At 34.9% G+C, this 124,422-nt stretch overlaps 11 protein-coding genes, 2 long non-coding RNA genes, 1 other non-coding gene and 1 pseudogene across 19 annotated transcripts; 6 read left to right on the top strand and 9 right to left on the bottom strand.

Annotated features, from left to right (window-relative positions):
- Positions 1-6,460: 6,460 nt before the first annotated feature.
- Positions 6,461-11,848, top strand: LOC110719691 (ubiquitin carboxyl-terminal hydrolase 2-like). The gene is made up of 6 exons (XM_021898670.1): positions 6,461-6,658; positions 7,459-7,506; positions 9,565-9,611; positions 10,433-10,479; positions 10,595-10,697; positions 10,800-11,848. Exons 2-6 carry the CDS (start codon positions 7,476-7,478, stop codon positions 11,583-11,585), a joined length of 1,014 nt encoding a protein of 337 aa, XP_021754362.1. The 5' UTR covers positions 6,461-6,658; positions 7,459-7,475; the 3' UTR covers positions 11,586-11,848.
- Positions 11,849-11,935: 87 nt separating this feature from the next.
- On the bottom strand, positions 11,936-18,015 carry LOC110719690. 5 transcript variants are annotated; one of them, XM_021898668.1, is made up of 12 exons: positions 17,208-17,983; positions 16,202-16,365; positions 15,955-16,032; positions 15,540-15,619; positions 15,115-15,199; positions 14,561-14,980; positions 14,119-14,226; positions 13,070-13,137; positions 12,892-12,979; positions 12,738-12,809; positions 12,579-12,632; positions 11,936-12,399 (listed from the first exon to the last, which is right to left on the bottom strand). In XM_021898668.1, exons 1-12 carry the CDS (start codon positions 17,773-17,775, stop codon positions 12,319-12,321), a joined length of 1,866 nt encoding a protein of 621 aa, XP_021754360.1. In that variant the 5' UTR covers positions 17,776-17,983; the 3' UTR covers positions 11,936-12,318. The 5 variants fall into 5 exon arrangements, 2 of the variants coding, with proteins under 2 accessions (XP_021754360.1, XP_021754361.1); XM_021898669.1 differs by lacking the exons at positions 11,936-12,399; positions 12,579-12,632; positions 12,738-12,809 and having other exon boundaries at positions 13,090-13,137; positions 17,208-18,014; XR_002511156.1 differs by lacking the exons at positions 11,936-12,399; positions 12,579-12,632; positions 12,738-12,809 and having other exon boundaries at positions 12,911-12,979; positions 14,551-14,980; positions 17,208-18,014.
- On the bottom strand, positions 17,872-17,944 carry TRNAA-CGC. Its single transcript has one exon. It is a non-coding gene; the product is annotated as a tRNA-Ala (tRNA).
- Positions 18,016-42,590: 24,575 nt separating the features above from the next.
- On the bottom strand, positions 42,591-46,744 carry LOC110719689 (mediator of RNA polymerase II transcription subunit 15a-like). Of its 2 annotated transcripts, none has more exons than XM_021898666.1 (7): positions 46,507-46,744; positions 45,877-45,943; positions 45,734-45,792; positions 45,539-45,625; positions 45,289-45,428; positions 43,611-43,668; positions 42,591-43,159 (listed from the first exon to the last, which is right to left on the bottom strand). In XM_021898666.1, the coding sequence occupies exons 2-7, from the start codon at positions 45,941-45,943 to the stop codon at positions 42,917-42,919; spliced, it is 654 nt and encodes a 217-aa protein (XP_021754358.1). In that variant the 5' UTR covers positions 46,507-46,744; the 3' UTR covers positions 42,591-42,916. The 2 variants fall into 2 exon arrangements, with proteins under 2 accessions (XP_021754358.1, XP_021754359.1); XM_021898667.1 differs by having other exon boundaries at positions 42,591-43,120.
- A 364-nt stretch (positions 46,745-47,108) lies between these two features.
- Positions 47,109-53,378, bottom strand: LOC110719245. The gene is made up of 5 exons (XM_021898144.1): positions 53,111-53,378; positions 48,339-48,428; positions 47,957-48,103; positions 47,619-47,850; positions 47,109-47,539 (listed from the first exon to the last, which is right to left on the bottom strand). Exons 3-5 carry the CDS (start codon positions 48,053-48,055, stop codon positions 47,109-47,111), a joined length of 762 nt encoding a protein of 253 aa, XP_021753836.1. The 5' UTR covers positions 48,056-48,103; positions 48,339-48,428; positions 53,111-53,378.
- LOC110719688 lies at positions 48,427-50,667 on the bottom strand (annotated as a pseudogene).
- Positions 53,379-58,467: 5,089 nt separating the features above from the next.
- LOC110719687 lies at positions 58,468-59,527 on the bottom strand. Its single transcript, XR_002511153.1, has 2 exons — positions 59,277-59,527; positions 58,468-58,936 (listed from the first exon to the last, which is right to left on the bottom strand). It is a non-coding gene; the product is annotated as an uncharacterized LOC110719687 (long non-coding RNA).
- Positions 59,528-60,575: 1,048 nt separating this feature from the next.
- On the bottom strand, positions 60,576-70,860 carry LOC110719686. The gene is made up of 15 exons (XM_021898664.1): positions 70,745-70,860; positions 67,825-68,054; positions 67,622-67,736; positions 67,450-67,532; positions 67,296-67,359; positions 67,087-67,204; positions 66,534-66,688; positions 65,706-65,759; positions 63,542-63,611; positions 62,609-62,734; positions 61,720-61,757; positions 61,537-61,587; positions 61,255-61,422; positions 61,064-61,176; positions 60,576-60,962 (listed from the first exon to the last, which is right to left on the bottom strand). The coding sequence occupies exons 2-15, from the start codon at positions 68,025-68,027 to the stop codon at positions 60,839-60,841; spliced, it is 1,482 nt and encodes a 493-aa protein (XP_021754356.1). The 5' UTR covers positions 68,028-68,054; positions 70,745-70,860; the 3' UTR covers positions 60,576-60,838.
- A 1,682-nt stretch (positions 70,861-72,542) lies between these two features.
- LOC110719685 (NAD(P)H-quinone oxidoreductase subunit S, chloroplastic-like) lies at positions 72,543-73,688 on the top strand. The gene has a single exon (XM_021898663.1). It carries the CDS (start codon positions 72,696-72,698, stop codon positions 73,464-73,466), a length of 771 nt encoding a protein of 256 aa, XP_021754355.1. The 5' UTR covers positions 72,543-72,695; the 3' UTR covers positions 73,467-73,688.
- A 14,560-nt stretch (positions 73,689-88,248) lies between these two features.
- On the bottom strand, positions 88,249-88,557 carry LOC110719244. Its single transcript, XM_021898143.1, has one exon. The coding sequence runs from the start codon at positions 88,555-88,557 to the stop codon at positions 88,249-88,251; it is 309 nt and encodes a 102-aa protein (XP_021753835.1).
- Positions 88,558-93,316: 4,759 nt separating this feature from the next.
- Positions 93,317-98,545, bottom strand: LOC110719683 (putative E3 ubiquitin-protein ligase UBR7). The gene is made up of 5 exons (XM_021898662.1): positions 98,287-98,545; positions 96,986-97,144; positions 95,690-95,950; positions 93,835-94,500; positions 93,317-93,721 (listed from the first exon to the last, which is right to left on the bottom strand). Exons 1-5 carry the CDS (start codon positions 98,368-98,370, stop codon positions 93,632-93,634), a joined length of 1,260 nt encoding a protein of 419 aa, XP_021754354.1. The 5' UTR covers positions 98,371-98,545; the 3' UTR covers positions 93,317-93,631.
- A 1,564-nt stretch (positions 98,546-100,109) lies between these two features.
- LOC110719681 (putative RING-H2 finger protein ATL21A) lies at positions 100,110-105,139 on the top strand. The gene is made up of 2 exons (XM_021898660.1): positions 100,110-101,169; positions 104,470-105,139. The coding sequence occupies exons 1-2, from the start codon at positions 100,455-100,457 to the stop codon at positions 104,898-104,900; spliced, it is 1,146 nt and encodes a 381-aa protein (XP_021754352.1). The 5' UTR covers positions 100,110-100,454; the 3' UTR covers positions 104,901-105,139.
- A 799-nt stretch (positions 105,140-105,938) lies between these two features.
- Positions 105,939-106,685, top strand: LOC110719682 (probable non-specific lipid-transfer protein 2). Its single transcript, XM_021898661.1, has 2 exons — positions 105,939-106,384; positions 106,481-106,685. The coding sequence occupies exons 1-2, from the start codon at positions 106,011-106,013 to the stop codon at positions 106,488-106,490; spliced, it is 384 nt and encodes a 127-aa protein (XP_021754353.1). The 5' UTR covers positions 105,939-106,010; the 3' UTR covers positions 106,491-106,685.
- Positions 106,686-107,568: 883 nt separating this feature from the next.
- LOC110719680 (mitochondrial inner membrane protein OXA1-like) lies at positions 107,569-118,088 on the top strand. The gene is made up of 10 exons (XM_021898659.1): positions 107,569-107,750; positions 107,980-108,546; positions 108,642-108,732; positions 108,859-108,906; positions 109,509-109,555; positions 111,574-111,661; positions 111,730-111,861; positions 112,018-112,125; positions 116,890-116,944; positions 117,403-118,088. Exons 2-10 carry the CDS (start codon positions 108,065-108,067, stop codon positions 117,672-117,674), a joined length of 1,323 nt encoding a protein of 440 aa, XP_021754351.1. The 5' UTR covers positions 107,569-107,750; positions 107,980-108,064; the 3' UTR covers positions 117,675-118,088.
- A 566-nt stretch (positions 118,089-118,654) lies between these two features.
- On the top strand, positions 118,655-121,976 carry LOC110719679. Its single transcript, XR_002511152.1, has 3 exons — positions 118,655-118,914; positions 120,525-120,590; positions 121,337-121,976. It is a non-coding gene; the product is annotated as an uncharacterized LOC110719679 (long non-coding RNA).
- The last annotated feature ends 2,446 nt before the right edge of the window (positions 121,977-124,422 follow it).

Raw genomic sequence — 124,422 nt, 5'->3', positions numbered from 1 at the left:
ACTGTGGTACATATCTCGCACACATCGCTGAAATATACAGCCTTTTCGGAGAGACGGTCTAACGATTTGTTGTAACCGTAAGGATGATTTTCATCTGATTCACTTGAACGCCTTTGAAGATTTGACAAACGTTGCGATCCCGGACAACTCTTTACCAATAAATTGATAATAGGGCAAAAGATGATTACCTTTTTAATAAACCCTACACACAAAAAAAAAAAACCCTAAAAAAACAAACAGCAAAACTAACAAAACTTAACGACTCCACCATAGGGAAACGGACGAATATCTACACTACTCGTGTAGATTTATTGAAAACTAAATTGCAAAATCAAAGAAAATTAAGGGAAAAAGATCGAAAATAGTCTAATTTCCGGACTAAACGACCAAGAATTTGGAGAAAACCTAGAAGAGAGGAGGAGAGAAAAGGAGAGGAGAGGTGAATTAGCTCAATTTATTTATTTAATTTTTTTTTTTGAGAAAAGCTCTAAATTTTTTTAATCCTTGATAACTTTGATTTATGCATATAAAAATTTAAGTTTTTAGTTAATGAATGTATTTTCAATTTTAAAATACGTACTCCGTATTATTATACCCCGACAATCCATAAACCGATAACCAATGGTGATAATTAGTTACCCTTATGATATGAGTTTATATATAGTACGGAGTAATATAATTTGTCCGTATTACCATATATATATATAAGTCTACATATATAGAGAGTGTTACGTAAGTGGGAATGTGGGATATTTAAAAATGTACTGTAACAAATACAGAGTACTAAAGAAGAAAAATGTATGCTTAGAAATAAAATTTCATTACTAAAAGCATTGACTATGTAAATTTCTTGCAAAATCATATACATAGTCCAAAACTCCGAAACCAATACCAACATTTGTTATTCCTTACTAGACATTAAAGCTACTTAACCAAAAAAAAAAAAAAAAAAGTATAAAATGGTTATAGTCAAATTGACTCATCTCGTGTGCTGAATATAGAAGAGGGACAACTGTTTAAGTGGAGAATGAAATCACAGAAAGTAGTTAGGTAGTTAGATTTACATTAGCCACGAATTCTGGGGAGTTCAATTTCCCCCGCTTTTGAATTTCTGGTAATATCTAATTTTTGCAATGTTTGGTGTCAATTGACGATTTGGCAACGCATAAAGTGTCGGAGCCGTCCACCAGAAAGAGTAGCAATGCTATTCAACTTAAAAAAAGGAAATACTATGATAAGTTAGTAACTAACTAATCTTGAGTTTGGTTTCAAAAAAAAAAAAAAAAAACTAATCTCGAGTTTAATACACAATTAGTAGCTGACCCACTGTTGATATCATCGAACTGAGCGTTGGCACTTGGCATTGTGCATACAATCCTCATCTATTGATTACTTGATCAATGCTTTCGTATTAGTCATTTATCAACTCACCTTTTATTTTAATTAACTAAAATCAAGCAATTTATTTATTTACAGTGATGACCTCTCCATTGACAAAGCTTGTTTTTTTCTCTTTGTTTGAGGTTGGCATGGTAGTGGAGTAGGATATATAGTATGGTACAAAAAGGACGATGACTAGCTAAATCGAGCTTGATCAAATTAAAACATAACATGATCTGAAACGAATAGATGAAGGATGGGTTCCGTATATATGGCATAGTTTTAGGATTGGTTGGCTAGACACGACTTTCATGTCATGCTTGGGTCTAGCCAATTCATAAGCACGATACAAACATACAATCCTAAGCCTCTAATTTGGAGGTTATTTGCTATAATTAAGATGAATTATTTTGAATGATGATAAAGCAAATTATGGTTTAATCTATGATACAAATGTCATTTTTCAAACAACTATGACCTGAATTGAATAAGATTTCCTTTATAATCTTAGTTCAAAAACAGTTAGACAATACCTCGTGTATTAGTAATATTATGAGAAAATTTCATAATCCTTTTGAAAAATCGATGTATTTTCTTAGACATAGTCACACCTCTCAATTTCTCATCAAGTGTTGTGAATTGGCTCAATTGCAAAACAAAACATTTTCTACTTCGTAATTTGTATTTCTAATCAAGCAACTTTTGAAATCTCAAACAGATAGAGTATAACACATTCCTAGGTCTCAACCATAAGCTTAAACTTTTGGTTGAATTGGTCCACTAACATGCTATCAGAGCCAGCGTGACACAAAGGTCACGAATTCAAATCTCATCCACTCCCTCTTTCAAGTAGAATATTTCGCGATGGGTATGCAAAAGGCCCATTCTGCATCCACATTTCAAGCCCAAGAGCTCTCATGTGAGGAGGCGTGATAGAGTATAAAATATATCATTGGCCCTCAACCATTAACTTAAGCTTTTGGTTGAGATAGTTCTTTAACAAAAACAAAAAATCAAAAAATAGACAATGATATAGAACAAACTTTTACAATCGCAAAATGAGAAGTGTGACCATGCGGGTAAAATCCAAGTCTCTAACTGGACCATGGGCTTCATTGCTATCAAATAAATCTAATTATTTATGGCTAGACCCTATGGTAGGGAACTATCCCTACACCCCCACAAAACACAGCGTACCATTACTCCCCACAAAGGCCACAATACACCCTACTATCCTAAGTAAAAAAAACTGTCAGTAAACTCCCTTACCCCACACACACAAAAAAAAAAAAAAAAAAAAAAAATAAAACAAAAACTTTCATTTCATCTCAATCTCTTTTCATTTTCTCTCTCCATTTTCTCTCGCATCTAAAGCACTAAAACTTCAACAATGGCAGATTTCAAAGACGAAATCAAACAATTGAAGCAAATTTCACCAAAAAAAAAAAAAAACAAGCGGAAATCAAAAGAGTAAGTATTAATGTTCATGTTTATAGCAAAAAAAATAAATAGATATAAATACAAACCCTAATTTTTTGAGAATTTGTTTGTGATTGTGTTCCGAGAAACAAATTGATACTTCAATCGCTGAAAATGTATCAATGTAAGTGTTTATGTTAATTATTGATCAATTTCAAAGCGACTATTTAATTTCGAATAATTAGTAATTTTTTTTTTTTTGAGGCAAATAATTAGTAATATTAACATATACTTGTTTCAATTTAATTTTCGGTTCGGAAAAATCTATTTCAGAGAAGAAAAACAATGATTCTTCAGAAATGTAAATATATATTTACTCGAACTTTTAAAATTTACAAATATTTCTTCAAAAAAATTATTTATAAATAAATATATAATGTAAAAACAGTGATGATGAAACACCTCTACATAAAATTAGAAAAAGAAAAAAAAAAAGTGAGAAAAAATGTCCTATTGTAGATCCAACACTTTTAAAAGATATACAAGCATCGTGTGTTGCAATTGAAAAAATAATATCTGGAATGCATAGGTAAATTGAACAATTACAAAGCACTATACGTTCATTTCCATATAATGAAATTATTCACATGTTTACCTATAATTACATGTTAATATGTATTCATTAACATATTCTAATTTGATTTTTTTTTTTTTTAAATATGTGCTAATGATTAGTATAAAATATTATGAATGCATACAAAACTTGAAATACCATTCATTTAAATGTTAATTAATAGTTTATATATCTGCTTTTACATTTATTAATGTGTTCATGATTTTAAAATATAATGAACATTTCTACACACATATATGAACATTTATAAAATGCATAACAAACAAAGCTGGATTGTAATTTTTATACTTCCTCCGTTCTTTTTTTTATTGCACCATAAGCTGGATTGTAATATATGAACATTTATTAGTATAAAGTGTTTCACGCTTGTCAATGCATTACTTTGGCTATTAATATCTTTAATTATACTTTTGTGAAAATTATAAAAAATTGATATTTGAAAAGTAGATTTCAAGACGAATGTAACTAGATCCCACATGACTATGTTTTTCCTAAAGGATAAATCACAAAAGATGGTCAAAGAAGATAAAGTGAATAGTGTAAAAGTCCTTATGGTGCAATAAAAGAAAAATGGAGGAAGTACCATTTTAAGTGAAAAGAAGATAGTATACCTACATACAACTCAAGATCCACTTTTTTTTTTAACAAACTCAAGACACACATTCATACATAATTAAAAAAGTATGTTCAAATATAGATAACTAAATGTTCATAAATATAACGCTTAGTTATACTTATACATTCTTATCATAAAATAAATGAAGTATATATAAACCATCAATTCAACTTTGAAATTTCTTAAAAAGCTGGGCAAAAAGAGAACAATAAGTCGAAAATCTAGGTTTGTGCCTTTAAAGCTAACATTTTAAGTAAAATTTAATAAACAAGTTATAGTATTTAGTGTTCAATTTTGTAGCACATAATGTTCAATTATATAACACTTAATGTACTGTTTATTTTAATAACAATTCATTTTCATTAACATGTAGGCTAAATCACAAGGTTGGGGATGCAAATTGCAATACACTGCTCAACTAATGATACTGAACAAAAACCATGAGTCTAAGAATAATAGAATAACATCAAGAAGATTTGCAAAGGCATAATATAATATGTTCACTTATGGATAGATATATGTCCATAGCTCGTTGATAAAACTTATACTTCGTAGATATTATTTGTTAACAGAATTACTCTATGTGATTAACTATTTAATTTTATACGTTTAAAGTTTGATACGGAGTAGGTATTATTTGTTTATAGAATAATTCTTACAATTTTATATGAAAATTGCGGATTTTATGTAAAGTATTATGTTAATCAATTTTGATCATTCACAAAAGCTAAATGATTCTTTACAAAAACTTAATGATCATTTTTAAAAACTAAATGCTCAATTACAAATACTAAAATATTCACTTATAGAAGACTTTAAAAAAAATTAATATTCAATAAGAAGAATAGTACTTAATAACAAGGCAAAAGCTAATGAGCGCCCCCGGGGCGTTAGATAAGAGAATTAAAGTGCAAATATTAGAGTAAAATTAACATTAATTGCACCGAACGATGCATGATTTTGTCATGAATTCCTAACTTAATACTATTTCAACCAATATAATTTAACCTTATCTAACACCCCGGGGCGCTCGTTAGCAAGATCCTAATAACAAAAGGTTAAAGATATTCTTATAAATATTAGAGCCATTTGAGCATTTATAGGAATTTTAACATTTTTGGAAGATAATGGGAGGAAGTTGAGCACTCGATCTTTTGAACACTAGTAGCAACTTGATTATTTGCTTGACCATATAATTGGAATTTGAACACATTTCATAAACTTCATCAGCAATTTTAAATTATTTCGTTCCCCACTAACTCAGACTTACTTGCTTCTTCAAAAATAATAATATCCTTTTTTCCCACTGCAATAATGTAACATGTAATAAATTACATTAGCAATAATGTTCAATTATAATGATGCATTTGGTCAATTACAGTTGAATTACCAAATGTAAAATATAAATGATCATCTATCGTCATATAACTGAACATTATTTCTGAAACTACAAAATAGTGATAATCATTAAAAAAAGTCACATGTACAACATATAATTCCATAAACACAAGTATATATATAAATGAACATTTATAATTACATAAATGAACATTATTACAACAGAACAAATATAAAATATATTCACTAGTTAAAATGTATAGCATTTATAAAACAATGAAAATAATTGAAATTCACATGTACAACATAAGTATTCAAATACAACTACAATAAACATATACAAGTATTTTAATACATAAAAAATACATTAAATATAAATGAACATTTACTGTTACAGAAGTGATCATTATTTTAACTAAGATTATTTTTTTACGACGCACAAAACTGGTAAAAATAATCGAATAGCAAAATTAAAACAACAATATATACTCATACGAAACGCACAAAACTGGAATAAACAACAATCAAAAATACAAAAAAAAACCCCGAATTAGATGAACAATACAAACTAAATTATTAATCAACTAATAACAACAATAACAAAACCAAAGCATTATCAAAATTAAAGTCAATACAACAAAAACTATGAAATTAGATCATTATAATCATCCAATTACAATTGTAAAACAAAGCATTATCAAAACAATTGACTAATTATCATTAAAAGTAAGGATTACTTATATTGATCTCCTTGAAAGAAGAGAGAGAAAATTGAAAAACAATAAATCAAAAAAAAAAAACCAAGGAGAGAGAAAATGAAATTGGTGAAAAAGAGGAGAAAGAAAATGAAATTGGTGAAAGAAATGAGAGAGAAAATGAAGTCTATAAAAATGTTTATATACAGTACTTATTTGAATGGAAGGTAAAGAAGTGAAGGAAAAAAAATTATGCAAAAGTAGCTGCTTGATAAAACGACGTAGTATAGAAAGGGGATGTAGGAAAAGCTACATACACTAGAGTCTAGTTAAAAATTTGTACAAATAAATCAACAAACAATCCAATAGCCCAATTCAATGTATTCGTCTATCTTCTTCAGCCCAATTTACACCCTTTCACTAGAGTGAGATTATCTTCCTTTTTCTTCCTCAGTTTTCTTCTTTCTCTCTTTCATAAACCAGCTATTTTCTCTCTCCTCGGGGTTTAGGTCTTCCATTGTTGCACAACGCCAAAGCAGCTCCACAGTTATCTCTCATTGAAGATTTCCTCTTCAGGTTTTTCTCTCTCTTCGTAATTCAATTCCATCATTACATTCATTCAATTCTATATTGTTTGCGAATTTCGCTCAAATTTGATTAAACTGATTATATATATATTTTTTCGCTTGTATAATTGGTTTTCTGTTGTTGATTTTAGTGTTAGAATTCGGAAAGATGAAATAATTCTGTAAATTGAATTTGTGATTCAAAGTTATGGAAAATTGTAGTCATTAGATAATTCATTTTATTTTATGTTCTTCTGATTTTTGTTTCCTTACGTGTTTAATTGTGATAAAATTTCTTTTGTTGATTATTTTTATTGTTTCTGGAAATTAAGGCTTTTAATCGGTGTTCTATTTATAATATGAAGCTCGAACAATTATCTTAGGTTAATTATTTAAATTTTATAAAAGATTAATTTTCTATTTTTTCTCGAATTTTCGGTGTTTATCATGTGAAATACGGATTTAAAGCAGTGATTTTTGATGAATTTTCGAGCTCTTGATGATTTTAAATCATAAAGAGTATGAACAGTGGACTGATAAGAGTGTGGATAGTCCTAGCTACAACTCTGAATTCGTAATGTTAGGGTTTTAGTGCTATGAATGTGAGCAAGAGAATTTTTGGTGAGGACTTTTTTCCATTCAAATACAATTGGCGATCATGCTTAAAATAACTCTTATTAGGACAAATTGCATGAGTGTCTGAGTAAAATGTGGAGTGACTGACATTTTTTCGAGTTGATCCTAAAATGACGGAGAGACATATATTTGGGGAAGGTATTGATTTATATTTGTTTCTGTTTTTCTTCACAGGTCATTTGTCTACAATCATGTCGTGGTGCACAATCGAGTCTGATCCTGGTATGACTTTTTTGCATCTTTTGTGAGGGTTGAATCCGTTGTAGAGATTTTTTGATATCTTGTTGCTTTAGCGTATAACACGAGAATTCAAATCTTGACTTTGTTATGTCAATGCTTATCATCCAAATAATCCTAAGTTGATTTCCAAATTCTGATTTTGTGCGGATTGTTTCATACTTGTTTAGCTGATAATTCCTTTCTGAATTCAAATGTCTAATCATTAAACAAGTAAGTGTGTAAGGGCTGCACCAGCTTAATTATTATTTGATTTTTTTCCTCCTAGAATTCCGGTAATCATTCTAGCAATTCTTTTGTTTATATACTACTCTAGCTCTTCTTGAGTGGAGTTTTTGTGATGACGAAACTGGCCTTATATGGTTTGCATTTAAAGCTTGGATTTGTCGATTCTGTTTGGTAATGTGGTGTGGCTCTTTAATGGATCAATTGATATGCAGTTATTATCGAACTAGTGAGAGTTTTACATTACTAAATTCGTGCGAGTACTTAATTTTGAAGGATAGAGGAAATTTGCCGAATGATTATGGAACAAATAGTAGACTGTGGTAGCGAAATTGATCTTTCATTCGTCGGGAAAGAGTGACTTAGCTGTAGGAAAAATGAGCTATTTTACTTGGCATTATTGCTGCTGCACTAATGCACTTGTAGTGACATGACTTTGCATGGAAATACGGAATCCATACCTGACTTTTGTTCTAGTGTTTTGAAATGTGCTCAACATGAACGTATCTCAATTCCATGAAAAAAAAGAAAGAAAAAAAGCCCCTAGGACTGTAGTTTGTCCTATTACTTCATTATGTTAATTGTTTTATATACCTGTTTTATTGCCTTCCTCTATTTCCCTTCCCACAAACTCCTGTATGCCTAATGCTTGACCATCGTTTTGCTTTCATCAGGACAAGCTTAATGCTTGACCATTGTTTTGCTTTCTTAGTTCTTCTGTTTGTTCGTGTCTCTCCTTTCTCCCATTCTATGGCTACTGAACAGACCAGACTTTAGAAGCCTTGCAGCCAAGTGCTTCCCCGAGATCTGAGACAAGAGATTGATCTTTGGGAGAACTCCCCAATGATCTATTTTTCTCATACTTGCCAAGGCCTCATGTGGCATTATGCGACTAATGGATAAATGAAGATCTAGCCACTGTCATTTACAAAAGATGCTATTGAAAGTTTGAAACTATGACTAAATGAATTTCTTAAACTTCTCCTTCTAGTGGTTTCCATAATTGTTAATAGGGAAGATTTTCTATAGTTAGGGATGACTGTTTGTGATGTACTAAGTGATACAAAATGAAGTTTTATGCCAGTGGTGATTTTTGCAGTAATAGATTCATCGGTGATTGTATGGTAGGAACCAAAGATGGATATTTCCTGGTGTAGGGCTGCTTTCATATATATGAAGGCAGTACTGATCTAGTGGTTGGGTTCATGTTTACTTTTTGTTTTTGCTACACGGATTAAACCTCCTGAGACATGTTAGTTAATTTGATGTTTCGTTTCTCTGTTATTGGTCTTGGTTACAAGCCTCTTATTGGGTTACCTTACTTAGTTTCTCATCTTTAGCAGCTAAAACAATTAAAAGATGAGCACAAAAAACAGAATGAACCTAGATTTCGGTGATGCTGAGCAATATTGTTGTCGATTAGTTTTAGGTGATTTGAGATCTACACAAAGTGTAAAAGTCAATGATAACATTGACAAGGAAGGGAAGTCGTGTGCTTTTATTTGGAATTTGTATTTTTGCAATGAATGAGGGATTTATGACCTAATAATTTCCTGTTGACTGTTATTTTAACACTTTATTATTTGAACTAAAATTTAACGCTTCCTACCTATGTAGAAAAACTCAGGTCAGAACACCTGAATCATTAATCTGTGAGATATTTCCGATTATTACTTTACTGAAATTTCTTTGTTTTGGAATGTATCTGTAAATAATAAATCGCTTGTATAACCATGAATTTTTCTTCATTTCCTTGCTGGATGTTCAATTGAATGGTTCTTTCAATATTATTAATGCAACTGACGTGTTGAATTTCAGGTGTATTTACGGAACTTATACAGCAAATGCAAGTGAAGGGTGTTCAGGTATAATCTCTCAATATCTCTAATCAGAGTATTGTTGGTTATTAATTCCATATATAGTTCTTACACGGAGGTCATATGAGTATGAGTTTTGTTGTGTAAGAATAAAGCCCCAATTAATGAGGCACTTGGTCTTGATTAACTATAAACAAATTACTCCATTCATGACGTAAATGTCTTTATGGCTCATTTAACTTTTCCAGCTAAAAATCAGCTTCAGGTGTGGTTTTTAGTTTTATTTTTAAGGAATTGGAAAGTCACAAAGCCACACCGACTTTCATCAACTAGTTACTAGGGTTTGGGACTAGGATATCAAGCTACATGTGTTATTCTTGATAAGAGAAAAGACTTGGGTTTTTAATAATAGATGTTAGTAAATTGGCTAAAAGCAAAAGAAGCTATGGAGTATTATAGGGAATTTTTTTAAGTAAAAGTATGAATTACCTAAATTAGAACAAGATTTTCTTGCTTCCAATCAATTGATTATTTATGAATATTTACTAGTTTCAAAATCAGAACCAAGCTAGCTTGTTGGAAAAAACCTGCCTTGTATTGAACTTGATGTAGAGGACATTATTGCTTACTTTTTTACTGGTGTTTTGGTTGCTTCTGGCTTTCTGGATATAATTAAAAATCTAGAAGGTTCAGATTGATGCAGACATGAGGTTTTTACATTGTCCCTGATTAAAGCTTTGGCACTTGTACGATGAATTGGGCTCTGCAAACTGATTTGTTTGAATAAATGACACTTGATTGATGCACTGATAACAATGAATATTTTGTGGTCATGTACTGATTTATGCTCTGATATTATGCTGATCCAGGTTGAAGAACTGTATTCCCTAGATCTGGAGACTCTGGACAGTCTGCGGTGAGTTGTCGTCTCTAGTGTCATTGAATACACATCAATGATCTTCCTGTTTATCAAAATTTTTATTCATGCAAAATAGTGATGCATGTTGAATCTCATATTTTACCAATAACAGGCCTGTATATGGGTTGATATTCCTGTTTAAGTGGCGTCCTGGGGAAAAAGATGACCGTGCTGTCATCAAGGAGCCAAATCCCAACTTGTTTTTTGCTAGCCAGGTAAGCATTTAAGTACGAGTAGTTTATTTAAAAAAATTTATTTTTAATTTATTTTTCTGGGGAAAAGCATGTAGTAAATTTTGTGCTGAACTTGTTTTCCAGGTTATTAACAATGCATGTGCGACGCAAGCAATTTTATCTATTCTTCTAAATTCTCCGGACGTTGATGTTGGCCCAGAGCTGTCAAATCTGAAAGAGTTTACCAAGAATTTTCCATCCGAACTTAAAGGTCTGGCTATTAACAACAGTGAAGCCATTCGCACAGCACATAATAGTTTTGCTAGACCTGAGCCCTTTGTCCCCGAAGAGCAGAAAACTGCTACCAAGGACGATGATGTCTACCATTTTATAAGCTATTTACCCTATGAAGGAGTCTTGTACGAGCTAGATGGGCTGAAGGAGGGGCCCATTAGCCTTGGCCCTTGCACTGGGGGACAAAATGACTCGGACTGGCTGCAAAAGGTTCAGCCTGTCATCCAAGAGCGCATTGAGAAGTACTCAAAGAACGAGATAAGGTTTAATCTTTTGGCCGTCATCAAAAACAGGAAAGAGCTGTATACTGTGGAGCTTAAGGAGTGTCAGAGGAAACGAGAGCGCATTTTACAACAACTCTCTGCTGCACAGACAGGGACTGCAGAGGTACTAGAAAACACCAAACTTGAAGAACTTAACCGGCAACTCGCTGAAGTAAATGTTGGTATTGAAGCTGCTACAGAGAAGATTGTAATGGAGGAGGAGAAGTTCAAGAAGTGGAGAACAGAAAACATTCGCAGGAAGCATAATTATATTCCATTTTTGTTCAATTTCCTTAAGATTCTTGCGGAGAAGAAGCAGTTGAAGCCTCTCATAGAGAAGGCGCAGCAGAAGAAAGTAAGCAACTCCACTTGATTCTATGAGATCAGGGAAAGGCTGGGTTGGTCTGTTTTATTTGTGAATTAACTGTCAATTGGAGAATGCCTCACAACATTACTCATGTACTCCCGATGATAGATGCTCTATTTTGTTGTTTAATTAGTGAATTCAGGCTCTGCAATTTATTGTATCGAGTAAGGCATGTTTAAACTTTTTCAGTTGCTCTTCTCTTATGCTTGGCTTTCTCAAGGCCTTTGGATGAGTCTGATCAAATTGCGTTCCAATGTGTGCTCGTTGAATTATTATTCAGTATTTTTTACTTTTTTGGATGTGACGTCATCTCTTGGCACTTAGTGTTTTTACACAACAATCAAAACGAGAACATCTAAAAGAGGAAAAACTGGCAATCGTCAATAAAATTTCTAATGTGCTACTGATCTACCATTTGTATAAAACAATTTAGATATCTAATTTATTTATATACTTTATACGAAGTATTAAATAAAAAAATACAATGATAAACATCTTATGCAACAAAAAAGAGAAGTGTAATGAAAATTTTGGCGCTGCTATACGTTCAAATTTAAAATATGTTCCGGCACCTTGATGTAAGATCCTATCTTAGACTCTGATCACTCGTAATTGCAAGGTAATCTGCAGATTGTTCGTTAGCACACCGATGTATAGCAAAATACTATTCAACAGACGGACAAACACCTAATTTGTATCCAGTGAATGATAGTTGCGATTTGAAAATTTGCACCTTGCCTCAGACCTGTTCTGAGGATAGTGATTCATTGCTTAGGAGCCTTTCTACCTCATCGTTTGCCTCAACTTGCTGTCTCCATCGCTGATTTAACAAAGAATGTACAGAAGAAAAATGCCAGAGCAGCAAGTTAGTGATAACCTTAGAGAACATTATTCTAGTGGGTAATGCATTCGATTGAAAAAACAAGCATTCTAAATACAGTACTGCAAGATTCAGCCCCAGGATATGTGATAGGAAGGAATGTGAAATCCGAGACTAACCTCTTCAAGATTTTCCAATTCCATTAGTTGCTCTATTTGTTTGGCAATATTTTCCTGTAAACAGAAATAATGAAAGTGTTATACTAGTAAATCTTATTGAAAAGATTATTTCGCACAGGAGGAAGGGAAAGCAGGAGATCTAGTTGAACTGATGTTCACCGTATTGCTAGAAGCTTCGGCTGCAAGAACATCTGTGTCCAATTCCACCTCAATTTCTATCATAGAAGATATCTGCAACCAGGAAAAAAAAGTGTTGAAACAATGTAATATGAACATAATACAAGCTCTGTAATATTCAAGTGGTAGAACATACCCTGGCATAGCTATCAATAAGCTCCATACGTCCTTTAAGGGAGTTTTCCAGACCTTCACGCACCCTTTTGATTCTATTTCTTCTAGCACTGTAAGAAAAAGGTATTACATCAACTCTCTAAAATATATCAACTTCATAAGACCAATGAATAGTTATGAAACTTTTTCAGTGTAATCACCGGTAAGAAGGTTCACCCACGGCAAAAATTTTGTTCTCCAACTGGCAGATTCGAGCCAACATCCAAACCTGGCAGGAGAGAAAAGTTATACTTGATATCAAACAAATGAACAATCTAAAGAAAAATTGATTTAAGAGAATGTGATCTTTGGCTCATTGATATAACCGAACTGTATGCAAGCTCATACCAAATCCATGATACTAAAGTAGATTAATACATTGATGCTCACTCTTCTTTCATTCTCTTATGTCCACACTATACGTAGTCATTAAAATTTCAGTACACTAATTCATCACATGAAGTAATTGCAAGTCTTTGTTTCCTTTATTTGCTTGGTAAATACTAGATAAATGGGTATCACGAGAATGGTATCTGAAATATGGAACTCGAATAAAGCGAACACAGGAATTAGAACCTCTAAATACCAACTTAAATCAACTATAATGCCCGTAAAAAATAACCACGATTTTAATACATCAAAAGACCTCCATTCATTTTATTTGCTTTCAAGGGGAAAAAAAAAAAGGTTCTAAAATCAACTTAAAGCTCAAGCTGCATTAGCCCATAAAGAAGCTAGCATAGTCATATTATTCCATAGCAAATCACGCAGAATAGTTACATCCTTAAAAAATCGACCATATCTTTCCAGCTAAAACACATTATAAGACTGTCATAACTGCATTTCACCAAATAAAATTCTTCTCTTTCATCCTATCAAAACCAACCAATTCAATCTGTAACAACTCCTGATTTATCAAAGAGCTCATCCAAGTCTCACAAAGAATTTTCTACAAAGAAAGCTAGCCAGTTCACAACGAAGGAAAACATGTGAACAAGACTCACAGTTAGCTCCATTCATTTTTTTTTAACTCATGTTGAAATTATAATGCTCAGGAATTATGAAAGATTGAAAGCCATGAACTTTAATCAAGACATTATTACTTGATTTTCTTTTGTTTCTCTTCTGAATGTTCATCAGGTGATCACAATCTACAAATTTAGAATCAATCTACATAGTATCAGTAGAGGGATCATTATATTCCACATACCTCATTTTCAGCAGTATCTTTAAGATCCTTGATGCGAGACTGAAGCAAATCGTACTGTGCCAGAAGTTGCTGCTTTATAGCAATTGCGTCTGCCATCCTCTGAGGCAGCTGGAAGCAGAGACTACATGAGAGTCATATTTTTTGTTCACGTACAAAAAGATTTGGCTTGACATAATTTTCTTTACTTCTTATTATAGACAGAGGAAGTTACTTGATTCCTTCTTTACATCTTACTATACTTTGATTCTAGATTTTTTGGTGTGTTGATAACCAAACAAAATGAGACGAAATTCCGGAGAATTAAAGAATAAATGACCGTCCTGAACCACTGCTATATACTTCTATTAGGGCTAGGAATGTAGTCATGTACCCCATCCAAACAAGTGAGAAGGGAAAAAATAATCGAAGGCACACTTAAGAGCATGAGCATACATAGGCTTACCTGCCCCAACTGTGGCAAGACCACCGTGTTTAAAGTGGCACCTATGGCAAAAGAAGCTGCAGCTGCAGCAGGCAAGAGCTGAGGCAAGCTGGGGTTAATAAAACCAGAGGCAGCATCTCCAGAGGCCAGTAACACAAGAAGTGGAAGGACAACGGATGGATTAAGCAAAGATGGTTTGCTATCTGCAGAAGGGGCTCTTAGAAGAAGAGATTCACGGCTGTCTCGATGGTTTGTCAAGCAAAGAGGTTCTGAAGGGTAATACTTTGGGGCTTTAGGACTAATTCTAATGGGACCAACCTCTCTGAAGACACTTGATGGAGCTGCTAGGGCTAAAGTGACTCTTTCTCCTTGCTGTGCTGGGACATCAGGTGTTGAAGTCGCAAATCTATGTGTGCGAGCATTTCCAGATGGGGTTTGGATCTGAAAATGTAAATGTAACTTATAAGATCACTTTCAAAGAAAAAACAATTACAATACACCTTGCAAAACAATCATACTACCGAAAATCTTCATGTTTTTCAGTGAATTAGAGATATTGTGTAAGAGTTTCATACCACAATAGAATGGACAGCAGAAGGAATTGTTTGCTTTTTTGTTCGAAGAAATCCCAGCCATCTTCTCCACGCTGGAATATCCATGCTGCGTTCGGCAGGATGAGATCCTTAGAGACAGTAAATGTAACAGGATCAAAACCACAAAACATACTTTTTCTTTCAGAAAACTGTAAAACAAATGCAGGGAGCTCTTTTTTTATTTATTTATTTATTATTATTATTATTTTATTTTTTTTTTATTTTTTTTTTATTTTTTTTTTTTTCATTTTAAATATTCCTGGCAACACCTTTAAAAGTATTTTGTAAACTATGCTTATTACAACATAGAATGGAGAAACAGCATAATTCTTTTCCAGTATCAAGTCTAGACATTACAAAGCTAATACTTCGTATTAGGGACTTGAAGACTAGATTTATATGCTAACCTGATTTCTTCTGACTCAATATTAACGATATCTCCAGAAACAAGCTCGTACTGGTAGCGGCACTTTGCACAAGATACTACCTACAAAAGATCATATGGAAATTAATTGAGCAATCTAATAGCATATAGATAACCAAGCACTTCATATCAGGGCCAAACAAGAGTGATATATGGTAATATTAATTGTGCATTCTCTGAATTCTTTTGATTTACATTAGTAGTGACTGATATTGTCTAAGACTGTTACAGTGAATTGGTGTCTGAAAACTTGAGTGAGGTGTTATTATATGCTTTTTCAGTCCCTCAACCCACCCCAAAAAAAAAAGAGTACTGCCATGACTGTAATATATATGAGCTCTTGACTTCAATTTTGATGCAATGTATCAGAAAACCACAAGAGACCTTGACATGCATACTTGAATACCCTGTTGGGGTTGTGCAACAGCAACAGCAACCATGCAAGTCGGGCATTTTATTATCTTACCAAAAGGGACCTGCAAATACAAACACCATTATTTAACAAATCACACCATGTTAAGTACAGAATCCCAAGAATTATGTGGATAAAATAAGTTCTTGTACGCTTCACCAAAGAGTACACCACTAAACACCATATCTAGTTACAAGATTATCAAATTTAAGCAAATTAAGGCTAGCTCTAACCTCTTCCCCAGGAGAAAGTCCAACTCGGCACATTTCATCAACGATTTTTAGGGCATCGGTTACCCTCAATGAAGCAGCTAGACCAATGGCTAATGTTGTGTAAGTGTTTAAATCCGGCCTTGGCCATTTCCATCTCGCAACAACGCCACCATTCTCCTTTAAGACTGCAATTTTACAATCCACAATCAATGCGATAACTCATGTATACTTACTACTTATAAAGCGTTAATGCCAATAAGATCATGACGCAATACAGGAGCAACTTAGATAGCAAATATTCATACCATACAAGATTACAAGATACAACCATGCTTAAACAAAAACTCAACCAAATTCACATCATATAATTGTACTACTTCACAAGATTCCATATATATCCAATGAACTGCAAAAAATATATATGCAAAGCAAGCATAAGAGCTAAATATAAGAATCTAAAAGTCGAAACATTAAGCACTTAACATTAGACAACATTACATTTTACATCTCTAAACTTCAACCATCATTACTTGAATATTTATTTGATATACTTCCTCTGTTTTTCAGTTGTTCCACTTTAACTCTAATTTTGACCATTATTATTAGTTTCCATTTTCCCAATTATTAATTATAAAAACTTGATATTGTACGGAAAAAATTCAACAAGTTTAAACTTAGAATGTAAATTGTGGCAAAACCGCAAAACTCCTTGTGGAACAATCAGTCGAATCAGAGATATAATTTATTGGAAAACTAACCTAATTTCATTTCTTCCTGTAATTAGCAGAAATTATCGGAAAATTGAAAATAATATATAAAGCTTATGCAAATAAGATTAATTATTAATCAAACATAAATAACGCCTATAATATGATTGTACAATTAGCAGAAATCATTGAACAAATGAATTATATGTATAAAGCTCATGCAAATAAAAAGATTAATCAGTAATCAAACAGTAACAACACTGATAAAATAACTATAATCGGCGATAAAACTGCATATATCAAAATCGTTTACATAATACCTTGATCGAAAGCCGAAGAACGCATAGCATTGAAGACAGAGAGAGCCAAATCAGAATTATTGCACAAAATTGCAGAATTAATAATTCTACAACAATCCTCGCAACTGACAACACCTCCAATTCCGCCATTTTCACTTCTACTTTCAACAATCATTTGAAGAACTTCACTCGCATACTTCATACTCGAAGCTCGACTAATCGCTTCATCATCCAACAATACCTTCTCTCCTCTTCCTCCTTCTTCTTCATCAGCGACGTCGTTTTGAGCGTTACTGGTTGAAGCTCGAACAGCGAAATTAATGGCGGAAGAATTCCAGAAATTGAGAGAAGACGAAGAAGAAGAAGGAAAGGAAGGTTCTAGATTGTTTCGGAGAAGGAAGAGGAACATGGTTTTATGGTGGTGAGAGTTGGAGGGAGGAGAGAGAATGAGTGGAGAAGTAAAGTTGAGTGCCATGGCAGAAATTGGAGAAGCTCTACTTTCTCTCTCCTCTGTGAGTGGGAGGGAGTTTATAAGAAGAGGATGACGAATGAGAGGTTGAATTAAAGAGATTGCCATATTCCACGTCATCAGACTGGATAAAAAGATTTAGAAAAAAAAAATAAAATTAAAGTCGATATTATAAAAGGGTTGAGAAAATAAAGTAATTAAAAAATTGTTGAAATATGGAGGTGCGGGGAATCGAACCCCGTGCCTCTCGCATGCGAAGCGAGCGCTCTACCATATGAGCTACACCCCCTCGTTTATTAATAAGTCGAGAGTGTAAATTATATAGTATACTATTCGTTTATTTTTCTATTGCAATGCCAAACTTTTTTACTCTTATTACCCTCCGTTTTTTAAAATGTGTCATTTTGACTTTTGCACTATTCACATATCATCCATGACCTATTTTTTTTACTTTTATAAAGTAAATAAATGTTATTATATGATATATCATTAGATTAGTCACAATGTATATTTTCATATTAGGTTAAAATCCCGTGCAATGCACGGTTGATAAATATTTTTGATAATAGTATTACAAAATACTCTGTACAAAGTATATAAAAGGTATGCAGAAATATTTTATTTGGGTATATATAGAATATGATTATCAAACTGAAAAGAAAATATCATAAGGTATAAATAGTTTACTTAAATATTTTGCCAAAAAAAAAAAAACAGCAAAATAGGCGGGAAAATTTTTCACAAGATAATGACAAGTGTCATTGGTTATTCGCTTTTAGTATAACTTAATAGATTATAATTTTGTTACATTTTTACTTTTCAGAAATTATAGATATTAAAGGTCAAAGTTGCATCTCGGCAAATGTTTCAATTCGATCAAAGTGATGCATTTTTAAAAAACAGAGAGTATGTAGTTTTTTTATAAAAAATAAATAAATAAATAAAATTTATCAAATAAGGAAAATTAAATAATTATGTCTCAATATATACTTTTAAAATATCATAATAATGGATTAATGGCAGGGCTGTCCCAAAGTATATGGAGGCTCCGTGGTGCGATGAAATATAAATTGCGCCCTTATTCAATTGATAATATAAAATTAAATGCAACTTTTTAACAATCACAATTACAAGCAAATCGTGGATGCTTTATCAAGTTTGTTAAAATTTTTAAGGGTTGATACCTAAAGATAAGATCAAACCCTTTCTCGCTTTTTTGGATATTATTAGTCCAGCAAATAAAATGTGGTCTTTTTTACTTAAAATTTCCTTGTTTATACTTTTTGCTGATATGCTTTCCTTGATTTTGAATCAATGTATTTGTTAGATGTGTATGATTTTGGAGTGTTGCTTATTGGTGATGAGATAGTAGGGTGAAGAATTTTTAAAACTTAGTAGACATTTATTATTGTGTCATGTGGGGATAAGAAAATCAAGTGTAGGTACCAAAAAAAAAAAAGTAACAGTCACAATAATCAAACCTTAAACTGCTTGAGAAAAAGCCACAACATTATTAGACCATTGAGCTACACACAGAAATTCTTAAAATGATAATAACTGATTTCTTATATGCTTAAATTGATTTGAGGCCCTAATAACTTATGGGCCCTGTGCAATTGCTCACCCTGCACATGCTAAAGGTCGGACCTGATTAATGGTACTTTATTGATCTGTTGTTTGTGATTTTTAACTAATACATGTGAAACTTTTCTTTTCCTCTGCTCCACAACTCCAATTCCCCATTCTTTCACCATCTCCTCTAACACTTTTTAAGTTATAGGGTTTAATAATAATCTCGCTCTCCATTTTTTTATCAATAACAATGAAATCAAGCATCATTTTGTCTATCGTTGTAATATTTCTCTTGTTTTCGATATTGGCACATGCAAATTGTAAGTAGTGCAATTACTTTCATTTTTTAAAGGAAAAATTAGAAATAATAATCCCAACTTTCATACAATTTGTTTCAATGATCCCAACTTTGGATTATTCTAGAATAATCCGAACTTTGGGGGTTGTTGATTTTCTTCAATCCCAAATACCGATTACTGGTTGAAAGGGTTAATTTACTTTTTTTTGTTAAAATGACACGTGTCGCAAATTAATTGTTTAAAAAAAAACAAAAAAAAACCACTCCAGCCAAAATCCCAACCACCCCAAGAAATTCGGTAACCCGCCCAGCCCAGCCTCCTCCCTCGCCAGACCGTCGTCCCTCCCCCACCACTAAAGTCGCCGCTCTGGCTGCTTCCCTCTAAACCACTGTCCCCCCTCCCCGAAACCCCTACGCAATCACCATTAAAATCCCTCCCCACTTCGAAAACTTCCAATCGCCACTCCTTACCCCGAAACCCTAGCGGCTAGGGTTTTCGACGGTGAGGAAGTGGCTGTTGGAGGTTTTCGGGAGTGGGGGAGGGGTTTTGAGGGGGTTTCGAATGGTTGGAGGGGTTTAAAGGGAGTTTCGGTTGTAGAGGCGGAAAACTGAATCGGAAAAGGAGGGGATTTGGGGTGGAGGTGGGTCGCAACGTCAGCACAGGGGATTGGTGGGAAAGCAACGCAGCATTGGGGAAGGAGAACGGAGGGGTAGGCGCGGCTGTCTAGCGGCAGGTGGTGGGGGGGGTTACGGTGGTCGGGTAGGGGATAAGGGTTTTCTGGGTTTTCCTTTTTTTTTTTTTAAATTTTATTATTTTTCTTAATTTTTCTTATCTTTTGGATCAACCGCAGCTTGCCACGTGGCACATAACCTGTTATAATAGGTCATTGACTTTTTGTTGACCGGTTTGGGATTGAAGAAAATCAACAACCCCAAAGTTAGGATTATTCCAGAATAATCCAAAGTTGGGATTATTTTCTAATTTTTCCTTTTTTAAATTGTCTACTGTCTAATAAAAAGGAATTTTATTGTAGTAAAAAATAATGCTCTAAATTGAAAAAACAAAATCTCACGGTTGAAAAATAAACTTCAAAAAAAATCATGTGAATTTTTCTTTGATTAATTATATGTTTAATCATTTACTATTTTATTTGGAGTTACTAGTTCAGTTCATAAGGAAATCATAAGAATTCCTTGTTCTAGTTTTTAATTATTTTATAAAAAAAAATCATGTGAATTTTTCTTTGATTGATTGTATGTTTAATCATTTACTATTTTATTTGGAACTACTAGTTCAGTTCATAAGGAAATCATAAGAATTTCCTTGTTCTAGTTTGTAACTATTTTATAAAATCATTTACTAGTTCAGTTCATATATAAGAATATAGTTGTATCATTTACTATCTTTTATTTAATCATTTACTAGTTCAGTTCATAAGAATACCGTTGTAAATTAAAAATAGTTGGTGATAAATTATTTGGAGTTATGAACTAGAATAAAAATAGTTGGTGATAAATTATTTGGAGTTACATTCTAGAATAAGAAAATTAACTTATTCTAGTTTGTAACTCCAAATAATTGAAAATAAATCAACATAGCAGTAAATAGAGGTGCTAATCGAGTTGAGCAGCTCGCGAGCAACTCGAATTCGACTCGGTCAAAACTCAACTCGAGTTAGCTCGACTCGAATTCGACTCGACTCGAGATATTAACGAGCACGAGTTGAGCAAGCTTTAACTCGACTCGATAAGCTCGTGAGCAACTCGATAATGTATTTTATTAATATAGAATTTACAAACAAAGTTACCATGTTTAAATAAATTTGATACTTAATGAGTGTTAATTATATATTATCAAAAACAAAAGAGTAAATCTTTAATAATAAATATATAAAAAGAGAAAACAATATTGTTTCGGGATTTTCAGTGTCCCTCGGGAGAGTTACAATTCGAAAACTAGATTCCGGGCCCCTGTACCTGCAAAACAACGGAGACTCCGTTGGGGTGGAGTTCCGCCTCTGATGATCAAGTTAGAACGTGTTCAGATGATGTAAAAAGCGCAGAAAGTAAAGATCGAGGGTATTCTCTGAGGTGATAGGTAAATATCTGCAATTAATGATTGCTCTGTTTTCAGTGAATGTTTTGTGTATATCTCTGAATGCCTTTCCCATGTGGGAATATCTCCCTATTTATAGGGTCTTGGGATGTGTGTCGCCATCCTAGGTTACGGAAACCTAGGAATGGTAGGCTATCCCGGGAATTGGGCCTTGAGGGTTGCCTTTTTCCTAATGATTGGGGATGCCACATGTCAGTAAAGGATTAGTTCATTTTGAACCTCCCTTAAGGTGACACGTGTCACCATTTTATTGGGCCATGTGGCCTTGGGTATTTTTACCCAAAACATTTCCCCCTCACAGATATGACGTGGCGTGCCACGTGGCACCTGTGACACTAGTCCTAGGATACTGGTGAACAGTTTTAACTGTTCACCTTCTAGGAGAATTACAGGAACACCCCTGAAATAACCCTCCTATAAATAGATTTTTTACCCTTCCCATTTTTGGTCATTTCCAAAATTTAGAAAGAGTCAACCGTTTTTAAAGAGAAAACGTTTGACAACCGCCTGTGTATCCTTCAAGCAATTGCCTTCATTCTGTTAGACACAGCCGGGCTACCGCCTGCATTTTTCTCAAACGGGGGATCATCTGAACCGTCTGAGTATCTGTCAGAATTCTCTTGCTTTCTAAGGGGTTACAACCTGTAAAACGTCTGTGCCTTTGACAGACAGGAAAATTTCTGAGAACCTTCTATGGGGTTTGTAAGCATTTCTCCATATTCCAGGGGGGTACATTCGGTCAACCGTCTAAGCCTTTTGTAAGCAATTTTCTGATTTCTGCCTGCTAGTTCAGCCGGTCAACGCTTGACTACTTTTCAGCTCATCTTTAAGGTACCGTCTCTCCCCTTCTCAGCTCTTTCGTATATTTCCATTTGTGTACATAGCATTCCATGTATGGGTTCTTCAACAGCACACACGACACAAACATAGTTTAGTAGGCAGGCGGTCACCTGGTACGGCTGAGTTTAGGACTGGGGGTGCCGCCTCTGGGTGCCTGGATCACTCTTGTTCATCTCCCAATCCGACCGTCTTCGTGTCTGTGCAGGACACTATGGCTAGGACAAGATGAATGGCTGTAGATCCGGAGTATAGGGAAGTATGCATAGAAGGTGCGCCGCCTAAGGTAAAACAGGCTGAGGAAGCAAGAGGATCCCCTATGGGTGCACCCAGCACTCCAAGTGACGGGATCCTCGAATCTAAAAATGGAGACGGTGAATAAGCCGTCTCTGTATCTGGCGCTGAGGAGGCGGATGAAGCTGCTTCTGAGGGAGACGGGAGTGAGTCCGCCTCTGTGTCTGGGTCTAGCTCTGAAGAGAGCAGCAACTCACTATCACCAATTGAGGATAGTGAGGCAGAGGAGAGATTAAAGTGGAATGATGAGGGGGACCCTTTTTGAATCCATGTTTCTGCCAGAGACAGGGCAAACATGGAGAAGCACCTGGAGGTCTTCACGTCCAAACGTCCTCTTGGTGAGGGTTATGTCATCCGGGTGCCACCTGAATTGGGTACCATTGCCTGGAAGGATGACCAACCAAATGCCAATAACTTCTTTGGCTGCTATGAGGCGGCCTTCCTAGCCGGTCTCTGCTTCCCCCTCCATGATACGATCAAGGCTATCCTTCAAGGATATGACCTAGGAGTGTGGCACTTAACCCCTAATTCTTGGGTTAACATTTTGGGTTACATTGCCGCCTGTGAGATGCAGGGCCTTCACCCAGGCTAGAAGGCTTTTGCCCACATGCATTATCTGAGCCGTAGCCCAAGCGGCTGGCGGGCGTGGTGTACCCTGACCACCTACCCCAAATACTTAATGACCCTAGACAAACTGTCTAATTGGTCTGACTGGAAGAACCGTTCTATCTGGTTTCTGCCCCCAAGCAGCAAAATAACTTATTGTACCGCACGTATAACAAGAAGCCAAATCTATTAGGGCAAAAGTGCAAATTTCCCCAAGTCCCGGATGAGGACTATGAAAGATTAATAGAGGTGGGGTTTTTTAAGCTTACAACCACCGCTAGCTCAACCGGAGAATTAATAAGCGTTCCCAAGAACTGGGTACCCAAGCATGAATTTTTGAGAGATGAGGCGTACCTATCCGCCTGTGGGTTGAGCACCAAATTTTACAGACGTATGTAGACCATGCATCCGGCAATACTTTGCTATGTAGTGTTTCTAACTTGTTTTGCCTACTTGATGGTCTGACAGACGGTTCTTTTTTGCAGAAACCGCTAGAAGAATGCTCCTAGAAAACAAAATTCCTGCTCGTTCTGTAGCAGACATCCGCAGGGAAAATGCGGAGAAGAAGAAAGCCGCACTAGCGGCTAAAAGCCAGGTATAAACCACCTGCCCCAGTTTCTTCCCCATTTTCCTTATTTATGTATATAGGCGATAATGAGACGACTGTATGCTTAACATTTGGTTCGTTTTTCAGGATGGAGGCAAGGGAGCTCCTAGATCCCTTTCCAAATCAATCAGATAGAGGCCGGGTGACGAGGTCACCAGCTCCAATAAATCCAGAAAAACATCGTCTGCTCAAACGTCTTCTAGGGTTCCGCTTGACAAAAGCCGTCTGACCGTTGGGGTAAAGAGTATCAGAAACTCCAGTCTGGGGATTGACCTTTCTTTCCAGCCGGGTGCCTCTGAGGTACCGAAGGGTGGACAGCCACCCAAAGCTGCAAGCGATTCTGCAACGGCTGTAGGGGATCCAAACCTCAGCCTTATCCCTAAGGTATTGTAGATCCCTTCAACTCTCCCCTTGAGTTGGGTTGGCCCATGTGGGTCAAGTCACATTCCCAACTTCAATCAGAAGGATCTTCGGGCAGCCAGCAATCCGTTGGTGGCGCATATGTCACTTTCTCACTATATCTAACTTCTGGTGCAGATTAATCCCCTCGGTGGCCGGATTTACAGCAGTACTCCAAGGCCATGCTGAAGGCTGTCCCCAAGGAGGACAACGAAGCCATCCCCGGGATTCAAACATTCAATGTTAACCGTATCCTTGCTATGCTGTCTGAGGTACAATAGTTTTATTTACTATCTTTCAAGTGTATTGCCGGCTGCTTTTCTAACACCGTTTGCATTTATTCAGACGATGCTGCGAGTAGAGGGGCTAAAAAAGCCGTATGCCCGGAAGTAGGAAGAGGTAACACAGGCCAAGAGAGATGCATCTGATATCACTGACGTTGCTCAGTATCAAATGCTAATTCATGATCTTGAGACTAAAGCTGATCTCTTATCACATGCGGACTCCATCAAGCAGCTCAAGGCTGCCCTCAATGAGGCTAATCTGAACGCCTCAAATCTGGAGGCGGAGCTTGACAATGCTGAGTAGGAGCTGAAAAATGCTCAGGCGGGTCTCAAGTCCTTAGAGGAGACCAAGAAGGAGAACTCCACTCTTAAAGCAGACATCGACCATTTGCAGAAGGAGATGGTCGCCTCTCGGGGCAACTTCAAGGCCACTCTAGAAGCTGATCAGAACCGGCTCATTGAGGAGAATGAGCATGACTGCGAAGAACGGATGAGGATGGCTTGGGAACTGGTGTATCCGGAGGCCGAGTACAACATCTGGGATCTAGCCTACAGGTACTCGGATCTTGTCTTCTCAATAAGGGTGGGAGGGGAGCCGGAACCTGAGCCTTTCCAAGAGTGGGTTAAGAAGGAGCTTGCAGCCGACGAGGAGGGCGATGATGATGATGACGCAGAGGAGGAAAAGGAAGAAGAGCACTAGGAGGCGGAGGTTGAAGCTCAAGTGAACTCTGCCCCAACTCCGCCTGCTAAGGATACTCCCCCGACTCCGTCTCAGTAGTTTCAGCTTATAGTTGCTTTCCGGCCTGCGTGCCGTGTATTTCTTGTTATTTCCACATTCTTATTTCTCCGGATGGGGATCCGGTTAACAGTTTCTCTCCCAGCCTTTTGGTTGATTTTTTTATATTATGATTTACCGACTGTGTCGGTTTTGCCAATCTTTGCAACTTGCATTAGTTTTTCAATTTGCAATTTTTTCAACATGCACATATTTTTCTAAGTAGCCTAATACATGCGGTTTTCCAGATGCAGTAGGAGTGATTGCCCCTAGACGAATGTACGCTTGGTTTCGAAAGTGGATTGATTGACCTAGAAATTTTTGATACCCAAAAGGGGTATGACTGATTTATGGGTCAATCAATCACCAAGGTGATTGCCCAAACCAAGCAGACAGTCGTCCATTGAACATCCAGGCTAAATATCAGATGGTCATTGACCGCGTCTGAATTAGTTTTCAGTTTTATTCTAAGTTGGAATGACAGGAAAATACCGGCGGGTGTCAATAAGACATACGATTCTTACTATGGCGTCTAGGTTCCTTAGTTTATTCAGGTCAACCGACTGTAATTTAATCCTTCTGGGACTAATAGTCTTTGCCAGTTGATTTATATGATGAATTATGCCGCCGGATGTCTTGCTCTTGATGGAGCTGACGGGTTTAATCGAGTATTGTTTTAGCTGCTATGGTTCTGACTTAGCTTAGATCTTCAATTTTAACCATTTTTAGTGCTTTTGAGCAACAACCGGTTATATCCGACCTAGAAACCGGTTACCGGCTATTATAAAACAGGCGGTAGCCAAAGTTATCCAGGTTTCAATTGATCATTCAAATGGCTGCGAGTTATTTTAATCTAGACAATCGGTAGGGCCGCTTGTTTTTGAGTTTGTAGAGCAATGTACCACCCAAATGAGAGATGTTCTCTGCGACGAATTCACCCGGATGGGTGTCGTCGAATGCCTATTCATGTTGGAGCAGGCGCTGGTTTTCAATATTATCTGGCCATTGGCCTCATTAATGTCATCCGGCCATTGGCCTCATCAGGTTATTCCAAAAGGAACAACACATAGTTGCTAAGTTTTTGGACTTATCTTATTTCTACTCACGTTGGAGTAGACATAAAATTTTAACAAGTCCATTTGTACATTGCACAGACGGTATTTATACAGAAAGTAATAAATATGATTGAAAATAAAGCAACTTTTCATTGATAAACTTTATTTACAAAAATTTTGGGAGTCTCAGAAGTAGTATTTTTTCTGGTTGTCTACGTTCCAATTCTGGCTAGCTGCCTACCTTCTGGGTTTTTCAGGCGGTAGGTGTTGCCTCTTACTTCTTCATAGATCCGGTAGGGGCTTTCCCAGTTATGAGTCAACTTCCCTTGTTCATTTGCCCTATCGGTTGCCTTCATCTTTCGTAACACAAAGTCCCCCACTTTTAAGGGCAGTTTGTGCACTCTTTTGTTATAGGCTCTGGTCATTCTCAGACGGTATATCTGATGACGCAAGGCAGCATTGCCCCTGCGCTCCGGGAGTGAGTCTAATGCTAGTTGTATGGCCTCCCAATTAGCCTCTTCGTCATAAAGCATGACTCGAAGGGTTGGCTCATAGTGCTCAATTGGCAAGACGCTTCTGCACCGTACGTCATAAGAAACGGGGTCCCACCGGTTGCCCCTTTTTCAGTTGTTCTGATGGCCCATAGAACATGAGGTAATTTATCTGCCCATAGACCGCCAGCCCTTTCAATTTTCTTCTTAATGCCGTCTGAGATGAGCTTGTTGAAGGCTTCAACCTAGCCGTTTGCTTGGGGACGGCTGACTAATGCGAAGTAATGAGAGATCCCTTGATCTCCCAACCAGTTCTTGAGGGTAGGAGTCTCAAACTGAGGTCCATTGTCAAAGACCATTGACATAGGTACCCCAAACCGGGTGATAATATTCCTCTAAATGAAGGAGATGACATCCTTTGTCTTTATGCCTTTGACCGCCTCTACTTCTACCCATTTGGTGAAGTAGTCCACTGCAACTAGAACATATCGTTGTCCGCCTGCAGCAGGCGTATACGGGCCCAAAATGTCCATGCCCCATTTGGCGAATGGCACTAGGTTGTTAATAGCCGTCAGGTTAGTAGCCGAACGGTGTATGAGCTTGCCAAATCCCTTCTTCACCATTTCCATGGCGTCTGCCTCAAGAGTGGGCTAAAAGTAGCCTTGCCGCCTGACCCTTTATGCTAGAGTCCTACCGCCTATATGTGATGCACAAAAACCCGAGTGCAGATCCTCTAGAACCTTTTTCCCCCTTTCTAGGGTGACACATTTCAATAGCGGTTGTAGATAGCCCTTCTTTAAAAGTTCTCCCTTGTGAATCTCAAATCTTGCGACAATTTTTTTCATTGCAGTCGCTTCTGAGTATACATCCGGCAGAGTGTCGTCTGCTAGATAAGCTCGGATGCCATCCATCCAAGTTGAGCTTCGGTCTAGAATTCCAATGGGATCCTGTTCAATACTTCTATTTCCCATAACTTCCCAAAATACTAACCTAGGCATATCATAGGAGGCATATGATGCCAACTTAGAGAGAGCATCTGCCTGATTGTTTTCTAACCTAGGCACTTGACTTAGATGAAATTCATCAAGGGTCCCGACCTCATTTTTGATCGCCTGCAGATATTCGATCATAGCCGGGTGGGTGGTCTCATAGTCACCATAATATTGGCTAACAATCAAGTCACCATAGTATTGGCTAACAATTAGTTGTGAATTAGAGCAGGCGTCAACTTTTCTTGCCCCTGCCGCCTTGCACATGCGGTTACTGGCTAGCAGGGCTTCATATTCCGCCTCATTATTTTAGGCTTAAAACTTGAACCGTAGTGCATATTCATACTTGTCCCCTTTAAAAGACTGGCATATAATCCCTGCACCGCAGCCATTCATAGTAGAACTCCCGTCTACATACACTTTCCAAACCTGGTCAAAATTCTCCGGCTCAACCGGCCTTGTCATTTCGACAATGAAGTCGGCAAACGCCTGACCCTTCATTGCCTTCCTTGGTTCGAAAGAGATTTTAAGACTTTGCATTTCAATAGCCCATTTAAGCATCCTGCCGGATGACTCCAAAGTTGTCATTGGCCGCTTGAGGGGTTGATCTGTGTAAATTACAACCGGATGTGCAAGAAGTAAGGTTTTAACTTCTTGACTGCTATAAAAAGAGCAAGGCCGAAAATTTCAACCATGGAGTACCGTAGTTCGGCATTTCGAAGAACATGGCTAATGAAATAGACCGGGAGCTGAATGACGTCGCTCTCAGCAAGGAGAACAGCACTAAGGGCGTGATCTGAGACGGCTAAGTACATGTAAAGAACCTCCTGAGGCAGAGAGCTAACAAGCCTTGGCAATGAATGCAAGTGTTTTTTCAACTTTTGAAATGCCGCCTCAGCATCCTCCCCCCATTCAAATCTAGTCTTCTTTTTTATTGCTTGGAAGAAATAGAGGCACTTGTCACCTGACCGGCTGAGGAATCTCCCCAATGCCGCCAGACAACCGGTTATTTTTTGAACTTCCTTGACAGTGCGTGGTGACTTCATGTCAATGACTACCTGTATCTTCTTTGGATTGGCCTCTATCGCTCTTTGATCAATTAGATATCCGAGAAACTTCCCAGACTCAACACCAAAGACACACTTCTTGGGATTGAGCATGACCTTATGCCGCCTAAGGGTGGTGAAGCTTTCGCGGAGGTTAGCAAGGTGATCCGTCTGTAGCTTGGATTTGACTATCATGTCATCAATGTACGCCTCTACATTCCTCTCAATTTGATTAATGAAGAACATATTAATCATACGTTGGAAAGTAGCAGGCGCATTTTTCAACCCAAACGGCATCACAATATAACAGAATAACCCCTGATCATATTCCACAAGGGTATCTGATGAAAGCCTGAGTAGGCGTCCATAAAGCTTACAAAAGCATGACCAACTGTAGAGTCGACCAAATTGTCGATCTTTGTAAGGGGATAACTATCTTTCGGACATGCCTTGTTCAGATCTGTGTAGTCAACACACATCCGCCACGTGCCATTCGGCTTTTTTACAAGATCAACATTTGCAACCCAATCCGAGAAGTAACATTGCCGAATGAACCCAACATCCAACAGCTTCTTTACTTCGGCAGCTGTCGCTTGACTTCTTTCTTCACCGTGGTTCCTTTTCTTTTGCCTAACCGGCTTCTTTTTGGGATCCACGGCAAATTTATGAACAGCTAGATCCGGGCTGACGCCTGACATCTCTTCAACTTCAAAGGAAAAAATTTCTTTGAATTCTTCAGAAGGTTGTGCAAGTTTGCACCCAACTTTGCAAAAGCAACTGTCCCAACCTTAAAAGTTTTATCCGGACGTGTGTCATCCAGAACGCTATCAATATGTTCTCCAGCCGGCTGGGGACAGAATTCATTTAACCGTTCCCCGGTCAGTGATTGCCATTGCCGGATGGGTAGGTCAATTCTCCTCACTGGATGCACTACTCCACCTCCAAAACCAACTAAGGGGTGAGAAACTTTGTGCATACTGTTAGGCTTGTACTTGAACTTTGCCAAGCACTTGTAGCTGAAAAGGTCAGACGAGCTGCTAGTGTCGATAAGGATCCGGCCTACCCTTTGATTGGCCACCTTGCATTCAATGACTATGGGGTCATCACGCGACCGCCTGACTTTGCCCCTGTCCTTCTAAGTAATAATGACCTCAAGAAAGGTGTCTTTTGACGCATGGTCCTCATCAACTGAGTTGACATCTAGCCGCCTGATATAGTCCTAGGTGCCCCGGATGGTTGGACCCCCTTCAGCAAAGCCGTCTGCTATTGTATAGATCGGCTCTTCATCAGTGTCTGAACTAATAGCAAGCTGGGCTGCCTTTTTGGATGGTTGTCCATTGTTAGTTTTTAGGGTTACCTTGGACTTCATAATGTAGGACTTAATCACCCCTTTATCAGCCAGACGGTCCAACAACCGTTTGAGGCTATAACAGTTATTGGTGTCATGGCCTATGTCCTCATGGAAATGACAGTATTTGTTCTTGTTCCAATTTTTTACGGAACTTTTTATTGCAGCCGGTTTCTCAATTATCACCCGGTCTTTAATCTCCATGAGGATGGAGAAGCAGTCTTTGTTAAACTCGTACTTGGGAACGTACGGTTTAAACTCTTTTTCTTTCTTCTTTTTTCTGGGACGGCTGTTCAAAGTCATCTGCCACCCAGACTTCTTTTCTCTTCTTGCACTCTTCTTTTTTGGCCGGCTGAGCAGGCCGACTCTCTTTTTTGTCAGACTTCTAAGGGTCCGACTGCTTGCTGACGGCACAGAGTTCAATTGCCTGTATATAGGCTTCCTCCTCCATCAGAGCTTCTTGGAGGGTAGCAATCCTCTTTCTGACGAGATCGAACTTAAAGGTCGACCCGTCCTTCAGACCTGAATTCTGTGTAAGCCACTTCGTCAGACAGCCCTTGAATCTGAATTCTCATTAGATTGAACCGCCTGACATAGGACCTTAGCCCTTCTCTATCTCCCTGCTGTATGGAACCCAAGTCAAGACTTGTTTTCTAAGCAGGGATGTTCATAGAGAAGTTAGAAGCAAACAAGTACGCAAGCATCTTGAAGCTATTGATGCCGCCGGCTGGCAGGTTGCCAAACCATTGTTGAGCAATGCCCTTCAATGTAGCTGGGAAGCATTGGCACCAGGTGGCATCATCCAATCCCTGTAAATACATGAGGTTGGTGTAGGCCATCAGGTGATCTTCAGGGTTAGTGATACCATCATAAGTACCCACCAACACATTCTTGACCGTGGCCGGTTGTGCCCCCTCATTTGTCTCCTTGGAGAACGTAGAAGGTTGTTCCCAAAGTTTGAGCAGACGAAGCTGTCAGTCCAAAGGTTGGACATTCTGCGCCACCTGACTCCCAAAGGGAGCCGACTGCATATATGGTTGACCATACGACATGTATGGTTGCTGAGGCACATACGGAGTCAAATGGATTATCTGAGGGCCGGTGTGAACAGACAAGCCGCCTAACTAACTCTCTCGGTTTGATTGCGAATACCTCATTGAGGTATTCTGAAAGCTATTTGGGTAAGTCGACGTTGAATCCAACTCAGACAATTGTTGACTTTTCTTCTGCTGGATTAACATCCGGGCATCAGAATAAGTCTTCTTTGATCCATCCGGCTGAACATGCCGGATGACCTTCCTCTTCCCTGTTTCAGGGAATCGGATTTTAGACAGATCAATCAAGGGCCGGTTCTCATCTTTTAGTTTGGGATGCGGAGAAGGCACACGTTCCTTTACTGGATTTTTCTTCTTGGCCGACTTACCCCTACTGGAGCCAGCCGTCTTCTTGTTGATCAAGTCCTTGATTTCCCCTTTGAAACTTGTCTTGAATTTCATGATTTCGTCTCTAGTAACTGGGACTGCGCCTTTTGCCGCTTGGGGTTGTCCAAACGGTTGTCCGATTGTCTCACTTGGACCAGCTTGATATTTGCCTCGTTCCCTTGTTTCCATGGGACGGGTGCGCCTAGTTCTGAGTGACCTATTTGGGGCCACATAGGTTTCGACATCGAAGTCGTCACCACTATCTTGGTCTGTATAGACCTCAAAGTCGGTCGTGGGCCGTCTCTTATTTAGAGGCGATACAGGTTCTTGTGAAGCCATCTTAGAAGTACTCTCCCCACAGACGGCGCCAAATGTTTCCGGATTTTCTGTGTCCCTCGGGAGAGTTACAATTCCAAGACTGGATTCTGGGTGCCTGTACCTGCAAAACAACGGAGACTTCGGTGGGGTGGAGTTCCGCTTTCGATGATCAAGTTAGAATGTGTTCGGATGATGTAAAAATTGTGAAAAGTAAAGTATCTTCTCGGATTCCGAGATCGAGGGTATTCTCTGAGGTGAGAGGTAAATATTTGCAATTAATGATTGCTCTGTTTTCAGTGACTGTTTTGTGTATATCTCTGAATGCCTTTCCCATGAGGGAATATCTCTCTATTTATGGGGTTGGGATGCGTGTCGCCATCTTAGGTTACGAAAACCTAGGAATGTTGGGATACCCCGGGAATTGGGCCTTGAGGGCTGCCTTTTTTCCAATGATTGGGGATGCCACATGTTAGTAGAGGATTGGTTCATTTTGAACCTCCCTTAAGGTGACACGTATCACCATTTTATTGGGCACGTGGCCTTGGGTACTTTTACCCAAAACAAATATAAAGTACACAAAAAAATAAAGGCATATAATTATAGAAGGATCCAAAACTTAACGAGCAGATCGTGAGCTATTTGACTCAACTCGAAACTTTAACAAGCACGAGTTGAGCAGGTTTTATTGGCTCGAAACTTTAGCGAGCACGAGTTGAGCATATGTAAAAAGTTTTCGACTCGAGTCGAGCCCCCCTCAGCTCGTGATCGACTCGCTCGATTAGCACCCCCAGCTGTAAGTCTTACAAAGAAATATCCATTCACTATTTTATTTTACGATTCTCCTTTAACTTTTGCAAATTAATCTCACAAAAAGCTAGTTAAAATAAGCTTAACCTTACAAGATTACAAACATTATGTGTCTATAAATTCAATTTTAGCGAACTTATGATGTACTTCGTACTCACTAAAACCATTCATCCTCTATTCAATCGATAACATTGGCATCAATTACTCATTTTTCTATTGTCATATTTGTCTCTCTTTTGATCATTACGAATGCAAATCGTAAGTCATGCAGTTATAATAATTTTTACCTATTTTATGGTGGGAAATCTTATCTTTTGACTTTTCAACTCATTGTTAATGTATCAATGTTGGGTACTTGGGTGGAATTTATTATACATCTTATTAAATTTGTAGTAAAATAATTGGGAAAATTTGTGAATTGCAGTCATTTAAAAAAAATTGCAAATTACAGTCCAAAAGTATTAATAATTTGTTAATTGCCATCTAATCTAAATTTTTCCTCGATTTGCATGCCAAAAAATGTCCTATTAAGATTTAGGGGTCATTTAGTCCTTAAGATTTCAGTTTGAGTTCGAAATTGGCAAAAATTTAACTTAACTGCCTCGTTTTAGGAGTCGTTTTGCGTTTACGTTATTTTTAATATATAAAGTGAGACACTTACGTTAATTTTTTACTAATTCTGAACTCAATTTGGACCCTTAAGTAGGGTTATTCATCGGTCCAAGACCGGACCGGATCGAAGACCGAAAATTTGAATTTCAAAAACTGAAACTAGAGCGATTAAGCAGGGACCGAACTCAGAACGGGTCGAACAAATCAGTCTAAAATCCGGACTGGACAACTTTAGACAGATATTATAATTTATTAAAAAAAAAGTTTAAATTTTCAATAATTTTATGGAAAATTCGAAAAAGAATAAAGGGAAAATAATATTTAACGTCTTTTTATGTATGTTTAGTACTAAAAAGCTCATACAATTAAAGTTTTCTAAGTTTATTAAGGATAATCTCAATCATTATTTAAGGTTTTATGCATAATTTTAAGTAAAAAATTTGTTCCGGTCCAAGATCGGTTTTTATAGCTAGGGTTTTGGACCGAAACAGATCGAAGACTAGAACAATTAATTTCTCAACTCGGAGACCGTACCGAAGACCAGGAAAATTAATTTCTCAACCCAGAGACCGTTTAATTTGGTCTGGCCCTGTTCGAGGTCGGTTCGGTCCATTTTTTCGGTTCGGACCAAGTTTTTAACACCCCTACCCTTAAGGGCTCAAATGACCCCCTAAAACCTTAACGGAACAATATTCGACACGCAAATCGAGGAAAAAATTGATTATGTGGCAATTAACAAGTTATTAATTAGTACTTTAAATGACTGCAATTTGCAAAATACATACTTTAAATTGCTGCAATTGACAAATTTTTCAAATAATTGGACACGTGCAACACAATTATTAATTAATGAAGCTCATTTGCAGCAAATGACTTTTATTTGTTGAGGAATAAAATGGAGGTACAAGTAATAATCTGTAAAGGAAAAAGCTTTATTATGTATTCGCAGACTAATGATTAGACCATTATCAGCAATGAGGAGAAAACAAACCCCTCAATCTCTCTCTACCCACTTTCTCTCTCTTCCCATCCAATTCCTCTCATGAGAGGTTTTTTTTCTACACCAATGCTCTAAAAAAAAAAAAAACTCTTCATCACTTTATCCTCCACTATTTACTATACCCCACCATAAATACACATATTTAACTTTCCAATACAATTAAAAATATGTAATTTTTTTTTTCATTACATTTTAATTGTAATGTAATATTTTTTAATAATTTATTAATTATTTTTGTAAATTTTTATTTTTTTTGTTTTATATTTGTATTTATTTATATAGTCCAAGTGACTATCAATGCATGTGAGTTGCTCTGATTTTGCATGTGAGTAACTCTGAATTGAAATTCATGTATCATTGCAATCTCTGCAATGAAATTGATGTGTCATGCATGTATATATAGTCCATATGACACTTCAATGCAATCTCTGCAATAAAATTGATGTGTCGTTGCACTCTGAATTGCAATTCGGTCTACTTCGTTGTAACCACTTTCAGTTGCCCTACCAGCTTCGTCATAGCAACTACTCCATTGTATTAAATCAGTTGCCATCCTTCTCCAACGGCTTTCCAAACTCCTCAAAGGTCTTGGCGGCAGGATGTGGGGTCTCTCAACCTGTGCTTGATCATATGCTGCAGATATTTTTCGCCATAGCGCAGCTGCTTTTTGGCTTGTACCAACAATTGCATCCTCACTGAATTGAAGATACAAACCAATTAGAGCTTCATCCTCCGCAACAGACCACATTCGACTTCCTTTTGTTAGTGGTTGGTTTTGATTCACAGACACTCTTGAAGGAGGTGGAGAGTATTGAGGAGTGTCTGGAACATTTTCTTCCATTTCATCATCTAATTGAGAATCAGTGCCTTGATAAACAAGAGGTGAATGTGGTTCATAGGTAGTGTTTTGGAAAGGAGTTTGATGAGGTGTTTGTTGTGTTGAATTTTGCAAAGAATTGTTTCCAAGCCTTTGTAGGAAAAGCTGAAATCGAGGATTAGTGACAAAATCATCACCCAAATCAGAGAAATGATTAGAAAAATTAGGGTTATTAGGATCCATAAGTTAATAGAGTAGAAAAGTAATAAAGCTTTTTATTTTTGGAAAAAATAAATAAAGCTTTAAACAATAATTAGTAAAAAAATCAACAATTACTAAAAGAACAAAAACTAAATTATATTTTCAAAAAATAAAAACAGCTACAACAGCAATAATATTAATGATAATTATAATAATAATAATGATAATAACAATAATAATAATAATAATAATAATAATATTTTTTTTTTCAGAAAAACGTAAATAATAATTATAATAATAAGAAGTGAGGATTAGGAAATTAGTGAATATAGGAGATTTTTGGTGTTTTTGAAAGTATATCAAAATATATCAAAATGCATGTCTATTTATAGAGAAAAAAATTTTATGGCCGTTGGTGAATTTTTTATTTTTTATTTTTATATTTTTAACGGCAATATTACCGTTTTTTTTGAATATAACCGTTGGGAAAAAGAGAAAAATCTGATTGGCTCAATTACATGGGACTGACGCGTGTCGCCTCCTCATTCGTTGCTCTGATGCGCGCCAGTACCCATGCATTTTAAATTTTTTTTGCTGGCAACGAAACCAAACGGCGTTGTTTTTGATGCATGCAGCACCAAAACACGTCGTTTTGGTTCTTTTCTCAGCAAATTGAAGCAAGTGGCGTCAGCAGCTCGTGGGCCCCACACAATCACTATTCATTCTTAAATCCCCTCAAGTTATGAGCGTTTTTCATTCTCCTCAAGGATGAGAGGAATTATCCTCATTGTTGTAGAGTACGGTTTTTTTTTAACACCTCAAGTTTCTCTCGTGAGGGTTTTTTCACTCACTGCTGGGAGTGCTCTTAGTGACTCGTTGAAATAATTAAGCTGGCAATTATAATAACAAGTTCAGAAGCTCGGAAGTGCGTCAAAACAAAAAAAAAAAAAAAAAAAAAAAAAAAAAAAAAAAGAGAGAGAGAGAGAGCGCGCTCGGAAGCGCACAAAACGCGTGCACGATTTTCAAGGTAGAAATTCATATAATTTACATTTTGTTGGAGTCTAATTCAGTAATTCAACACACCAATTATATTACGCATTTAAAACATAAAAGTAGAAATAATGTTGAAACTAGGCCGGAACCCCCCAAATCACGGGCATCTTGGCTCGAAACTAAAAGTTTAATTGCTCTAACCAATATGTTAATCATAGCAACGCATTAAACATAAAACCTTATATTTAAAGTTTTGGGGTGGGGGGTTAATATGGTGGGGGTAGGGTTTTTTATGGGATTTTAGGGTAGGGGATGGTGGTTTTGGGGTGAGGTTTGGTTAGGGATGTCAACGGGGCGGGGTAAATTGGATGTTGGATTTTCCATCCCCATCCCCGCTTAACATTCTCATCCCCATTCCCGTGGTGGGTCCGAAATTCATCCCCATTCCAGCTTCAACGGGTACAATTTCAAAACCATCCCCGCGCCCACCCCCCTTGAATATCCACCCCCACTTAATCTCCACCCAAGACCCGCCTAATTCCAGCCTCCCAAATACAACAATACTACGTAATATACTAACAAAGATTGCAATAAAAGAAAAAAAAAATCATTGTTAATATTAAATTTATTACAACATATTACATTTAATTATTTACTACTTTATTTAATTATTTTACATAATTTTTTTAATATAAATATAAAATAATATAAAAGTATACAATTTTTCTTTTAAAAAAAAATATAGAGATGTGGGTAGGGGTGAGCAAACCAGTCAAAATTTTAGGATTCAGACCCGGAACTGGTTGGGACTGGGTCCTAAAATTCGGAACCGGTACAACCGGGTCCTAAAATTTAGGAATTGGAATTGGTTCCACCGAGTACTGCTTCCGGTTCTGGGTACTCACTTATATACATACTTATTAAAATATAATACAATTCATAATATTTTTTGGTTTATTTTAATTTTTAGCGTTTAATACTTATATTTTTATATGCATTAAGCTATTTTATTTATGTTAGACATTAATATTTTTTATTTAATTTTATTAACTAGATACATTTAACATATTTTGTTTTTTAAAATATATTTAGTCAAATATATGTTAGGTAACCGGGTACCTAACCGGTTCGGTTCTAAAAAATTGAGAATTGAAATTGGAACCGGTTGCAACCGAGTCCTTAATTTATTACCCAGAATTGGAACCACCGGATCGAATTCTGATTCCGAAACCGCCGGTTCCGATTCCAATTGCGGGTACTCGGAATTTTTGCCCATCCCTAGATGTGGGTATGGGGTGGGGATGGGGCGGGATTGAAGTGGGTCAGGGCGGGGATGGGGCGGGTAAAACCTAAAATCCATCCTTGCCCCATCACCCATATATGGTTTCATCCCCAACCCTGCCTCACCACCCACCAAACCGGGATCCATCCCTGCCTTAGTGGGGCAGGTCTCCTTTTTTGACCCGCCCCACTGACATCCCAAGGTTTGGTAATAATTAAAAAAAGTTAAATTTTTTGTTTAAAGAAAAAAAATAAATAATATTAAAAAAACACCCATCGCCCAAGCCACCGTCATCCCTGCCACGCGACTCTGGCCAGCCAGCCCCCAACCCCAGCCACTGCTCCAACGCGCGACCAACCCTTTCCCCTCCCCTGAACCACCAATCCCCCCCCACGAAAATGGAAACACTGGCAGTCCTTAAACCATCCCCCAACCCTCGAATATTCCTTTCTCGTCCCAATCCCAACTTCCTCCCCGTCCCCTGTCCCTTTTCCGGTCGCGTCGACCTTCCCTGTCCCCCATTCCGACCGTGTCGTCCTCCCTCGACCTCCCCTACCCGTTTCCTGGGGTCTGGTTTGGTAGGTTTTTTATTTTTCGAAGGGGGTTTTGGGGTTGGGTTGGCTGGGGTGGGATCCCGGTCGGCGCGGTGGTCTTTGGGTGGTGGTGGTTTCGGGTCTGGGTAGGGTGGTGGTTCTGGGGTCTGGGTTTGGGTGGTGGTTTTTTTTATTTGATTTTACTTCTTTTTTTTATTATTTTTTTTTTAATTTTGGATAAATAAAGTTATGACACGTGTAAATTAAACTTAATAAAAAAAAAATACCTCTTCAACCGGTTATTGGTCACTCGGGACCATTTTGAGCGGATTGGGTATAAAGGTCAGATTATTTAAAAATAACCCAAATGTGGGATTATTTTTAGCGGACGCCCCAAATGTGGGATTATTCCGGACAATTTTTCCTTTTTTAATATTATTATTTTTCTAAATTTTTTTTAAGTTTTTATTTTTATTTTTTTAATTTTTCAACCAATCACATGGTGACATGTGTCCCATTACATGTTATAATGACTGGGTGATCGGTTGTAACCATTTTATGCGAATGACCCCAAAATTCAGATTATTTAAAAAATAATCTATAATTGGGAATTTTTGAGTGAACGGACAAAAGTTGAGATTATTTTTACCATTTTTTTCTTTTGTTTAAATTGCATTAACTTTTCCTTTATAATGAACAAGATATACGAAGTACTTCTTGAAATTTAATCTCAAACTTAAGCTCTTTACAATTTGACAAGTCTTGATTTTAATAACTGTAACACCCCCAAATCTTCCCCTATGGAAATATTAGTATAATACATATAATTATACCGTTGAAATAGACTTAAGCGTATTACAGCCGCGTGATTATGCAAGACTACTCAAAATACTTAACTCAATAACAAAACTTGCAGCGGAAAACTCAACTTTATTTTATTAATACTTCTAAAAATAGTAACATTGTTATGAGTACTCAAAATAAAGACAAAACCAACATTCCTAAACTAGGTGAAGCAAAGCAAAGCAAATCTCAGGACTCCCATATGTTCATTCATGACTCCATCTGAAAATAGTCAACACTACTTACCATTAAGGTAAACAAGGCGAACCAAAACAAATAGGAAATACGAATTAGTAAAATATGCTAAGTACGATAAGTGCAAGATAAGTAAACTCAATTTATTATCAAACATGCTTTTAAAATCAATTCCAATAATTCCAAATCATAATTCAAAACCAATTCCAAACTCATAATTCAAAACCAATCCTAATAATTCCAAACTCATAATTCAAAACCAATTCTAATAATTCAATAGTAATGATTTATAAAATCAATTCCTCTTTTTAAAAACTCAATTCTCTCCTAAATGTGCACACCCCTCAAGTTAGTATCTTTATATTGAAAGGATATCCTTGAGGAAAGACCCGGTCATACAAAGTCCAAAATCTTATCAGCCAAATCTGCATAGTGGGATTAATATAATCATGCTTGTAAAGCTTTAATAAATAGTTCAATAAATCCTCATAAATTTCCTCCGTTGAATAATATCAACCTTTATAATAAAATAATTCAAAATTTCTTTATATTTAATTCAACATACTTTTAAAATCATCCTTTAATAAATACTTGAGAATTAAATCTCATATTAATAACTATTCAAAAATCAATAACTCTTCCTTTTAAGATCAAAACCTTTTATTTAATTCAACAAGCTTTTCAAATCAATTCCTTTATTTAAACATGATAAGTAATTCAAAGTTTCAAACCATTCAAAACATGATATTGAAATCAATCCTTCAAATATAAAATCTATATTAAAATCAATACCTCCAAACATACTTTATTTCATAAATCATAATTCAAATCAATTTAATTCAATCACCAATAAAATCATATAAAACATTATATCCAAACCAATCACTTTCAAAGGTATATAGCCACCTAAACGTACCTTGATTCCGAATCTCAGTCAACACTTCGCACTTTCAAAGTTCAATCACGAATACACCTTGCAATTAACATAACCATAAGATTATCACAACATCTTTAGACATAAACCAAAATCTAATGTGCATGGACTATAAAACTCTTTTTAAAATAATACTTTAATATCAAAGTATAGCTTTGAAATAGGTATTTATATTTTAGAAAACTTACCATGAATAAAAAAAAAAAGGAATAGGGTTAAAGAGAATTGAATTCACTATTGGAAAGAAAAGGCAGAACTTGTAGAGGCTATAATTTCTTCAATATAACTCAGAATTGGGTGATTCTTGAACCTAACCTCAAGGAGTTTTTGAGTGGAATAGTTTTATGTGAAATAGCAAAACCCTAAAACTGATCAGAATTGCTCGAAAATTGGCTCCAAATATGTACGGGTTGATTTTCTTTTACAAATGAGGAGAAGAAAAGTAGAAAAAGGTTTAGGGAGAAGAAAAATAAGGGAGAAGAAGAGAATTGGGTTTTGGTGTGAAGAATATGAGAGGTATGAGGTGGTATTTATAGGCTCATGAATGAAAGAATTAAGGAAAGATTTTTGTAGGAAGAATTATGGTAACTGTAGTTTACGAAATTACTTGGAAAAGAGAGTTTAAGAATTAAGGAAGGTTTAGTTTAGGGTGATTAAGAAATAAAGAAGTAAGGTAAGTAGCTTGATCATGAAATGGAAGATGGCAAGTGAGCTTGCTTGGACAATAATCAATAAGGATTTAAGGCAAATAAATTGTATGATCAAATCTTTGTGAGATGGAAAGTAGGAATTAAGGAAATAAGGAAATTTAAAGAAGATAATTAAGATAACTAAAAAAATAATTAACCCAAAATTAGGGTGGCCGAAAATATTGAGCATATCCATGCTCATATTTTCGAACCTCCACTACTAATTTTAGGGAAATATTTGCTAGATTTTTAAGGATTAAAAATGATTGTGTAAATAATATCTTTTGTAGAAAATAATTAATTAGAAAATATTAACTTAAAACTAACTTAATTAATTAAGAAAAATCAGATTTTCTACACTTAGAAAATCCGAAAATCTTATTAATTAATTTAGGAATTTCGGCCCTTTAATTTATAAATAGGAAATATAATTTTATTTTATTTTTGTTAATTAAAATATCCAAAAATATATACTACCTCCTTTTCTGAAAGTTCGACTCACTTACTATAGATTCCCCTTATGATAAAATTTTAAAATATCAACTTTTAAAAAAATGTACTTATACATAGCCGAATTTATTAATGGTCAAAGATACTCATTGGAGACTATGCAAATGCAAAGTGTGTCGAACTTTCAGGACCAGAGGGAGTATATTTTTCGATTTTAATTAAATATTTAAATGAATAATTAATCTTATCCAAAATCCAAAATATTAATTAAGTTTTAAAAATGTTTTTGGCGCCAAAATTCAAATATCATTTTGGCTCCAAAATTCAAATAGAATTTAATTTACTAAAATACCCTTTTTAGAAAATAATTAATAATTAATATCATTTCGGGGTTTTCTGAGATGTCATGCGGAAGAGTTACGTCACCAAGATTGTATCCTTGACGCCAATACGTGCAAGCAAACGGAAGCTCCGGTTGTTCGGAGTTCCGCCTCCAACGCTCAAGTTAGTACCGGGTGGAGTGTAATAAATGCGGAAAAGTTAATATAGAAGATCTTCTCAGATTCCGAGATCTGGTGAATCACTATAGAGAGTGATTGTTGTAATGAATAGGAGTGATGTAAGAATTGAATGCCCCCCCCCAAGGTAATAAATTCCCTTATATATATAGGGCATGGGAGTTAGTTCCCTTATCCTAGGTTATTTAACCTAGGTAATTGGGCTGCTTTGTTTTTTACGGCGCCTCGGGATTTCCCTAATGATGGGGGGATGTCACGTGTCAGCCACTGATTGGTCCCATCGGAGCAACTCTTTGGGTGGCACGTGTCACCTTCTGCCCCGGGCGAATATGTACTAATTATACTATATATTGTATCATCATATAATTTTTATACAACATAAAAAAATTTCAAGATCAATGGATCTCAATAGCTAATTATGTTTAAAAATTAAGTTTTGGGTTAAACTGCTCAATTTGGCTTACTTCGCCAGGAATCTGTCTATGCTTAAGAGATGCTCACAAGCTGTTACATGATACGGAATACTTTGGAATGGTAGGAAAAGGCATAAAGGGATTACTCATAGGCATTTGTTGTCGCAACTACAAGTCTATAACACAATAAACAGGATCAAAACCAACTTGTATTAAACCAAATACGAAGTATGAATTACATCTTAAAGCAAAAGGCATTACTGCATAATTGAACCCCTTTGGCAAAAACAAAGTAACAGCTGTACAAGGCAGATTTCAAATTGAAATTGAAGCTGATATTGAAGAAGTTTAACATAGAAAGTGACATTTGCTCTACAGTAAGCAAAAGCAACATCAAATACCTCTCAAGTTTTGAGGCTCCAATATCATATACCAACTATTCCTTTGAGACTATTTTATCATATTACCAACGAGCAAATTCCACCCTTGCAAAATATTTAAAATCCAGCATCAACAGCTTAGTTCCTGTAGTTGCCAAATCGACCTCTTAGCCATGGTTGCCTTGGCTGATTAAAACCGCCACGTACTGCACCACCACTGTTTGTGTGAGCAAAAGTCCTCAACCTCTGCTCTTTCATATTGGCAAACAGTGAATCCAATGTTTTAGGTTTCTGGTTTGGCATCATCTCCCCTCTCTGAGAAGGTTGCTGCTGTTGTCGTTGCTGCGGTTGTTGCCGTTGCTGCTGTTGCTGTTGCTGTTGCTGCAAGAGTTCAAACATCATATCAAGCTCTCACACATACACCCTAAAAAGTCATAAAGATTACATATTCTCAACGTTCAAACATCATATCAAGCTCTCACACATACACCCTAAAAAGTCATAAAGATTACATATTCTCAACTTCCAAGACTTGAACCCAACCTCCATCCTAAATTCAGCTTGCTTTCAAAGGGAAACACATTCTATCACAACTGCACTAAATTGCAAGCTTCCAAATAAAAGATAATAGAGGCACCACATATTATTGTAGGTAGACACTAGACATAGTTTTTACGGAGTACATAGGAAGGTTATCACTAGTTGAAGTTTTTATTGAAGGCAAACCATTCCAAAAGAAAAATGGGTGAAACAGGCAAGGGCCTCAGGTTGGTTTCCTGTATCTTGGCCAAGGTTATCAAAATAAACCATATCTACAAATTGAACCAAATACCTTATGAACATTGCTTCCCATTGATGCATTACCCTGACGTCTCATCGGACCAGCAGCTCTGCAACAAAAGACAACATCACAGAAGTGAAATCAGGTTATCGTCTAATAGAACTCAACTAGGGCAGCAATTACCGCCATAATGTCCCAAATATCAGATGAATAACCAGCGTAGCCCATCAGGAAAAACAGCCATATTCTAAATCCATTATCCAGAGATTTTATACAACAAACCATATTTCAAATAAAGACAAAAATCACGAGCTACAGAATTGCATATAGCGCTGTTCCAGATATGTACTTCCCTTAAGACTTGTAAATGTACGGATAAGATCCAATCATCCAAACCCCCAATACTTGCAAGCAAACTTGAGAAAACAATCAAAGGAAGAAACCAACATGAAGCAATGGCCCTTCATGAGTTCAAACACCTCCAGATGTTGCATGCTACAGGCAAATTCTTTTGAGACGAAGCTCGAAGGATTACTGAATGCTACTTAGTACAATTATGTACTTTCTGATGAATGTACTAGCTTCAATGGGAGATTAAACATAAATGAAGCACGCCACAGCACCGCCAATCACAAACATAACCAGATTCTTAACTATCAGATTACTGTGAAGATAAAGCAACTGCATTCAACTTAGGACACCACATGCAATGCTAAAAAGAGCCTCAACCCATTAACAACCCAGATAATCCATCATAGACTTCCCAAAATTCTTCAAATTTCCCCAAATTGAAGGCTGACAACGTAACAAGCAGGAACAAGTACTACGCATTTACGGTAGAAATAGTTTGTCACAACTGGTGGATATCGGCTGTGACCTACACTGCTACACATAGCCAAGAGGCAATATGCAAATATTAAGCTGATCCAGAAGATGGATCAATAATTAGCAACAAGACAGACAGATCAAGTTGCAACTTGAGTTTTGCAAAAGCATGGCAGGTTCTAGATTGTGCAGCAGGTTTGAAGTTGGGCATAAAGCGGTAAAATATGGAATTGTACTGACAAGGGAAAGTAAAACAGGCAAGCTAACAGTGCAAGAAAGGCCAATGAATCCTCAAAATGGCAAATCAGACAACTCAAAGCAGGGGGTGCAAATAAATGAATAACTCTGTCAGGAGGATAACAGAACAACCCCTTATAAACTATCATTTCCCCCAGCAGCAAATTACTGTTGCACATACTCTTGACCTGTCCCCAAAGGATAATTCAACAGCTCCAAAATTGAATAAAAACCACGTATCTTTCCACAATGATCCAGCATCAACCCCTAACACCTAACCTCAAACCAATGGACATCCCAATAGTTAGCTTTACAGAACCTTGCCACCATTATCAAGGTATTTGAGACCATAAGTAAACGCGAAAGCTAACCAATTCAGAGGCCCTTATGCATTTAGCAGATGAGTAATTTAGGTGCAGAGATGCTACATGGGCCTAAGAACCAATAAGGTGTATTTAAAACTCAACGGAGACCATTCAAGACCCTCTGGCATTTGGAGCAACACAGCGAAATGTTCTTATTATATAACCGGAACCAGGTGGAAGGGTCAAGTATAACAGAATCATGATTTACCTGCCAAGCAATTATTGAAGAAACCTCATTATAGTCCCAATATTAGACAATACTATAAATGGTTGGCACCCATAAAAGGTACAGACAACCTTACCTTGGTCTGTTCCAGTTAATGGCCTTGCTACGATTAAAACCTCCATTGCGAAAGGGGGCAGCCACTGCCTTCCGAGCAGCATCAGATGCCAAAGGGAAACTATTTCCCTGAAAATTGGACCTTTTCTGAGCAAGAACCCCCTGAACATAACAGCAAACAGAAGGCAATATTCAAAAAAGTGTATCACACAAGAAGATTTAGGGTATGGGGATGATTTCAAGAGACCCAAGAAAAAGTTATTAGCACCAACCTGCCTAAGAGTAGACCTTGAATCCATATATTGTCGCATCTTCAAAGCTCTAGCTTGTTTTTCATTAGTAGGTGTCCTAGTTTTATTCTGCAAACCACATTTGGTAAGGGGAAATGTCATTCACCTAGAATTATCTGATAATGATTACCATTTAACAACAAATAAAAAAAAGCACTAGTCAATAACGAGCCATACCGAAACCCTCTGCTTCTTGGGTTTGCCAACATTTGTTTTGGACATCTTAATGATATCATCTGCACAAAATTACAACTTTATTAAAATAGCCCAATGAAATCATCTCAAAGATGCGTCATTTGTTGATGAACTACAGACATTACCTAAACTCATATCCATTTTTTTCTCAGTTAGAGCAATAGCCTCGGTTGTAAGCGGTTTCGTAGCCATCTGAAAAGAACATATAAATCAATACTAGGTTTGGAAAATAACATCACATTTAATCAGGAAAATCTTAGGGTTTATAGCACACAAAGAGGACACAGAAATATTCAACAATCTTTTCTCTTTTCAAATCTATATTCCATACTTCAGAAATCACAAAGAATTTCAAAGTTAAATTATATTCCATACTACCAAACTCCAGATGACGGCATAAAATCAAGAAATCACAAAGAATTTCAAAGTTAAATTATATTTTGGAATATAATCGACGCATCAGCTAGTGAAAGAAGCAAAGAGCACCATAAAACACAAAATTAAGCAAGAAACAATCATAAATCGGGAAAGAATCCCATTTTCAATTGCAATAAATAGCCTAACACTTCTTTCTACAATTTCCACAATTTCAGTATTCTGCCTTAATTAGAAATCGCTAAACAAACCCTAAATTTTTGTTGATATCCATAAGAATTATAACAAGGTTACACAATAATAATCCTTCAACAAAGATGAATCAAATCGTGATAAAGCTGTATGAAACCCTAATTTTAAAGAAAAGAGAGGACGCAAACCTGAAATCGCAAGAGTTTGAGAAAGAAAAGACGTTAATCGGTTAATCGGAGAGATTTTGATTGAAATTGACGAGAATTTGAGGAAGAAAAGACGTTAATCGGTTAGTCGGAGAGATTTTGATTGAATTTAGAGTTTCGTAAAATTTAACGAAATAGGAGAAAGCGGGCAAAATCAAGTTTTATAGGATGTCTGGAGAACAAGAGCGGTTTATCGCAAAAGGGTATGGAAGAAGTTTCGTAGCGATAGAGAAGTAAGATATCAAGCTTATCAACTAAGGCGCGGTTTAGTTCACCTTATTTTTACTTATTTCAGAAAAAATAAGTTCAGAACAGATCAGAAAAAATAAGTTCAGATCAGAAAAAATAAGTTCAGTTCAGGAAAAATAAGTTCAGATCATATCAGATCAGAAAAAATAAGTTCAGATCAAATTATTATTATTATTATTATTATTATTATTATTGATTTATGATGTATCGGATTTGATTTTATCGTTTGTTTGAACTAGCAACATTGTCTATGTTATTAAATAGCACAAACAATAACGATAATAATTAAAATTTCATTATAAGCTCCAAATCATAAACGTTTACAAATATAATTTTCATTTCAAGACGTTCCAAATTTCATTCGCTATATTAAGTTGTACTTCTTTCATTACAGCTTTACGATTCTCGTTAAACAAATCATAATCTGCTCTTGGTTCGATTTCTATACCACTATCAATGGGTATATCCAACTCATGTAATCGAATAAAATTGTGAAGTGTGAATGTAGCAACCATAATTGTCAATTGATGTTTAGTGTCCATTTGTGGCATCATTGTCAATATTTTCCATCGACCTTTTAATTTTCCAAAACATCTCTCGATCGTTGTTCGAAGTGAAGAGTGAAGATAATTAAAAAGTTCAAGCATGCCTTGTGGTGGTGGACCATTTCGAAATTCAGGCAAATGGGTTCTAATATCTTTTTCTTTTATTGGACTCAAATATCCAACGGTATTCGGATATCCAGAATCTACTAGATAATATTTTCCTGTTACAAAATAAAATTATACAGCATATTAGTATAGTGTCATGTATGGAGTAAAAACATACACTATTTTAAATTATACCTGGAGGTGGATGGGGAAATCGAAATTCTGGTACAGTTAAGCAATGGTTCCATACAGTAATATCATGAGCACTACCTTCAAATCCAACGTTGATAAACGTGAAAAGCCTATCAAAGGAACAAGCAGCCAAAACATTCCATGTTTTTTTTCCTTTACGCCCTCGGTGTGCCACACCATCATCATCGCTTACAACTGCATTTATATGAGTCTCATCCAATGCTCCAACACAATCCTAATAGTTCATTAACATTTAGGATACATTTTATAAGTGATTATATATTGCATATGCATAAAATAATATAATGACAATGCAAGATAATAATAATGTTTCTTAATACCTTGAAATATGGCCAATATTTTGTGTTGTCACCTTTTTTTTTTGGCACCACGGTCAAACTTTGGTATGGTCTCATGATCTCGGTAGACAAATGAACCATTGCTTCCAGTACTTGTTTAAAGTACAACCCAATTGTTGCAATAGAGTGCTGAAATCGACCGGCAGCATCACAATAAGAACTGCCTTTAGCCATGATATATAAAAATATTCCTAATTGCTCAGCCACAGATATGTAACGACCATCCGATAATAAATTTTTATTTTTCATGCAAGCAACAAGATCCACAAATATGTTTCTATCTAATCTCAATTGTTCTTTGCATAAATCAGGATGGGCATGTAGTAGTTTGTTTATGTATTCGCTACCAGATTCTCCACCTAACCTTAGAGGCAATCTCTCAATTGGTGTAAGAAGTCTCTTTAGCTCTTCCAATGCGATAATTGTCAAGCACATTGGAAGTGTGTTATCCATTCTACAACATAAACCAACAAAATACCAACATTATTCAATTTGTAAAATAAAATCAACAATGACTTTTAAAATAAAAGCTAAAGCTTCTTAATTAGATCACCTGAAAAGCAATAGCATCATATGAATCTACTTAAACCTAAAGGTCAGAAAAAATAGTAGCTTCATATGTGGAACCTTAATTAAAACTAGAACAACATCAAATAGCTAACAAAGAACATATGAAAGTGCAAAACAAGTCATAGGAAAACATAATCCAAAGTTAACTTCAAATACTCATCTCCCCAAAAAACTAATTAAGGACCACCCAATGTTGGATCTTGAAATGTTGTCTTCAAATACATGATCTTCTGATCATCAGTACGGAGACCTAAGAAGAAATCTGCATTATCGCCATGATGAAGAAAATTCATACATTGGTAAATAAATCTTTCTCCTTGTTAAACAATAGCCTCAATATTGTATAGAGCATCTGAGATATCTTTATACTTATTACCACTCCCTTGCTTACAATTAGTTTCAATAGACATTTTCAACAACTCTATACAAGAGTCAATGTTACTACTCTTGTTTTTTTTTTTTAAGTTTACTAGTACACCCATCACTCTTACGTTTCCCCAACGAGGTACTTTTAGGAGGTGAAATGCTCTGTTCATCATCCGAATTATTTATTCCCCTACTTATTTCCATATCTCCTATATTTTCATCACTGTCCCCGGACCTTTCCTCATTTTCTTTACCAATTTGTTCCCCACCTAATCCGAGAGAAAAACTCCATTTGCTAGTAGCAAAAGACCTGAAAAAAGTGCCCGTAACTTCTCTAGATGAGGCAATGGTCTCCTTAGGAATCTCGCTGGCAGACCTTTCTGTTTCTGTATAAATGCACAAAACTTCGATTAAATAAATTTTAAAATAAACTAGTATTGTAGAGGTCATAATGCAACAAAATGGATAAACAAAATGTCGTACCTTCACAAATATATTCCACCTATCATCTTGTTCAACTACAGGACAACCAGTAATAGGATCAAATGTAAGACCGGTCCAATTGAGTTCCATTTCATTCCAAATTTTGAACCTTTTCCTTAAATCATCCCAATGATTTCTTGCTTGTTTAATGTTGAAATTCTTCCCACTTTTAACGTTCAAAGTACTCACTATTCTATCCCAATTAACTTTTGATAGTCCACCTGCTTTCATCTCCAAGCATATGTCCAAAAAAATTTATGTTATGTCATCAGACCATGCTACCCTACCAGCCATTACACTATGATCAAGAGCACTTTAAAATTATTAGTTTCATGCATGGAGGATACAGATAATCAAAATAAGTACATAAATATATACGTTACGTTTCTTCTTCATCAAAAAATATATACGTTCCACTTCTAACATCTATTGAGAAACTAGGACCAAATAACCAAGGACATAGATTATCATCAAATTGCCCATTAGCTGAGTTGGTTGGTTAGAGCGTCGAGCTAATAACGCGAAGGTCCCAGGTTTGATCCCTGCATGGGCCATATTTTTGGTTTTCTCACAATCCTCTTTCTATTATTTTGCAATTTATTTTTATTTAAAATAAATAAATAAATAAATAGGTTTTCAGAACTAGTGGTGTAAATTGTAATGGTTACATCACATCAACCGCAAAGTTCACGCAAGCACAAAACAAGAGTTTACCGAATTTTATAATTTAATTTTCCATTCCTCTTCAATATAACAATTTCCCTAAAATAAAAAAAAAAAAACAACCATAAAAACCCGAAAACCCTAATTCCCCTCCCCTTTCATTTCTCTTTTCTCTCTCCTCTCCTCTGCCTCTTTTCCCTTTCTCTCTCCTCTCCTCCTTCCTCCTTCTCCCCGTAATATCTCTTTACCTTCCTCCTCTGATATCTTTTCCTTCTCCTCTCTATTTTCGATTGAGTTCTCCTCCTCCTCTTTTTCTCTTCTCTCTCATCAACCACTAACCAAGCCGCCATTAACGAAGCATCTATTGTCATTTTTAAAGGTTTTTAAGGTCAATTTCGACCAAGAAAACTCTAAAGCTAGAGGTTTCTTGGTCGAATTTGGCCTTATTAACCAAGTTTGAGGTGAAGTTCGAACCTATTTCAGATTTTGAGGTAAGATTTCGTGATTTTAATTTATTTTTTTTTAAATTGTTGAAATTCGATTTTTGGTTGGTTTTTGTGGTAGGTTTTGGACGGTTGGGGTGGTGACGGTGGTGGTTTGGGAGGGTTGAGAATGCCGAGGTGGGGGTGGTGGTGGTGGGGATCTGGGATTTGTGGTTAATTTCGAACGGTTTGGGTGGTTTGGGTGTTTTCGGGGGTGGTGGGTGCGTGTGGTGGGTATGTGCAGTGGGTGCGTGTGGTGGGGATGGGGGGCTGGTGGAAGGGTTGGTGCGTGTGGTGGGTGTGTGTGGTGGGTGTGTGATGAAGTGATGATTGTAGACGAAATTATACTCCGTAACTACGTAGTATGTAAAATTATAAGTTCAATTATAATTATAAGTATTGAAGTATTGTATCAACTACACGTAACTTCCATCAAGTTATAAGTTCAATTATAAGCTCCCAAATGTATACTTCGTATGTATGTAAAATAAATTCTGAAATTATTCAACTGTAGGCTATAGACGCCCAACAGATGAAGTGATGATTGTAGATGAAATTATGAAAATATAATAAAAAAAATAATAAAGAGTTAAGGTATTTACCTGTCAACGAGATTGTACACGAGCAAACTACTACAATGACCAACAGAAGGACAAAATTTGGGAGAGATTGATGTGTTGTAGGTAAGAGATATTGCAATACGAAAAAATATATATATACACAAAAAAAACTGTAGTACCAAACTACCAATACTCCCAATTAATATTTTTGTCACCCAATTCAGATTTCTAGAATTGACTGACAGTAAAATTACAGTACCGAGAAACCCAATTCAGATTACAGAAAAAGTAATTCAAAATAAAAAAAATAGTGAAGAGTAGCAACAATGGTGAAGAGTGTAAAGTAAGCACAAAAAACAGAGAGGAGAGAGAAAGTGTGAGTACAGAAAAAGAGATAGACAGTTGTTATGGAAAAAAAAAGCAAGGTCAAAATCTGGAAAAGTGAAAAATTAAAGAACTAGAAAACAAAGTAAAAAAATAATTAAATCATTCCAAAAGGTTAATTAAAATAAAAATCATTTATATGCTGCATTTGCTACATGAATTGAAAAGCTAAACTTATATAGCTGAAAATAAGGTTAATTATGAATCATTTTCCTTACCTTGAAGTTAAAAACATATATGCGTGTAAGTGGTCATATTCGGACTTGATTTACTCGAATAACATACAATCCCATCGTTTATTTATCTATTTATTTATTTGTTACTAATGCATCAAAAAATCTTAAATTTTTTGGAAAAGAGACCAAAATTGACCCATTATCACTCTCTCTATGGGTTGACTACGTTAGAAAATAAGGTGGTCAGAGTGGTGATAGAACTCTTTGCCTGAATAAGCTTAAACAATGAAGACTGAAGAGTCGTAAATTTCATGACTGTTGCTTATAATTTACGCATTTTTAGCCTTAACCTTGGTCTGCAAGCAATAGCCCAGGGTGACAAAAAAATTAACAATACGTACAGTTACATTTATGGGTACTTGTGTGTTTTCTGCCCTAAAATTGACCACATTTATTATGTTGTGATCATTGAATAATGCTGTCATCTTTGATTCTTTGAACATACATACATGTTCAGAATTGATTCCTCAGTGACTAAACCATCTATACTAGTGAAATTGATATGTACAAATTTTACGAGTAGAAATCTCGCGTTTGATCTTAATGAATGAAAAAATGTAAATGTTTCGTTTTTAACTTGTTTATATGAACCCTAGCGACACGAATTCCGTAGCTACATCTGCTTTATTTTTTCTATAATCTTTCTTCATTAGGGTGGTAATGATGATTTCAAGTTTATGGAGTTGTTTGATTTGTAGAGTACGTGTTCTTAGTTTTAGTTTTGCAATTTGGTCTTACAATTCTCTACTCTATAGTTCAACACTTCAACTCTTATACTACGTACAATTTTACCAATTTTAATTTTCACACTATTCCAAACCTTTATCACTCAATTCCAGTGATTCCACGACTTTTCTAAACTCAACCAAACAGTCCACATTTTTATGGGTTCTGACCTTATGAGTAGTAATTTCTTTTATAAGATTAGTATTTCTTTCTCTACAGAAAGCCAGCCCTAAATTCCATAGACTAACGACAAAGTTGTTTTGGTTATTTGGGCATTTTAATTTTCAATCGGACACATTTTCTACTTTTGGAATTTCACAAATAAATTATTTTATATTTTAAAAAAATAGATGTTCTATAGCTTATTGTGATACTTTTGGAGTATCATTCACACCACAATCTAGTTAATATGATTATATGTTTTAAACAAGTGATGTTAAAAACTAACTTGATTTGAAACAACTAAGAGTGAGTTAGTCTATTATTTGATCAACTCATTGTAATTTGTAAAAAGTCAACAATTTCGGGCAATAGTGTGTGTAACCGTGTAACACCAATATAGTGCAAACAACTCATGCATGAAACAACATTAAAAAATGTAGTACCAATCTATTTTGTACGAGTATCATTTTAATTTATTTTTTTTGGCACTTTTAATTTACTTACGGAGTGTAATTCGTGCGTGACCCAAATCATGTCTTCCAAGTTTTAATAGAGGAGCCTAGCGCTAACATGGGTCGGAAGAACCTATGAGAGGTTCCAACTCGGTACAGTCATTTTCTGTATATAAAAAAAAAGGTTCAATAGAGAAACAAATGAATAAAAAAACACTTAAACACCCTAAACAAGTTAAATATAAAAGCTTAAATAAAAAAAGGAAAATGAAATCTAATAATCCCACCTTTGCTCCTATCTTCCAGTAACAATCTCACCTTTTGAAATTTTAGAAACAATTCAATTAACAATAATGATATTATTATTATTATTTAATAATAATAATAATAATAATAATACAATATAATAGTAATAATAATATAATAGTAATAATAATATAATATAATATAATACAATATAATATAATATAATAATAATAATAATATAATATCATATAATAATAATAATAATAATAATATAATATCATATAATAATAATAATAATAATAATAATAATATAATATATATAATAATAATAATAATATAATAATAATAATAATAACAATAATAATAATTAAACATTAATATTAATTAACATTAAAAGTAGAATATTGAAATAATTAAAATAAGGTCAAATCAGAAAAAATAAGTTCAGATCAGATCAGATCAGAAAAAATAAGTTCAGATCAAATCAGATCAAAAAAAATAAGTTCAGATTAGATCAGATCAGAAAAAATAAGTTCAGATCAGATCAGATCAGCTAAAATCAGGTGAACTAAACAGCCTCTAACAACAGGACGAGGCTTTTTTTTTTTTTTTTTTTTTTTTTTTTTTTTTAATGAAGTTGGAATATACAGTAGGATAAAAATTGAAAAATGATTCTCTAGTATTATCAAGACAAGGGTCATCGCGACTTGATAAGGTCGTCGTGACGTGACAAGGTATGTCGCGATGTGATAAAAATATTTTATCTCGGTTAGAATTTTTTATCTTTCTCCGATCGTTCGACTTTCTTTTTTTCCTTATAAATAGAGGTCGTTTTTCTTCGATTCGGATCAACACAAATTTCAAAATTTATAATGTTCTTAGCCTTAGTCTAAACACATCTTTGATACATTCCTCGAATACTCCAAACCATACTCGACATTGTTTTAGATCTCGACGTGAAAGGTTGATATTTCTGAGAGTTTGGTCTCAAATCTATATTTATATTCCTATTTAATTTAGTTTATTATTTACTTTATTGATTTCGCTTTCTTGAATTTTAGTAACATGGGTATTGTTTTAATGGCAAGAAAGTTGAGGCATCAAATTAAGTAATTTAATAACTTTCTTTTTAGAATACAAATCATGTTTAGGATAACGCTTTGATTTTGATTATTAGAAATCATGTATAGGATAATGTTTTGATTTTGTTATTAGTAACATGCTAGGATTCTTATTAATCTGTTTAGTATCATGCCAAAAATCTTACTTTTAACGACATTTTTATGACGATGCTTGTGATGTTTTCATGATGATTGTGAAATTAATTATATGTTGCTTAATTATCAATGATTTATTGTTATTGCTTGACCACACCTTTTTTTGTAGGTTTAAAGAGAATTTGTGATTGAAATCACGCCTAATGAGATAATTAATGATTGGATTTAGGTTTAATATGATTTAAATCCAAGTGATCACCAATATTAGATTTAATTGTGCACTAATAATCAACTAACGTAGATTAAACAAGTTTAGGATTAATTTGATGTATGTATGTATGTATGTTGATCAAAAAGCGCGCATGAATATCAATAAGAGTCAAGTAGAGGCATATTTAGAGTGGGTTTGACCTCTTTAAGGTCAATTTCGTAACATCATACCCGAACATTTAGTCATGGTTCCGGACCACTATGGAGTTAGCAATCTTTGTGATTGTGAATGGGTTGTAACCTTCACAATTGTGAACAGTTTACAAGTTCCTAAAACTTGTTGGCAGCTCTTTTTCTCTAACTTATTTTCCTTGGAGCGTCGACATGCCTTAACATGACCCACACGTAGGGTGGAGATGAAAAATTCCCTACACTGGTATAAATACAAAGCAAATATAGTCTAATAGATTTTGAGGATTGAAACTAATAATATTGAAGAGATTTATTTGTTTAGAGAAAAAAAATAAAACTCGTCAAATGTTGGGATAAACATGCATATCTTAGTAGTTAGCAATGCCTCATGAGATTTTTTTGTGTTTTTTTTTTGGCTATATGGTAACTTTCCATTTTTTTGGTGCGTTAAAGTTAACCGCTTGTTTAACGTGGAAGAGTAGTTATGATAGAGCATTTTTTTTTATTAAAATAAAATTTATTTTTTAATTTTTAATTGTGAATAGGAGAGGTAATTTTTAAAATTAAGAAGGATAATTTGGGAATAGTGAAACTTATCACCCAAAAGGCTCTTTCTCTTTGTATATTATTATAGATAATTGTTGTATTACCATATTTTCAAATTATTGCTAAAAAAAAATAAATCTATTTACACAAATTACATCTTGTTCTTTGGTCTTTTTGTTTAGTAAAGATTGTCAAATCACAAATCAATTATACTTAGTATTTAAAAACACAAACCACAAATCAATTATATGCCACATGTCACCACAAATCACTTATATGTCACATGTCATTTCTCTTAACAGTGTGTTTGGATTGAAGGAAATGGAGGAAAAGAAAGGGAAGGGAAATGGAGAGATGGGGTATCTTTCATTTGGATAACAAATGAGGAAGGAAGAAAATTGTAGAAAATTGATCCCTCCAACAATAGACAGATTTGGAAGGAAAACTCACCATTTTTCCCTCCCCTCCTTTTCTCCATGCTCCCTTTCTTCATCCAAACATACTTTTAATCTTTCCTTTTTATAAACCTTTTTTAATATTGAATTTAAAATAAAAGAATTATATAATGTTAAAGTCTTTTTGCATTCCATAAGTTGCAAATTTAAGTAAAAAAATGAAATGTTTATTTCCACCATAATAAAATAAAGTTGAACTAATTAGTACACATTACTCCCTCCGTTTCGTATTAATCACAACACTAGGTTGCTCACAAAGTTTAAGAAAATTTATAGGGTAGGGTCTAAAAGAGGATTTTTTTTTTAATATAAAGTATTTGTTAGTAGAAGAGAAAAATAATTAAAAAAAAAGCAGTATAAGTGGGGTTGGTATGAAAGAAAACAATAAAATATTTGTGAAAGGGGGGTTAGTGGGATAGAGAATTATAAAATAATGGTAGGTACTTTTCAAATATAGAAGTGTTGCAATTAATATGAAACGGATGTAAAAGGAAAGAGTTGCGATTAATACGAAATGGAGGGAGTAATTAATATATGAAGTACAATAAAAATAGTCTTTTCATCTCCTAAACAACTTAAAATATAATTTAAACCAATATGTCATTTTATATTCATAATATTCATGTATATATATACCTAACTAAATTCCTTCATCTTCTTCCACAGTTCCACTCTCACACTCTCTTTCTTTTAAGTTTTAACAGTGAATTTCATTAACTTCAATGATCATGAAACAATTACTTCGTATTTTATATCAAAAACTTCAACTATTGAAAAACATATATATATAAATAAGCTAAGTAACAACCTGTGTATCGGCCAAAACGCTAGTTACCTATAAAAAAAAATGTTTGTAACACAAGAAAAATGCAACTTGTCCCCTTGATCAGGCAATTTACATTGATTGGGCACATAACAGACCTTTATAGTTGTTGCCTAGGGCATGCAAAAGGTTTAGCCAAACCGTGAAATTCTTCAGCTATGATAATTCCTTGATTCTTTGTAGTAACACTATTAATTGTCATTTAGGCCTTGTTTGGCAAAACTAGCGGTAGCGGGTAGTTTTTAGCAATCGAATAGCGGGTAGCTATTAGGGTAGCAAGTAGCTGTCAATAAGTAGTGGGTAGAGGTTAGCTGTCAAAGTAACGGTTGTTAGTATGAGTGTTTGGCAAAAGTAGTGGTTGCAATACTAAAATATATTAATAATCATATAATTTTTTTTTTAAAAAGTAAGCAAAAATTAACAAACGCTAACCCACTACTCTTAAACACTACTATTTTTGACGTTTGAGAAAAACTACCTAAACGCTACCTCTACCACTAACCACTAATCACACCGCTACCTTACCAAACACTGTTATTTTTTTCTAGTAGTGTTTTGACTGATCAAAACGCTAATCGCTACCTCGAACGCTACCACCAAACAGGGCCTTAATGATTATGGAGTATTAATAAAACCTTTTAATTCTAAATGTTATCTCAAGAATTTGAGAAGTTACAATCTTTTCATCATCACAAGTTTCCATTTATTACCTTTTTTTTTTTTTTTTTGAAACCAAGCTTCGAATTTTATTAGAGAGTTATCAAACTTTGGGAAAAAAGACTAAGAGAAACAAACTCATTACAATCTTTAGCATCCCATCTTGCTATATTATGAGTTAGAGTATTACCCGCGCTTGACATGAAAAATAGAAAAAGAACTAAAACAGAAAGCCAAACTACAAATATCATCATAAATAAAGCATATAAATAGGAGAGAAACCCTTGGCCTTCGACTTTATAATAGCATCCACTACATTCATAGCATCACTCTCAAGTAAAATGTGATTAAACCCCAGCCTTCTTGCAATGTTCAGCCCGAAATGACACGCTGAACACCTTCTTAATTTCATTTAATTGTTTACGATTTTTAGTAATACACGATACACTCTTTTTTTTATTCACACTAGGATTGTTAACACGCGCAATGAGCGCGTCATATTTAGCAATATTCGGGAAGCACTTTCGGTTTGACCTTACATCACAAAGTTAGTTGTTCGTAGATTAACAACGGAAAATATGTAAACAAATATTATTAGGGGTATAAATGACCGCACACTATTCTTAAGAGTTTTTTTAAAAAAAAGCTAATTATCATTAATGGAGGCAATTAAGTAAAAAAATATTTTAGAAGGTATAATCGTTCAATCACTATTAAGAGTTATCTCATACTTTTTAGGGATCGTTTGATTGGATCATTTGCAATGGGTTGGAATGGAATGAGTTGGAATGGAGTTAGAATTCATTTCATCTAATTTTTTGTTTGGTTGAGTTTTTTAATAATGAAATCTTATACTCAAAGGGTTCTAACTCCACCTTATACTCATGTAATCCCATACCCACCTCCCCCCTTAAGATTCACAATCCATTTTATTAATGAAGTATAGTATCTATTCCAACAATCAAACCAAACAACTTTGGATTAGTATGAGTTTTAGAATCCATATCTCTTTAGTATGAGATTCCATACCAATCCATTCTAATTTAATGAACCAAACACCCCCTTAAAATGTAGGGATACAATACTATCCATAGCTTTCTTATTTCTATTAGACATAACTACATAAGTTCATGTGACTCCAAATCTCCAACCTCTCATCCAAAAATATCTTTGTGTGAGAGTGAAATATTCATCTTTGGGAACAAATCGACAAAAATAATTAAGCACCTTGATTACGTCAAAATATTGTTTTCAAGATTGTGATTCAAAATTTCCATCAAAATTGCCACGCCTAGGAGTGAGCACAACCGGGTACTCGGTCATATTCTCAATACCCGGATCCGGAATCGGTTATGACCGAGTCTCAAGAATTGGAACTGGTCCCAAAACCGGTTAGTACCAGATCCAAGTTTCTTGGAACTGGTCCCGGAACCGGGTACACGGTCTTATTCAAAATCGTAAAATAATGCTAGGATTAGAGCAAGTCAGCAAGCACTAGAACCAGCAAACAGCAGGCTTCCTTGCTTGGATTCCTGTACTAAATTGAAACAATAGCTTTTAGGCTACATACATTTACGGAAACAATAATCAATAAAATCAACATTACAATCTCTTAATTGAAATTTTAACAAAAAAAAATATAAACTATATACTTACAATCTATGAAAAATAGGTTTTGAGCAACCAAATTAATTGAACTCCAATCCACCCACAACTCACTGAACAACTCCTCCCACAAATCACTAGATTGCTCTTCATCCACAATTTCAAATGCAACTAATATTGAATCGAAACTAACAAATTCTACAACCAAGTAATTCTAGGAAAATCATTATTGAAACAAAAAGTGAAAAAAGTGAGAAAAATACTTACGAGTAACGGCGTCTAGTACCGGAGATTCGAAGACGGCCGAGAGAATTAGGGAGGATGAGATTTTGAGGAGAGAGGAGAACGGAGAACGAAAGAGAGATGAGAAAAGGGTGGAGAACGGAGAAACCTAGAGAAGAGTAGAAGACCCTAGAATGCATTGGAACATTGGATGAAATGAAAGATGGAGGCTGGTACTCTGGTAGAAGCGTAGAACCGTAGAAAACCCTAAGTAAATGGGCCTAAATGCCTAATGACTGTTGGGTTTTTTAAAAAAAAAAATTAAATTTTTATAACTAAACTAGTACCGGTTCTGGGTACCCGGTGTGTCTGGATCCGGGACCGGGTACCCGGTTTTGGAACCGGTTCCTACCGGGTGTCTAGTGGGTACCGGATCCGAAATTTTAGGACCCGGTCCCAGAACTGGTTACAACCGGATCCGAACTTTTGGACCCGGTCCCGGAACCGGTGAGACTAGTTTCAGATCCGGACCCGGCGGGTCCTAACCGGTTTCGGGTCTGGTACTGGGTATCCTGGGTCTTTGCTCACCCCTAGCCACAACAAACAAATTCTAAAGTCATTTTTGTCAGGGATGACCTTTGCCCAAAATTTAACTTTGTGATTGACTATTTTGATTTACAAAGAGAGTTACTAGAGTGAAGAGAGCAATTCTTATGGAAAATAAAGGGGAGAAGGAGGTAGAGAAGGGAAAGTCAAAGACGATTGGGAACATAGCGATGAGCTTGGACAACTAGATAGGGAGTAGTCAGAGGACTATTGCTTGAGGAGTAAAAAGAGTGATCTAACTCCAAACAATCCTACCAAATCCAAACTGACACGATCTAAAATTGGATAGGCATGGTCTCATGGACACGATAATCTAAACCCAATCAGTGACCTGAATTGACATCGATTATTAGGTCCTCGTAAGAGAAGTGGCAATCATAAGTCCTGCAGTATTTCATTCGCACTCCAAAGTCCTGCTAATGCACATGTTTCAATGAACATTTTTTATGCCTCGAGGTTTGGGGTTCCTCCAAGTAAAAAGAAAAGGAAGGAGAACAATATGTGTTTGTACATCCAGACATCCAGTAGCTTGTTGCATACCACAATCCTAGCAAAGGCCAAAGACCAAAGACGATAATCACCTAAGATCTTTCTGTTTAATAAAAGCTGTAGCCCTTGATGCATATAAAGGTAGAACTGCCTTGATACAAGGATGCGTAAAACACATGCTGTGATGCCGATCCTTCGAACCAAGGAAGTTCAACATCCAAAGATCTGCCAAACATAAAACTAGGAGAATTTTTAGCCACATAAACTGATAAACACCATGGTCAGCTCACTTTCCTCAACATTTCAATTTAAAAGTTGTATTTGGTTGAACAAAATTAAGGAGCTGAAATACATTATTGCAGAAATCTAATCCCATAAGTAATGTGATGAAATCAGGGCCTATAATTTATTATCGTAAAACTTTGATTCTTTCCCAATTGTATGGGACCTAAGTAAAGCTGCAATAAGGAAAACAGGGTTAAATTGAGATATCAATAACCCCTGCAATTGCTTCAGTTGTCTCCGTAGATCCATTTCTCAGCATTGTGTGTGTAACTGACCAATTCCTCAGGCTTGAACCAAAGGTTGATTTCATCCTTAGCTGTTTCTGGGCCATCACTTCCATGGATAATATTTCTACATTCAAAAAATTAAGTTAGATTAACAGTGCCCGAAAGTTGGTCATTAAGAGTAAGCAGCAGATTATCATCCGTAATATTAGTGAGAAGTAGTAATACCTTCCAACGACGACTGCAAGATCACCTCTGATGGTTCCTGGTTCGGATTTCTGTGGGTCCGTGGCTCCAATGAGTTTCCTTCCGTATTTAATCACTCCCTCACCTTCCCAAACCTATGAAAATAAGGAAGTTAGTCACAAACAATTTGGAAGTCACGTCTCTCATGAAAAAAAGATTAACTAATTTCTCACCATAGCAACCACGGGGCCAGAGCTCAGAAAATCACAGAGTCCGTTGAAGAAAGGCCTCTCTGACAAATCATGATAATGCTTCTGGGCAAATTCCTTTGAGGGAACCACTACTTTGATAGCAACAAGCTTGAAACCCTTTCGCTCAAAACGTGCTACGATTTCTGAGATCTAAACATTGGAACAGTCATCTGTGTTAGTAAAAAAGAACGAAAAGGCTGTCCCCACTGTGAATTTCAATGGTAGAAACTCGATGAAAAAAAAAGGCACTGGAAAAATACTTACCAGTCCTCTCTGAACTCCATCAGGTTTGATAGCAATGAAAGTACGCTCCATCTACACACATTTCAGTATGAAATCTCTTAAAATCCTTTTCATGATTTAGAAGAGTACTTGGCAGGATAAATACAAGAATTAAGAGATCATCTTATTGAAAATAAATAAATACAACAAAATTTGAGCAGGTACCTCTGCAGCATAAGCTTCCTGGTCCTGAAGCAAGTAAGCTACATTGCAAAACAGACAAGAGGAAAGCAGCACATTAGAGAGGAAAAATAAGAGGAAACACCAATAGCATTGGTACATATCAGCAGAAATTCAGGAGATAACCTATTACATAATGCACGGAAAGAAATTACTTCTTGACCCCACTGATAACAGCTTAAAATTAGTTTTTGTAGACAAGATTTAAGCTTGCTGCCGCTTAAACTCTAGCTAGTGGTAAGTCTGCTCTTCTACAATTACACACGGAAGAGGTTCCGGGTGTCACGAAGCTAAAACAAAGCACGGGACAAAGCTTCTCTACCTCTCACTCAAAATATATAAAAAATGTCCATGACATGTAGTTCTTTCTTAGTTTTAACTTCCAATTTACAAAGGCCCATAACATGCATTGACTGATAGACAGCTGTAATAAAGCGCATAAAGAATAAAATTCCTCATTTAATCTTCAGCCATACAAACTTTCTACAAGACAATAATTGGGAGAAAAAAAACATACCAAGCCTAGGGTTCCTCAAATTATTGTGTCATTGCAGATTGAACAAGAAACCATATCTAAATTTCTTTACCATATATAAGCACAAATATAGTACTACTTTCTGTCTTTCTACATCTCAATTTTAATGTCAAAAGCATTCTTTTTTGGGTCCCAATAAAGTTGTCAAATTAGTACCATTTAGTGGTTTTTACTAGTAGAAAAACTAATTTCCCTTCAAAATTATCTATTGATTAAACTTTTAGTCCCAAAATTTGAGAGATACGGATGGTTCAATGATTCAGCAATCACACAAAAAGATAAACAACAAGAAAGAAAAGACGTGAAAAGGAAATCATTGAAAGTGTAAACAATTGGCACCTGCTGCAGGGATGGCCAATGCGGTGGACAACCATGTTCCGGATGCATTGGCTCCTCCGAGAGAAGCCAAGTGAGATGCTTTTCCTCTCAAGGATACAGCAGCGGTAGCAGCCACAGTCCGTCCTTCTGCAATTCAAACACAACAACGACTTCAAAAACAATACTTAATCCACCGTATAATAACAAACAAATGTACTTAAGAAATAACTTATATAATCAAGAAATAGCTTATATGGTATCGTGCTACATGTACATAACTTATATAAAAACCATACCCTTCAATCTGTAATGAAGACACAAAGCAAATAAAAGATGAATCCTGAAATTCCATCTCATTTATCATCAATCTACCTGTTTTCTAATGACAAAGTTATACGGAGTACAATCTTCTATCCTTCTATTTAATAATTATGTTGTTCTTTGTTGTAACCTAAAAACCAAAATATCCCTAATTTAGGGATTTATAACTATAAGCCATTTAACATCTCAAAGTCCATTTCAAGTTTCAACAACATAAAAACACAATCAATTGACGACTATCATTCAAAAGCAACAATCTAAAACTTAACCTCAATTCCAATTCAAACATGCTTACTATACTATAGATCATATCTAACACCTCTTCCGTTTATTCTTAGATACAACATTTTGCATATCACACTAAAGATCATACCTAAAACTTTACCGATTTCTTAAAAAAAAAAATCTTGTTAGACTCGTCTCAATTTACATTTTCAAAATCAAATTTTACTACTAACAATCAAAACACGTAGTGTAGTATTAGTATATAACCGATTGAAATTATGCATTGACAAACACAAAAATAATAGGGGTACTCAATAATAATGTTCAAGTAAGATTGTAATGAAACAACAATCAAATGAATCTGAAAATAAAATGACATTTGAACAACGATCTAGGAGAGGGAGAAACCAGGGACGAAACGAGAGGCGGAGTTCTTGGAAGAAGAGAGAAAAGAGCGAGCAGCCCTAGAAGCAGATCTGTAAATGTGGGACCTCATTTTTCAATGGAGAGAGAAACTAACAACTCTAACAAAGGAAAGGGAAGAAGAACGACGATAGTGGAAGTGAGGTTACTAGAGTGACAGATCGATACAACAGTAGTTTATTGTTTAAGGGTTTTGTTTGGGTTTCTTTTTATAGTAGCTGTTACTGTAGAAATTTGATGCTTTCCTATTTACTTTTTACTGTTGGAGATTTGGAAATGCTTTTGCTTTGCTTTTCTTTACTTGCCTTGTTTAGGTTTTTGATTAGGAATCATACATTTGCTTTATATTTGTGAGACATGTCTAATCTATGTATATTAATTATCATGAAGTTAGGTCAATTAGGGTTGTTGTATGTGTGGAGTACTCGAAATGGTGTCGTTATTGGATCAAGTACCTATTATTTGTAGCTGGTGTCACGGATTAATATGCGAACTGTGTTTTGTACTCATATTAGATTTGATAAGGTTTGGGCATTCAAGCCTTTTGTTATTTAGAGTTGTGATCTATATTTGTTTTTGTACTCGGATTAAGAACTAGATCCATATTAACCGAATCCATGGATCTGGTCCATCTGGATATGGATATGGATATGGATCTAATTGCTTATTAGAAGTAATCTTTTTACAACTTCAAAAAATGTGATTGAGCTTCTTATTGCAAGAAATGCAAAAGAAAAGTAGACTTGAGGTTATAGTCTTTACACATATCTTTCCTGAATTGATAAATGCCGTCATAATTTGTTCAGTTTTGCCATTATAAATGACATTAGTACGACCCTCTCTATTTTCTTCTCCTCTCTATTTCTTCTTTCTTATACCGACCAACCAAGTAAACTAGCTCCTCCTAGGTCCCCCAACCCACCCTTCTCTTGCCCACCATTAACCACCACCACCCCCCAACAAGCAACAAGCAACAACCACCCCACCTCATTTCTTCTACCCCATTCTCCACTCCTCCGTTTCTCCTCTCTTTCTCATAGCCACAACCTTCACCACACCCAAATCAAAAGCAATAAAATACCAACCATTGTAGGTTTGGAAATAAAATAAAATTACATCATCAAATAGAAAGTACATTTTGCTAATCACAACACCTTTGTTGAAGACGTGATACTAATACCATCATATTATCATATACGAAGTACGTATGATTTGTTTGAGTAAACTTTTTGCATGTAAAATAATCACAAATAAGTACTAGAACTTCATAGAACAATTGAGTTCATAATCACAAATCATCCGAACTTCAATATTCGTAACAAGTCATTAAAATATCATCTTTACAAATCTGAATAAAATAATTAAAAAAAAGTAAATTTGTTAGAAAGAGTTACAAATACTTTTTCACGGATCACATATATGAAGTCGACATATCAAATTATCAAATAGCAATAAACGCCTGACCAGCAAAGCCAACAAAGCTTCAAAAGTCACGTGGCCTTTTAGTAGTGTTGAGTTTACTCTACGCTATACTCCAATGCTTACAAGTTTGTATTGATACAAGTTGAGTGTCAAAGTGATCATCCTATTTACAAGCAAGACACTTCCCAAACAACTACGGACTTTGAAAAACTACTTCACATTACGTATCCTCGTTTGGAAAAATGTTCGTAAGAATGAAACTCTCAAGGAATTGACGATAGGGCCTGATCTATATAGATACAAATTAGACATTTGAATCAGAACGAACTGGAGCTAACTGTCAATAAAAATATCCAGTTAATTTGACAGTAACTAGCGAGGGTAAAGACATTAAGACAGTAACAGACTATCAGTCATGACAGGGAATCAGGATGGCCGCCAAGGCCAAATCCTCTGTTTAGAGGTTTCAGGAGGGGAAATTCGACGGGAGCTCATTGAAGTGGTGAACAATGGTGGTGCCTGAAATACAAGGTAAAATTGGCAAAGAAAAAAGTTCGATCTGCAGCACTTAGTCAATTACCTTTATTTTATTTACCTTGAATGTGGTTATATTTACAAGCACAATAATTAATTTCTGCACATCAAACTCATATTCTCAATAACCTTATTTTTCTAGCTATATACATTGTTGAACGTTGCTTTCACAATTTTTATCACCAGGGTCAGTTTTATCAGGTCCAAGCTTGCACTCTGTTCGTAATGCTCTTAACCAAGAATCAACCTGTGCAATAAAGTTACAATGCAAGTATCAAGAAAATGATCAAGAACACTACACAAACAGTTACACTTAAACTACATGCAACCATAGTCAAGGACATAGAATTCTAACAAAAACGGTCATTATATCCTCTTTTCCCCGCTGAACATGAAAGCATACAACAGTGACTAACGGGGATGATCATCTGTTTCACTTGGACTCTCTATATTTCACCTCGAAGTCGGTGTAGGATCCTCGACATTGAAATAAGGGTATGGACAATTGACACCTCATTTGGACCAAAAATATGATACATTTTCTTTACAAAGCTAAAACATGAACAGTTATCCATGTCTGACACGAGTTTTTGTGTTCAAGTAACAGTCTATGACCCCTCAACTATACTCCATCAGTTTTTTTCAGTTTACTCAATTTGTCCGTTTACAGTGATTCATACACAAGGAAATCAGTAATATGAGATTGTTAGGTTAGTCTCGATATATACTTTCAAAATATCAATTTTTGTAATAATTTTACTTACAGTGAATAAAAAATGCTTTGTACAGAATATGATCAAAGTTGAGTGTGTAAACTTTATAAAGCAGAGTACGTCACACTACAAAACAAAATAGCATGAAATTTATTCATTAATGTGCGCTCATTTAAGATTTATTAGTTTCACATAGGCAATTAACAAGTGACAAAATGAAGTAAATCTGCCCCATATAAGAAAAGACATCTCTAACAGCAAGTCAAATACGAAGTACAAAAAAAATGAACGGCAGCTACAGGAATTACCTGTATCTCAGAATCGCTGGAACATTCAATTCTAAGTCCATAACGTGTAACAATGTAAAAGCAGTGCCAAATTTCTTCACCTTCTCGAACTATGCGTGGCAATGAGCCTACTTCATCAATATCGGAGAGAAGAGCTGAATCCTGAGGACTCAAATCTGCAGCAGCTTTATTAGATTATTAGGTAATAAATTCAAATGCTATCAAAATCTTTACACATTGACACCTCTTTCAAACAAGCATACGAATAAGGCAATAAACCACTTTGACAAATGTGCCCACATGGCAACAACCCACCTGAAAAAAGGGGAAAAGAAAAGGTATACAGCAATTTAGAAGGCCATAACTTTACAAGGGAGTAAAAATCACCTTCCTCATTCCTCAAGAAAAAGTCCATTACAAAATAAACATACACGACTTTTTAACACAACACATCTAGGGAGCATGACAGCATGTTGATACCATCACAAATGATTGAAATGATAATACAGTTCCACTCGTTAAACATGTCACCTGAAATAAACATTCGAAGAAGATGGACCAAGAAATCAAGTACCTGTAGAAGACAAGTAAAAGAAGATGCATGATCCTTGCAGGACTGTAAAGCGAGGAACCCAGTCATCGACATCACAGTCATCAATAGGAGGTAGCTCGCCAGGTAGTGCCGCCCATCGCTAAAGGTTTCAAAAATAAATGCATCAAAATCAAGTAATATGTAGTATTAAAGTTGGTCCAAATACTGAAAGATTACAAATAGAACCATACTGTTCTCATATTTAAGTATCCTGATAGTCGAGCCCGACGCAAGATTTCATCAAGATGTTCCAACCTACATTAGCGGGAACATGTTAATGAAAGAGTACAAGTAGCTGGTTAGTTCAATGCATGTATACAAGTGGAAGAGAGAAGCATTTCTTACTGTGCTTTGAAATGAGCCTCTCTTTCTTCTACATCAGCAAGTTCTGACCGAAGGGATTCTAGTTCTACAGCACTCAGCTCAACCTGTGAGTTAAAGATAGAAAAGAGTCGCATTTAAATTCTTATCACAAATATAAAAAAGGGATTGTGTAAGCAAAGTTAACTGCAAATACCTTTTCTTCACCATTAAGACCAGTGATATTTCGTAGTCCCTTCAAACTAAATAGCCTCAACATGAATGAAGCAGTTTTCAACTTGTTCCTAGAAAATGAACGATTCTGAACTATGCTGAAGTCAAAGGAAGGAAAAATAATGGTGAGAATCAACTAATAAAATACTTCACTATTAGACTTTTCTTTTCAACTAATAGAGGTACCTGGAGGCACCGTTGGCACTTGTATTTGAGAAAAATGAATTTCTATCTAAATGAGATGTTGTGCCAGATGTTGATGTATGAGGAGAATCTTCACCAGATATTGAGGTATCTGAACTTCTGGGTAGGGGAGAATCTGCAGAAGCGGAAGCTGAAGCCTCAAAATAATCTGGTATGATCTCTATAGTTCTAGGACCATCACCCATCAATGAAATTCCTTTTTTTCAAATTGGCTGCAAAATTTAAACAACACAGTGAACACACTGAGGAAGGCTGTAGTCATTAGTATAATTCTTCAAGCAAATGAGAACAAAACATTGGCTGTATTCAGTAATCAGCACATAGTTTAAGGATATAGCCAACAGCATATTGAACAGGAGCAATTGCAAATTTTGCAAGTGTAAGGATTAAGTAGAAGTTCAAGATTAGTAATTTGATTTTCACATGTACAGACATGGAACCATATTACTCTAAAAGGTTGACATAAGGTAAATAATCGTTATTTAAAAGTGTGATTGGGCAAATTTAACGCAAATTTACTGTTCAATATACTCCACTTATTAGCTTCTTTGAAAGTGTAGATTCATTCCAATCAATTTTCTAATGTATTATTCAGTTATTCACCTTTCACCAAACCAAACACCAGTACACCACCATTAATAAATAACATTATAACAATGAATTATTTGACATTAAATTAACTCTTTTTCACTCGATCTAAATGACCCTGGACAATAAAGTTCATATTATGATATCAAATAAATGCAAGTATATTATTCCAACTATTCGCATTGCAATTATTCTACTCTCTACTTTGGTATTTTTAATATTAGCTATCCAAATTGCTTAATATGAATTAAATCTCTATACATTTAATACACTTATCCAAAATCTATTCTTCTTCCGCTTTTCTTAGAATGTATTGGGTGAGGAAAATAGGGAAGAGAAGGAAGGAGAGAGGAAAACTTTCAACTTTGAAAGTTCATTAAGAAGTTAAGAAAGACGAAAGCCTATAATTTCTCTCTGTTTCCCTAATCTGACATGCAAACAAGGGAGCTAGATCCCATAGTATCCCTTCCCACATCGATACAAAGTACGAAATATTAATCTTTGTGAAAACCTATAACTGTGACTGAAGACCTAACAGCAAACTGATGCCAAGCAAAGTTCACATACTTAAATAATTAAGCGGCCTACAAAGTACTAAACGAGCTACAATAATAACATCCTCCCCGCCCCTGCAAAAAAAAAAAAAACCAAAAAAAGATCTAAGACATAGAGTGTTTTTGCAACTTCACGGAAGTAAAAAAAAAACATTACAAAATAATGATGTAAAAGTGTAAAACACTTAAAAGACATGTGAGAGAACTATAACAAGTTAAGGAAATTTTCATGGCAACAAGTAAAAACTTAAAACCCTCAAAATGGATATCTACTGGCAATCCTATGAGAAGTTCCCAAGGATTGAAGTAATACAACAGGCAACTTAAACTATATGAAGAAATAATTATGTATGAAGTTTAAAATATAATAAGAGGAATAAATTAACACCAAATTGAAAGCCCATATTTTGCCTAAGAGCTAATGCAGTCTTCAAATGACACTCTAGAGAACAATATAGTCAACTATCTAGCATTCTAGCCTAATCAGAATCACAGATGGATTTTCCCAGAGGAAATAAGACTCCATTCATCAGAAAATAAAGCTTTGGCCTTTCAAAATCCTTAAATACTTTCTAACTTTCTTATAGGCCATGCTAAGTAACTAGGCATTCTAGCAGTCCTAGTCTTACCTGTATTGACATGACATGAGTGCAGGTAACATAATCTACATCTAACTCTCTATATCTAAGTCGAGCATGACAACTATAGCCAACCACAAATTTTTAGAAAACAATGAGGATTTAAACTTAGTAGTATAATACTTGTACGACCTAACATTTTGTAGCACTTTTAACCCACAATCACCACATCATAAATCTAGGTTCTCGCACGACCTAATACTTAATTACACTTAAATCAAGGTTCATGTAACTTAGAGGACGTTAAGATTCAAATTAAGCTGCATATTTGGCAACAACACTAGCCATATAAATACTAATTCCGGTCATTGGTATGGACATCAATTCTATCAATTGATGAACTTTGCAATGATTCATGTGGAGTTTGAAATACTAGATCATTGCAAACTTATCAGCCACAGCTGGAATTCCAACAACAGTTCCATTACTAAAAACAATAAGCAGCCACATTGGATGGTAAGACATCTCTTGGCAATAAATAAATCCTGCTCAATCCCAAGTAGCCTCAATCATCTATCCTCACTTCGAAACCCCGGCAAGAGTTCAATTGCCTAAATTTAACAGCTTTTTAAAAGCAGCCCTCAAGAACATTCCTTCTAGTATTTTCAACTTAATTGCTAAAAATCCCCACCCACTTTACCAAAAGATTACAAAATATTCAAATTTGAACTACTCAAATTAGAACATCTCGTCAGGCGTTTATTAATTAGCACTTTATCCTAAAATGAAAAAAAAACCCCAATCAAAAATCAAATTTTCACATCCATCACCCTCCAAACCAACCCTAAACCCTCAATAAAATTTTAAAAATAAAAAATAAAATAAATTCCATACTTTGAATTATCAATTATAATACTGAAATTGAACTCAACTTCATCATAACCCCAAATTAATTTCGAATCAATAAGCCCAAAAAAAGATAAAATTTGTATACATAATTGATCATAATCTTGACATCGTCAGACATATTCGAATATATATTAGTAGCAAATACAGAGATCAAATCACAAGCTAAATCAATAACAAAGTACAAATTTTGCAAGATTCCCAGATAAATTCAAGTACTTAATCAAGCAAAAGCAAATTCATTCAGCATAAAAATACAAGAAAAAAAGTAAGCACCTTTTAAATGGAGGTTGAAGCGAAGTGGGTTGGCGATTGAAGGGAGAAATTGAAGAAAGGGAAAGGGGGGTTTGAGTTCGTGGTTTTTTGTTGTGTTTAGTGCTGATTTAAGAATTAAAAATATGAGATTGACCAATGGTAGAAGAATACGTCTTTATTTTTATCAATCATTATCATTTAATTGTGATGATTATACCTAATGAACTGTTCGTTAATGTTGTTGTACTCGGAAAACAATTGCCTGTGGAAATCACCGTTTTACCCTCCACTTGACTTGCGGGTGTTTTTCGTAATTCAATTGGACTCAATTGTACTCTCGTTTTAAGCTTGTAACTAGACTTGGTTATTGGACAAGATAGTGTAATAGACTAATAATAATAGGATTAGAGTCAAGTTTATAAAGCTCTTAATGGACAAAGTCTTTAATAAGTCCTTATTGAGTAAGGTCAATACAGAGGTAAAATGTTTATCCAATTTAATACATATAGAAAATAGAGAATATATAAAAAATTACATTTATATTACCCGTAGCAGTCCGACCCGCTATTGGCCCTATAAAATATGACCCTGCCTACAATCAATCTGCACCGACCCGCCCAATAATCAGGTCTACTTGAAACTAGACATGTGATTTGGGCTAGTCAAGGTTAGGTCGATAGTAATTCTGGACAAAAGAAGCAATGACACTTTTGTTGGGTCAATAATAAGCGGGTCAATAAACGAGCAACTATATTATCCCTCCGCTTCTAAATAATTGACTCGTTTTTTTCACTATTTATATACTAACTTTGACCATCGTTTCTTCGGTAACGTATAAAAAACAAATTTTATCGTGAAATATATTGTTAAATATGTATTAATATAAAATTTCATAATATCAATTTTTTAAATATTTTTTATTACTCCCTCCATATTTTATTACTTGCTCCATTTCTCCATGTGTGGAGTTTTAGGAGAGAAAATATAAAAAATTTAAAGTATGATAGTTGAGGGGTCCACTAGGAGAGAAGAAATTAGTAAAATATTGTAAAAGGGTTTCAAAAAGGGAAATGGAGCAAGTAATAAAATATGGCAGCACAAGAAAAGTGAAGCAAGTAATAGAATACAGAGAGAGGGAGTAATAGCGCATCTTGTATGCGGTTGGCCACACCGTATGGCCGCTTGTAAAAGAACAAAATAACCCCTAAAACATTAACCAAGTAACCCTTGTAACACTGATTGAGTAACCCTTATAATACTACAAAGTAACCCCTAAACATTGACCGGGTAAGCCCTAAACATCTTCCTCTATCATCACTTGTTTGGGCTTGTCCACTAGATAATGGCTTCGAGCTAGGGATGATTATTACTTGTAAAATAAACCTACCAGTTTAAAGTTGATTTGATTTGATGTAGCGATATCAAAGGGCTTGTGTCCACAAATAGCTGATTTGTGATTTCACATGTCAACAAACATTAATTAAAATTTGACCTTAATTATATCCAAAAATAGCTATTAATTCAAATTAGTGGTATACTGGTATGTTATCGATCAACCACTAAATTTGGAGAAAGGAGTATTATGTCACCAAAGGTGAAAGTCTTACCATCTTAAATGTAACATTTCAAACAAAGTTAAAGAAAGCATTTAAACTTATCCTTAAAAAAGTTCTCCGTATAAAAGTAATTACTTCGTAGTCACTAAAAATTACGGAGTTAAAAGTCATAATAGTAAGTTTATAACTATGACTATGAGATGGTTTCGTACACGATTTAACCTTAATAAGGAGATAGAGGAATCGATTAGATGAAGGCCATTGTCTTTTGTCTCGTGCTAACATTTCAAATGTATAAGTGGAAGTGAGTAAGATAGGACCGAATCAAACCCCACATAAATTTTGTGGTCAGAAATCAGAATAACACACAGCAACTCTTTCTGTCTCTCTCTTCCTGCAAAGTGAATTAGGCAACAATGGCATCTTCTTCCTTATCACCCCCTAGCTTCCAAGGTGTCTTCCTTAACAAATCACAATTTCTGGGCCAAAATCACATCAAATTATTAACTCAAAGATCAATCTCGACTTCTTGTCCTAAAACAACCTCAAGTAAACCAGCAATCACTGCTAAATTTGATCTCTATGGAATCTTGGGAGGCAGAGGTTTATGCAACGGCGAGGCAGGCCTCGAAAAAGAGCTGAAAAGAGACACTCAAAATCCGCCACAAAAAACCGAGAGTAATGAAGAGGAATCGGATAAAAAAGCATTTGCAGACTCAAGCATTGATGAGGTTATACCAGAAAATGCATTTGAGAAGGAGCTCTCAGGCCTAACTGGTGGATTTCCTGGAGGCGAAAAAGGTCTCCAGAAATTCATTGAGAAAAACCCACCTCCTCCTAAGATAGAAAACAAAGGAGGTGAAGACATGAAGATGGTTTTAACCTCCAAGAAGCCGAAACCACCTGAGCTGCCATTGTTGTTGCCCGGAATGATCGCCCTTGTTAAGAATCGAAACAATCCATACTATATGTACTGTGGTATTGTGCAGAGGATTACTGATGGCAAGGCTGGAGTGCTGTTTGAAGGAGGGAATTGGGATAGACTGATTACATTCAGGCTTGAGGAGCTCGAAAGGAGAGAGAAGGGCCCACCAATGACAAATCCCAAGTCTGTTGTGCTTGAGCCTATGATTGAAATGCTTGAAAAGCAGGCATCAGAAGCAGAAAGTAGTGAGATAACTCAGTAAGCTTCCAATGACCAATCTTTAGTCTTGTTTGTATTGTACAGATCAAAAGCTGCAACTTCTCTTCTATTCACCCATAAATAAAAACCCAAGTGAAGGATCTTTCAAAAAAAAAAAAAACCCAAGTGAAGGATTGTTCTACATTCCCAACTTCTCATATTTCCTGTAATTATATATATATTGCATCCACATTATCCTATTAATCTATCATAAGTTTCGAGTTAATGATAATCCCAAACATCAACTGGAAATGGAAGTAGCAGGCATAGCAGATTTAACTCCCAGGAAGCTCTAATGTTAGCAGATTAATGCACATACTAAGTATATAACGAAAGGAGCTTCAGTTCTGAAAAACCGAATTTAGATAATAATCAACAGTATATAGTGCCACAAAAAGGTGCAAATTATTTAACAGTCTCACAATTTGAAATAATTGCAATCATAGTATAAATTGCATTCAATATATGGTATATCAATAAGTGGTATGCTATACACCAATTAGTTTGACCAGTCCTACCTATGCTGCCTCTTCTTTAATCTTTACCGAGGTTGAAACAGCAGCAACAATATGTTTAAAGAAATCCAATACCAATTTTTTCACCAAAATGTTATTATGAGACATAGCCATTGACTACTTCAATGAGATTAAAGCAGCCACCCAACTGCAAAGAGAAATAAAAGGAGGGCAAAAGAGAACGCATAGTTAGGAAAACATGAAGTTGAGATTTCAAAGAGTTCTGAAGGGAAGGGGAGTTAAAAGATAAAAAGGTTTCATTTCAGAACAACATGCTGTACCAGTATAGCTTCCATCTCAGCACTTGATACTGGTGTTCGCTTGGGCTGGTCAGAAGCCTTCCCAGAGGCAGACAAGGAGTTGCTGGAAGCTGACCTTGATAGGAACGCCTTCAAAGCATCATCTGTTGATGGGGAAGAAGATTCTGGCAAAGAGGAAAGGTAAAAAAAAAAAAAAAGGGGGGGGGGGCAGATGAGATAAGTAAGGAGTTGAAAATTAACACAGCAATAATTACCCAAATGTTTAAAGTCAGCCATTAAGCTAGATATAAGTAGTCAAACCTCAAAATTTTCTAAAACAGAAGACCATTGCTTAGCACAGCTTTTTCAAACAATATCAATAGGAACAAGGTAGACAGCCTTAGGTTAGATTTTAGTACTAAAATTTAAGAATAAAGAGAGGCTAGAAGCCTAGAATGAATTTCTAGCAAGAAAGACAGCACTAATCAAAGAACCATTCTCAATATCATATTATTGAGATCAATAACAGCAAGTCAGAAACTTGTATTCAGAGAGTAAAGGCGATAATATAGATCAAAATCAATATACGAGGTTAAGACAGAAACTGGACCACAAAACTAACTTCAAAGGATAAACTACAGCTTACAGATTCCTTAAGATTTTATTTTAAGAAAAAAATTTCGGATGGGCAATGGCCCAGTGGTTAAGGTCTAAATGCTAGAGTCTGGACTGCCTAGTCCCAAGACAGAGTGTAGATATTTTCTGTCTAAAATTATTGCAATATGTAAACGAACTGCCTAACACTTCGTTTGGATAGAAGGAAATGGAAGGAAAAGAAGGGAAGAGAAAAGGAGGGGCACAAACTCTCTTGTTTGGATAAGTGATTGGGGGGAGGAAGGTGAAGGAGATGGAGGGATCCATTTTCCCTCTCTCTTTAATAAGCATAATCCCTCCAAATTTGGAGAGATTTGGAGGGAAAATGGAGCTTACCTCCCCCTCCCTTTCTTTTCCCTTCCCTTCCTCCTCTTTCCCTCCCCTTCCTTTCCTTCCTTATTTTCTATCCAAACAAAGCATAATGCAGCTCCCATCAAAGATTTACAGGTACTCTTCAAATTAACTTGAAAATGACTACCAACCCTAAACACTACCTTTTATTCTTTCAGCTCCTAACCCCCCCCCCCCTCTCTCCTTTTGACCCCTGGCAAAAAAAGGCATTAAGGTCGTGTGATCAACATGTTTAATGACTTGTGCATGGGGCATTCATATTGGACATATTACTTTCGTAAGACTTTTTAAAACCAAGGAAATCTACAACACCCCACTCAGCAAACAGTTACCAGTGACTCCCTCTCGTGAACCACTATTGTTATCTAGGTTGCACAAGAACAGATATAAAATTAGGTACAATACAAGTAAAATACAGAACACGGAATACTTCACACATGAATACATTTTTCAAGTAAAACTTATACGTAGAGTGAGAAAACTTCTTTTTTATGGTTGATGGTAAATCATCATTAAATGTGACAACGTCCAATGCATGGATATGGATGCCAAATATTTACAACCAGTCTTGGTGCAATTGAGCGAATTATTCCAGGCTGGAGAGTGAAAGTTGAAAAACAGAAATACAGACGGGCCTTGAATCTTTCGCCTTTAGAAGGTAGAGTTCAGGTGTCAATAAATATTTTATTACTTCCATTGTCTCAATATTTCATCAATCAGGCATAAGCTTCCAAAAAAAGGTCATTAAATCACATTGTTATTGTTCCCGTGAGATTCCAAGTTTTGTGCAGGTCTTTATTTTATGTTTATAGATCCAAAATATAAGAGAAATATATGAACATGGTTTTTAGCTAGACAAAAACTTTTTTGTGTTCCCTGCATGTTGCTTGTAAATGGACACACTAAGCTAGTTGACAATATATCCAAGCCACCTAGCTGGTCAATGACCAAACTATGTCAATCCCATTAGACACATAAATGCATTCCTCATCTTTAATTGCCGAGTCATATTTTCCAATTCTATCATCTTAAACCGAACACTCAAAACAACAAATGAAAACACAATACAAGGAAGTTCAAGTGAATGTAGGAATGACCTTAACATTGAAAACTCATACGATACTTAAACCATTTAACCAAGAAAACAAATCTCATATACCGCAGATCAAACCACTTGCCATAACTCTAACTAAACTAACTTTTGTGCTCCAAGAATCCTCGCGACACAATAACTTTTGTGCACCAAGAATCCTCGCGTCACAATTTACAAGCCCCATCATCCATTTTAAAATGTTTCAAGTTACATGCCCCCCATCTTTATAACTTTCCTCTCTTTTTTTCTTCTCTAAGTTGGGCCCAAATTGATTCACTCATTTTTTTTTTTCCTCTACACTTTTCCTTTCCTAAAAACCTGTGCAAATTGAAATGGTGCAAGTAATTGGGATGTAAAGAGTAACTATATCTGCCACACTTTAACGTATGGAAAATCCCAAAAATCATGTTTCTATTGAAGTTAAAAAAAAAATCGTCCTTCAGTGAAACTTGCGGAAAGTGTCTTCCATAAATAACCAAAGAGTACTTCCCTCATAGAAATTCAAATCTAAAAATGACTTTTCCTCTTAATAATCCCTTTGAATAAATTTGAATTAAATCCACAACAGCACCACCACTCGACCAAAGCCTTAGTCCGAAAGAATGAGGTTGATTGTATGAACCAAGTCCCCTAATATTGAAATGGTGCAAGTGAAACAAAAAGTATGGAGTAACTATATTCACTAAACTTCAATGTATAGAAAATCTTTAAAAGCATATTTCCATTCAAGCTTTAAATTCGCCCTTTGGAAAAATTTGAGGAAATTTCTTCCCTAAATAACCAAAAGAGTACTTCCCCTCATGGAAATTCAAATCTAAAAATGAATGTTCCCCTTTACAATCCCTTTGAATAAATCCCAATTAAATCCACAACACCACCACCACCAAAGTCTTAGTCCCAATGAATAGGTCGACTACATGAACCAAGTCCCCTAAAAGCTATCACGTTGTTGTTAATAATGGCAAAATAGAATTCTAGTGCTTGAGGCAAAATTATTGACACATCATTTCAATATTAATGATTCCGTGTTTCCGAATTGTATGGGAATTGAAATACCATATATCTACAAATCCCCAATTTAGCATTTGGGTTGCTTGTTTCCCTTTTGGTGTAACATAAGCCTATAAAACACGTTGACTAAATCATAAGCAACAAAATGTCCATTTTCTAACACAAAACTATAGATCCATCAACATTACTTGACCTACTAACATGAGTAACAAATCTATAAATCTGATACTTGTATTAATCTTTAACCATCTAACAAAAACTCCACAAAAATTACCAATTAATGTTCTTAATTTTCAACAAATTAAGATCAATCTGCTAATTAAAAATTTAACAAAAAATCAAAAGAAATTAAAATCTAACCCCAAACATTCTAATTACGCACAAAATCACACAATTACAAGCCTAATTACAAAAAATAATTAAAAATTAAAAATCATATCTAATGCATCAATATAAATAACCAACCACCAACACAAATGTAATACACAAACTACATCTCAATAAGCATAAAAATAAAAAATAAAAAAAAATAAAAAAAAAAATAAAAATCTAGTAAATCACGCAAATAACAGTAGAAAGTATTTTTTTTAATAAAAAGGGATTAAGAAAAAATACCAGAAGAAGAAGGTTTAGGATGACGTTGAGGGAATTTGATGCGAGGGATCCTCTTGAAAGCATGAGAAGCAGAAACAGCAGAAGCCATAATTTGTAATTGTGTTTGGGTTTAGGAAAGCAAAAACGTCTGCGTCTAAAAAAAGGGAAGATGAATTAGGACACGATATAAACGCAGATTTGCGACTAGTGGTGGTGTGGGGTGGGGAATGCCGTAGTTCAAGTTTTTCAACGTGACCTAGTCACAATTCACAACCCACGCTTTTCCGTTCGCGCTTTATTCCGTTCTTTTTTTTTTTTTTTTTTTTATAAGAGCCTCAAATTTGATGTTTGGATTTGGCCCAATAGCGACATGGACCGACTCATGTTATACATGTTGCAATTTTGAGTTTTTGCCAATTTTTTGCAACAAACAAAAAATACTGGTTATACGTGTTGCAAGTTTGCAACTCATTTTTCGCTCTAGGACATATAGGGCCATATTGACATATTGTGCCTCTCAATCCATTATCTATGTATTGTGTCACAATTTTTATAAGGGAGCTAAAATTTGGCCTCTATCCATGTGCCTATCGTATCATGTTGTGTCTTGGTCAAACTAGGTATTTTTCGAGTCTTATATTGTGCATTTTCAATTAAAATGCATCTTAGGCATGAGTAGCATGACCCATAGTTTGATACACGCAATATCTTGCATGTTAAAATTAGCAATGTATTTTTATGTTTTTTTTTATCGGTTTTGGGTGATGATTACTTGGCAAATTAAGTTTAAAATTATGTTAAAATCACAAGTAGTAACAAGTTATTACTATTTAATTGTAAATCTACTCTTATATTTCTTCCCCCCTCTTAATGTTTGCAACATTTCTATATTCATTTTGGTCAACGCATAATTTCTTTAATTTCTAATAAATAAATTATAAAGTTGATATTTGAAAGTACACTCAGAGAATTAAACAAGATCGCATATGACTACGTTTTCTTTTATGTATAAATCACCAAAGACGGTCAAAGTTTAGTATGTAGATAATACAAAAGTCAAGTGTTACGAAAAGGATACATACATGAGCTATCTTGCATCTAACTTACGATTCAATCCTCTATCAGAATTCATAAGTACATCTCTATTCCTATGTGTTGTTTACGTTTTGACCACTTTTCTCTAAAAAAGTTCCAAACATAACCAATAAATAGGAACAAAAGGAGTATGTATCAAGACACAGACCCAACTTAAGGTTGGGAACTATTTCCCTACCATCAAACATCCTAGTATAATTTCTTCTTTGAGAGAATACATCTTGCAACTTGCTTGAACTTTTAATAAACACAACCATTTTAGAAAAGTAAACACATACATTAGTATGAAAGGTTCCTTCAACAAAAGTAATTATCAAGGCCCCATCCTTATAATATGCCAACTGATGAGGGATGGCCAAAACTAACTACTTGTAGCTGTTTAGATCAACTATTCAAAATCAATATCAAATTTGATATCTCAGCTAATAGCCTCGTCGGCCATCCTATCTTCATCCTCTATTAATTAACTCTTATCATATAACTTATCTTGCAAATTCAGTCTTGCTAAAATCATTAATTTCAATTTTATACAGCTCATTCTATAAACAAGCAAGGGTCACCGTAAACTATCAACTTGCTTAGCTTGTTACAACTTGCCAAACAGATTTTTAAGTCTGACATACTTCACATTAAAGATCAATCTTTAATATCTTCAAATGTTATGTCAGATCATGTCATGTCATGCTAGCTTTGTTACTATGAGTCATATATAACATAATTTTCGCTTGAACTGTTCGAAGCAAAGTTTTCTGTTTGCTAGAGCATGAGGCTTGATGGCCCCTTACTTGGGCTGGCATGACTTGACCTATGTCTACCTCTAGCTTAGTTATAATTTACATACGTATAGGAAAATAAGAGTTACTCTTGTCCAAAAAAAAAAAGAGTTACCCATTTATGGGGTATTAATGAACATAGTGTGAGCTCAGAAAGCCCAAATTATAGGGTATTAATAAACATATTTTGAGCTTGGAAAGCCCAAATCATGTAAAGAACTATTGTTTAATCTAGTGACTAAGACTAAAAGCTTATGTAGAATAATATGTTATCACAACATGTTCAAATTTCTCACCTCCACTTGTAATTAGTATTGCCTTATTAATAACGAATTCGGACCAAGAATAAATTAATAAACTATGGAAGACCTAGTCTCTGATATATGACAAAATGTCACGATCCCTTTGAACTGCAAAGACGTACATGTCATGGCAACATTACACTATAAAACACACATTTTATTTGTACGTATGTACTAGTCATTAGAGACTAGAGTAGGTTTATATTCTTTGCATGGAATTCCAATATTTTGGAGTTTAATTAATAAAGTAATCAATAAAAAAATATATATATATATATATATATATAGGGGTGTACACCGGTCCAAAACCGGACCGGACCTGGACCGGACCTGTTTGGACCGGGTACCTGAATTGGGTAATTATGAGGACCGGGGACCGGACCTGAATTAACAGGTCTGGTTCCGGGCCAGACCTGAAAAATCAGGTCCGGTCCGGGTTTGGACCTGAATGGACCTGTTTTGTGTCTTTTTCGTTTTTTTTTTTTTAATACAAAACCTGTTGGACCTGCATATGGACCTGCATATGGACCTGTTTTGTGATTTTTAGACCTGTTGCATAATTTAATAATTACATAAAAACCAAAATTATCAATTACAAAACTACATAAAGTCTATAAAGTCCCGATTCTCAAACACCAAAAATACAAATGAGTCCACCGAAAATACAAATAAGTCCACGAAAACTCAGTTTCAATTTTTCAGAGTTTGGTTTTCTTCTTTTTTTTTTTTTTTAATTACGATTTTCCCGGGGTTCAGGTCCGGACCTGAAAACCCCGGGTTTGGACCGGGTCCGGACCGGGACCGGAAACCTGAATTTTTAAGAACCGGGACCGGACCTGAATCAACAGGTCCGGGTCAGGTCCGGTCCGGTTCAGGTCGGTTCAGGTCCGGGCCAATTTTTGTACACCCCTATATATATATATATACTTTTTTAAAACTAATCAAGATATATTTAATATGTTAATGTCTTTGAAACGTTCAAAACTACTATTCCGTGTTGAATTAGTCCACTTGTTAACTTAAAGCAAGAAAAAGTGAAATTTCTTTGATGATTAGTGAGTGGAAACAAAAATACCAAAACAAGTCTCATCGATCAGTCACTAGAAAAACGAGAATATTGAAATGTGTTAACCCCATTTACCGGGTCATTTTGACTGTTAAAAAAAAAAAAGAAAAAAAAAAGAAAAAAAAAGAGTTTTTCAAATTTGGAATTGAGTTAAAACCTCATGTCTTTTGTCTCATAAAGAATAATAAGATATTTGAACCAAGAAAATGCTAAATGTAGTTTGAAGTTCGTGTTTTAGAAGTTAAAACCAGTATTATTATTCTAGATGTTTAACGATGTTTATCGTTGTAGAAGTCAAATAAATTTGATGATTAAAATTTTAGAAAATGGTTTTCAAAACTAATCGGATCTCTTGTACATTGTTATTTATGATCTTTACACCCAAAAAAAAAAGTGATTCCTACAATAATTTCATGTCACGTTAAACTTTGATTGAATAAAATTAATTTTAACATTCGTATTAGAGATAATCTAATTACAATGCTAATTTCAAGTATTGTCTTAACAACAAGTGCTAAAGTTGAACTAGTTATTGTTGGCTTTGTCTAAATGTCTAGCGTTACGCTTGCTTTACTTTTTTTTTTTTTAATTATTATTTTTTTTTTTTTTTAAGGTTCACTATAGGCATTTTGAGGTTGCACCACATTCCCTAATCCTCTATACCCTGGCTCAAGTTAATTTGAAGTTGTTGAAATAGATGGTTTGCCTTAAGAACTTAAGATAAGAGGTCCGAGCTCAACCCAAGCTCATACTTTGTATCTACTTAAAAATAAATAAGTGTTTTAGACTTTTAGTTTATGATTGAATATCCACTTAATGATTTTTCTATGGACTTCTACTAAGAGTATCAAATACATCAAGAGAGATCAATTTAAGTTTCCATACAACAATATAAGATTACCTACAAATCTAGAATTTGGTACAAAATTTGCATACATAAAAACGGTGCATCATCCATACCAGGCCACACCATAAAGTTAAATAAACATTACCATGATGCACCGTTTTAAACTTTATTCATCCATACCACACCATAATAAAGTTAATAAATAAACATTTAGCATGCATGATACATCGTTTTTAACTTTATTCCAAAACATTGGGTAAAATTAAAGTTTTGTTGTTTTAAAGTTTTAAACATTTTGTACAGTTAGTTGTTGTCTCACACGTAATTTATGAGTGTGTTCTTTTCACCTGAATTTGAGCATAGTACATAGTCGTAGTTTTAACTTGTAACTTGTTTTCCCATACAACAAGTTATAATTGTGAATTGAATTTTGGGGCATAGAGTAGCCGTCATTGAATCTTAAAATCCATCCCCGTGCAACAAAAGCTAGTTCTCATAATATCTATTAACTATTACTAAAACAAAACGTTGCTAACGTCATCACTGTCTACATGTCACTCACATAATAAATTTTTTCCCGCCTAAATGCAAGGATGATGTCATTTTTTTTGGAGCTACCATATTTAACAATTTTGAAATTTGAATATTAGAAATTTCTACATTACAATTACAACCTATCAATTTATCTTTAAAAAAATGAAACAATTGTAAATAGCACACTAATAAATGGACTCCTACATTGAAATATGTATTAGGCGACATTGAACAGGTATTATATCATAATTTTGATAAAAATCTAAAATTATAAAATTACAAAGATTTTTTGTACAAGGTGCATAATTCTTATTTATATTTATCCATTTTTTTTAAAAGTGTACAAATTATAAAAATAGATTTTATATAAGATGTGCATCGCACGGGTTCTAACCTAGTATATTTAATAAGGTAATATAGAGCAAGACTTATTTAGTTATTTGCCATTTGCATGGAAGATGGGTCTTACTTGTTAAGAAAATAACACAAACGAAAAGACTTGAAAATTTGAATCTTCAAAGGTACCCCCACTTTAGCTATTTAGTGCAAGACTTTCTAAGCTTAACACCAATTTACTCTTACCTTACTTTAACTTTATTCTCTGCCTCTTATTATATATATAATATAGATCGAGCTAATCTCCCAATATCCATCATTAAATATTTTCATCCATAAACATTACCTTAAGTCTTCAACTACTACAGCACATTAACAAACACACTAAAAATCATAAAAACCAAGATAAAAATAGAAGAGAAAACTTACATACACTTCTCCTTAAACATGCTTACCATGTTTGCAGTAGACAAATTACTTGAAACCATTACCAAGACGAAACACAAATCTCCACCAAGGAGGTTTCAGAGAAGCCCTAAAATTGTTGGCTATGACCGCAAAGATGACTATCCAGAGATGTCCTCGGAGTTGAGGGAGCCTCTCTTATCGTCTCGAGGCAAGGATGATTGTGATCAAGGGATGAACAACAAAAAGGTAGTACAGGTAAGTAACATAAGTAACAAAAACAATAATAATATTAGAGTAAAAGTTTTGTTAACAAAAGAAGAAGCAGCAAAGATGTTATCAAAATGTAAAGGGGATGGTGCTTTGGATTTTAAAGATGTGGTTAATGAGCTTATGAAGCTTCCTGCTCAACGGATTAATGTCGTTCCTGGTACTATTCGGCTGTCTAATGATTTGGAGCTTGCTACTATTGTTGAAGAAGTAGAAGAAGAGGAAGAGGAATACTATAAGAAGAACGTATGAGTAGTGTTTTATTATCGTTCAATTCCCCCTCTTTTTTCTTTGTTTATAGGGAGTTACAAAGGTAGTAATGTATGTAGATGAGATTCGATCTCAAGTCTTGGGCGTTAACCCTTAAGGTTAACTAAGTACGTTAGTTGACATCCACTTTTTTGCTCACCTTTTTTTCAAAGAAAAAGGCCTAGGCTCGGTAGTGAATCAGATTAATTTAGAGGAATTCTTCTCTTCGTAGAGGAAAGTATATACTTGTCATTTTTCATAATTGTAATTTATCTAGAAATATTTATTATAATACCATGATTCACACATCCAATTATATAGCCTGTTGTGGTGATTGGTGAATTTGATTGCTTGGATTTTCAAAATTACTGGTTTGAAGTTTGAACAACTATTTAATTTAATGTAGAATTACTTGGCTAGGTCCATGTGAATTCAATTCCATATTAATTAAAATTTTGAGAGAACTTATAAAATAAAATAAAATGGATTCATGCCACTTATATACGTGTTGCAGGTAATTCGAGACAACTTGTGATAAAAAAAAAATATGTTGTACGGATTATATAATTGGAGTATCCAATGTGACATACATCAAAAACAGCAATTCACACAAATATATTCAAATACTTTGTATATATAATTAACAATACTCCGTAATTAATTAACATTCTCAAAAAAAAAAAAAAAAAAAAAAAAAAACCGTAATTAATTATGTGAAATGAGAAACAAATACTGCGTAATTTAATTTATGTGGGATGCCTAGCTAGTATGTCCATCAATAATTTACATTATTTTCAGCGACCAAAGTTGCAATAAAGAAATCTAAGCAAACTCCTGATCGATATATTTGCACAAAAGGAAAAGGCCAGACGATATATGGATTGGATCGGAGAAACGAATGCACTACTAGAGTACTAGAAGCTCTTATGAGATGAACAATATGTTGTACTAATCAAATTAAACTTCGGCCATTGTTATTGGTGGTTGATTTCGGTCATGTGTAATTGTGTATTTGTGCATGTAAGAGGTAGTAACATACTATGACAAGTGATGTTTTGGCTCAATTGCTAATGCTTGTCGATATTCAATTCCTAAGTAACCTTATTATGTTACTCCGTACTGATCTAATGATCTTTATGGACTTTGTAGATGGTGTTGCAGACTTATAATGTCCAATTTCACAAGTTGTGCTATAGAACTGTCGTTGCTTGTTATACTGCAACGGCAGTTGGTAACAAGCAACGACTGTTGGTATAGCAGAACACCTACTGTGAGCTCTACATTGAAGCATGTTTTTGAGGAGTGAGCTTATCGCAAACTCTGATCTACATACGTACATACTACATTCATATGAAGCGGGTCTTTGAAAATTGCAATGTCATTGAAGGCTTTGATCTGAGCTTATTGTATTAGGTCGTGAAAGCCAAAAACTATTTACACAACTGTGAAATTGATTCGTTCCATGACTGTTATATGTCGTGAACTCGTGATCAGAACAGCATCTAAGCCTCGAAAATCTGGCTGTAACCATAATTAAAAGCCTTGGTTTCTTAGCAATTAAATTCGGATTTACGTACTCTATATTCGTAAGGACGTCCTTAAATCGGCTAAAACATACATGTTCCTACGCATTGAAACACAAATATTACTTTGCAATCCTCCCTATAAGTCGGCTTCATTTAGTTCAAACCTGAACTATAAATATGGCATCCAAATTTTTTGATCACCTTTTTAATGTGAACTACTTATAAAGTTAAGAGCAACCAATTTAACAGTCCAAACAGCTGTAATTCAATAAGCTGTCAATTACACTTCTGTTAATGTTTCTTCATTTCCTGTGTTTGTTTCGTTTTGGTTGTATCATTGTATGTGGACGTTGTCAAAAAAATTCTACAGTACTTGGTAGGCAACCTTTTCGCTATTTCTATTTGGTGGACCAAAGATTATCAAATCTGCCGTAGTAACTAAATACTGAATACATTAGGCAGAGTGTGGAGCTATGCATGAGATCTCATAATTGACATTTAAATAATTGAAAATCGTAACTATGCTTAATAAAAAGGAAAATTGTTCCTTGTACCGTATACACACTATTTTTTTTAAGTAATCTTAAAAGGGTTATTACCTTACAACATTATGATTGGAATTTGGAAATATGATTCTAAAAAAATGATACTTGTTATTCTCGGGCATAAATCAAGGGCCAATAAGGTTTCACATAGTACTGTCAAAATGGTTTGAAAGTTCGGTTTGAAATCGGTTCAAATGTCTTACGGGTCGGTTTCAGTTCGGTTTAAATAATTATCGGTTCGATTCGATTTCGGTTTATTCTTTAACGGTTTAAATTCGGTTCGGGTTGTAAACGGTACGGGTAGTAAACGGTTTGGTGCAGACCGGTTGCGGTTTGTTAACGGTTCGGTGTAAACGGTTTTATCCAGGTTCAAACGATTTCGGGTTAGAAACAGTTCGGTTCTTTTTTGGTTCAGTTTTATTTTAGTTCGGTTATAACTGATTCGGTTCGTTTCTTCTACGATTTAACATTATTCGGATCGGTTTTATTTCAGGTTTACTAAATTACGGTTTGGGTCTGTTTTTTATTTCTAAAAATCGGTTTTTGATCGAGTTGTTTGGATTCGGGCAATTAAACGGTTTTGGTTTGAAATTTGATACTACTTTCTAAGTTTTTGTTGGTTAACAAGTTTTATATCAAGCCGAGACTTCATCACTTCATATTGAGGCATCATATTATATGCAAATTCTCATTAATTTTATAAATACATATCATGTTATGTTTCAAGTTTAGCCATAATGATCTTACTATTTTATTACAAAGTAGATTATAAAAGTTTAGTACATTAATGTATTATTGTTTTACTATCAGATTATTATCTGCTTATTATTTGATCATTTAATTAATAGTGTCATAATTATGATTTGATGAGTTGTTGTGACATCGAAATTTGCAATTTGGTATTCGATACTTAATTAGTCAACAAGACTGATAATTAAGACTCGTTTATCATTATACATATTTGCATAAATTTATGTATGAAGATATTACAAAGTAGTTTGATTTGTTTAATGAAAGAAAACATTAATGAATAAGATGGTAATATTGATTCTTTCAATCGATTATACATATACATAACATCTAACCATCTGATATTCTCATAGTTAGATATTTATTAGTATAAAGGGATGAGAATCATAAGATTATTATATTTTTGTTTATCCTTTACTGGTTTACCCCTAAGGCTTAAGTCGCTAATAAACGGTTCGATTTATAATACCTTTTAACTTGGTTTTAATCTTTTATTTAAAATACCTTTTAACTTGGTTTTAATCTTTTCTTTATAGTCAATGGTTCGTAAACGGTTCAATTTATAAGCGATTCGGTTCATAAACGGTTCGGTTTATAATCAGTTCGGTTTATAAACGGTTCGGTGCAAACGGGTTGCGGTTTGTTAACTGTTCGGTGTAAACGGTTTTTATGCCAGTTCAAACGGTTTCGGGTTAGTTTCGATTCGGTTCATTTTCGGTTCGGTTTCCTTTCAGTTTGGTTTAGATTTGGTTCGTTTCTTAAACGGTTTAACGTTACTCGGATCGGTTCGGTTTTGGGTTTACTAAAATGCGATTCGAGTCGGTTTTCGATTTCAAACAGTCGGTTTTTAATCGGTTCGGTTCTCATTCGGATCGGTTTGAACCAATTCGGTTTCACCTGTTCGATTCGGTTTTTGACAGTGATACTTCACGTATGACTCGTATCAAATTAAACTATATGATCGACCTATAACGCATTGACATTTGTGTAAATATCCCCATCAATTTCTATTAAGTTTCGACTAGTGATGAGCGTCACACACCTAAATTAAGTTCAATAAATTTAATAACACATATCCACGTATTAATAATCAATTAATTAATCAGCTAGAAATGGACAACACTAAAAAGTTTTTTTTTTTTTTTTTTTTTTTCTTTTCTCTTTAGAAAGGAACCCCTGTTACTCTGTAATCTGTACTCTGTAGTCCACAGAAAATAATTAAGAATTATGCATGATTTTAAGTTAATCTTACCAGTGAGCTATCATCTTATACTTTAAACTGTAAACAATAAATTTAAATTAAAGGAAAAAAAAAAAAAAAAAAAAAAAAAAAGAAGAAGAAGAAGAAGAAGAAAATACATGGAAGATTGATGATACTCCTTACGTAAAGAAACACTTCAATCTGATCTATCTCAAAAAATATATACATCTGAGTGATCCACACCATAACTACACAAGAAAAGGTGGGGAAAAAAAAAAAGAGCAAACCTCAAGTGACAAATCTATCATCTACATGGACGCCAACTAGTTTAATCGGTAAATACAGAGAGACAGTGCCCCCAATACTTGAGATCAAATCCCGTCAATCTTTAGAAGCTCCCTACCCGGAAAAACAAAACAAAACAAAACTATCATCTATTCATCTCATGAACTTCAGGGATTTCAGTAATACTATCAAGAGAAGGTTTCCAAGAATGACCAGATGAAACTACTTTCTTTCTACCCTTCTCAATCTCACCAAACACATCTTCAATCCTCTTAACCCCATTTTCTCTGTTACTCAGTTGCATCATTAACCATTGTAACTCTTCTTTAGTCAAAACCATCTTTACTCTTAACCCATTTTCATTACTCACGACATCTTTCACAACTTCTCCTTCTTTTCCCCTCATTTCAATCTCTTTATTTTCTTCCTTACAAGTTTCCATACAATTTCCCATAATTTATATAAAACAAAAGTTTGGGATCAAAATATTTTTTGTTGGGTTTTAATTTGGGAGGAAAAAGAAGGATTTGCTAAAGTAATGTATGAAATGTGGTTTATATATATAAAGGGGTTTAGAAGTGAGTGTACATAAAATTACAAATAGTACTTAAGAAAGTTGATTAATGTACGTAGAAAAATGGGATCATTGACATGTGAGTAGATTGTCTTTTTGCACAGATGACAAGTGACATTGTCTAACCCCCACATTGTTAATGGCCCTACTTCACTATAAATTAATCAAACTTCAACTTCCTTTTTTATTTTTGACCTTTCGTAGACACTACACTACTCTGGTTTTAAGGGAAACTGTTGTTGGTTGCAAATTCCAATTTTATTTGGTTGCTTTGATTGTGTTTTAGTAATACTTGCCTTTCTTTAAAAAAAGTTTGAACAAAAAAATATTGATAGGGTTTCAATTTTGATGTCTTGAGGTATGGTACAGATAATTTCGGCAAAATATTTTGCATACTCTGTCTATAATTTTACTTTAGACTTGTGATTGAATAACAATTTCAATTTAGTTATTTACTACCACCATCTATTAAAAAGTGATACGACATGCAAAAATTAACCTAAAGGTTATGCAAAGGAGTGAGGAGTGGAGAGATGGTTAATCCCTCCATCTCCTCCAAAAGTGACCTGGGTTCAACTCATCATTCCTCTCCTGTAATAGGAGGAGGATCCCCTTTTATCTTACCACTAAAAATAAATAAATAAATAAAACTAAAGGTTATACAATTGTATTATATGATATTATGAATATTCTATGTCCTTAAGTGTAATAACCTTAGCATTCTTGGGTATTCAAGATAGTTATAAAATATTTTTTCAATATTACATATTTATAATAATTTAAAAGCGATACCTATTTTCTATTTACCATGAACAATTACTCCCTCCGTTTCAAATGTAATTGTTCCATATTCTTATTTAGAGTGTCTCAATTTACTTGTCTTGTCTCCTTTTTATCTTGTGAATATTATTATGAGACAAGTGAATTAAGACATATGGAGTAGGAAGTATTCAAGGTAATTTAAAATATGAATTAATACGGAATAAAAAATAAGACAGCTCATACATTTACACGTAATTTACTATATCTAGCTAAAAAAAACAGTATATAAACCAAAATTAACAGTGGATTAACATCTTGCAACGTCGATAAAACAGAGATACTACTTTAGAAAGAGTTGGAAAAATCTTTCAATCATGCAAAATTACAATCATAAGACATCACATCTAACAGTATGAATTGTTTTAAATTCAGTTAGATAACAGCTAGCATTCGTGTCATTTCAAGTTAAAAGGCAAAAGAATCACATTCTTATCACTGTTGGTTTGTGTTTTGGCATTTGCTACGCGCAGAATAACACGATTAAGGAATACAATCCTTCTTAAGAAGACTCTAACTAGTATAGAATCTAAAGGAATTTGTCTTTAATATACACGGGTGTACCTATAATCCAACGCTCAATCAAATGAAATGTTTCGGCTCTTAAACCAGACAAGCATAAAAACCCATAAACTTAGCTCAGTTTAAGCGCGTCAAGTTCATATTTAGATTAAAGCTACTCGTGTACAAGTTCATTAATTGGACAAAATAATCACGGGCTTACTAATATCCAAATGATTCACACCTAATCTCTAAATAAATTAAGATTTAGATGACTAAAAATAGAATTTTATAACCCTAAAATAATGAAGAAATCACCTACTGGAGAGAGAGATTAGGGTCCAGAAATTTCGGCATCCTCTATTTGTAGATATAAATTAAATAAAATTAATGCTCCCTCCGTCCCTTTTTTATATGCCCATTTCTAACATTTGTTACTCACATAATAAAGAGAAATAGACATATAAATATAGAACGGAGGGAGTTTCATGTCACATTATAATTAATAGTCACGTAGCTTAAGCAAGGCTTCAACGCTCTAAAACAAAATGTAATACGTTGTCCTAATATTAGTATAATTAGGAGTAATGACAATTATGAACATGCACCGACAATAATTAATTGATGAATCATTGAATTTATTTTTATGAACATTATATTATTTAACGAACTTATCCCTAATTCGACGTGATCATGACCATGCATGACGTTCATTGTTCACAAGGCAAATAGGCAGCCAACTATTTGGTTATTCTTAGGCTATCTAAGGTTGGAACCCACGTCTCCTTGCTGGGAAAAAATCTTTTTTTTTTTTTTTTTTTGAGAAAATCATAATTAAAATTGTTTTTAAATTTCAAGTAGCATAATGTCTGTATCTTTTTTATTTATTTATTTATTTATTTTTTTTATTTTTTTTTTTGCATATAGCATAATGTCTGTATTAATAGCAAAGAAAGTTAGTAATGAGGTAATGACACTATCTGATTTTATTCAATTACTTGCTTAAAGAGCAAAAAATCTACACTGAAAAGTTGACGCAAATAGATGGTATGACATCAAGAGCAAAAATAAAAATCGACCTTTAAGATCAATAATAAATCATTACTAGTATTGACTTACTATATAATCTACATGCACTAAAAGTTTTAAGGCCTTGTCATTTTTAAACTTAATTAACTGAAGTGAACTTAAATCAATATAAAGTTAAACTGAAACTAAACTAATATTTCGTACGTAAACACTGAAAAATAAGTTTAAAAGAACCCGACTTAAAAATACAAATTGTTGTATAATTTACATGGCACGATATAAACCACTTACTTTTCAAACTAGTTCAACTCCGCGCTAACTATAAAAGGCGGGGTTGTGAATTGTGAGACATACAAGCAAAGAGTTGGAGAAACACACCGAGAGAAATTGCCCAACTTCTCTACTGTTGTAATAAATCTGGTGACAAAACACATCACTTTCACAAATCGGCGGAATACCCAATTAATGAATTTATGAGACAAGCCAATCTATGTTTAGGTAGTAGGAAAAGACTAATTTTTCAACGTAAATTTATGTCTTTCTCCTTTTTGACCGTTTTGGAAAATAATTCCTCTACAAAAGCTTTCGTTCCAAGAGGAAAAGTGTTAACAAACCATGATTCATGACATCACTTGATAGCTTTCGTAGATTTGCTAGGTAATTGTGATGGTAAGTTAAATTAATTAACAATAAACCCGGGGATTTAGCTAATCAAACCTTAGGTTTCGGGTTTTGTCGGCATTAACCTTCAACTTTGAAGCCAATCTTCAACCTTCTACTATGGTATATTCATCACAAGATTTTGTTAAAAAGTTGAAGAAATTTGACAAAATAGTTGTCAAGCATAATAAAGATTTGAATGGTAGAAAAAGTAGAAAAATCTTTGGAATGTCCCACACCCTCCTTACAAACCTCCATAGCAGTCTCCTTACCCCTTATATCCACAACTGAAAAGGGTATAAGCTTATAAAAAAGGCTTTTTTCAGTCATGGGAGTCTTGAGTGAGACCATTTTCACACTAAATTTTATAAAAAATTGTCACCCCTAAACAACAAAACTGCCAAAAAAATTTGTCATCTCTAAAACTTAAGTCCCTAATCACAAAATAATATGGTGTAAGTTCACACTAATAGCATTCAATGCCACCAAAAAGCAAGCAGATACGTTATTCCTACTTCCCAACCCAAAGTTCACACTACTTGTTTCTTTCAATAACATACATGCTGCCTAGCTTAAAACCGGGCAGTAACAAAGTTCGTGAACCTTAGATGCTTTGTTGCCCAACTCTCTTGAGAGTCTTAACTATATAGCAACTAGCAAAACCTCCAGAGTAGAGCAAAATATAACAGTTTAACATTACTTTAGCATTTAATGACACCAAAGTTGGGCTAATACTACTAAAAACTAGTTGGTTGCCCATCACACCTTTTTTTTTTTTTATAAAAAAAAAAAAAAAAAAACAAGGCTACTTAGCCCCTAATCAGAAGCAATTGACAATAATGCTAGTTTAACTTGGAAACCCAAGATATCTTTCCATGACATCAACCATATTATGATATTATTTGTACCCTACATGGGACAGACAAATTATCAAAGAATAGTATGCAGAAATATCGAACCTTTTTTTTTTTTTGGAAAGTGAATGAAACATAATCTAGGTGAACTTTATGGATAAATGTAGCTCAATTAGAAGCAGTTGATCAACTGAAGGATATGAAAATCTGACAAATCTACCAACTATAGTGTCCAGTCCATTTTCAGTCAGTAAAATTAGATGGCTAACATATTTGCCATGCAAGTATAAGCTCACAAGAACTGCATCCAACAAAAGCATCAAGTAGGGAAACAAAGCACATCATAAAAACAAATCAACACCAATAATATATTTATAATAATATACAGAAGCAGGTAGAAAGGAGTGCAAGCAAAGAAGAGCTGCACAACTGCATAAAACCAAATTACACTGAGGAACTGACACAATAACCAGCTCAAATTAAAAGACGGCAACAAATGAAGACGAAGGTAGGTCATGAAACCAAACAGACCATGTCACTGTCCGTAGGTAAAGAACATTGAAATGCAAGCAATAGGTGAAATGCCAGACTCAAGAGCTCAGAGTCTCAGACCAACAGGCTGGTGTTTTTGAGCAGTCTCCAATTGAAGTACAGAAGTAGTATCGTTATTAGTGTGTTACCATTAATAATAATCAAGTATTTTATTGAAAGTTGACCCCCAATATCCAAAAATCCCCTGGTCAGTTAGATCCATAACAAATTTAGAAGCAAATCAGTTTCCACCTAACTTCTTGCTTACATGTACAGGAAACCTTAGAATTCCACAACAAATCGGATATGACAACATCTGAGAGAAGAGATTGTGGGGGGGTTGGAAGGGAGATGCATCTAAACTTATGACTTCCTGAATAAAATACCAAACATGAAAATGCCATTATACATAACATGATGAGGAATCAAGGTACAGAAAAAGAAAGTGAACACAAACTGGAACATCTAAACATTGTCCAAACACTGAGAATGGTTCAGAGGTCTCACAAGTAAGCTAGAGCATAACTTAACATCAAACTTACAGAGATCTACGACGTTTCTTACATTTCGCGGCGGCGTTTCCTTTTGAGATTGTCAAAGAGTTCATAAATATCAGCAGATGTCACTGCTTGAGATGCATCGCGATTTGCCTGAATGATTATTAGGAAAAAACAAGAATCAGAAACAAATTCATTATCTTCGATGATCTGTGAACAGTCAAATAATAAACAAATATTAAAGCAATAGAAGGAAAATGACATACAAAAAAGGTTTCCATCTCATTTTTCATCTCCGCAATACCACTAATAATCTCCACTTTCTCCACATGACCAAGGTTGTCGAACATGTTTGATGAAGCACCCTCCAGTTTCTGCAGTCTTTCTTCCCTTCTTTGCTGTGCCCTCTTCTCATACTCCGCAATTGAATCATCCTTGTCAAGCAGAAAACTAACACACTTCTGTTTGTAGAAATCGGAACATTTTTCGCAACGGCAGAGGGCGTCCCTCCAGTTCTTTATAAGAAATATAGCCTTGTTCCTTTCCGCAGGCGGTGGTGCAGCCCCAATGTCAAAGCCAAGCTGACAAGAATTACCTGAGCTTCCATCTTCACTGCATTTTTTCAAGCTCAAAGCTTTCTCAGACACTTCTGCAGAAACCAACTTTTCTTCACCAGATACATTCTCAGGCTTGATATCACCACCATTGCATGGTTTCAAGTGGTCGCAGCTATTATCATTGATCTTGCCAGTACTATCACAGGTAGGCGAAGCCTCTTCTAGTATGCCTTTCCCTTTTTCATCGTTTGTAACCGCTTCATGCTTCTTAGGAGCAACGTTCTGGGGATAAAAGGCTAAGAATGAACAAGTAGCTGAGCAACCTGAGCAAATAAGATCCTCATATAAAGCCTCCCCTTCCTCGTCCACAGGGATCTGATACACAAAGAATTGACTCATTACCTAGCTTAGTTCATTAAAAATAAAAAATCCACGCATAACTCAACATAATAATGATTTGGATATAAGGGCCAATGAAAGAAGAAAAGTCAGGTAATTGTTATCCAGACAAGGCAAAAACTTAATGAAATCACAATATAACGCACAATAAGAGACAAAAGTCCTCCTAAAAATCATCCTCATAAAAAAAAAAAATTGTGGAGTAAACTCTAGGTCAATCACAGTTTACAATTTTACATCACTTAAAGATGACTCCAAAAAGAGCCACTAAACAACACCCAAAATAATCAGATACATTATGTTGTCTTACATGGAACCAAGCAAGAGATGCAAGGACAAATATCATATAGTAAAGCCAGTGCCAAGACTACACTGCCCAGCACAAAACCCTTGATAAGCCTCTGCCCTATTGGTGACTGACAAGAGCATCAATAATGCTTTTCTAAGGAATCAATCAATGCCATTTTGTGCCTCAGTTCATCATTAATTTCACATACATTAATAATCTAATTTTCCTGCACTTGATACAAGAGAAAATTTGCATTTAAAACATTGGAACAGTTTGTTTTTTATTTAGTTAGACGTGTCAAAATTCGACTTAACCCAAAACCGATCCAAACACCTTAAACTAATGACTTGAACAATATTTCATGAACCAGAACCAATTTTATCCGAACTCAAAGAAAAACCTGTTTTTTTCCCAGACAGGCCCGGGAACCATTTCATTTATACCAATAATGTGAAATATTGAGAACTTTATTGCAAAAAATACGTTCAAGGGTTTAATAGTGGTTTTTATTGAATCCAGACGTTATTTGTATGGTTAAATTTGGCTATAAATGACTTCATTAAATCAAAAAAATCCAACATATATATATAAAGAAAGTGTGAATTCAAATCCCTTAGCCAGTTGGATCAACCCGAAAACTAACAATTCAGGTCTTAAACAAGCTGACAAGCATTGTTTGACTCAAACCCAAAATTATTTTACTCTAACCCGACCCAACCAAATTCATTTGACTGAGGTTATAAGTTTTCTGTCCTAATTGAAGAAATAGAATCAACAAAGATATTTGTCTAGCTAGACCTTGAAAACATTAATAAATGGTAATGAAATATGAGCAAATCACTGAAATAAGCTAAAAGATAAAATGTAAGACACCACCTTTTCAGAGGACTCAAGGCCAAGATGCTCCCTGTGATACCAGTCCTCACATACACAGCACTGTACCATTTCTTCTTCCTCTTCAACACTTGGATCCGGATAAGGGCGATCACAAGTGCAATATGTACCTTTGAAGTTATGGTTGTACGAATTTTCCGCATTCTCTATGTCCTTACTTGGCTGAAGCTTACAGATGAAGTTTCCAAACTTAGAATTTCCACAATCACACCTAAAGTTTCTCTTGGTCCACAGCTCCACAATCTACATAAACAACAGAGCGTAAGATTCATGTAGCTGGCTGTCTCTGAGGCCACACCTCCAGACACCAATGTTACATGCAGTTATTGTAGTATAACGGACAATGTGAGGATGGGAATGTTAGTGCACATCAGACAAAATGCTCAACATAGGAGCATGAAAAGAAAGACCATAGAAATGAATATAGATAAAAATATCAAACTCACAGTAAAACAAAATCCTAGATTCTAGTTTGCTTTCTCAATATCTTCCGTTTTAGTTTCCTTTTCAATCCCAAGCACATGAAAACCAGAAGAAAAAGATAGAGGAAGGTCAAAAGCTATGCACCCCAAGAAAAAATGATTAAATGAAACATCTCCCTTTGATTCAGACAACTTTACATTAGACAGTACATCTAAAATATGATATCTTGCAGAACCATAGGATCATAACTCAACAATTCCAGATAAATATTCAATTCGAAATGCCTAGAAAATCAACTCCAAAGGCACGTCATCTTTCCACAAGATTTAGAATAAGTTTGTATAATCTCTTGATAGAGAAACATAAATGCAAGTGATAAAAGAACTATAAAGCATTGGAAAAAAAAAAAAAAAAAAAGATTTCTTACTTAAGTCAGAATTTCAAGAATAAGCAATATACTAAAGATCAGACATTGCAATATATTATATATATATGAAATACCATGGACAGCCGGACAGGCATCTTAAGCAAACAGATATATAGAGTATAATTGGTCAACTAAGATTTGTCAGAAAATTCTGGATTATATATTTTGTATGACCAAAGAACATATGATTGATAGAATCCACGATTTCAAGTGTAAGTAAGCAATGCAAATGAAATAATTCCATATCATGGTAGTTGGGTCTGTGAATGTAAATCTTAAGAACCATATAAGATTCAACTATATGGCCAGATTATTTTCAATAGCCTTGCCATAAATCTTAACTTTCTCCACAGACAGCCCAATATAAGTTAGACATGCCAACAAAAATCTGCTTGCAAAAACTTATTCTCTCATTCTAAGAACATTACCTCATGTCCTTCATGGCAAGACAGGCTACATGCGGTGCAAAATCCAGCATTTCCTTCAGGAGTGCATGTCAAACATGAAAATATAGCTTGCCTTTTCAAATAACCTTTCGAGTATGTACACTCGTCTCCATCATCACCACCCAAAACCATTTCAGCTTCCTGTAACACAAATTACAGTATCATATAGGATGGAAGAAAAACTACTCTTCGCACACATTTTCAAGTTTGTACCATATGAAAGTCGTAATATCATATAACAAGCAAAAACAGCAGACGTAAGCTAATAACTCTTACAGACAATTAACACAATTTGACAATTACACCAAGTATAACCAACAAATGCATACGGACGGATATAGCCAGACCAAATTTCTCATCAAACATAACCACTCATATAACCCTAAAATGAAGACTAGATATTTAACCTAACAGTCCAACCAATAGATGCTCAGCTGCAGCGCAACATAAAGAATATCACCAGCAGTCAGCAAGAGGAAAGTGGCACATGTCATCGAGCGTACAGGTAATCAATAAGGCAGAACACTAGAGAATGTGATGTTGAAAGCTACTCAAGTTCAAATTTCACAAGCAAATGGCTTGGAAAATAGTAGTTGATTATGCCCAAGATATAGTTTCTCAGAGTAAGCCTACGTATAGTGTCATTACTCACATGCCTCTATCAAGTCTTAGGCTTAAAAGGTTCATATGTGCCTGGCCTAACCTTATGTTATAGCAGAAAGGCTCCTTTGAGAGTCTTAAGCAACGAAATTATAAACGAAAATGAGTTAACAAAATCATAGTCAAGTACCTGCTCTGCCTCTCTTCAACTCTAAAATTTAAAATTTTCAATCAATCCATTCAGATTTTCCATTTAAATAAACCCACCATAAGCTTGATTTAAAATTATATCCAACCTCAAATCAAAGACAAAAGCTTAATACAAATCAAAAGTTCACATTGGCACAGAATTAATCCAAACCTCAATAACTCAATAAGCACTACATAACAATATATCAACTAATAATTTTTGTCTCTCAAATAGCGTAATGCTAGTAATCTTCTCTAAATTCTATCCAAAAATGTAATGATTTTCTTATTCTACACACCAATCCACCATAAAATTGTAAAAATGATAACATGCATCAGCAATTGGGCATAATTTTCAATTCCAGTAATCAAATAAAAATCAAAAACCAAATTAAAACAATCGATAAACATCAAACTAAACTCAAACTCTAAAACCCTAAATAAATCAGGAAAATGACGAAAAAATTGAAAATTTTAAACTATGAAAATTATACCATCTCGCGTTCTTCGAGGTCATCGAGGTACTCATTGAGAGTACAAGTCTCCTTTTCACGATCATCTTCGAACGCATCATCCATTTTTGTGAGAATTTGGCAAGAAAATTTCAGAAGAAATTGATGAAAGAGATTAGCAATAAAACCCTAGATTTTAGCAAAACGCTGAAAATTGCATAATTAGGGCACTGAAGTAGAGTAAGAGATAGAGAGAAGGATGAGTGAAAAGAGGGGTTTGGTTTTAGGGCTTTTATTGATTTTAAGGACCGCCAGGATATTTCCCGCCAGATCTCCTCTTTTGGTAAGTGATTTAGGATATTATTGATTTTTAATTTTAATTGTATCTTAGGTAATATCCAATTAAAATTATTATTACATTAATTTGGATTGGTTGAGTATTACAAAGTATATTATTGATTTAATGTCAAATCTTTTCTTTTGGTAATAAGTGATTTTGGATATTAATGATTTAATTGTATTTTTTTGGTAATATCCAATTAAAATTATTATTACATTAATAATTTGAAAATAGTTTTTAGTCTTTTTACCGGTTAATTTCAGGCGTAAGGTCCCGTTCATTTCACCTTATTTTTGCTAAACTAAAATTATTTTTACTGAATTGAAATTATTTTTGCTAAACTAAAATTATTTAACTGAACAGAAATTAATTTTATTGAATTGTACTTATTTTTACTGAATTGAAATTATTTTTACTGAACTGAATTTATTTTTACTGAACTAAAATTATTTAATTGAACTAAAATTATTTTTACTTAATTTTATGTTTTTTAAGGTGAAGTGAACAGGACCTAACCGTATAAACTTTGATTGGTTGAGTATTACGGAGTATATTACTGATTTAATGTCAAATCTCTTCTTTTGGTAATAAGGGATTTGGATATTAATGTTTTTTCAATTGTATTTTTGATAATATCCAATTAAAATTATATTACATTAATAATAGTTTGAAAAGAGTTTAACTGGTTTATTTCAAGAGTAAGTCAAATTTGAATCGATTGAGTATTATATTTCTATCAAATTAAGATTGTATTGTTGCGAGTTTGAGTTAAATTTTAATTAAACGAGTCATACCTTACCAATTTTAAGGAAAATGATAAGAAATAATGAATGTACAGACTACGGAGTACGGTGATTGTTTTATTAGAATATTTTTATTATAAAATTATTTTATTCATTAGTACATTGCTTTTGGTATGATGCTTATAATTGAATGAATTTGATTCTATGAAAAATAACCGAATAATTAATTCATTAATTTATGCTGTCCTTGTTTGGTAAATAGTTGCTAGCTGATTGATATAATTGATTGTAATAATTGGTTTGACTATTGTTTATTTGACTAATTGACTACCTGACTGGTTGTGTAATAATGTTTGGTAAAATAGATATTAATAATTAGCTGTTTTAGTGTATATAATAGCCAAAGAGTTAAATATTCAATAAGTTAATTTCAAAAAGACTCATATATTGAGTTTTTTCAAAAGAGTTTTTTATGTCCATAAAACTCTTTCATTAAGTTGTTAATTGAACACTAGTTTTTTAGAATGGTCAAACCTATAATCGTCCTCAATAAATTTAAAACCGTTAAAAAAGCTACTCGTATTTACCAAATAAGGCCACTACTAAATATCGTAATCTTATTGGTTGTAAACTAACTTATATTATCTAAACTTATTAGCTCATTTAAATTTAATACAATTATTAAAATCTAGTCTATCCATTATACCGTCTTAATCATAATTCATCCTCAATTCTCCCACTGGCCTCTTTTTACAAAACCATCAACCACCATAAGAATACATACTCACATCCGTTATTCCCACGGAGTACATGATATTTTGTTATTGTTGTTTTGGTCGTCATCAAATATCATAATCCAAGATTAAAATACACATTTTTCAAGTATTAGAAGTTAAAGTTCAAGTCCTTTAAAAAAGAAGAAGTTAAAGTTCAAGTTGTTATCCATATTATAAATAGAGGATTAGTGCTTGTAAAAGAAAACGACTTAAATACATTGACTAATCACCCCAAATCCCAAAATTACCTCCAATTAGACTACCTCAAATCCCAATATTTCATACCCCAAATTAAAATCTCACTTCCTACAGCGCCAAAAGTACACCCCCCAAAAAAATCCAAAAATAAAAATGCAAACATTTCTGTTACTTTTCTCTCTCCTTCTCTTCTCCTTCATACAACACCATCTTCTAGCAGTTGCAGAACTCTGTTCTACCTTCTCGTGCAACCAACACAGAAGAGACCCGATCCAATTCCCATTTTGGGTACCCGATAACCAAACCTCTCGATGCGGGTACCCCGGGTTCAAACTCTCCTGCAACTCCGCGGGTCAAACCCTTTTTCCTCTAAAGTCCGATCATCTTATTGTTCAAGGTATATCGTACCCGGATCAGCTCATTTGGGTATCCGACCCGAATCAATGTATTCCTAAACGGGTTATTGAGTTCTCTAATTCGGAGCTTATGCCGTTTAGTTATGGGCCTTATGATAATAAACCTTGCACTTTTTTGAACTGTTCCGGCCCGAAGTTTGATCCGGCCCAACTTCCTGGGGATGTTTCGGTAATTTCGTGTATGAGTGGCTGGAATTATACGGTTGTGGCTGCGTTTGATGACGTGTCGGAGGCGAAGATGAGGAGGAAGTGTGAGGTGGTTAAGAAGGTAAACGCTGCGTTTTGGTGGAGGGGGATGGAATACGGTGTGTTTCCGATGGATATGAGTGATGTGTTTGTGCAGTTGGGTTGGGAAGTTCCGAGTTGCGCTAATTGTATGCTACGTGGTGGGTCTTGTGGGTTGGTTGGTGATTCGGGTCTCGAAGTTGGATGCTACCTTCCTGCTGCTTCGGGTGAGTATTATTTTCTACGTTCTTGTGTTTAAAGGAGATTATTCGTGAATTCGTGACTTTTTTTTTATTTTTTTTATTTTTTATAATTATATTCTCCTCGTCTCTAAATAACAATGTCGCATGTTACATGTGAATATGTTATTTGAGGTGTTTAACTAGAAAATTTTTGAAACCGGTTTATTATGAGCCTAGTGAAAATAATATGACGTATTGTTTACTGTTGTATTGTATGATTGTGGGATGGAGGGAATTTTACGTAATGGAGGATCGATAATCGTGGAATCAACCATTAGTGGCTAGTATGGGGTGATTTCGCTATCAAACTTTATTCTTGATATAGGATTTTCGAACAAGTGCTATCTTGCTATGATGCTTTGTATTTTGTTGTCGCATAAAACAGACAAACGTGTATACCCACAAAATTGGTATGCCACTTAAATTAAGAAGGGACCTTAGAGGCAGACAGTAATTTAAATATAGTAATATTCCACAGGGTTTGTAGTTCATACTAGGTTTATATGTCTAATTTAAATTTCAGATTTTGAGCCATTGGAGGAGCATGCTTGTCCAAAGATTTTCCCACAGTCCATTGAATAACTTGTCCTGTATAATGTGGTTGAGTTTGGAATTGGGATGCCTAAGCCTCAACTTGTTTTGACTGACTGTAGAAAGCTTAACGCTAGGCCGAACACGACACTCAAGTACTAATGGATGATTCTAAATACTATACCCTTTGTTTAATGGGTCAATTAGTAGCCTTTGTCTACAGGAGTGCAATTCAAAATGTGATCTCATTTAGGGGCGAAAAGAGTAGTTTAAGATTAGTTTTCATTTGTTTTAAAATACTGGTCTGTTTTGACATTTTAAAATAGCATAACTATCTTTAATATTTTTCTCCTTATATGTCTATGAAAAGTATAGAGTGATAATTAAATGAAACTCCTTAAGATTAGTCTAATCTAATGACCAATCTGTATTTTCTAATAAGGGGAATCAATACATAGCCTCATAGGAATAGCGCGTATGGTATGATATTCACATGATACATATAGCATTACCAACTTTCTCATGCTACAAAAATTTAAAAGTCATAATCTACGAGCTTCCATATTTCTTTTACTAGTAAATACAACAAATCACTCTTTGAATTCAAAACTTAAGGACTAAAAGCCGGTTTTATAATGGTAGTGTAGTCAATTTTGGCTTTTGTACACAACCATTTGTTCTGAACTTCTTATGGCATTTGCCAGAAAACAAATTTGTTTCTAACTCTTACTCCGTATGACCGTATTTATTAGTAGTTATTTTATTGCGAATGAGAATCTGAGAAAAGCATAAATTCATTTACCAAATATAGAATAAGGAGCTTAATTTAATTCCTTAAGATATTTTGTGTGAAAATTCCATAGGTTGTTAAAACTCGGAAAATCTTTCTTGTAAGAAGTTAGTAAAATCGATACTTGTTGCTTCTACTTGAGCGCGCAGTAGCTAAGATCAAAGAACACAATTCAGGTTGCTGATAGTATACTGACGTGGTATTGATTTAAGAAATTCATAGTTAGGTTAACAACTGCTGAATTTATAATTAGGAACAAATGAAAACGAATTGTGAACTTGTCTTGGTAGGTTCTGAGATGTGGACATTTCAACTAATGTGGTCTAGTAGATTGAGTTTCTCATCTTGTATTACACGGAAGGTGGGCAGAAGAGGTTTCCTTTCTTTGTTAAACTTTTAATTAAATTGGTGTTATCTTGCTTTCTAATGAGCCATGACTCATTGAAGTTGACATCTACTTCTTGGCTCTTACCATGTATACGAGTATTACGTATAAGAAATAGGTGTTTATACTCTTGGAAGTTTGTTGCTGTTTTTGTGTGTACGCTTGTTCTGATGGCCATTTTGATGTCGAAAGCTATGTAGCTATGTAAGGCTGTGAGCCCCTAATGTTCCTTTCAATTCTGTCCCCATACATGCTCGTGTGGTTATTGTTTTTTGCACTCCAACTTTTGGGTTTTAATCGTTTTAAGTATGGCAGTGAGCCCGTACTATATGTTTCAAGTCCGTCCCCATACATGCTCCGTGTGAGTATTGCTTTTCGCAATCCAAAATTTTGGTTTGTGAGGCCTTTGGCGAGAGCCAATTCATCAAGCCATGCCTAGATAAAATTTGAGGGTTGTAAAAATCAATTTCATGTTGGTACTGTTTCCTTTGTTACATTACATGTTTTCTCACTGTCACCCATTACACTTTTGTGGAAATGTAAGATGTAAGTAACAAATAGTCCTGGGCAGGAATCATAATCTCGATCAGGATTCGTGAACTTGTGCCCTGATATTAGCATATGTCTATATTTCGTACTTTTTTGTAAATTTTTTTTTAAAAAATTAGAGGGTCATAAATTAACAATTCTTACAATTTATTTGCCAAATTTAATATATATAGTTATAACAATTATATTTATTTATATTTATATGACTATATTTCGTACTTTTTTGTAAATTTTTTTTACAAAAATTAGAGAGTCAAAATTAGAGGATCATAAATTAACAATTCTTACAATTTATTTGCCAAATTTAATACATATAGTTATAACAATTATATTTATTTATATTTATATGACTATATTTCGTACTTTTTTGTAAATTTTTTTTACAAAAATTAGAGGGTCAAAATTAGAGGATCATAAGTTAACAATTCTTACAATTTATTTGCCAAATTTAATACATATAGTTATAACAATTATATTTATTTATATTTAGTATAATTTAGGCTTAAATTGATATATGATTTGGGTTTTAGTAATACTTTTATTAGGTTACAGGGTACCCTACAGGTCCCGGTTCCAAAAAATCGAGAACCTGAACCGGAACCGGAACCTGTTGCAACAGGTTCTCTATTTTACTATCGGAACCGGAACCTCTTGTACAGGTTCCGAACACGTTCCAGTTCTGATTGAGAGTACCCTAAATTTTTACTCACCCTGAGTAGAAAAGCAGGGTAACATTTTTTTTATTTTGAAATTGATTTTTAGGTATAATATAATGTCATAAACTATCGTCTCAATAACAATGCACTAAAGTACTTATACGACTCACTTCTGTCCAAAGTGGACGCAAGCCATTACGAGCAGACGCGTCCTCTGTTTATTGTGCCATGTAAAACCCTGAAGTCCAATAAATACTAGGAAGCAATTTTGCAAGATATCTTAAACAGCATTAATTTGCTCACTAGATGAAAATCAAGACCTGATCAAAATACTCCTGAATGTGCTATTAACCCTCTCATTTACATCTTTACAGGTTTACCAAAAAGCGCCAAATATGGCTTAATGCTGGGAGCTGGAATACCAGGCCTTCTATGCATTATTGGGTTGACATTCTACATCAGCAGCAGGGTTAGTGCTCGTAATCAGAATCGACGTTACTCAAACACTGAATCCTCGCCCTCAATCTTTCCGCAGCCAATTATCATTACACTGGGCCTTGATGCCCCTACCATAGAATCCTATCCGAAAACCATTCTAGGAGAAAGCAAGCGACTCCCAAAGCCCAGTGACAATACCTGCCCTATATGCTTGTCAGAGTATGAGCCCAAAGAGATCTTGAGGTCTATACCAGACTGTAATCACTACTTCCATGCCGAATGCATAGATGAATGGTTGAGGATGAATGCCACCTGCCCTCTTTGCAGAAATTCGCCTCAACCATCATCTGTGCTTGCTGGCAGCTAGCCAGCTAACTCCTGCTTAGTCCTTGAAATCTCCTTGTCGCGTAGTCTGGATCATTAGCATTGATTCATTGTTGGTTGTATATACTATAGTTTTTTGTTTTAGGAAAAAAAGAAAAAGGAAATAGAATTCTTGGGCATCTTTGTGCACAAATTTTGGGGTTATTATACAGACACAAATACCATTCATTGAAGTTTATGATCAATACTGTTATTCAAAAGGCAGTCACAGTTTATTGCTTACATCAATCTACCTGCAGTTTTTGAATTCTTGTTTCATCAGCCCCCTTTACCTTGAGAAAGAAAACAAAGTCATATAAAGCTCAATAAATTGACAAGCAGGGAGTGTTGTTTTGTCAAACATAAATTGGTATACAGTCCTATACACGGTGTATAATTCAACTCTTCTACGTTCTATGTATCTTATGCTAGTTGTGTATCTGTGTGGTAGTTGACACTCAGACAAGGCTTGTCCTTACCCAGTACTTCAACTTTTAATGCAACACCTTAATAATGTAGAGGAAAGAACCTACAAAAATACAGAAGTGAAGTAAGCTTGAAGATTGGCTTGAAAAATCATAACTAAATCTAGCAAGTAGGTCAATCTAAATACTATCTGTTTCATTTTCTTTTATATGCAAAGTGAAAAGCATGCCAACGTCTTTAAGAATCAAGAATATATTATGTACATAGTATGCCATGTTCGAAGTTGTGAGCCTCTATGTATTTGACAGTTAAAACATGTACTTATACCAAACACTCGTACCTTGTATAAGCTAAAAGTAACGCGGCTACCCCAGCTGGGTTGCAGTAGGTTTGTGCACCAGTTCGGCTGCCTCTGCATTTTATTTATCTGATTTACAGTTTTCTGTTCCCTTAACTCCTGCTCCTTTAAAATTTAACTCAGAAATAAACAGACTTAAATGTGTGAACCAGACACTGAAATATGATATTAGGCTATTTGGCATAAGAAACTCAACTAATATCCTTAAATCATGCAGTCATGTATAGTACATGCTTGCAATCTACAAAGGCGTTACCTTCTATATAAACCTTTAAATAAACAAATTCAGTCTGAAAAAAAAAATCAGATTTAGAACTGAAGTACACAAATATGAGTCGCCTTGTCACATTCTTAGCTCTTCTCTTAGTGCTCTTCAGCACCACCGTGACAGGCCAAATACAACTAGGACAGCCAGGAGGACAGGCAGCAATTCCATGTAATCAGGTGATTAATGAGCTGTCACCGTGTTTATCTTACCTCCACAGTCAATACTCCTCACCCTCGACTAATTGCTGCCAAGGCGCTAAGTATGTATATAAGCATTACGGGAAAAGCAAGAAGAAACGACAGGGAGTTTGCCAATGTCTCGAGTCTGTACTGCCTCTTATAGGACAGATTGATGGTTCACTCATCTCTGCTCTTCCTCAACGGTGTGGGTTGAAACTCAAACTTCCTCCCATCAGTCAAAACTTTAACTGTTCCCAGTAAGATTATGTGTTCTGTCCTCCCCTTATTTTTTAATCTCTTTTGGAAACACAAGAAAGTTTATCTTACTTTAGCTGTATGTGATTATTGTGCAGGGTTAAATGATCGAAACAAAGATGAAGAATGAGGAAGATTTTAATAATTATAGGAAAAGAAAGGTTCTATGGAGTTGTAATATGTAGTAGCTGTTACAAAATGACAAGAGTGGTACACAAAATGTGGGATAGAGGATTTGAATTCGTTCAATAAAACATGCTAAATTACAGAGTTTTTTTTTTTTTTTTTTTTTTTTTTTTTTTTTTTTGCAAAGTACAACTCTGTATGTGTTATAATACTTCTATATATAATTCTATTGTAGTAGCAATTAGCAAATAATAACAATATTCACAATGAGTTTGTTCTTAACTTGTTCTCTCCCCCTCCCCCCCCCCTTCTAATCTCTCATAACAATGTACTTGAAAAAAAATTATTCTCTCATAAGCATAACATAAAATAAAGATAATAAAGTTTTTACATACGCATAAATTCACACTTAAAGTTTTCATTGAAAATATCAAAATAGTGAATAAAACTCATAGGATGATTAAAAAAAGACTAAGTGGAGAAATTTGGAGCAAGCCCATCTATGTATATAATTTGCGATCTATGTAGTATTAAACTTGTCATAGTGGTTTGTCAAGTCCGGTTGTGTTCAGATAAAGTCTAGTCTAAGTTATATTTCAATTAAATGATGCTTATTCAAGAGAATCAAGACTTTGAATATTGACCTAATGATTACACGAGTTTCACAAATAAGTCATCATAAATGATAAATATAAATATAGTGGTTAATGATCAAATCTAACAATATTCGTGTAAAATATCATATCATGACATCAACAATACAAGGTATTTTATGAAAAAAGCTCACAATCTCAAATCACTATCAACAATGTCAATTCGAGTCTAAATAGATTGTTGGTTGATGATTACAGTTTATAAATCTCTGAGATTAATCATGTACACTTTAATACAGGTACAGGATAATTAAAATTATTATTGTTGGATTGGATGACACAGACCATACAAGTACATTATTGTTAGAAGCCAAACCAATTTTCATAAATTGCAAAAATACCCCTTTTTAAATTCATTTTTTGATCTTTTCTTTGTTTATATTTATGGGTGTTTTTGACTTTTTAATAATTGTACAAAATTACCAAAGATAAACACTACGCCGCCAAGGCGCCAACACTCCGGAGGAAGGCACTGGCTCGCTGCAGCAGATCAAGCGCACGTAGCTCGACAGCCCAACTTCCCTTTCTCCAACTTTGCCGATGTTCAACCCTCATTTTCTCTCTCCTCTGCTCCTAATTTCTCGAAAAGGTTAGACCCCTTTTGAATTTCTCCCCATTATATGATTTATATCCTAATTATTAAGCATTTAATTTTTGGGGTTTGCTTAAACCCTAAACCCTAGTTCATATCTTCACATTTTCTGTTATTTTTGTTTTGTGATTTAAATTAAATTTCATATTTATAAGATCTGAAATGCTCTGATTGATGCTAACTTTTGCTGTTAATTTTCCGTTTGTTGGTGATTTGATGATTTCAGGGTTCTGATTTTGGTGATGATATCTGAAAGTATCAATCTTTTTCATTAATTGTTTGAGAAATTTAGTTAATTTGGTTTTTTGAAGATGGCTTATAGGCGTAGTGTTTGTACTCGAGCTACCCTTTTAGCTCGACGAATCAATCCTTGTTTTAGTTACATTTCTCATGACAATGACAAAAACAATAACAATAACAATGATAAGCCCGAATTGTTGTCTCGGCGGAAAATCGACGATTTACTAGCCCAAAGGAGGTCTTTTGGAACTTATAGTAACAGTTCTAGGGCATCCAGTAGTTTATTTCATCATCAAAGATCATTTTTCCCTGGACATGGAACTGGGGCTATTAGTTTTCATAGATATATGTCAACTTCTGTTGGGGAAGCGTCAGATAAGGTTGGTTTCATTAGTGATGTTGCTGAGGTTATGAGTGATACCACGATGGACGCGGTTGTGTCTCAGGCCCCTGTTTTGAGTGAAGTCGCAACTGCTGCTGCGGATTCTGCTATACCAGTTGCTGCTTTGCAGTATTTGATTGATGGGGTTCACAGTTTTACTGGTTTAAATTGGTGAGAATCTGAAATGATTCTTCTTTGTTCCTTTTTTACTGGTTTGAAATTGATGGATGCTCTCTAAATTTTGTGAAATTTTCCCTTTATTTTAGGTGGGCTTCAATAGCTCTTACGACTCTGATGATTCGTGGGATGACTGTCCCTTTCCTGATTAGTCAGCTCAAAGCCACTGCTAAGTTGACGGTATTGATATATTGATATTCAAACTTTTTTTCACCGTCTTTAGCTCCCTAGTTGCAACATCACTTCACTTTATGTAAAGAGCATGTATAATCTTGTATGTAACATGGAATAGTTTATCATATATAGCTTATGAGGCCGCGTCTCGAGGAAATCAAGGGGGAGATGGAAGCCACGGTATGGTTACCAATTCCTTTTCTTTTGATTAAAATTAAACTTTTTTGTACTATACTATCCATCCAATCTCTGTACTTTGCCTTGTAATGTTAAGGAGTGAATTGTTCATTCTGCTTATAAGTTTCTTATGTGTGTGCATGTGTGTTGGGAGGGGAAGAGGGGTGGAAAAGGGTTATATATTGCTGTCTTCTATGTAGTGGAGCCTTATCCAGTGCTTTAATTATCTTCAAACTTTGCAAAAATATTTAGCAATTCAGAACCTGTAGTAGTATTTATATCGAGGTGAGCCAGTACTTTGTGATTGTTATTTGGAATTCTTGTGCTCGTATTACTGTTTTTACAATCGTAAATTTAGTGTAGCTGATGGCTCTTTCACCTTGCAATAGGCTGATATTTTTTATTCCATTGTTATCACCTTATGGTCAATTCCTTGCATCTGTACACAAGCTAGGAAGTTCTTTGTTTTGGTTTCATTTTTTATAGACATACATATGCAATTATCAACTTATTTGATGCATGCATGCCTTGGATAGGGACTTCTTTGACTTTCCTGGTCTGTGTCTGTTCAATAAACCTTAAGAATCTTTGGTGTTTCCTTACAGGGTAATACGGATGAAGGGAGACTGAAAATGAACGAGATATTCAAAGAGTAAGTCAGGCATGAAGAACCTCACATGAACTGTTTTGTTGTTATTTGTTTGTCTGGGATAGGTATGCTTACTTATCTTGGTGAATGGATGTATTCGGCTCTCTGCCAGAATTGGAACAGGCTAATCTGATTATTATTGGATACTGGCTGTAGTCTGTGTGTTGATTAGTTACACTGGACTTAATGTTACATATTCTGACCTCTAGATAAGCTGGAACCGTGCAATTTATGGACATATTCTTATTGATTTATATTCTGTAGTTTTATATACACTTCTTTAAGTTGGACTTTAAGCTAAACCCCTGGAGCTGAAAGGTGATATACTTCATCGAGTAATGATAAAAAGCTCCAGGGAAAGTATTTACTGTTCTCACAAATCACTTATGACGTTACGAGCAATGTGCTAGGCAAGCGGTGACTAGGTGAGGAGCTTGTATTGGGGGCAGCATGGGGAAGGGAAATGGAAAATCTCCTTCAGGTTTCAGCAAATTTAGATGCTATTAATGCCCATCAATCTATGCGTGATTAACATAGAAAAGGCTTTGGTATGCTGTAAGTAAAGGACTTTTATGCCTAGACTAGAGTCTTTATTTAGAATGATAATTTAAGGATTTATATTGGGTGCTATGAGCTATCCAACTGTACATTCTGCACTTTGACTTAAGCTTCTTGCATTTGGAGCCCTTATTCATGTTCTTTTCTTTTGTGACCTTTGGGTCTACCAGATTGGGTTAAGCCATGACTTAAAAGCTTTCGTAGGGCAGCTTTTCAAACTCTACTAGTTGACTAGACATGGTTTGAGGTTCTAGACTTCTAGGCTTTCATTTGCTCTTGAAGTCTGAATTCATAGCTTTGCCCTTAAGGCCTCTTGGATACACATTTTATAATTTGTCACCAAAAAGTTGTGAAAGTTGCCTTTGGCATGTGATTTGGAATTGTCCATGATATAATTTCTGGTACTTAGATATGCTGTAAAAACATCAAAATCTGTTTATTTCTTATGTGGACACAAACTTCCGGTTATATGTAGAGTTGAGATATGAAAGTTTGAGGTACAAAAATGCATTGGTTAGAGGGGTTTTTGAAATTTAAGTGTGAAATGCTCAATAAATAATTTAAATTCGTGGGTGTTCAAAACAATCTTGGAGTGAGTATTCTGTACAACCACCCTGTATAAATCTTGCCATGGGCTTGGTTTGAAGTTGTCTAAATGTACACATCATGACGTGGAACTGGAATAAGTACCATCATGTATATTGTTTAAGAAACTCAGCATTTCTGATTTGAGGAATTCTCTATACTTGGTCTATTGGCTGTAGTTGATCGTCGACTTTGTTTAGTATGCTATTAAAATTTCAAATATTTATTTTCTAAGTTAGAGTGAAAGAAATTCACCGACTAGGTGTGGGTGTGATTGCTTTAAAAAAATATAAAGAAAAAGAATAGAAAGAAAAGAAATGATGTATTCATAATTTTCATGCTTTACAATCGAAGATAATTTGATAAACTAAGCATTTTGGGTAAGGAAGTCGATTTTGGCATTTAGGTTTTCTGCATTGAATTGAGAAAGGTAGAGGAAACACTTTAGGCTGAGGGAAAAGAAAAAAAATCAAACAAGAAGGAAAGTGAGGAGGGAAGCAGAAGAAAGATGAGAAAAAAGAGGTGTAAGTGTGTAACAATTAGGAAAATCATGCTACGTGGGATTTCAATCCATGACTTGTTACTTTGCTAGTGAGGAATGACTTACACACCATATCACTACTGTGAGCTGTTTCATTCCTCCACAAAGTTTTTTGTGAGCTAAAGTTTATACTTTTTACTACTATTTGGGAAAATTATTCAGTAGCCCTGTTCTGTAGAACGGCTTGAGCCAGCTTATTTCCCAATCTGTGAGTTCTGGTAGGTTGTCAATTTCTGTAATGTATTTGCATGTTTGTTCTGTTGGAGTAATCCGTTTCTGTATTCTGTAGTTTTCAGGTTTTCCATGTGTGTGTTCGCTAATAATTTGATAAATGCAGATATGGTGTTACGCCATTTACTCCTCTTAAGGGGCTTCTTATTCAAGGTCCTGTCTTCATCAGTTTTTTTCTTAGCTGTAAGTTGATAGTGATAATCTTTTCTTGTGGTGCTGGCTATGGGAAAATACATTTGCTTACCACAAACTATATATGCAGATATCCAATATGGCGGAGAAGGTTCCATCATTTGAAGAGGGTGGAGCGTTTTGGTTTACTGATCTCACAACTCCGGATGCTAGGTATATCCTTCCTGTTTTGACGGCTGTGACTTTTCTAATTACTGTGGAGGTATGTATTTATAAAGCTGTAAATCTTATTCTGGATCTTGTACTTCTTATGCTAAAGAGTTGTACAAGACTTTTTACTTCCCTTTGTGCTTAAAATCTGTATGGCTCTGGTTTGCGTCTTTATTCTCTAATTATTACCCTGTCTATCTTGTCTCAGTTGAATATGCAGGAAGGTATGGAAGGCAATCCCGTTGCTAGCACTATGAAAAAGTTTTCAAGAGGCCTTGCTGTTCTTACTGTCCCATTCACCATGAGCTTTCCAAAGGTATTACCCCCAGTCCCCCACTTAAGTTATCTCAAAATATTTGTACATTTAGATGTTATCTGGGAATTATCATTTGATCTGGTGGGTTGGTGATTAAGTGAGAATAGGCACTAGCTGTTTAGTTTTAAATTTATATTGTAGTAAGGTGATCCAACCATTGGGCTGAGACACCTCCAGCAATCTGGTAGAAAAAAAACAACTAATTTGATGCAGGATTGACACTTAAAGAGTTCAAGTAGAGTGGTAGTATGAATAGCTAGTTGATGAAGAACCTCACCTTGGTTGGTACTGCTGTTAGGTTTGCAGGGTAATTCACAATTGGTTGCATAGTTGCATTTGTTGTTGCATTTCTATTTTTTTCAATGCTCCTTTTTCTATAACTTGGAGCCATCTTAATGTATTCTTGAAAATAGTGTATAAACAGGAAGAGGGGTTAGAACTAAGGCTGTGTTTGATTCAACTTATCTTGTGAACTTAAACTCATATGAACTTTTCTAAAATTATTTGTACTTATTTGTCTAAACTTAATTTAAGTTCAACAAAAATAATTTCAGTTTAGTAAAAGTAATTTTAGTTCAACAAAAATAAGGTGAAGAGAACAAGGCCTTAAATGGAAAGAAGTAGATCTCTACCCTTCATTCATGCTTTTTCCTTACATCTTTTTTCTTTCACTCCAATATTCAGCATCTTCAGTTCTAGCCTATTTTAACTCAAACTTGGTAATTAGTGTCGTATAGGCTTGTTCTCCATGTGTCATCTCTAAAATGATTTGCGTGTTTTTAGTCCAAATGGCAAGTGTCAAGCCCATGTAGAGTGTCAACTGTCAAGTATTTGACTCAGTACTTGAGGTGTAATAACAAGTTTGGGTACCGTAGATTCTAGTTGGCTTGTCCTCCCTGCCCAGCGTAGTTATGATACTGTGGGTAAATAGCTTAGAGAGGTGGAAGTTCCGCAGTTATAATGCTATGTGCTTGTCACTAGTGACCAATATGACCGATGATTAATTCATTGATCCCTGTAGACTTGTAAATCCTGCGATCTTTCTCTCTCAGTTCTGCCTCTCCCGTGCCCACCTAATATCTCCCTGTCACCAAGCCCTCATCTGATGCCTCTCTCAAGTCCAAGCTTATGGTTTAAATTATGAATGATGACTTATGTATTAGATGTTCAGACTGAGGAATATGATAATAAGGAGAGATCTTTCTTTTATAATGCTGTTCTATCAAGTTGCCTTATCTTTCTCTCCTCAGATTTCTCATCCGTTTTGGACTTCCACAGCCTTTCCTCCTCTTTTTCTATGATCCTCAATACCTTCCCCACTTTATCTCCTTTCTTTGCTCACCGTCTCATTCTCTCTCTTCTTCCCATTTACTACTAGCTTTTGCTTCAAGTACCTTCCTTTGTGTGATGGATGCAGCACGGACCTTGCTGATGCCAATGAGGATCCAGCAGGCCTCAAAGTGCTAATGAAGGTGGAGCTTTGGAGGCTCTGATCTTGAGAGAAAGAAGGCCGGGCTGTTTAGGTAGGTCAGGAGAGGTTATAGCAAAGTCACGTGGTTGGAGAAAGGTGTTTGAAGTAGTGCTTAGAAAATAGGATAGTGGATAATAAAGATCTAGAGTTGATGGTCATTTCCAGTTGAGAAGGAGATAGAATGACTAGGACAGTGGAGTTGAGAATTGTTGGGGGCAAGAGTCTTGAGGTAGTAAAAGTAATCTGGCTACAAGGGGTAGTGTAGGGAGTGCCTGTAGATAGAGAGAGCTATGGGTACTGTGTATCATCAGGGAGGAATCTTTGTCCTTACCATGCAACTGAAAAGCTTAGATTAATGTCCAGTATCTGTAAATTGTTGAGTGGCGACTGACTTTTGGAGGTGGGGGTGCGGAAAGGAGACAGTACAGGTGTAGAAGAATGGATATGACTAATGAGTTGGAAGGGCCTCTCTGCATATTTTCTGGATTTTCCATCGGTTACTTTGCTAAAAAAAACACTTGAAAATTGGAGAGGGTTTGCGATAACGAATTAAACCTTCACTGACCAAGTTTTGTCTTGTTTTTGTCAATGAGTTAATGCTAAGAAATAATTTAGGGTGATCATTGTTTCTTGGATTACCACAATAACCTCTAAATTACCTATTCAATTCCACCATAATGAAGTGTTGGTGATAACTATGTAATGGTGATGTATCTTTCCCTTTGTTTTTTCTATCTGATTTTCATTCTCTTTCATCATATCTATTCTTGATCCATTTACAGTTGGCAACCTATTCTTGATCTTACCCAATTTTTTCACTGAGTCTCTCTATGTCAGTCCTTCCTCCTCGTCAGTATGGCTCTTGGTGTTCCTCCTGCCCTTTGATTTAATTCTCTTTAACACCATCCCCTCTCCCTACAAGCTTTTTCTTCCCCCTCCATTCCTCTTCCCTGTCAAGAGTCTCAACTCTCTCTTCCTCCACTAACATTATTGTAGGCTTGAGCAGTTGAGCTACTCAACCTGAAAATGAGTGGCCAAGAAATCTAACATTTGCCTGCCATAGTGAACTGGGGTTAGCCTTTGGTTTATCACAACTTAAAATAGGGTTTTTGAACAAGAGGACACTTTGGCAATCCTCTTGTTTTCTATTAAAATCCTTTAAGCCTTTCTATTCGTATTGATTCTTGAGGATGGAGTTTTTTTGGCTCTGAGTGTAAGCCAGGGTTATAATACGTAGTACGCTTCAGTATGCGGAACGAGTACGAGATCGCAATATACTAGTTAGGAGAAAAACAATATGGTTGGGGGTTTTGTTTAATACGGTTTTTGAAATCATAATACAATATGAATAATACACCCTAATATGTATTAAGTTCTTTTTTTTTTTTTTTTTTTTTTTTTTAAAAAAAAAAAAATCTTGGGAGAAACTGGTGTAGAAGGCTTAAATCAGAAGTTTGCAGGGGGAAGAAGTATTAGGTAACCTTGTAAAAGAAACAAAGTGAAATAGGAAAGCAAAAGAAGCAACCAATGAACCCCTTCCTCCTCTCCCCACCACCCTCCTTGTTTAATACTATCTCTATGCATTGGGACATCACGATACGCTAAAATGGGAGTATTGATACGCAAAAAGTATCAAGTATTGGAACAAAAATCTTAAATTGGAGTTAGTGGGGTGGAAACCCTGGTGTAAGCTCTTACATTATGCTTTTGGTAGTTATATTAGCTTTAGAAATGAGAGAAGTCGGTTCCTTGGTTGATAGGAGAGATTATTTGAAGAAAAGGAGAGAGAAAAGGGGGAAGGTTGGCCTCTATTAATGGTAATGATAATTGAAGAAAGAGAAGAAAGTAGGAGGGATCCAAGCTGTTATGTTATTGTGTAGGCATTACCATTATGGTGATATTTGGTATGAAATAGTGGCTTAAATTCTATCGTGGATTGTCCTGAAATAGTAACATAAGCGCTATTAAATATAGAGTTACATTTTACATCCCCCCCCCCCTTTTTTTTTAATGTTATACTTTCTCTGTTCACTTAATAATTGCATAAGGTTGGCCAAAATTTTTGATCAAACTGTTGCAACTAAAATTGAACGGAGGAAGTATAAAGATCTGTGTAATTGTTTTAGAGATCGTTTCATGGTTTAGAACACTATTGTTCATTTTGCAATTTGAATTGGGTGCACGCATCATTTACACTATTGATTTCATGAATCCTTTGAAAGATGGAAATAAAACAAGGGATTCATAGTGAATTTGTATTTTAGATCAGTTTTAAAATCTAAATAATTTATAATGTCTTTTGAAAAATGTTCATCATAATTTATTCTCCACCCCCTAGTGTTGTGTTTCTGTTCATTCTTTTTACTGCGTACCTATATGGTAATGAGTGGTGATATAATGAAGCACATTTATGCACTACCATTAACATTCACATGAGGGTATATCCACCTCTCATGATTTAGACTCAACCTATTAAAGAACTGTAAAGAATAGAGTTTCTGGCACAGGTATAAGGCTGGGGGTTGGGTTCTAATCACCTCGGTGTTTCTTATCTTCTAGTTCTGGCATGGGTGGTTTTAATTAGTAGATGCTTGAGGTGGCAGTTGGTGCGTAACAAAGGCAACTGGGTTTATTACCTACGGGAGTTTATACTTTCCAATTAGTGTTTGGCTGTAAAAATGTTTTAATTTATAATGTGCTTTGTTTACTTGAAGCTATGCATAGTTCATAGCTGTTCTCTTAAACAGTACATTTCCCAGATATTTCTTTGGCATTTAATGTGCGAGGTTCTTGTTTATTATCTGGACTTGCCATGTTATTTATGTTGATATGTTTGAGCACTTGGTTCATGCTTCACTAATTTCTGATCTCCAAATTGACTTCCAAAGAAAATGGTTTTGGATTAATTGCAAAAGCCTTTTGTAGTCGCGTGGGATATACATGTTTGTCAATTCCTATACATCAATGAGATTTCTATATTGTATGGTGTATGTACTCTTTGACCTTTGGCTATCAAGTAGGCAACTATACTCACTCATTTTATGATTTATAATAAATATTTGTCTGCTACCTTTGTGAGCATTCTTAAGTCTGAGCTTGGTTGAAGGCATGTACAGTGAGTAGTTTTAGATGAGAACTGCATAATTGTAACCTATAAGTTTATCACCGTCTTTGTTAAAGCTGTAAGCTCTAGTGTATTATCTATCTGGTATTAAATATCTACTGTTATTTAGTAGTACATATCCATTATTATCGGGACATGTGAGTAATAAATTCCATGCATGTCTGTGCAGGCTATATTTTGTTATTGGATTACTTCTAATTGCTTCTCCTTCGCATATGGAGCTGGTATGTTTTCCATTCTTCTTTTCTGTCTACTGTACAGGAGTAATGTACTTTTAATGTTTTTGCTCTTTCATTTGAAATACCCCCTCCAGTCTAGAATTGATTGTCATATTGCCTTACTCTTTATCAAAGTCATGTGATTTATACAAAAAGACCCTTCATTGCTGTTATGCTATATTTTTCCTCTCTTCTCCACTTAATTTTATTAATTTAGTGGTCACGTCACTAATTTGTTATCTAATCATAAACCATCACAATAATAACTTTTCTAGACCACCAAATAATCGAATATAGCATACGTGAGTATCAGTTATACCAGTGTAATCTCATACTACACTCAATATGTTGTTAGAACAATACAAGACTATAGTCATTTCTTCTGTTTAACATTATGTAATAAATGTAAACTCTCATCTCATGACGTAATCTTTGTGACGTTTTTGTAAATCTAATATCTACAGTGCTCAAAATTCCTGGTGTAAAGAAGTCCTTGGGAGTCCCAGATATACCAGTGCCACCTCCTGGCACAGAACAAAAAACGTCTGGCTTCTCTCTCTTAGAAGCGCTAAAACAAGCCACTGCACCCCCAAAAGCTCCTGCTGCATTACCTGCAGCTGCTGATCAAGCAAAACCTATCGATGAAAAAACATCATCATCATCGGCAGTTCTCAGTCAACGCCTTAAAAGTTTAGAGAGAAAAGTGAAGCAGAAAAAGAAGAACAAGAAGCGATGATGGTGTTCTCTGCTCTTATTTCTATCATCTTGATATTTGGTATTATTTGAATTTTCATCCACCTTGTACTATAGAATAATTGTATCACTATTAGGGAGAGTAGCAAGATTTTGCCCTATAGAATATAGAATACTACAGGTTTTCTTATTGATGGTTAATGGTTTTGAAGAACAAGCAGTCGAGCCGTATATCATGATATATCTGTCTGTTGGGGTGGTTTTTACAGACAGCAGGCGGAAATATCTGAGCATTTTTTTGGTTATAAACCTGATGATATAATTATCATCACTGTTTTGGTTTCTTTTTGTTAGTTGTGTTGGGAATTTATATAGATTTCAATGCAAGTGAGATATGACACTCTCGAATAATAAATATGAAAAGCATATTCATGTGTAATTTAATTTATTATTTTTACAATACCTGTTTGAAGATAGCTATGTTCATTTATGTATTGAAATTGTGCAAAAGTTGATTTGGGACTAGCAAAAGAAAGGGATACGTAGAGTATTTTTAAATTGGAATGTAATTGAACTTTTCTTAGCTAAAAATATACTCTCTGTTTTGGAATAATTGACACACTCCCTTTGGTATGAATTGTATAAACATTAAAGTTATGATGGGGGTTATAAAATGAGTTGTTTAAGGTAAAAGTAAGTTAATATAGTAATTAAAATTTAAAATTGTGGTCTTTTGTCAATTATATTACTATATCAGTTATTTTGAAACGTATATAAGAGAAAATTGTGTCAATTATTTTAAAATAAAATGTGCTTGAAATTGATGCACCTCAATGTATTATGCTTATGCTCTTAGTAAAAGAATGAAGTTCAAAACAAAAGAATATACGTAATTTTCGTATTCGAACATCTTAACTTGATAAATGAACATTATTGAGTTTTTAAGTCACCTTAACAATCATAGTGTATACGTTTTGTTCATTGTCAACAATTAAAACTTTAAAAGTAGAAGTTCTATTAAAATCAACAATCATAGTGTATCCGTTTTGTTCATGCGAGGTCACCTTAATTGCAGAAGTTTAGTTGGTATTAATTCAAGTTAAGTATAAACATAAGCACAAAACTTAAAATGAATGCTGACCATTGATATTACCTAATCAACGGTTAATATCATACGCGTGTCATTAACCTTCTTCTATGTTTTCATTTTCTCCTCTGGAGCTTTTCACTTGAAGTGGCATCTGAGCAGTGAGCTTCTCTCCTCCATTGAAGGAGCTTCTGAGGTAGGATAATTTTTCTATTTTCTTTTATGATCGAATGTCATTTTCACAATCTAGGGTTTAATTTCACACTGTCGTTGATATAATATTTTGTATAGTTAATTTAGGGCTCCTCTAAAGTAGATTATTGAAATATTGGTTGTAAATTATGGAGTTATGAAGGAAAATCATTGTATTTGCACCCACGAATTATTAGTTATAGTTTAGAATTTGGATTATGATATTTGATTTCAAATTATGGTTTTGAAGAGACTGAATTGAATTCGCAAGCTAAAATTTCTGTCCGCCAATTGTGTGTATGAAGCATTTCATGTAAGTATAAATTTATTATGGATTTTTCTTCTTGTTAGAAGTTGTATCTTGGAGGGGTTTTGTCTTTATTTTATTATTCAACTTATGTAGAATTGAGATTGTTAGTTACTTAGCTATTGGGATTGTTCGAAATTTCAGTGACTAGTCAATGAGTTGATCATGAAATATTGGAGGAGTTTGATTGCCACATTTTCTTCCCGGGTCATTTTAAGGAATTGGATTAAATTTTGACATGCCACACAGTATCGCTTTTGTTGATTTTTAGTTGAACCTGTAACTCTGTAAGTAATATGGAGTATTGAGGCTTCTTGTGTAAAGATGATTTAAGGATTAAGACCATGTTAAAATGAAAAATGGGATAGTTTAATCATATATTTGTCGAATAAAAAAATGAGAAACCATTTTGGATGGCTTAAAATAGAATTAGATGATCATATAATGGTGAATCTGAGTATGCCAACATAGTATAATTTTTAATATTGCTAATTAAACCATGGTAAAATTGGTATGCAAATGTGCATGTCTTCATGAGGCATTTAGGGGGCTGGAAGAAATGACAACGGACTACAAACTTTTCTCTTAGTAAGTTATATATTAGATTGTGAAGCTCACAACTTTTGATGTCTCTAGCTTGATTGTTGTGGTTGTTTGTATGTGCAAACTAAAACATGGTATGCACGTATTGGTAAGGGCCCTAAGGGGGGCTGGGAAGCTGTGCGAAAAAAAAACTTAAGATGGTACCTGGTTTTACACTTTATAAAGTCAGTTGATGAACTAGCAATACGTATATGTATTCTTCACTTAATTCCTGGATAATGTGGGACTGTGGGTCACTTGTTGGATGTGTTAAGGTTAAAGGTTTTATAAAATCTAAGGTTCAGGTTCATGCATGCATCCTTTCAATATATGAAATTGATGTGATCTTTGAAGCTTTGAGGACCGAAGAATGCTTTGAAGCTTTAATTTGGTTTGATACTTGTACTGCCACATGTTGCAGTTGTTCTTGCCCTAATGTTTTTCAAAGTAGTGACAATTGGGCGCAATGTTAACTGCTGTCTAATCTTAGTTGCGGTGTAATCATTGTAGCTTAAGGGTCAAGGTAGGCTAGTCTATTAGTCTGTTGCCTCTTTCCATCATAGGATTATTTTGTAAATTGTATGCACTGAATGATGATGTAACCAAATCAGAGCTTATCAGGTAGTTGTCTGTGTGTTGTCTGAATTAATATGCTTGCTACTAGCTGCCGTAGGCTGCAGTAGCTGATTTTCTTATAACCTTCCATTTACTGCCAAATTTATCAGATTTCAGGTGAGAGTGAAGAGTTAGGAAAAGGAAATGGAAAAGGAAAGCTTCAGTTGTTTTTTAAGGTATTGAGAGATCTGGGATTCTGGATGTTAAAAATGGATACCTTATACTAATCTTGCTTCTTGATTATTTAGATATAAACACCAATGAACGTACGATACTCCTCTGTTTCACTGTACAATTGTTTCATGAGTATATACATACTGTTAACGCTTTCCAATATGGAAAATATAACTCTTCCTGTGCTCTTTTTAGGATGTCTACAAAAATGTGTTCCTATTACTTAACTCTCTTTTTCTCACACTCGTTTATATCTCATGTGATGTGGGCCCTCTTACTCACTAATCTCTTTCAATCAATTTTTTCCATTCTTATTTCCCCACTATATACCATAAACCTACCCTATCCAACTGATATATAATCCTCAAGTGTGCCTAAACCTAACAAAAACGTTATTTGTGGACAGAGGAGGGAGTACATTGTTTTTGCAATGATACTATCCAATGTGGTATGAAATCATATGATATCTTGCAAATGAATTAGTTTTGAATGCTTTTACTGTAATTGTTATTGTGGATGATAGCAAGGCATTCTTGGTGTATTTTTGAATCATGGAACAAGTGAGTATGCAGCATTCAAAATCATAGGTTAATCTGTAGCTATATGTGCTGGTTTTGTCTCTTACTTGCAATAGTTGCTTGACGCCTTAAGATTTTAGTGTGTGTGTGTGTATTTGGAATTTTGGATGTATAGCTGTAAAATTGCTTTTCATTTTTGGTATGCAACTTAATTTGCCATGGCTTTTCAGGATGGAAGGAGAAGGAAACTTTTTATCCAATCTTGATGATGAAATGAGGGAAATACTGGCAGAATTTATGGTTGGAGTTATAAAGTTGAGTTAGTGGAAGTTGGACGGAAGTATCTCATCAGATTTCAGCAGGCGCTTGAGTTTCTCCGACACCCTTCAATATATGAATCATCAGAACTGGTCAAGAGCATCATCAAAGCAAACGAAACCAAGAGGATTACTGCATATGTAGAAGCTGGGTGCATCAATGCTTTTGATAACACAAATAATGTAAGTCAGCTGAATACAAGTTTGGGTGACCTTCGGGATTGTCTAACCCAAGCCAAAATCATAATAGACAAACTTGAAAGCCTCATGGATAAGGCAGGCAATGCTTTAATTATGAACAAGTAGTTGCTTCCCAGAAGCTTGATGCTGCTGGTTGTGCATCGTATATAGCAGTAATCTACAGCATGTTAAAGCAAGACTATACAATGCAGAATAATATTGTTTCTTCGTTGAATTTTACAACTTCAAATGGTGAATTAGAGAGCTACTGTCTGATGTGGATGTTAAGGCCGTTTATAAACGACGATGTTATACATCAGGCTTTGAGACATACAAGTATTAGATAACCAATTTTACTTTGGATGTTCTTTCATCATCACTTTATCACTTTTTTATTTCCGGAGTACTTGGATTGTGTTGAGTTTCTACCAAAAGTAACTGTATCATTAATTCATTATAAACGACTGGAGAAGTTTGCTCGGAAGTGTATAGTAAGAATTTGTCTGATACTGAGTAGATGTTAGAATTCTACAGGCGGCTATCTTTCTGTTGATTTTGAAGACATTGTATTCTCTGTATGTCTGGGGATCCAGCTGCTCATCTAGACTCCGTATTGGATTCATGATGTATTTGTCTTGTGGTGAATTTTACAACGGCCAGCAGCAATCTATGAGCATGCTTCAAGGCTGTAAGATGTAATATTGTCATAATTTTTACAATTGTAAATACGAGAGGAAATGATTAAAATATTAATTTGCATTTTATAATATTAAAACTATAAATCCTCAATGTAAAGGATTAAATGCAATGTCAACAATCTTAAATTGCTAAAATGTTGAATTTTGTTTCAAGACCTAAAATCAAATTTTTTTTCAAGACCCAAAATCAAATTTCGTTATATTATCTGTCTTTTACAACAATCTATAATTGCTACTCTAAAACCAAAAATACGCGCGGATCACACTTTCAATTAGATATGAATTTATTTATTTTTTTTTGTTTCTTGAATAGGATTAGATATGTAAAATTAGACATTACAAAATTAGAATTAAACTGTCTCTATCCGTCAGAAGTGGTTGCTTAATAAAGAAGACAGATACATCAAGTTTTCGTTGTCGAGCAATGAATCTATTGGGCCTAGATAAATTTGGGTCAATTGTGTATTAATGTTGATTTATGGGCTTGTGGGTATGTCAATGGTGGTAGCTGAAAAAGGTCAATTTGTTTGTTCAAGATATTAACTAGACCAATTTCATACGGATCAATTTTTGGTTTCGGTTTAAAGCATAATTTAGCATGTTACTTGTATTTCATCAAATTGGGATACTTGAAGCTAACAACAAATGAGTAAGTTCTTATAAGAGCATTCACCACAATGAGAGTTGCTACCTTGATAAGCAGGAGAACTTTGTTGATCATAGTAAGCGTTTTCAATAGGATTTGCTTGAGGTGTTTGTTGATCATAGTAAGTGTTTTCAGTAGAAATTGTGAATGTGTATGTTGTTGTGAAGAATTTTGCAAAGATGTATTTCCTAACCTTTGTAGGAAAAGTTGAAAATTGGGATTGGTTATAAAATCGTCACCCAAATCAGAAAAATGTTGAGACATTTGAGAGAAATTAGGGTTGTTGGGATCCATTAGAACAAAATAACAACAATAATTAGTATTAAAATAGTAACACGGATTTTTAAATAATAATTATCGAAACAACAATAAAAAATTATGATAGAGCAATCAAATAATTTTTTTTTTTGTCCTCCAAGTACTTTTGAGGTGGCTCAGCGTACATTCGACGGGGCTTTTCGATCTTCCTTGGAGCGTATTGTTACTGCTTTCAGGGCCTGGGTTTGGCGATTGGCAGTGGCGGCTTGCCACCTTACCATTTGCTTTTGGAGGGCTTGGTGTTTATGCCGCAAGTGATGTTCGTCATTATGCTTTTCTTGCTTCTCGGTTACAGTCTGCTGGGTTGCAGACACAGCTTCTACGGCATGCTGGCATTGTTGGTCTTGGACGAGCTTTTGAGGATGCATTGCGTTTGTTTAATGGAACGGTGGAGTCTGACATCTTGAGTAATCCTAGTGAGGTCGCTGCCCCTAAACTCATGAAGAAATTGGTAGATATATATTTCACAAAGGTTACCGCTTCTGCAAAATCCGCCTATTTTTTAACTCCTCGACAATCAGCATTGTGGAAATCACAGCAGGGAGACCACACCTCTGCTTGGCTACGGGCGGTCCCTATTTCGGGGTTGGGTCAGACGATGAATGCCAAGACTTACTGATGTGTGTTATACTACCGGTTGGGTGTTCCATTGTTCTCTATTATGACGCCATGCTCTGCTTGTTCAAGGACTTTTACTGGGGATATTTTCGGTGATCATGCGATGTCTTGTGCTGGTATTGTGGCCATTAAACATCGACATAATGTTGTTTGGCATACCCTTGTTGATGTTTGCTATTAGTTAGAGATTTCAACTAGAAAGGAGGTGGACATTGGATTGTCTAGAGGTAACAACGGGGCCATCAGACCTGCAGATTTGTTACTTTATTCCTGGGATCATGGTTGCGATGTTTGTGATGATTTGGCAGGGTCTTCTCCTTTGACACATTTTGGGCTATCTGAATTTGTTCGTGGACGAGTTGTGGCTGATGTGGCCCATCGGAAGCGAGTCAAGTACGAATCCAGTTGTCGAGCAATTGGATATGACTTCCTTCCTTTCTCTTTATCTTCACTTGGGGAATTAGATAGGGAGGCTATTGCATTGCTAAAGCGGATCTAGAATTTCTCGAAGTCTCAGGGCATTGGGGCACGTGTTGTTG

The sequence above is a fragment of the Chenopodium quinoa genome, unplaced genomic scaffold (assembly GCF_001683475.1).
Source record: "Chenopodium quinoa cultivar QQ74 unplaced genomic scaffold, ASM168347v1, whole genome shotgun sequence".
Taxonomy (NCBI): Eukaryota; Viridiplantae; Streptophyta; class Magnoliopsida; order Caryophyllales; family Amaranthaceae; genus Chenopodium; species Chenopodium quinoa.
This window is presented reverse-complemented; position numbering and strand designations above follow the sequence as displayed.

Bases quoted from the DNA above. Each gene is read 5' to 3' on its own strand.
- LOC110719690 (XM_021898668.1), bottom strand. From the start codon at position 17,775: ATGACGTGGAATATGGCAATCTCTTTAATTCAACCTCTCATTCGTCAT. The intron at 16,033-16,201 runs GTTAGAGCTAGC...TTGTATTTGCAG, and splicing joins GACTTTCTCCTGGGGAAGAG to GTCCCTTTTGGTAAGATAAT. The intron at 15,200-15,539 runs GTTAGCATATAA...TGCCGAACGCAG, and splicing joins ATTGAGTCAGAAGAAATCAG to CATGGATATTCCAGCGTGGA.
- LOC110719683 (XM_021898662.1), bottom strand. From the start codon at position 98,370: ATGGATGATGCGTTCGAAGATGATCGTGAAAAGGAGACTTGTACTCTC. The intron at 97,145-98,286 runs GTATAATTTTCA...TTTGTGTTACAG, and splicing joins ACCTCGAAGAACGCGAGATG to GAAGCTGAAATGGTTTTGGG. The intron at 95,951-96,985 runs GTAATGTTCTTA...TTGTTTATGTAG, and splicing joins CTTGCCATGAAGGACATGAG to ATTGTGGAGCTGTGGACCAA.
- LOC110719681 (XM_021898660.1), top strand. From the start codon at position 100,455: ATGCAAACATTTCTGTTACTTTTCTCTCTCCTTCTCTTCTCCTTCATA. The intron at 101,170-104,469 runs GTGAGTATTATT...ACATCTTTACAG, and splicing joins CTACCTTCCTGCTGCTTCGG to GTTTACCAAAAAGCGCCAAA.
- LOC110719680 (XM_021898659.1), top strand. From the start codon at position 108,065: ATGGCTTATAGGCGTAGTGTTTGTACTCGAGCTACCCTTTTAGCTCGA. The intron at 109,556-111,573 runs GTAAGTCAGGCA...TGATAAATGCAG, and splicing joins ATGAACGAGATATTCAAAGA to ATATGGTGTTACGCCATTTA. The intron at 111,662-111,729 runs GTGATAATCTTT...CTATATATGCAG, and splicing joins TTCTTAGCTGTAAGTTGATA to ATATCCAATATGGCGGAGAA.
- LOC110719691 (XM_021898670.1), top strand. From the start codon at position 7,476: ATGTCGTGGTGCACAATCGAGTCTGATCCTG. The intron at 9,612-10,432 runs GTATAATCTCTC...ATGCTGATCCAG, and splicing joins TGCAAGTGAAGGGTGTTCAG to GTTGAAGAACTGTATTCCCT. The intron at 10,698-10,799 runs GTAAGCATTTAA...CTTGTTTTCCAG, and splicing joins ACTTGTTTTTTGCTAGCCAG to GTTATTAACAATGCATGTGC.
- LOC110719682 (XM_021898661.1), top strand. From the start codon at position 106,011: ATGAGTCGCCTTGTCACATTCTTAGCTCTTCTCTTAGTGCTCTTCAGC.
- LOC110719686 (XM_021898664.1), bottom strand. From the start codon at position 68,027: ATGGGTGATGGTCCTAGAACTATAGAGATCATACCAGATTATTTTGAG. The intron at 67,205-67,295 runs GTATGGTTCTAT...TGAAACCTTTAG, and splicing joins GATACTTAAATATGAGAACA to CGATGGGCGGCACTACCTGG. The intron at 60,963-61,063 runs GTATTACTACTT...TTTTGAATGTAG, and splicing joins CTTGCAGTCGTCGTTGGAAG to AAATATTATCCATGGAAGTG.
- LOC110719685 (XM_021898663.1), top strand. From the start codon at position 72,696: ATGGCATCTTCTTCCTTATCACCCCCTAGCTTCCAAGGTGTCTTCCTT.
- LOC110719244 (XM_021898143.1), bottom strand. From the start codon at position 88,557: ATGGGAAATTGTATGGAAACTTGTAAGGAAGAAAATAAAGAGATTGAA.
- LOC110719245 (XM_021898144.1), bottom strand. From the start codon at position 48,055: ATGGTTCATTTGTCTACCGAGATCATGAGACCATACCAAAGTTTGACC. The intron at 47,851-47,956 runs GTATTAAGAAAC...ATGAACTATTAG, and splicing joins AATATTGGCCATATTTCAAG to GATTGTGTTGGAGCATTGGA. The intron at 47,540-47,618 runs GTATAATTTAAA...ATTTTGTAACAG, and splicing joins ATTTCCCCATCCACCTCCAG to GAAAATATTATCTAGTAGAT.
- LOC110719689 (XM_021898666.1), bottom strand. From the start codon at position 45,943: ATGGCTACGAAACCGCTTACAACCGAGGCTATTGCTCTAACTGAGAAA. The intron at 45,793-45,876 runs GTAATGTCTGTA...AATTTTGTGCAG, and splicing joins AAAAATGGATATGAGTTTAG to ATGATATCATTAAGATGTCC. The intron at 45,429-45,538 runs GTTGGTGCTAAT...TGTTATGTTCAG, and splicing joins CAAGGTCTACTCTTAGGCAG to GGGGTTCTTGCTCAGAAAAG.